A 144,179-nucleotide genomic window follows, 5' to 3' on the forward strand; every position below is an offset into this window, starting at 1 on the left:
ATAGCACTTGTGTATGAAATAAATTTGGTAACAATTGCCCAGGGACTGGAAAAGTGTTGTTGCGACAGCACTGTAAGAAAATTGAAACTACAACAAAAAAAAAATGTACCCTGAGTGAAGAGGAAATATTATGACAGATATTAGAATTGCCTGTTAAATATTTTTTTCATGAAGTAATTATTTAATTTTTAAATAATGATAAATTGTATTTATGAAGAAAATTTATCTCTGTTGGTTAGAAATAATTAATCGTGAATTAATCGCGAGTCCTGTAGAACTTGGCACAAAATTTTGGACAACGTACTGAAGTTGTGATAGCCTTACGTGTGCCAAGTTTTATTCAAATCGGTTAAGATTCATGCAAATGGTGCACCGCGGAGCCCATGTTTGTTTCATATATATGTCCATACGATTTAATCTAAATGGTGTACCAAATAGCTAAGTTTTTTTGTATGTTTTTTTATTGGTTCAAAAATCTATTTAGATTACAAATTTAATTTCACCCGATTCCATTTCAATGGTCCTTTATGTTCTATCTACATGATATTGTACATATTAGCATATCTTGTATATACCTAAAGTGGTAAAGGTTATCCTTTAGTCGACTCTTTCCGACTTTTGAACATTCCTTACTGGTAACACCATTCACCACACTGTGGTACAGGGCATTATGTCTTTGTGCATAAGTATGTAACAGCAAACGGAAACGAGAGAGACCCATGGTTCCTTTTGAGAATATGCATAGAATCACTTTCTGAGTCGATTTATACAAAGAAAGTACAGGTCGCATTTATGATGCGAATTCGGCACAGCTGATCTATTTGGCCCAAGGAAGAACCCCATTGAAATTGTGAAAAATTGGTTCAGGTTTAGATATAGCTCCCATATATGTTTTAGTCCGATTTGATGTAAATGGTGTACCAATGTCCCTATATATCTCTCGATTTTGCACGAAATTTGGCATACTGTATTGAATTGAGTATGTGTGTAAAGTTTTCTGAAAACCAGTTCATATTTAGATATAGCTCTCATATATATTTTGTCCGATTTAATGTGAATGGTGTACCAATGCCCCTATATGTCTTCCGATTTGCACGAAATTTTGCATAGCGTACTGAATTAAGTCTAGACTTTAGACTAAGTTTCGTGAAAATCGGTTCAGATTTAGATATAGTTCCAATATATATTTTCGTCCGATTAAATGTAAATGTGTACTAAAGTCCGTATATATCTTTCGATTAGCACGACATTTGGAATGGCGTACCAAATTAAGTCTAGAATGATGTGTACTTAGTTTCGTAAAAATCGATTTTATGTAAATTGTGCACTATAAACCCAAAGTTTGTCCGATTGGCACACAATTTTGAACAATCTACTGAAGTTAATTTAAATTAATCTTTGACAAGTTTTAGTTAAAACCGGTTCATTTTTAATATAGCTTCCACATATATATTTGCGTCCGATTTTAGGTAAATGGCGCACCAAACATCTAATGTTTGTCCGGTTGACACCAAATTTTGCACAACGAATTATCGAGACTTTTTTAATTGGTGCAGATGCAGACATAGATTCCATATAAACAATTCTAAATCTGCCCGAATGAAGTGAAATTTAGCATAGGTTGCTGATTGATTTTAGTCGGTTTACTTATAGATAAGGTCTCGAAAGATAAAAACCGGAGGCCCTCAATTTTTTTACCACTGATAGTACTTCCAAAGTCCTACAAAAAAGTATTCAGGGAGAATTGTAAAAAATTTAATTGTTTTTGATTTATTTAACATTTAATGTTTGATTTTGCCTCTGAAAGTCGTGTAAGTGACTGCGGAAGTGCCCATATGTAGAATATACACAAATTCGGCCCGACTTTACTACTTTCCTTACTGGTTTTTGAATTATAATTGGATAGCAATTATAACAAAAAACCAGTGAACGGATCGGACCTACCATATGATACCCTGCACATCGAACTATAGTTTTCAGCAGATCTATCTGTCTTTGGATTTTGTTGAGACACTATGTATACCCTAAATTTTGATCTATATGTTTTTGTAGAGCTTTTTAACATAACAAATAATAAAAATTGATACAATCCATTACATCCCAATAATAAAATTTTACAACCTTACACATATTTTATTTCAATCATTACAATTCGCAACTTTTTTTAGTTTTCGGCAGTGGAAAGTGCAAATGATTTAGGCTTTTAGCAAACATACACTACACCAGGCACTATCAATGATGGCATTCACTAAACTAGTCACTTTGCTTTTGCATTCGACTGAGCGACCAACATGATGTGGGGTCAAAATCATATAATTAACATCCGGTGTTTGTTCCATTCCATTTATGCCGGTGAAATAACACAACGTTAACATGGCTCTTTGTTGTTTATATCCGAACATGGATACAACTGCAACCACTGTCCATGTTAAAAGGGACCGAGTTTACATTAATTTCCAAAAACCAGCAAAATACCGGCAACTTGAATGAATGAATGAACAAAATTGTCAAAATTAAAGTCAATTCCAGCCATGCGTGAGAATTTTGGAAAATTCTCAGTCAAATTAGGGCGCTGAAAGGTACAATTTTACACCTGAATTAAATGGGGGTAATATTTACAATTCAGTAAAACGTGTTTGGGAAACATTCACAAAGATCTACAACAACAAATGGACAATTTACTCCAAAAGAAGAGAGCTATTTGTATACAAATATGTACACTTCATTTCGGTTAGGGGAATCGCTATACATTTCAAAAAAAGAAAATAATAATCGTCAAACGATAATCAACGGTCTTAGGGTAAAATTATTATCAATCACAAGATTTTCTACCTTTGCAGAAACTTAATATACAACTCAAGACCCCATATGGTATTTTAGAATAAAAATATACGCCGTTTGGGAAGGCATATCGATAGTTGTTAAGGTGTTGGTCGCATTTCGAAAATCGAGATGAGTGTTCGTTAGCTTTAACAGTTCTTAGTCCATTCATCAAAATACATTCTAAATCTATTTGTTGTAAGCTTTTCAGAGGATAAAAGACTTCTTGGCTGAATATTTACAGTACAGGTCTATAGTACACATACACCGAAATTTGGAAGGACCTTTTTCTGTAATTATCCTCATATAATAAATGACTGTCCATTACTTGACGATAGTTATAAAAATTCCAACTTCTTACTTGATCTATTGAAAAACGCAAGTAAAAAGGTCAATAGTTCGGCCAGGTCGAATGGGGCGCGAAATTCATGTGAGGGTATTTCAAACCATGAAACTTGGTCACATATTAAAATTTGTTGGTAGGAAGATTTTCTACTCAACGAGAATATCAAAACCCTATATGACACCCTCCACCAATTTGCAATAGAAGCATTTTTGTACATAGCATCTTTGGAAGACCATTAAAATGGAATCGGACGAAATTAAATGTGTGAACTACATAGATATTTCAAATAACCTATTCACATACAATACTGAAACCTTTGAAAATTGTATTTCATCGGGAAGACTTGGGTTTATATTTATATAAAATCGAGAAAAATTATGTTTGTTATGCTGCCGCACAGTTCGCTGTCCAAAATTGTGTCTCGATCGGAGAAACGCTTATTATTTGGTCCTTGAATTTAGTCTAATTCAATACAAATCGAACAGCTTCTATGGTGCACCATTAAAATAAAACCAGAGGCATATAGTAGGTATATCTAAATCTGACTCAAATTCAACAAATCTTAACAAAATACATTTTAGACTAAATTTACATAAAATCAGAAGGAAATATAAATGGGATATATACCTAAATCTGAACCATTAATATAAAATCGGGCCGATTTCAACAAAACTTCGCATACATCAATATGGACCTAATTCTATTGAATTAAGTCCAGATTGTCCAAAATTGTATCTAAATCGGACAAACCTTAGCACTTTGGACGAAACTATATATGGGAGCTATATCTAAATCTGAACCGATTTTCTCCAATTTCAATAGGATTTGTCTTTGAGCCAAATAAGTGGCCTGTGACAAATTTCTTCCAATTTCTTCACAAAAATACATGGACGGACGGACAGACATACAAGCATGCATAAATCGACTCAGAAAGTGATTCTATGCATATTCTCTCTGTCTATATAGTTTCCTTCAGCCTGTCACAATGATTGGGTATAAAAACGTGTCCAGTAACTTCAAAATACCGAATATTGGGCGGTGTTCTTATATGGGAGTTACCCCAGAATATTGACACTCTTTGGTAGGGAACCTGGCTGCTATAATTTGATATAAGAATCTTTTATATCAATTATCCTTTATATCAACCCACTATCTATTTGAAATTTCGGCGAATTTAAAACGGCTGGCATATGACTTTGCATATCTGTTGTTGAAGACTTGAAGATTAAAAAAAAAATAAATCGACACAATGTTGTTATTGCTGTTTTGGACTTGTTTGCGGGCATGATTTCGAAAAAGAAGCGTCCCTCAAAACTGGACCAAAATTGATAATTTTTTGTCAGAATATTTTCTACCCAGTAATAAGCCCAAATACCCATAACAGCTGAATCGGTTGAAAAACATGCCAAATGTCGAATATGAGCGGTTATCGTTGTATGACGGCTGCACAAAAAAATTGACAAATGTATCCCATTTTCAATACAAAACATCATAGGAATAACTTAAATGTATGTGGAAAATTTCATAAAATTGTTATTCTGATTACGAATATGTATACTTTATGGGGTTTCAGGTGAATTGCAACTGAAATGACAAATATAATATACTGCTGAAATTTTCAAATTAAAAATTTAGATATGATCAATTGATAAATTTAATTTTAAAATTAGGTAAACCCTGGTATTTGTATATGCTCGCATTAACACTACAAAAAAGTGTGAAATGTCCATGTTGTAGTAGTTGTATAGTAATTATTAAATAAATCACTGTTTTATGTAATGGTTGTAATTTTTGCTTTCTTGAAACACAATTTTTTCGCAAAGAAACAACAATTCAAAAATTATGTCAATACTTTGTATCAATTTTACACGATCGATTACCTCCATCTGTTATCTCCTCCACAAAATTACATTAAAAAAATAGTGTTGTATCTGAATTTATCCTATCCCAGTCTCTGGCTTTTTCCAGATGATAAAACGATTTATAGTAAAAAATGCACACTACTCACTTCAAATCATTTCAGAATTTTTAGAGTCTACAAACGAAATATTTTCAAATTTCAATATGGTAATTTTTAAATGCAGTAAAAAGTGTATTCCCGTTGATCGTACTATGCTCATATTTGTATGGATGGTGTTTATTCACGCCTTCGTTATTCAGGCAAATTAAAAAAAAAAACGGTATCTTAAGATAAACGCATATACATACATACTATTATGCTATAACTCCGCATCCACGCGGAATTTTTAAAGTTTTTTATATATACTTTCAGGCCTGTCTCGATATACGGTGTACATCTCATTAAGTTCTGTTCAGCGGTTTTGGCGTCTATAGGCCCTTCGCTCCCCTGATAAAGTAATCAAGCATATACCAATGATCAATTAATAAGCAACCTACATGCAGCTGCAATATATACTAATTTTAATTTTAAAATTAGGAAAACTCTCGACTTTTATATGCACTACATATTGGCAATTTTTGTTTTTTTTTTTAAGTCAAACACACCGTTAATAATTTTTATCAATTTTACACAATTGTTATGTCCATGGAAACAGATAATGACACGTAATAACCAAAATTGCTATTTTGCACATCTTATTATCGATCACATCCATCTGTTACTTCCCCACAAAATGGTATTTATTATAATTCATATATTTTTGTAATCCAAGTAACATTTTTTTATATAAGTATATTTTCACAAACTGACAAAATAGAAAATTATAATGTCAATAATTTTTTTTTTTCAATTTTATTTTTTTTTTTTTTTTTTTTATTTCCACATTTCAAATTATATCGTAATTGTTCCAAAATTTATTTTCATCGGATGAAGCGTATTAACTTCCATGTTATTCAACTAAATGTAGTCCCTACATGTAACCAACCTATCTTAGAAAATGTACATACCTACATATGTACATTCTTACATACATACATATGAATGTATGTACATATGAATACTTTTGATGCTATAACTCCGCATCCAGACGGATTTTAGTTTAACTAACCTATGTTACTTCCATGGGATCACTTGATGCCCTGTGAACAATTTAGTAAAAACTGTTCAATGCTTCTTGATTCCACAAACAATATGTTATTATAGATTATTTTCTACGTATAGATCTAAATGCAATGAGATGGTCATTTTCCCTTGATCGCGCCACCCTTAGGTGGTGTCGATGATGTGTATTTACTCCTACATTACACAGACATATTTCGAAGAAATTACATGTTCATAATCTTTCAGGTATGATTACATTTGATGTTATAACTTCGGATCCACGCGGAATCTTAGAAGTTTATATAACCTATGTTTTTCCCAGGGCTTGTCATGACGTTCTGTGAAAGTCTCTGTAAAATTTGTTCAGCGATTTTTAAGTCTACAACCAAAATGTGTTCTATTTTTAATATTCAAATATTTAAAATGCAATGGAATGTGCATTTTCCGTTGATCGTACCATGCTCATTTTTATATAGATGATGTGAATTTACACCTACATTATTCAGACAAATTTTGAAGACGGTATCTCTAGCCGTTCTTAAGAAATACGCATTTTACATGTTCCGAAATTTTGAGGTCAATGAAATGTGGTAGGCTCATTTGTGTGTACCAAAGATGAAGTCTTTGGAGATAATCGGTTTCTATATAGATATCTATATATATAAAAGAATTGTGTTATAAGTAGACCTCGGATTTTTGCATATTTTTTATGCTTTATCCGATTGGACTCAAATTTTGTATTTAGGCGTTTCATGCTTTAATTGATCGATATTTGGGGTCATGTCAAAAATATGCAAAAAATATGCAAAAAATATGCAAAATATATGCAAAAAATATGCAAAAAATATGCAAAATATGCAAAAAATATGCAAAAAATATGCAAAATATGCAAAAAATATGCAAAATATGCAAAAAACATGCACGGTATGCTAGGTCGATATGCGTTAAATATATGCAAAAAATATACAAAATATGCATTGTCGATATGCAAAATATTCAAAAATATGCAAAAATATGCAAAATATGCAAAAATATGCAAAATATGCAAAATATGCAAAAATATGCAAAATAAGCAAACATATGCAAAATATGCAAAAATATGCAAAATATGCAAAAATATGCAAAATATGCAAAATATGCAAAATATGCAAACATATGCAAAATATGCAAAAATATGCAAAATATGCAAAATATGCAAACATATGCAAAATATGCAAAAATATGCAAAATATATGCAAAATATGCAAAATTATGCAAAATATGCAAAATATGCAAACATATGCAAAATATGCAAACATATGCAAAATATATGCAAACATATGCAAAATATGCAAAAATATGCAAAATATGCAAAAATATGCAAAAATATGCAAAAATATTCAAAATATGCACGGTATGCTAGGTCGCACTATTAAAGATAGAACTTTGAAATTTTGCACATATATTATTATTACTCCTAGGATGTTTGGTATTGGAAATGGGATATATCGGTCCACGTTTTAGTATATCGCCATATAACGGTTATATATGTTTGCATGTTTTATACATATATTTAGCAAATTTTTCATAATGCCCCAAAAATCTAACAGTTGAATCATGAAACGCATACATACAAAATTAGATTTTTTGCATATTTTGCATATTTTTGCATATTTTTCATATTTTTGCATATTTTGCATATTTTTGCATATTTTGCATATGTTTGCATATTTTGCATATATTTTGCATATGTTTGCATATTGTGCATATATTTTGCATATTTTTGCATATGTTTGCATATGTTTGCATATTTTGCATATGTTTGCATATTTTGCATATATTTTGCATATTTTTGCATATTTTTGCATATGTTTGCATAGTTTGCATATTTTGCATATATTTTGCATATATTTTGCATATTTTGCATATATTTTGCATATGTTTGCATATTTTTGCATATTATGCATATTTTGCATATTTTTGCATATTTTGCATATGTTTGCATATTGTGCATATATTTTGCATATTTTTGCATATTTTGCATATATTTCGCATATATTTTGCATATTTTGCATATGTTTGCATATTTTGCATATGTTTGCATATTTATTGCATATCGACCTAGCATACCGTGCATATTTTTTGCATATTTTTGCATATTTTTGCATATTTTAGCATATATTTTGCATATTTGGCCTATATTTTGCATATTTTATGCATATATTTTGCATATTTATTGCATATCGACCTAGCATATTTTGCATATATTTTGCATATTTTGCATATTTTTTGCATATTTTGCATATATTTTGCATATTTTGCATATTTTTTGCATATTTTGCATATTTTTTGCATATTTTGCATATTTTTTGCATATCTCGTGCATATGCAAAATATGCAAATATGCAAAAAATTAAAAAATATGAACCCTTCAAATAATTCTAAATCCTTTGAAACGAATTTGTGTCCAATCAGAATTTCGATATCTTCATTATTAAAAAATATGCAAAATCCGAGGTCTAGTTATAAGTGACTGACTGATCATCAATAAGGCGGGGGTTTTTGGAAATTCGTACTAAAAGATACTAAAAAGTACTAAAAACTGAATTGTGCGGGAATGGTTAGACGTGAAAGTCTGAAATTTGGTACCTAGTTTTGTCTATGACGGGCGAAGTGGAATGTGTAAAAAAATTCGAAATTTAGTACTAGAAGGTACTAAATATTATATTTGAATGGAATCGGTGGAGATTCATATCTGGAACATGGTATTTAGCTTAAGCTATTAAATATGGAATAATGTGCAAAAATATTTTTTGGAAATTATTACTAAAAGGTACTAAGAGTCTATTGCGCGGGAACGGTTAGATGTAGAACTCTGAAATTTGGTATGCAGCTTTGCCTACGATAACCCAATTGGTGTGTGTGAAAAAATTTTGAAATTTACATTTGAATGGAATCGGTGAAGATTCATATCTGAAACTTAGGATGGAGCTTAAGCTATTACAAATAGAATGAGGCGCAAACATATTTTTTTGGAAATTAGTACTAAAAGGTTCTAAAAAGTATTAAAACTATATTACTCCGGAACGGTTGGAAGTAGAACTCTGAAATTAGGTATGCAGCTTTGTCAATGATAAGCAAATGAGAATGTGTGAACAAATTTGGAAATTAGTACTAAAGGTACTTATCTGTACTAAATATTATACTATGATGGAACAGGTAGGGATATATATCTGAAATTTAGTATATACCTTAAGCTAATATAAATATAATGGTATACATAACACTTTGGTATACATAACACTTTGGTAGAAATAGAAATATGAAATCAAGTATGTAGCTTACTCTATTGCAAAAATATTGGTATGTATAATTCTTTTGAAATTGGTACTAAATACTGTAGTATTATAAAACCGGGAGAAATAGAAATCTGAGAAGCGGTACATAGATTTAACTATTACAAATACTATGCTATACGGTAATATATTTTTGAAATTAGTAAAAATGGTACAATATATTAAATTATAATGGAAAAGTTAAAGATTGAAATCTGAAATTTAATATGCACCTTAACTACTGAATTGTAAAAAATATCAATGTAAATCTCGATTACAAATATCCAAATCTTAGTACAAATAAGAGGCTTGGTTTATTGGAAAATCGTACTAAATGGCACCAAAAATACAAAATATTGCAATGTGTGGAAAAAAATATAATTCTGAAATTCGGTACGTAGTTGTGTATTTTATAATCAAATATAATAGGAATGGAATACAAGTATTGAATGTTGTGTACGGTAGAACGGATAAAGATAGGAACCGTTATTAAATACTTATCTGGAACTAAACAATTATTTGCATAAATAAGTTCTAAAATGTATAACTCATTGTATACGGCGGAACGGGTGGATATAGAATTTGGGCACAAGGCTTTTTCTATGAAAAACAATGCTAAATATTGTATACGACAGAAGAGTAGAGGTAGAGTCCTGAAATTTTGAATGTATATTTAGCTATAACAAATCAAAAAGGTATTTTTTTAATATTTTAGTAAAAAGAACCAAATAGGGAAGGTTAGAGACAGATATTCGAATTTTAGTATTTACCTTTGACTATGGCAAATAAAATGTTTTATGGCAATATCTGAAATTTGGTATATGTGGAGGATATACCAAAAATACCGACAATTTTTCCCATTGAGGATTTTGTAGCACGTAACACACCAGAAATACTAAATTTCTGCAATCTTAATGGAAATCTTCCCTATAAAGGCAGGTCTCTGCATAATAAATTATGCGCTGTGCAAAGGGTACACAAGTACTAAAACGAGAAAATATTACTTTTTGAGAAAATATAAAAATAAGTAAGTTGTACTCTGAGATTTTCGTAAAAAATTTAAGATATAAAACTTATAATTAAAATATTTCAAATTTATACTTAATCCAAAAGTATATTGTGTAGCTAAATTAATTCTTATTTATTTTAACAATAAGAAGAATCGCTAACAACGTAGCGGGTCTATGCTAGTAAAAATATAAAAATCATATTTTTTCTTGCAAATGATGCAAAAAGAGCTGCTTGCATATCTGTTGAACTACACCATTTGAATTAAATGCTTCTAGTTTGGTTTACGTAGGTATAGGTGCCATATATAGTTTCTCCGGTAATATTTAATTTTCCTCACCAAAATATTCTATACCTGCCCGATCAATATGTAATTCAGTGTGGACTAAGACATAGCTCCCTATAACATTTAGTTCAATTGATACACCTTCACCCACCTAATCAATACGATACGTTGGATAAGCAACCGGATAGGATATTGGATGATATGCTAATTTTGGATTAAATCGATTCATATTTTATTAAAGCTGTCATCAGTTATAAAATTTTAACTATACCTAAACAACATCAACACAATTGACCAATTTTCTTTTAAAACATTTTACATTTATTCGAAAATGTTTATTTATACTATCTCCATGGTGGGTAGAATAACAACATTAAATTAGTTTCTCTTGAATTAGTCTAAACATTGACCATTCAGCAGTCAATAATATACTATATCAAAATATCCCGAAGTAGACATTACGATCAATACAGGTTTTAATCGTAAAATAAAGAAAAAACAAAGCAGTGCTCGAGATTCAGTGCTGGTTCTTTTGTGTTCCAGTTTTTCACTACTACTTATGCAGTTGCTGCTGCAAATAGTAACTCATAATCCCGAGACTATTATCTCGTCAAATTATAGCAATGCTGTTATTGTTTTCTTTTTAAAGCTTTCTTTATGGATTTGTTTTTTTTTATGTTCTTTTATTTCATAGACTTTTAGCTGTTTATCTTGAACCGACGAACATAGAATTTGTTATTTATAGCTTCAGAGCTTAGCTTTATTGCGCATTCAATGTTGCACAGTTTGTTACGATATTTTTTTTCTCTTGCACATTTCCAGTCAAATGCACGTACATATGTGTGTATACATATATAAGTGAATAGTTAATAATAGTAGGTGACCATTGCATTATTACAATATATGAGTAAAAAAATTATTTTTTTAAATGTTCTGGGATTTGAAAAGTAATATTTAAAAATGTCTGACATTATCACTTTTAAAGGGACGTTCTTGAATTAGTGTAGGTTCGAATTAAATGGAAAACCAAAATTTAATTTTTCAAACAGAGAATGGGTTCGCCCCTTTAAGGGGACCCCCCATTCTCGGGGTCAAAAAATTTTTTGACTAAATTCGAATCTACACTAATTCAAGAATGTCTCTACAAAATTTCAAGTGAAAATCTCAAGAACTCTTGAAGATATAGCCGATTTATTCTGTCAGCAGCAAGTGACGGCCGAAGGGTTTCTCAAACTTTAAACGCGTTTTTCTCTAAACGAATGGCGGGCACGATAACTCACAAACTAATAACCCAATCGATTCCAAATTTTTACACGTTTCTCTGTGAGTGTATAGCTATCGTATGAACTAGGATAAAGCCAATCGGTGAATAACTTCCTTATTTTTTAACTTGGTTTTTGGTAAAAAATCCGCGATTTTCCTAAAATATTTTTTTTAAGTTCCGCCTTTTTGTTAATTTTAGAGCGAAGTCAATAATCCTAGTTCATACGAGAGCCAGACATGTACTCTTTCTAACACCGTTGGAATTTTCAGATTCCGATGTTCCAGTGAGGAGTTATCATGCCCGCCATCAAAAATAAGGACTTTTCTTTAATTACAAAAAACAACAACAAAACAATAACAAAATTTTCTTGTAAATTATTTTTCTTCTCTTTTAAATATTCAAATATATATGTGCGAAGTTACAAACTTTACAAGCATTGGTATTGATTTACCAGCCCATTGAAAATCTTGAAAAATTAAAATCGAGAATGGGTGGGGTTCCCTTAAGAGATGCCGTCACTAACTGTGACTGCATCACTCGGAGGCCTTTCTGTCCATTGTGATCACCCGTGAAGGAAGAAGGAGAGTTATGTAGGGGAGAAAGGGAATTGAGAAGACAGAAGGTAATAAAAAAGTAAAATAGAAATAAGGTAATACTTTATGTTTTTGACGATGTTATAGATTAAAGCAGTTCCATAGTTGAATAAATGGTAGAAATTGAACACCCACTAATCTATGCCGATCTGTAGATTGAGTTCATCGTCTATCTAATTCGTCTGCTTTTCCTTTATCCATGAAGTCCTGGTACCCAGCACAGCCGATAGCTGTTATTTAGTGTTTCCAAAGCTGATCTACATTCGAGAACGACCTCAGGCTTGATATTACAGGATTTGGTGGCTCTAAAAGCTGCTTGACTATCCACAAGAATAGTCACCGGTTCAACAATCCCTGAATCTTGATTTTGTATCAATTCTACTGCCTTTCAAATAAAAAACACTACTGCTGCTATCCAATTTGCAGGGAAGCAAAAGATTTAGCCTTTCACAGTAGACGCAGTCCCTGTACCTTCTTCTGTATAAAAAGCCGTACAGAGAATGTCAGGACTGGTGATATATATAGTTAATTTTCCGCGTTCATTCAATGTGATACATGGCTCGTTTAAAATACATCCATGCCCATAAGCACAATTTCGCCAAAGTTCCTGTGCATGCAGCCTTAGGACACTACGTGCTGCCTGACACTTAATACTGAGACCAGGAGGCCTTTAGTTCAGCATTGCGTCGATTTTTGGCGTAGGACGTGCCGCCAGACAAGAGATCTATAGGATGGGCCTTACCACGGTGTTAAAGAACCATTGTATGGTCGATGGTTTTAGCTGCCAACTTTTCTCAATGGAATTCTTGCATGTATAGAGTGCAATCAACCAACATCTATATCTAGAAATGCGACTAAGTTTGAATTTTCCACATTCCTCTCTATATAATCTACCACCTCATGCAGTGTAGATTCCACAGATTTGCCTTTAATATAGGTGTGCTGTGAATTGCTTAGAGAGGTGGTGTCTAGATAGCTCCCAATCTCCAGGTCGATCAGTCTTCCAAGTGTCTTGAGAAGAAAGGATGATAGGTTAATGGGTCTGTAGTGCAGAACCTCGAATCTTGTTTCTGCTGACCACTATACCAATGAGATCCTAATCCACAGCCGCTAGAAGTTGAATATCATCCCACTCAATGTTGACGGTATCCACATCTTTGCAACTTGTGAAGTGGTTTTCTGTTAAGCAGGTAAGAGCCTCAAAACCTGAGTCCTTCCACGCGCCATCCTCTTTCTTGTTACTCCCGATGGCTTTAGGGTCCTTGGATAGTAATTTTCGAAACCTAGCAGCGTCGTTGACTCTTTCTATCTATTCACAGAAATCTACTTAAGGTTGTTTCTCGGCTCGCTTAATTTCACTTTTGCATTTATTGAGACTTGCTTTATAAGAGTCGCAGTCAATGTCGAGTTTTTTTCATGCGTCGTGTTTTACAGTCGTCTGGTAGTTTTTCTAAATTCGCCAAGTTCTTTGATCCATTGCACCGACTGAGATTGCTTCCCAGGGTATGTTGGCGAACAGAAGTCATTATGGCAGCGAAGAAGGACGTCTGTAAGATTATTTACGGTTCCATTAAGCACTAAAACCCTTTCTAAATTTGTAATAAGAGTCAGCTGATAACTCGTTAGTTCAGTGCATTTTACCCAGTTTGTTATTATATGGTTTCTGTAAGGATTTTGGCGACCTCCGTCAAAAGATACCTCGAAAAAGATCTTCATATGATCCGAAAAGGAACATTAATCAGATACCCTCTAGTTACTGATGTCGAAGTCATCTATGATATTTAAACACCCTTAGCGCATGGTGTATAAATTTCTATTATCTTAGATAGAAGAAGTTTCCACATTTCTGGGTAGTCTTCACAATGACTTCGAAAATCTAGACAAGCTAAATCCCCAGGAATATTCCATAAATTCCGAAAATTGGGACTATCGGTACATACCTTCTTTTATGTCCTCCTTAATTCCTTAAAAGAAAAAAATGTTCATGTCGCTTCAGCTGGCAACACGAAGGACTGACCTAAAACATTTTTTTAATGAAAAGTTATATTTCCCATCAATTTTTGTGATTATTCGAACATTACAAATAGTTCTCAGTCAAAAGAAAGCCAATTCTAAAAGGGTACTATCTCTCCAAAATTTCCTGAATGGCTTCACCAACTGTTATCCACTAGTGATCCCCATACCAATTTCCCTTCATATACGACCACCATTCCAATATTCTTGGCCTACTCTATTGTTTATGGCTTTCATATTTTATAAAAAAACTATTTATTAAATTACCAACAAATACTATTTTACTGGGCATTATTTAAAATAACGCCTATGAATAAATAATGAGTTAATAATAGCTGATAATGCTATTCAGTTTTAATAATTATTATTAAATTTATCTTAATAGTCAAAAAAAAAAAACAATCCACCAGCATATAGCCTACCATGTTATATGACACGATTGCAAAATTCAATGAGCGTCTGTTTTTCGAAAAAAAAAACTATCTAAACATAGTTTGTAGTTACTATTTTTTCAAAACAAACTACCGCTGGAATCATAGAAAAACAAACAAACATCAAAACAAGCCCATCTTCGACTTTCAGTTTAATTAAAATTCGAATATCGTCGCATTGCGATATGGAATATGGTCACCCCAAATTTGCACAATACATATTGTTTTGTTTTTTTTTTGTGTTGTTTATTCTTTCTTGAATTTTTTTGTTTTCGTATAAATTTTCGTTGTTGTTGTTGGTTGTGTTGCTGCTATTGTTGTTGTTTTGTGTTGTTCTGTTCAACGTTATACGTTTTGTTTTTCTCAAGCCTAATATAGCAAACCTATAAGAAAAAAATTGTTTACAACTTTTGTGGCAAAGATTGTGGTTAAATAAAATAACATCAACCGCGACAGCGCAGCACCAACAACAACCACAACTAATACAGAAACTATTAAAGAAGGCCCCAGCAAAAAACAAAAATCAAAACAATCTAAAGCCGGTTTTCATTTTAGATGGTGTTAAATTTAAGCATAGCCGGCCGGCCCGTCTTTCGGTCGTCCAATCCAAAGACAAACACAATGGGCCACAGTGTTTTGAAACGTGATAAAAAATTAAATCAAACAAGATAAAACGACGCTAAGTTCGGCCCGACCGAACGTTTTGTAGCCTCTACCAAGAGGATGACATTCAGAATATGTAAAATGGTATGGCTCCAAGGAAAAAAACTCATGTTATGATAGGGCATTGAATATACCTAAAATGACGTGAAAATACCAAAACGGGGATCAATATAAAAATAGGAATACAAATTACAGCCAAATTGATTGAAAACGTATTAAAAATCCCCAAATTACCGAATATTGGGAGTACCGCTATATGGGCGCTACCCGGAAACGTGAGTCAATAGTAATAATTTTTTATTTCAATATTCCAGCTCTATCTGTTTACCTTTCCTCCAACCCTCCAACAAATTTCAAGGTTCCAGCTCCATCCGTTCCTCCAAATACAAATTTTACTAAATTTAGTACTGTTTGTATACATCAGAGATGGTCGGTCAGAAACTGTGACGTAAATGACATACATTTCCGACGTATAATACATACGTCAGAAATGTCGGAAACCCACCCAAAATCATTAGGTTTTTGACAAAATAGCTATTTCCATTAATCAATTTGGAAATAACGTACGGTTTACTCAAATCCAAATAAATGGTCAAAATTGTTTTCTCCAAAAAGTGTAAAAATAGTATATATTCATAAAAATAAATGTATATGGTAATAATATTCAAATAAATGTCGTTTACTACATTTATTACATTTAATACAGGTATATGACTTTTTCGATGACTTTTTCGACGTTTACACCCTTTTGACAGTCGAAAACCTAAAAGTTCGTCACACGGACCATGCCTGGTATACATGAGTACACATTTCCAAAACCACCTCCCATTTCTCAGCAGTAATTCGCATTCAAAATATCAAGTTTTTAGTTTTATCCTTTCACATGCTACGAAATTGTACTAAATGTAGTAAATTTTAGTACTTTTCGGATACTTATAATTCAAATTTCTAAAAAACCCTTCGATACACCTACACTCAAGTCACCCTCATGCCAGTGTAAGAGATCTAGCTCTACCTGTTCGTCAAATACAAATGGTACGATATATAGAACTTTTTAGTGCTTTTCGTAACTCTCTAGTACGAATTTTCAAAACCCAGACTGATCTGACACCATCGGTCTAAGAGTAACCCTCAACCCAAATTTTAAGGTTCTAGCTTCAGCCGTTTCGCCTGGGCGACATTTCCTACAGGTGCAAAAAACACACATATTTCGTTTTTAAAACACTGTACAATCTTCACAAACAGCCATCCACAATCCGTAAACATTGTATAAAAGTATGTATACTTATGCATATATGTATGTCTGTATTTTTCCATAAGTTCGTACAAGTTTGAAACAAACAACATCCAAAAGAGGGTCTTGGGGTCTTGTGTGTTGCTATTGTGTTCTGGTTTACTTAGGCCATGAACAACAAGAATAGTAACAACGACAACAACAGCAGCAACAACATCGACGAACAAAGTGGCAGCAGGGTTTAGGCTGATATTGTAGAAGGGATCGTCGTCGTCGGGTAATGTGTTTGTGGAATACACAAAATAACAACATCCAACAGCACAGCGTCAATCCATAAGGCAGAGCAAAACAACAGCCCAACAACCAATAACCATTTTAAGCAACAACAACAACATCGAATCTTTTTCCCTATTCTTCCATTACCTTGTCATTTGTTTACAAGTATTGTGTGCTGTGTTTTTTTGTTATTTCTTTCTTTCCGTTGCTTTTATGGACTTGGTTGCTGTTGTTGTTTTCTTATTTTTCTTCCATTTCTACATGATCGCTTATAATTTATAAGATCGTAAGCCATTTGTGGCAGCTTCCAGTACATTGTAAAAAAGGGTAACCTACAATTTAGAATTTTTTTATTTTTAATTTTTAGGCACTGTTGTTAGGCATACGAGGAGGTACGGAGATCGGGAATGTGAGGCGGACTTAATAACATGGCAATCAATTTAAGCGATAAATAGGATAATTTCACGAATAAATCATTTAAGTATCTGTCTAGTTCTTCAGCGTTTCCAAAGCAATCACGGTCGAAATTAAGATTTGTCTGAATCATGTTAAATTAAACGAGTTTTGTAGTTGCTGTTGTTGTTGTTGTGGTTGTTCATTTCCAATTTAGAGGGTAACACAGTAGATTTTTAAGTAGTCAACAACAATAACAGCAGCGAAAGGGAACATTCATCCATCTTAAATTAGGAGAAGATCGAATTTGAAAAATAAAGTGGATAAATCTCAACGAAGTACAACAACTTTCAATTAGAGAAATACTATATATGCGAAACATGTATTTGACATTTTGATATATGGGCTGAAAATAAAGTTCAATATATGAAAGATAAGATTTTGAAATGTAGATGTTGAATTAAGACGTGGGCTAACGTGACAATTTCCATGTATGGTACTTTATAACAAACATAACCTGTCCAGTTAATATATATTAAAATATTTTGTTTTTCAAATATATAAATAAATTTAAATTTTTTTTTAACAATATATTCAGAGCCGGAGTCCACGAATCAAAAGAGGCCAATTTTTTGGAGACGAAGAGTCGTTGTGGAGTGCGAAATATGTTTGCTCTCATATCATAACTTTGTTGTCTTCTGTGATAGAACATGAAGCGGCCATCTTCATGCAAAAAACCCTCATCGCGTAGATTTAATAAAGCTGCAGGAGGCAATTGCCTATTTGAGAGAAGGTCTAATATGTCCCCCGAGCCTCTTTCCATGCAGATGGAAAATATCCAAGAATAAGTCAATGGTTGTTTTTAAGACTTGGGAAATAGACCCTTTAGCCTTTTTAACTGCTACAACGCATCTGATCAGCGCTAAGCTCAGCCTTTTGCAGGTCATCATTGATAGATGTCGCATTGTCACTGATTGGACTTCGAAGTTATAGTCCTGCCGCCAACTTGAAACTCTCGTAAGTCATTGGGCTTATTTCGATGTTCTCTAAGTATGATGTATAACGAACTTTTTATTATTAGAGATATATATTCAATATATATTCACCTGAGAGTGTATATGCACCTGAGAGCCCATTTATTTTTAATTAATTAATTAGAATCGTTTAAATTGTCAATTTCTTTGTATATATCTCAAATAAATAAAGTAGGATAATAGGCCATGTCCGTCTATCTAATTGACGATACTTTGAAATTTTGCACATACATTGCTACTACTCCTAGGATTTTTATATTTATTTTATATTTACTATTCGAATTGGATGAAATTCGACACAGCTCATTCATTTGACACAAGGACGAACCCTATTTTAATTGGAAAAATCAGTTCAGATTTAGATATGGCTCCCATATATATTTTCGTCCGATTTAATGTAATTGGTGCACCTGAATACTGAATTGAGTCTAGAATGGTGTGTGCTATGTTTCGCAAAAAGCGAAGTGATGTGTGCTATGTTTTGTGAAAATCGGTTCAGATTTAGATATAGCCTTATATATATTTCGTCCGATTTAATGTAAATGGTGCACCAAAGTCCGAATATATTTTTCGATGTGAATTGAGACTTGAATGACGTTACTAGGTTTTGTTGAAATTGGTGCAGATGCAGCCATAGCTTCCATATGTATTCCTGACGGGTGTCTGATTAAAATTAAATTTTTAACAGTGCGGCGTAAAGAATAGCGTGTATTTGCTATAAATCGATTTCAATAAATTTGTCCCATGGTAAGCAGACAACCCTAAATCTGACCGAATGAACTTAAATTTATCAAAGGTTGCAGAAAGACATGAGTATGTTCCTTCGAGGGAACGTTGACATACAATTGTAAGGATATATATCGATGCCTCCGAACCATAGTATTCTAAGTCGACTTAGCATGTTTTAAAGTTCTTCACGTTTTTAGATACTGCGATCCTTAATTTAAATTCTTTGAAATTTTGGTAATCATCGGCCAATTCAAACCAAAGTTATAAGCAAAAATGTACATAGCATGGCACGTACGATTAAAGAAACTTCCATACTTTAAAAGCTTCTACTGAAAAACTCACTTTTCAGACTTAGCATACTATGGTTCAGAGGCGTCGATATGTACAATATACCCAAAGTGATGAAGGTTATCATATAGTCGGCCCAGTCCAACTTTACTACTTTCCTTTAAACTTAATTTGCTGAATGTTGGTATTTAGAATTCTCCCTGGGTAGAGAATCTTCCTAGTCTTCCTACGGTAGTCCAGTTTATTCTTACAACCGAATTCGTTATCATTGATGATAAATCTCACCAAAAATTATTAATATGGGACCATGTTTCGAAGTAGCCCCCATAGAGCGGTACATCTATTATTCAGAGTTTCGGTAACCTTAGGCACGTTTTTCAACCGAAGTGGCTTAAATTTTATATTTTGATTTTTAGTTGAGCAGAAAATATCCTTACCAAGAATTATATATTATTAATATTGATTTGGCATTTACGGCATTTTGGTGACTTCGGGAACGTTTTTTAATAAAATTGAATATAATTGAATACTTTTCATTTTAATGGGGTGTCAAATCTTCACACTAAAATTATTAAAAAGTAACTCTCATTTAATATTGTGGGGTTATTGAGGCTGCCATATATGCAGATAATTATCAATCTAGATTTTCCTATTTTCGGAATTTTGAAGGTTTTAGATTCATTATCTGGGTTATTTTAATGTGTAAAATGTTTGTGCAATTTCCTAATGCAATTTCTATGTTTGGACTTACCCCTCCATATAAAATATCTGTCATACATGCGTAGTTTTAAGGTTTTAAAGCCGACAATACCAGAGTTAGCATATGAAGTACCCGACCATTTTTGTTAGAAGATTTTTATAAAATTATTTACTTGTTCACAGATTTGCCGACTCTTTTCTAAATCGTAAAACATTCTAAAAGTTGTGATAAAACTAAAAAATACCGACATTTTTAAAAAATTCTAGAAAAAATAGGCTTGATCAAATCTAGCACTAAAAGTGCTAAATTGACATATGACTACCAATATAGTTCTCAATTTCCCTTTTTAAATCTTCCAACATCGACTTTATCATAGGGTTGTACATCATTAGGTTGAATGTTGCCAACACACACTCTCATTTCGAAGTAATGTGTTGATGTGATTTACTGCCATCGTTTCCAGAGGATTTAAAAAAAAAGATATATAATCTATGATCTGATCTATTTGGCCTAGTTGGCTCAGACGTTGGACATGTACGTATCTGTTCCTCTTCTGTTGGTAACATCACCCACCAATCATTGATGTTGATCTACGATAGCGCAAAAGCTCAAACATCGAGGCTCGTGCGTGAGTTTTGGCAACAATCAAAACTGCTGTCACTTAGCTGTTAGTTTTTTGAAAATATTTCTAGATTTGTATATAACCTCCAAACTATGGTATTAGCGTTATAAGGGCGAGACTGCACACATCCGACGTCGAATTGACAATGATTTTGTGTATAGCTTACGGAACACGATAAACAATTTCTTATAGATTTGTGTCCCGAATTGATTTAGTTCTTTTATTATACCCTTCACCACACTGTGGTACAGGGTATTATGTCTTTGTGCATATGTTTGTAACAGGCAAAAATAATCGAGATAGACACATGGTTCCTTTTGAGAATATGCATAGAATCACTTTCTAAGTCGATTTATGCATGTCCGTCCGTCCGTCTGTCTGTCCATGTTATATTGTAAACAAAGTAAAGGCCGCATTTATTATCCGAATTGGATGAAAATTGGTATAGGTCACTTATTCGGTCCAAGGACAAACCCTATTGAAATTGGGAAAAATCAATTCAGATTTAGATATAGCTCCCATATATATATTTAACCGATTTAATGTAAACGATCCCTATATATCTTTCGATTTGCACGAAATTTGGTACAGCCTAATCATTTAGGTCTAGAATGATGTCTGCCAATTTTCGTGAAAATCGGTCCAGATTTAGATATAGCTCCCATATATAGTTTCGTCCGATTTCATGTAAATGGTGCACCAAAATCCCTATATATCCTTCGATTTGCACCAAATTTGGCATAACGTACTGAATTGAGCCTAGAATTATGTCTGCCAAGTTTCGTGAAAATCGGTCCAGATTTATATATAGCTCCCATATATAGTTTCGTCCGATTTCATGTAAATGGTGCACCAAAGTCCCTATATATCCTTCGATTTGCAAGAGATTTGGCATAACGCACTGAAATGAGCCTAGAGTGATATCTGCCAAGTTTCGAGAAAATCGGTCCAGATTTCTATATAGCTCCCATATATAGTTTCGTCCGATTTCATGTAACTGGTGCACCAAAGTCGCTATATACCTTTCAATTTGCACGAAATTTGGCATAACCTACTTAATTAAGCCTAGAGTGATGTCTGCCAATTTTCGTGAAAATCGGTCCAGATTTAGATATAGCTCCCATATATAGTTTCGTCCGATTTCATGTAAATGATGCACCAAAATCCCTATATATCCTTCGATTTGCACCAAATTTGGGATAACGTACTGAATTGAGCCTAGAATTATTCTGCCAAGTTTCGTGAAAATCGGTCCAGATTTATATTTAGCTCCCATATATAGTTTCGTCCGATTTCATGTAAATGGTGCACCAAAGTCCCTATATATCCTTCGATTTGCAAGAGATTTGGCATAACGCACTGAGTTGAGCCTAGAGTCATGTCTGCCAAGTTTTGAGAAAATCGGTTCAGATTTAGATATACCTCCCATATATAGTTTCGTCCGATTTAATGTAAATGGCGCCCCAAAGTCCCTATATATTTTTCGATTTGGACGAAATTTGGCATAACCTACTGAATTAAGCCTAGAGTGATGTCTGCCAAGAAAATCGGCCCAGATTTAGATATAGCTCCCATATACTGTTTCGTCCGATTTCATGTAAATGGTGCACCAAAGTCCCTATATATCCTTCGATATTCAAGAGATTTGGCATAACGTACTGAATTAAGCATAGAGTGATGTCTGCCAAGTTTCGAGAAAATCGGTCCAGATTTATATATAGCTCCCATATATAGTTTCCTCCGATTTCATGTAAATGGTGCACCAAAGTCCCTATATATCCTTCGATTTGCAAGAGATTTGGCATAACGTACTGAAATGAGCCTAGAGTGATATCTGCCAAGTTTCGAGAAAATCGGTCCAGATTTCTATATAGCTCCCATATATAGTTTCGTCCGATTTCATGTAAATGGTGCACCAAAGTCGCTATATACCTTTCGATTTGCACGAAATTTGGCATAACGTACTGAATTGAGCCTAGAGTTATGTCTGCTTTTTTCGTGAAAATCGGTCCAGATTTAGATATAGCTCCCTTTTATTATAGATTGATTTTAAGTAATTGACGCACCAAGGAACCAATAGGCTGATAGGAACAAAACTTTCTGAAATTAGAACAACCTAACCTGTGACAAGTTTGTTCAAATCGCTTAATATTTGGATAGAGCCATATATATTTTCCCCCGGTTTCAAGTAAATTGGGCATCAAACTCCTCATGTTAGTCAGATTGACATCAAATTTTACACAACTTACAAAATTTAGCATAGAATTACGTAGTTGCGTTTTCTAGAAGTACAGACATAGCCCAACGGATGACCTATTTATATTTGTTTGAAGTCGATTTACATACTTTATGGATATATCTAGGTAGATTCACATTTAAATAAATATCAACTATTTTAGTTCATCCAATTTCATTTTAATGGTCCTGTTGAATACACCCAAAGTGGTGAAGGGTATCATAAAGTCGGCCCCGTCCGACTTTACTACTTTTCTTACTGGTTTTTTTATGTTTTAATAAATTAACTTGTAGATAATTTTAACACACATTTGTTTCTATACCGTTATCAATTCGTAATGACTAACAAAAAATTATGTTAATAAGGACATAAGTTAACCCAGGTCAATTTGAGAAATCTTTTTTTCTTTTCCAATGGGTTTTGCAAACTAAATGCTGCCCACAAACTAGTTATTTTTTCATTCATTCATTTATTAATATTTCAAATTTGTTTTTTGTTGTTGCGGTTATTTTGTTATGTATATTTTTATAGTTTGTTATCAGATCAGTCATTTGTTGTTGTTATTGTTATTTTTTATTTCCAGCTCGGGGGATACAAAATATTATTTTAGCTGACACACCTTCCTAATAGCTATGACTAAAATAGCAAATTCCCAGACAGGTTTTTAAATAGTTTTGTTTGTTTTTATTTATTTATGTTTTGTTTTTTGCGTCGCATTTTAAAGACATTTTGAGTTTGTTTTTCCGATTTGTTGTTGTTGTTTTTATTCGATTATTTTATAGCTCGAACCGATTTGAGTCACGCTAATCAATATTCAACGCGTGCTAGACTCTGACAGTTTTAAGTCTGAATTAATTACAGCAAAAATCTACAGTGCAACGATTAACAACTTGCCGGTTATCGCATGGTGTGGTGTGGCGTGTTGTATGTCGCTGCAAATGTTGCACCTTAAGCACTCTGTCAATTGTGGCTTTCAATCTGTTTTGTATTTTTCTCTACATATTACAAATGTAATTTGTTTATTTTTTGTTTTGTTTTCATCGCATTTTTAGATTTTGAATGACTAACACACATTGTAGGAATACCAAAGGGCATCAACAAATATAGGAAGTCTAGTCCAATGTATAATGTTGTTGTCGAATAGAAGAATAATTAATTTTATTTACAATATTTGTTGTTTGCTGTTATTATACAATGGGAATAAATGCATAAATTACAACAAATATGTAATAAATTGTGGAATGCAATTGTATTTGTTTAACAAGTTGTCTGTTATAGTAGGCCTTGCATAAGGTATAGTATAGTGGGAATTTATTAATGAAGATGACACATTCAAAGGGTGCTCAATTTAGGGACACAATGTTTCATGTTGGCCATATTATGTCTGAGTTAGAGATGATAATACTTTACTTAAATATGGAATGCCACTGAGAAGTGCCAAATTTTGATATATAGGGTCTTTGGTACATTTACCTTAAATCGGACGAAGATATATATGGGAGCTATATATTAATCTGAACCGATTTTCACGAAACTTTGCACACATCATTCTAGACTTAATTCAGTACGCTATGCCACAATGTACGAATGACAGTTTGGTACTCCTTGATGCTTACAGGAGACGGCAAAGCAAGTGACAAGTAATTACTCGTTAAAATGTCAACGGCGCTAAACCAAGGTTGCAATAAACCGTAACGAGTACATTTTAACGAATAATTAAGGACCAAACCAGGGGTCAATAAAATGTAGTATTTTTATACAAAACTAAATTAAACAACAACTAAGCGATTATTGCCTTACAGTAAACACGAAAGGGACAGACGTATATAAATCAGATGATTTTGAACTGTATAATAGGAGAATAAAATACCTTGCCTCTAGATTCTCTCCAGTAGGTGAGCGAATTGAAATAATCCGTATAAAAGCGATGCTATTCTACATAAGTCTTAATTGTGCCCATGCTCCGACGAAAGACAAAGATGAGTAGACCAAAGACATATTTTACGAGCGCCTAGAAATAGCATATCACCTAGCCTCGGAACAACTGTGGGACTTGAAAACTACATCTTTGAGGTAGTCAACGATTTTATATACATCGTCATAAATAAAACTAATGAATTATAGTGTTGGTCAACATATGCTGCTATGATCTTAGTAAGCAATTTTGGAGCAAGGCCACCTCTCCAAACTTATACTCTAGAAGACGCTGATACTACCCGTGCTGGTGTATGAATCTGAATGGGTACTTGAGGCAGCCCTTGAAGTGCTTGAGGGAAAAATTATCGGAAATATCTACGGGCCGATCAGCGTCGACGGTAAATATCGACCATCTATACCCGGGTATCAACATTGCCAGACGTATCGAGCAAAAATGTATTTTTACCTTCGGAATTCCAAATTTATTTGAACCGATTTCCTGGAAATTGTTTCAAAGCGTACTGAATAGAATCCAGAATGTGTGTTGGGTACTGTTGAAATAGCTTCAGATTTATATTCCATCTAAACAGCGTACGAACTATACCCTTCCATTTGGCAAGAAAATTATTACGACACGCGACTAAAGTGTGCTGAGTTTTATTAGAATCTGTTGAGACGAAACTCCTTACACAGTTTTTTTCTTAGTTATCGGATTGAAACAAAATTGTTCATATTGTTGTTCGTATTGTACTTGTTAAGTTTGCATTAAATAGTTTCAAATTTATATATAGATCCCACACATAATCCCTCTCTCTCTCTCTGCGCCCTGATAGGACTTGTCCATGACATAGCCTTATTTAGATTAGGCAAGTTTACTTGCGATAATTCGTATAGCTCTCTTTTGAACTTGCTTCATGCGTCTTTACAAGGCAAATCAGTTTAAAAAATATTTGTTTTTTTTTCATTGGCATTTTGTTTTTAAACATGATTTATGATTATGATTTATTATTTAATATTTGTATGCATTTATATGTTTATACCCTTCGCCTTTGTGCATATTTTTGTAACAGGCAGAAGGATACGATATATACATGGTTCGTTTTGCGATTATGCATACAATCACTTTTTAAGTCGATTTATGCATGTCCGTCCGTCCGCCCGTCTGTCTGTCCATGTTAAATTTTAAACAAAGTACAGGTCTCATTTTTGATTCGAATTGGACGAAATTTAGCACAGCTCATTTATTTATTCGGTTCACATTTAGATATTGCTCCCATACATACCTATAGCTCCAATGTACCTATATATCTTTCGCTTTGCACAGATTTAGATATAGCACCCATATATATTTTCGTTCGATTCAATGTAAATGGTGTATCAAAGCCCGTATATATCTTTCGATTTGCACGAAATTTGGCGTGGCATACTGAATTATGTCTAAAGTGGCGTGTGTTAAGTTTCGTGAAAATCGATTCAGATTTAGATATAGCTCGTATATATATTTTCGCCCGATTTTATGTAATTGTGCATTAGAGACCACAAGTTTGGCCGATTGGCGTACAATTTTGTAGATAGTATAAACTTACTAGTGTCTAATCTTCTGAAAATCGGGTCAGATTTACTTATAGCTCCTATAAATATTTTTGTCCGATTTTAAGTAAATAGTGCACTAAATACCCATATCTACCCAAAGTGTTGAAGGGTATCACATAGTCGGCCCGTCCGACTTTTATCTCGTTTTAAATTGTTATTTGTTGCAGACATTTTTTCACATTGAAATTCTAAATTAATACAAAATATCACCAAATTATCAGCAGCTGGTACTAGCATTTTTTTTAATTCTATTCCCCTCTCCTACAAAGACTTGCTGCAAGTAAAATTGCCTAATCTAAATTGTGACTTGCTGGTTCATTTTTATAGGGACTTGAAAATTTCTAACATTTAAATTTTTTCAAAGGTTGCCCAGGTTGATTTCAGTTGCTTTTCTACGTGTAATGGGTATATTGCATTAATGTTAATTATTGGCATAAATATAATAGAACGCTTTGCCTTCACGTTCTATGACCATCAGGAACATCAAAAGGAAATTTGTCATTAGCAGTTATAATTATTTTGATGTAGAGGTGAGATCTTCCTGTGTCAACTTTTTAAAAGTTTTGTTTTTTTTTTTAACAAAGTTTTCAATTATCTATCCAACGCTATCATTGTAACAACGCACCCACACCCTGCCCAATATACTCATATCGCACAACGATGGCCACAGGGGATTCGCCCCACGGACCCATCTGCTTTAACACGAAGGATTAAATTAAGTAGAGGGCAGTCCGTTAGGTATATTAAATTACATATTTTTGGCAAAGATAAAAGTTCTTACAAAAAAACCGCAACAATGCTCATTTCATAAATTATAAACCTACAAGTAGTGAGTTCACATTACAACAAAACCAAATTAGAGGGTATGGAAGAAGAAAGAAAATGGACGAGTGTTGATATGTAATCGTCATCAAAACATGACATTTTCATGAATGTTTCTGTTTTTCATTTAGAAAATATCAAATGACAAGTCAGTTGCGTATGTTGTCCATCTGAACTGCATATGCATAATAATGAGGAAAAACTCCACCTTAAATCGCCTATTGTTCTCCATTCTTCTATTTTCAAATATTCATATGTAATTATATGTTTATACACTTTTGTAGTAGCCTTTAATATTTGGCTAAATATATTCAGTTAGTGGTATTTAAGCGCAATAAACGGCGAGCAAAACGACTGTAATTATATAACATATCATTTTAATGGGAAATGAAATGAAAACTTTTCGACAATCTACAGTAGTAGTACAAAACGTAATGCACTTTATTCTAAATCGAACAAACGTATGGTCATTGATGGACCATTTACACAAAATCGGACGCAAAAATGTATAAAGGTGATGTATCTAAGCCTGAACCGGTCTCAACAAAACTTAACGCACACTATTCTATGCTGAATACACTGTGCTCTTCGGAACTCTTAACCAACTAGGAGAATTTTGTCGAAAAACTGGATAAATATTTGATTGTGAGAAGTCGTACGGACCTTGTAGGTCGTTAACTTATTCATGCAATGAACTGGATAGTATGCGAGCCTAAATGATTAACACTAGATTTACAAAGTGAGCGATTTTTGCTCATATAATTGTACGAAATTATGCGGTTACATTTTGAAGAATCTTTAAAATTTATTGGTCCTATCAGCCCTTCGCGACTGTATAAAGAACAAATTGAGAAAAAACGATATGTTTACAATATATGAAAGAAGGATATATCTAAACCCACTGGGTAGTAACTAGAAAGGATAGGGCCGATACGCTCCATCTGCGGATATGGTCTATATTTGGAAAAATAAAAATAAAAAATTGAATTAAGATTCAAAGTTCCTATATATCTTTCAATTTGCATGCAAAGTGAAAGTCCTTGAAATCGGTTCAGATTTAGATATATCTCCCTTATATATTTTGGTCCGATAGAAATAGTACACCAATGTCCCAATATATCTTCCAATTTGACACATCTGAATTGAGCCTGAAATGATATGTGCTAAGCTTCGTGAAAATCGGTTCAGATTTAATGTAAATGGTCAGAAATAGTATTTACCGGGTAAATACCCAAGGGGTGGGTAAATACCCATTTGCGGGTATTTATTTTGGTATTTATTGTATTGAATCGGTTATACAACATCTTACATCCTATTTCCGTGATAGTTTTAAGCTACTTTAAAAACGTGGGTAAATACCCGAGTATTTACCCAACAATTAGGTATAAACGCATTAAGTGGCGAACCACTTAATATAGGCCGCCAAAATTTAGTTCAGATGGTTTTTAGATCAATGCAACAACTGGTATGGGAAATGGCGTTCCTGAGTCAATGTTTTGATATAGCCCCATTATATCTGTACCTCCCGATTTAAGGTATGTATTGTCTATTAGGCACATTTCTGTATTTTGGAACAGAGAGTTATTTTTGGGTACTAAATATCAATACAAAAATTTATCGACGTAACAGTACGTTTACAAGTGGGTTTCAATTGTCATTTCCTTTGCATATATGTCAAATAAATCCTCATAAATTAGGTTAACCCGGCAAAAAGTTCTAATGTACAAGGAGTTTAAGTCAATGTTTTCTGGTAGCCTTCATACAAAGGTACCCATATTTTGGGTATTTACCCAAAAATTGGGTATAAACTTATTAACTAACAAACCACTAAAATTTGGCTCAAATGGATTTTGTATCAATACAAGTAATGATATGGGAAATGGGTACTCGGGTCCACGTTTTGATATAGCCCCCATATAACCGAACCTCCCGGTTTAAGGCATTTTTTATCTATTAGACACATTTTATGATCAAATTGGCAGTAATTTGGCACAGAGAGAGCTCTATGGGTACCAAATATCCATACCGCTCAGCATATGCCAATTTTCCTTCAATTGGATCTAGATTTACAATAAGAATCTTAGGAGCATATCTTGTCTTGTCGGCCCGTTCGACTTTTGAACTTTCCTTATTGGTTAAGTTTTCACATGTTGATACATAGATAGACAACATACGGTCTTCTATTTTTCAATAACTTAGTATAGTCTCCAAAATTTCTGAACGAATTATTAACTTACGATGTGTGTTTTTTACTAATTTTCCGCTCGAGGCACCTTCAGTTGTGAGTAGGCGACTACTGATGACTAAAATTTGTTCTTTTTTCACATTACTAGTTTTCTCAAACTGATTATCGTAATAACTATATTAGAATATTTATGACAATAATTGTTGTTATTACTGACATTTAAAACTTTCTCGCCTGGCCATAGCTACCTCTTTAACGTTAATGTGTCCAAATTATACATAATAACATATAACATTACAACGCATCGCATCACATTGTATCGTATCGTATCAGACCACATCATTCCCAGCCGTAATGGGTTCAAATGTCATTATGCTAATAATGATGACGGCAACGACGACAACAACAAGAACAGCAACAACGACAATAGGCGTCAATTGGTATGTTGATGATAATTGCATAAATAACATTGTTAACTTTAATTCGAAGAGTATGGCGGCGGACGTCAGTCAATAGATATCACAATATTTGTAACAACCATCAACCTAACCCGATATATGAATGTACCTATATGATTGTATATAGGTGTGTACATATATAGTGCTTGTGTATATATACTCATATATCGATGTAAATATGAATTCATTCACATGAACACTTTGTGGACAAATTGTTACGATTCGTGGTATTCATACTCCAAGTGGCAAAAACGAACTCAGAACGCAACACATGAAAAATTTATGACAAAATGGCGTAACTGCGGGAAAGTGCTGCACACTGGACACCTGTCTAAATTTTAGCCATAGCAATAATAAATAAAATAGGGAAAAAAGAGTCGACCGACCACGCCGCACCAGGGGTCGAGTGTTAAATAGAGTGCAACGTTGGAATACATTAACATAAAATGTAAAATATGATTGCCATTCTACACGGTGTAACAACGTTTGCAACCAAACTTCAACATGCAGTGAAATGTCTAGGAACGGAATAAGAATTTACATACGAGTATGGGTTTTTTTCTTTCTTTTGTTGACCACAATTTATGTATTCATGTGTATATTCAAATTTCAATGACCATACGATTTAAATGAAAAAGTAAGAAATGTATTATGTTCGGCTGGGACGAACTTCACACCTCTCCAACTTGAGTGAACATTTTTGAGAAATTAAAACCAGTGAGCGGAGCAGTATAGTCGGACGGGGCCGACCATATAATACCCTACACAACTTCCACGAAAATCTAACTTTGCGTTATTTGCACCCCCTTGAAACCTGAGTAAAGGTCAACAAATATTACTAATATTCAGTAGACGAGGGCGGTACTTTGTGATGTTGGGCCTTCAAGTGTGGCCTATAGATAGACTCAAAAAAAAACACACACAAAATGTTAAGTTTTCGGTCCACTTCATCCAAAAATTATTATCTGATCATCACCGAAAGTTATAGGCGTTGTCCTTGACCATAACTGGAATCTCATGGACATTTTCAAAGCGATCAGCGCTACATTTCCGCCCTCTAGTATGGTTTTGGGTTACTAAATAATGTCTGAATTCGTAAGCACCTGTAAATATTTAAGTGTAGCTCCCACATCTGAGTACATACGACCATATATTTGGTATCAATTTAAAGGTCAACCACTCCTCTTGAACATACTATCAACTTTTTAGGTCTAGGTACTTCAGGGGCAAATTAATACGCCGTAGAATACAAATTTGTCATTTTTCACACAAAAGTCAGGGTCCATTTGACCCGCTAAATATTGACCGATCTTTATCAAAACTGGCATGCTTATTCTTTGGCCCGATCCCCTTCTCCATGCAAAAATTCGCGGTGTTTGGGCCATAATTGCGGCCTCTGGAGCGACCAGAAAATCGGACAAAAATAAAGTTTTTGGTCTATTTCATCTCCTAAATATTAACCGATCTTTTCCAAAAACAATAGGGGTCTTCATTGGCCAGAACCCATTCTACATGCAAAATTTCGTGAAGATTGGTCCATAACTGTGGCCTGTATCGTGTTTACAAATTATAATGGACGGACGGATCAACTCAGCTAGTCGAGATATGACGATCGGTATACTTAAAGGTGGGTCTAGGACCAATATTTCGCGGCGTTACAAACTTTTGGGGCTGCACAAAGCTATAATACCCTGACAACATAGTTGTGTAGGGTATAAAAAAAAAACTTTTTATTCACATGAACCGGAACCTATATGGAAGAAGCTTACAATCATTAGCGACATATCTGTAAGAAATGTAGTCAATATATAAAAACAACGTGATCTCAATAAAGCCGCCTATGCAAATCTCTTTCTTCAAATAGCTGATAAGAAAACAAATAAAATACCATACGTTACATTCTATTATACTATCTAAATATTTTACTATTTACCTGCCATTTGCTATTTATTTAGAATGATGCAGTGCCAAAGTGTATTCACCATTTTCAATGAATTATTGATGGTAATTTTTGTTATCAAGTGTCATTATTTAAGCAGCCGAACAGTTGTATGGTCAAATACAAGCTGCAATTTCCCACGATTCTATCTGATAATTGCAGATAATTCATTCCAATTTTAAAACAAACTTATTCGCTGGAATTTCTGTTGCAATTTGCTAATTGAAGTTAAATAAATGAAGAAAAAAACATTGTAATGGAAAGTAATTTATTTAAGTAATACAAACAGTCGTATTATAGCTCAGATTGGTGCCACTATAAATCTATAATATACATAAATCCGATCTGATTTCTCATTTCATTTGCAACACGTTAAAATATTCAACAGTGACCCCTTAAAATATTCACAAAAACATATTGCGCTGTCCCAAATACTTCACACCCATTTTGTTCGATTGTTTTCCTCTCCTCGTCATCTCTGAGGGTGCGGTAATCGGTAACATCATGGTCCCATTTAATGGTAACGGCCGTCATTACTCTAATTTCAGCTTTGCTAGGGTTCATTGGTTAGTTTGTTCTTATGGCTGACAGAGTCGGTCGGATAGATGTTGACCAATTGCACCTAGGTTCGTTGTTCCAAAATTCGTTGGCTCTTTCGCTAAAAAACTCCTCAAAATTCCGGAAAATGTAACAAATGAGTGGTTGTATTGTGTCAGCGATTACTAGATCTGTAGATTAAGATCCTCATGTCACAATGTTGGTATCCAGCACAGCCGATAGCTGTTAGTTGGTGTTACTTTACACTCGAGGTCGACCACCGACAGACGCTCAAGCTAAGCTCAATTCACCAACGATTCTGTTCATGAGTGTTAAAGGCACCAACGTAATGTTTGAAGTTTCCATATTCCTCTCAATATAATCTATCACCTGTTCCTACTAAAAATATCAATATTAGTCCACTATTTAAGGTACATTTCTAATGTTGGTATTTTGAGGAGGATGGGCTCGTTTTTTAACCAAATTGGCCGTTATTTGGCATTTCAGATTCTCATTAAGTACCAAATATTATTAATATTTACCCAAGTTTCCGGGTAGCCCCACATAATGGTTACACGCGTTTTTCATGCGAAATTGTCCCGAATTACACGGTTTGCTTCATTTAGAAATATAAAATCCTATTCCCAACCTAATATGCGGAAACAGTTGGTAATTTCTTAAATTATTTACGTTGGCATTTCGGGTTTCAGGAGCTATCAAACCACCACGCTGCAGTGTTCGATATAGATTCAATTATTTTATACAGATTAACGAAGTGTCCGCAAATTGTTTTAATAATAACATCATTTACACTTCCCAGATATTGCCAATCATATATTAATATCATTTATATCTTACCCAAAAAGTTTCCGTAACAAATACGTATTTACAAAAATAATTGAGATTATTTATTTGTTTTTCAAATAAAAGTCTTATAATGATAAGTATACGTATATAAAAATTGCTAATTGCATTAGCATAAAAAGTAACTCTTACAAATGGCCAATGTGAATCATATAAAAATCTCTTTTTTGTAATAAACATATTTCGAAATTCCTCAATCGATTGTCACATCCTGCACTGTATCATCTGTATCTGGTAATGGGCGAGATTCGTCATCGTTTTCTACCTGGATATCATCTGACATATTTGATGACATGTCATCTTCCTTGAACGAATCTACCTGTTTAAAGGCATTGTCCAAAAGGTGCGAATTTAATCGCATAAAAAGTAAGTTATCTGCGGACAGATTTGTACTGTTTATTGAGTATGTGGGTATTTTTGAGTAACGTATTTTGTTATAAATCTGTGAGGGTAATAAAAAATCACATCAGTTATGTACTTAAAGAGTAATTACATGCATATGTATTTATGTATGCATTCAAGGACATACATACCTGTGTAGCTGGTATAGAAAAACATATCGAACTAAGATAGTGCAATTCAGGTTCGCTGAATTTCCATTCTCTCCAGAAAAACAAAATATTTGTGTCGACCATTTGAAATGGTAACTTGAGCTTCTCCAAATGCCGATGGACATCTGCAGTTGTAACATCTTTCACTTTAATGCCTTTACATAGGAAATCGTTAAGAAACGCATCTTCGTCGTCATCAAATTCTTGTTGTTGTTGCTGCTGCTGTTGATAATGTGATTGTGTAGATTCTTCTTGATTTGATGAAGCTTTCGGCACGTGCGGTTGGTATAGTTTTGCATGTGACCACAATTTCTTCAAATATTCCACTGCTATTGTTTTCTGTGGCAAGTTTAATGTATGCTGAAAACGAGGATCCAAATAAAGGCAACCTGTAAAACGATCATGTTCTAATAATGCCTTTGTTCTATCTTCAATACTCTTCAAAAGCTCGGATGCAATAAGGCCAATGAAACTTTCCGAATTTGAATGTCTTTTCACAAGCTTTTCATTGAGAAGTTTGCATTTCAACCACTGAGCATAAAAATCACCAATGTGTTGCTCCTCATCATAAAATCGTAATAATGTTTTCTGTAAATATTTTAGTGCTTCGCAATATGCCTCAATGAAATCCCATAAATTAGCATTGGCTTTAAACTGATCTTCCGGTACGCTCACTTCTTCAAATTTGATATTTTGCAATATATTCCGTGCCATAAACAAATCATTGATCATGCTATATGTGGAACCCCATCTCCAGGGCGAATCTATTTGAGGAACTTTCAAACAATTATCTTCGAATATTTTATAGTAACCATTCGATTCGTCATTCAAGTATTTAGCAAAATTCCGGCATTCCAAAAACATTTGAAAAATTCGCGAGTTTTTGAAAATGTCCATAAAACATTTGTGAGCTATGCTGCCAACATATGGTTCCACTTGAATATCGCCGAGATTAATTTCCGGGTAATTTTCAAAGCACTGAATTTCTTTTAGATAGTCGCAGTTTTTTACTGACCCTGAAAAGTTTTCCTTGGTATGATCCCAGCTGACAGATATTACTTGCTTGGAGTCAATGTCGAATTTGTTTAAAAACTCTTGGATGTGCTTCGCGGAAAAACTTGTCTCATCACCGTTGAGTTTTATAATACCCAACACACGTGTTTCCACTTGACCTTCTTCGATGAACTGAGTGCTGAGGCAAAAGGTTTTCGGCGAAGCATTGAGATCTGTGTCAATCTTAAGTGACAAGAGACGCCAGTGCAGTTCTTTGGTGAAGTCGTTCCGTACATTAGATGCCAAGGCGTCGATGTTACGTTCAATTCGATTTGCGTCCATTGAAAATGCTTTTGCATCTTGCTCAGAAATTGCACTGCAAAGAGGCTTTATTAAATTGGACATATTCTTGCTGTCGATAATGGTTGGTGCAATGCCGTCTTCAACAACTAATCCAATCGCAGAACGTAACACAACCTTCTTATCCACTTCGATATAGGCTCGCTTCTTTAAACGTTTTTCCAATCCGCCTTGTAAACGCTCTTCTTGCATTTTACGCTTTGCCAATTTCAGTACGGCATTTATTTGTTCTTCATCGTATGGCTTGGGAGAGGAAGACGACAACATTGAATTGCCAGATCCATCCTGCACCTCTATGTCCATATTGTGTAATTTTCGCAAATGTTGCCGCAAATTGAAAACTCGATTATTTCGCATACGAGTCGAACATATTTTGCATTCGGCTATGCCATCTTTGACAATATTATCGAAGTAGTTCCATATTTCACAGTTAGCAGTGCGTCCCATTTTTCCGCAATTCGACAGTGAGAACAACAAATGACCGTATCGTTGCTGTCGATGTTTAAAGTAATACTAAAAGAAAATAGCATTTGGCAGAGCCACACACTCTCACAAGTACTTCGATGGCAAGGTAAAAATAACACACCATTCAGATCTCTTGCGCTCTTGCCCGTTGCCTCCGACAGCAACAGCAAAAGTACAGTTGCTTGCCTGCCAGCCTGCTACTGTGCTTACACATACAAACAGTGTTCATTTGGCTTGCTAGTATATGTGCTGTTAACCACAATCGATGAACACTCCAAAGCAGATACAATTGAGAGGGGTGAGTTTGCAAACAGTTCAACTGCTGTCATCCAACAGCAGACTTTGTTCTTGCTTTTATTCAATTCATGTATACTCGTGGTGAAAAAACAATCACGAAATGAGAGAGAATAACTGCAAACAACAGAGAGAGAACATGAAAAATAAAAGAACCGCAACTAGCAGCCAAACACACCATACAGTTAGTACTTGATAATGCTTCTCTATATATTTTATAGTGAAAACGGAACATTATAAAACGAATTTGTTGTTTGCTGTTTTAATTATTTCGGTCCACACAAAGAGAAAATATATTAGGTTAAGGATGTATTTTAGAATTAAATTTGAGATTCCATTCAAAAGGAAAAGTTCTGTAAGAAGAAGTGGAAATTTACTCATAGATAATTACATATTAAAAACATTCAAATGTAGAAACTCAAAATAATACAAATTATATAATTTTTTTTATATTTATTTCTTATTTATTATAATTGTGTGCTGCACTCGAGTTAACCAAATTAAAATTTAGAACAAAATAAAAGAACAACACAAGAAAAACAAATAACTCTTTGCACATCTCTTGCTTTTTTTCATAATCAGAAAAAAATCTATGTCGATTTACGCATGTCCGTCTGTTGAAATCGCTATAGAGATCGCAATGTTTTCGCTAGAGTTCTTAAATTTTCCACAGACATTGCTAGTACTCCTAGGATGTTTGGTATTGCAAATCACATATATTGGTCCACGTTTCGGTGTAGCTCCTATGTAACGGTACCCCCATGTTAGTTATTTTGGAGATTGTGCACACGTTTTCCAACCGAATATGCGATAATTTGGCTTTTCGGGTTCTCTTGGTAAACCAAATCTCCGTACGAAAAATCATTAATATTGACCCAAGTTTCAGAGGGATTTTAGAATTGGCTGTAATTTGGCATTTTAGGTTCTCATTGAATTTGTATTTATTCTTGGGTTGTTTTTCTCCGTCAAGTGTACCTTGGTGGACCTCGATTTCTTGATTCTTGAGGATTACATTAATCTTTTTCTTAAGGTGTGGCCAACCCATTTCCTACCTTTAATATGCTTTTGTATGTATTCCAGGTTCGTAAAGTTCCACAGCTCTACGTGTTGGACCAGAATATTCTGCGTATGATCCTGAGGCATCTGTTTATGAATCCGTATAACAGAATCGACTTTATACATGCTTCGAATTTTTGAAACTTGGTTTATATCTGAGCTTCTCCATACACTTTGGCCAAATGCTGCTCTCGATTTTGTCAGCCTTTAATTTACGTATATTTCTGCACAAAAACTTGTTACAGTGCTTCCGAAATAGAAGAAGCTATCGACGTATTCAATTACTTGGTCTTGTAACATGATGTTTGCCATACTAGTGTTGTTAATTTTCATGGCCTTTGCTTTCTTGATATTAATCTCGAATCCTACATCGCCATCTCCAGATCTTCTACTTTTGACTGCATGTTTAGGACTTCATGTGTATAGTCTAGGACTTCGAGCTGTCTTGAGGGACTCCATGGTAAGCCTCTTCTCTGAGAGCATACTTCATTCATTATATCATCCAGTACAATTGTGAACAGTAGATGTGAGAGAGGGCATTCTTGTTTTACTTTTACGTTGGTGCGAAGTGGTTGGCTTATGCTCCTGTTGTGAAGAACTGAGAGTTCCGCATCTTTGTATATCCCTCTTATTATTCGGATTATTTTCTGGGGTACTACCTTTTTGCTCAAAGCTTCCTATGCGGCTGAATGTCTGATGGTATCGAAAGATTTCCTGAAATCGATGGGTGTTGGCCAGCTGGAATTTTGTAAATGGTGTTGAACAGAGCGATTAGTCTGCAGTTGTTACAATCTTTCATGTCGCCGCTTTTGGGTAACTTCACAACAAGGTGAAGTTACCCAGGTGATGACTCAGCTGCCGTCAGCTTTTAGCTCTTTAGCCGTTAAACCATATTTTCCTGCTGCTTTGTTACTTTTTAATTATTCTATTGGGTTGGTTCTAGCTGGAAGGAACTGATATTGTACATTTATTTTTGTTCGTTGTAGCTATCTCTCTACTAAACATTATTAATAGTGATCCATGTATCAATAGTATACTTGCATGTATCAAATAAGCTGACATCCACTGTATATACATACTGATTTTTTAATCAAAAGGATCTCCTAATTATATACAACCAAACAAAATACAGGAATTCGCACCATTTGCATTCGATTACACATTCCACAGTATATCATTTGAGCAATACCTTTTTGTTTTGTTTTTAACTCATAGTCAGTCATGCCGTCACTCACAGACGGTTGTTTTCTGTTATCAAACATTACGTTTTGTCTCTTCTTTTGCAATGAGTAATTTAGGGAGCGTGAGAGAGAAAATATGGCACAAGCAAACGAATGCTTGGCAATAAACACACCACACACTCGACTCTGGTTTAACGGCATCCGACTATGGCTCAACTACCTGTAAACTCCCAAAGTTGCCTTGTCGGCTGGTTGTACGAGGTAGCAGTGTAGCACATTTTGTGATACTGAAATCCTCCCTATAGTGAAATGACGCGCGCACACACTCTCGTACCGATTATTCGAAACAGCTGCGAATAAATCCCACCCAACGTATTCGCCATCGCATTTTGTGTGTATCTATCGGCAAAACGATTCTCTTGCCTTGTCGGCTTTTTGTTTGCAACACAAACAACTGTCTTTCACAATGGTGGTTGTTATTCGCAAGGTAAGCGATTTTAAAAGCATTTTCGTCGCGTCTCAGTTTATTTGTAGACGGCGTTGTTATTGCTTGTCTTTGTCGAATTGCGCGTGAATTCGTTACAAGTTCGTTTAGTGCCAAATAAAAACGAAATGCAAATACAGAAGGCAAAATTTATAGAAGTTCTTAAACAGTATCCCATTCTATATGATGTCCAGCATGAGGACTATAAGAACAGCTACAAAAAAGACAGAGTTTGGGATGCTATCGCCGTGGAGTTGAAGGAAAACCGTAAGTTAAATTATTTCTTTAGAATATCGATATGTTTGTATGTATACATATGTACATTTCTGATTATTATTTATATTATACATATGTGTATGAAAGGCTAAAAAACGTTCTTGCGAAGAATGAAAGAAAAAAATCAATATATGTACATTAGGGTAATGACTTTTTTTGCATATTCGTATCACAGTATCACATACGTTTTGAATAAACTTTTAATGATTATGGAGATAAAATAAAATTTCACGCACAAAATCGTTTGAAATTATTTTATTTCTGAGAATTTATAATACATTTTGGAATTTTTAGAATCATTGTATGCAAATATATATTTAGTCACAAACTTTAGAGACACTCAAAATTATATACATAACCGTTTGTTTCCCATGAAATGATTTTAATTGTGAAAATTATAAAAGTTTTTTGCGTCCCATACAAAGAAATTCAACCGATTCAGTTTAGACATCTTATATCTAAACTAAATTCTTAATAAACCAAATGTTCATCGATGTCTATGACCAATATATTTTGTTCATATATTAGTTGTGTTGCATTTCGTGGAAATTGTAAAAATGTATATATCTAAAATTTTCTGTTTAAAAATTATTTTTTAAAAAGGCATAATAAACCACTTAAAAACCAGAAAGGATAGTTAAAAACTCGGACGGGGCCGACTATATAATACCCTTCACCACATTAGGTACATACAAGATATGCTCATATGTACAATATCATATACATAGAATAGACAAAGTTTGTTATAAATCGAAAAATATAAGTTTATTGTTGGACCATTTACAAAAAATCGAAAAAAATATATATGGGAAATATATCTAAATCTGAAACGATTGCACGTACGTTAACCTGCCTCAATTTTAATATGCGGAAAAAACCTGGTAGTTTGGTGCACCATTTACATAAAATCGGAAAAGAATATATGTAGAAGCTGTATCTAAAACTGAGTCGATTTCAACAAAACTTCGCATACATCATCCTGGACCTAATTCAGTTCGCAGTGCAAAATCTTCGATCGGGCAAAACAAATTTGATCGAAATAGGATCATAAATGCGACCTGTACTTTGCTAACAAAAATACGGACGGACTTGCATAAATCGATTCCGAAAGTGATTTATGCATATTCTCATAGGTCTACCTCGATTCGTTTTCTCTGTTACAAACATATGCACAAAGACATAATACCCTGTAGCACAGTGTAGTGCAGGGTATAAAAATACATAGATTACGACAAAGATAGGAAAGTATGAAGAATCAATCTTTCAAAACAAATTGATAACGATATCAAATAAAGTTAAATATCTGGGAGTCGTCCTACACAGAAAACTTAAAATGGAAGACCCCATACTGGAACGGGTAGACAACGACCAAAAATGCTGTTCCTCGTTACAGAAGGCCCAGAGAAGATTCTTGCTAAGTATATGTGGGGTAATGTGGACAATACCAACTAGAGCTATGTTGACTATATTGTATATAAATCCAATTGACTTTCATAAGCGTACAGCCGAGTACGCTTATAACGAACTTTTTTTATATCGAACACATTTCCCGGTCCCGAAGTTTTAAGAGAGATTTTTCATAAAAATGTTTACTCTTGTAGCGAACTACTAGTTCATTTATTATAAAGAACTATTTTTCGGTCCCAACTTCTAGTTTTAATTTATTTTAATTCGGTTATAACGAACAAATATACATAACGATGACAATAAACACAAAATTAATTTATACCCTAACGCAAACCTTTACAAAAAATGTCATGCCCATCAAAGAGAAAGAGAATCAGATTAATTATTGTCAAAAATGGCACCAAAACTGCCAAATATGAATACGTAAGCACCTATAAATATTTAAGTGTAACTTCCACATCCGATTACATAGGACAATATAATTGGTATCAATTTAAAGGTCAACCACTCCTCTTGGATATAGTATCAACTTCTCGGGTCTATGTCCTTCATCGGTAAATCTATACGCAATAGAATATAAATTTTGTCATTTTTCACACAAAAATCAGGGTCCCGCTAAATATTGACCGACCAAAACAGGCATGGTTAACAGATATTTACCAAGTGTTAACAGATATTTTAAGTGTAACTTCCACATTCGATTACATAGGACAATATGATTGTTATCAATTTAAAGGTCAACCACTCCTCTTGGATATAATATCAACTTCTAGGGTCTATGTCCTTCAGGACTAGAATATAAATTTTGTCATTTTTCACACAAAAATCAGGGTCCCGATAAATATTGACCGACCAAAACAGGCATGGTTAACAGATATTTACCAAGTGTTACCAGATATTTTAAGTGTAACTCCCACATTCGATTACATAGGACAATATGATTGTTATCAATTTAAAGGTCAACCACTCCTCTTGGATATAATATCAACTTCTCGGGTCCTTCATCGGTAAATCTATACGCTATAGAAAATAAATTTTGTCATTTTTCACACAAAAATCAGGGTCCCGCTAAATTGATCGACCAAAACAGGCATGGTTAACATATATTTACCAAAAACAATTAGGGTCTTCATTGGCCAGAACCCATGTCTAGATCGACTCAGCTAGTCGAGATATGACTATCGGTATACTTAAAGGTGGGTCAGGACCAATAGTTCGTGGCGTTACAAACTCTTGGGGCTGCACAAAGCTTTAATACTCTGACAACATAGTAGAGTGGGGTATAAATATTATTGTCCTAGGTTTCAGGGTGGCCCACATATAAAGCACTCCCGAAAACTTGAAATTTTCGACAGGTTTCCAAGCCAATTGGCTGTAATTTGGTATTTTGACCCAAGTTTCATTGTTAATATTGACCCAAATTTTAGGTTAGCCCCCATATAGATTTATATAAATGTTGCACGAAACCCCAAAGTTTTGAATGGATTAAGCCTAGACTGACGATTGTTAAGTTATGTGGAAATCGATTCAGATTTAAGAAGTGCACACTATGGTTATGACTTTTGTACAACCTCGAATCCCTAGTGTACACGTTGTCATCTTTAAATGACAGTTTGGACGAAATTATGCCGGTTTGTTTGTGTGGCCTATCATTTATCAGGTAACCACGAAAATATTCATGGTTTTATGTGATAATATTAACTAATTCTGTTGACATTAAAAAATGTATAGCTAATTTTTGTTTTTCTACTTTATCGCATTTTCAGCCTACGAATTGAAAAAGAAATGGAAAAGTCTAAAAGATACCTTTGCCAAATATATAAAACGTGTCCAAGCCGAAGAATCACCAAAGCCTTGGGTATGGGCAGATCAAATGAAATATTTCCTACCGTACTTGTCCTTCAGCAATCGATCATATCAAGAGGATTATGACAATTCTCCCGAAAGTGATGGCGAACAGCGTAACTCAAATTCAAATATGCCCACTGTCTATGATGAAAGTGAATTTGTGAGTTGTGACAACGATTACAAGCTGAAAGAACAACAACAGTCCCTCGAATCGGTACTCTTTGTCGAAGAATCGCCTTCCTCACCTGTCCCAGAGACAATTATTCAAACAGAAACGGCGTCGTTTAGTATAACCCAGCCCAGAACACTAAAAAGAACCTTCGATTCAGATGAGCCGAAATCATTGCGCGAACATTACAAAGAGAAGAAATTCAAAGCGGTATTTGACGATATTGAATGTTTAATGCTGGCTCATGCAAAGACTATTAAGAAATTTTCGGCTAAACGTCAAGCTATAACCAAATATAAAATTGCTCAAGTTATACTGGAACAGGAACTGTTACATGTCCAGGATATGCCCTCACGTGTTGCTGTAGAGCAGAATCAAGACGGAAATACGTCCAGTGATGAAGATAACTAACTAAACGAAGTGTTGCCAGATATTTTACAAACATTACCTGTTAAACCCTCAGACTTCTTACAATTTAATGGATATAGGTTTTCAGTTAATATATATATATATGTTTAAACGTCGTTTTCATTTATGAAAAATGCATTTACCTCAATTATCATAATTATAAGTGTGTTTATTGTCAATAAATATAATGTATAAATATTTATTATTATTTGTTTTAATTATTCAAAGAAGTCGGACGGGATTTGCACCTTGTCAAGTTGAAAATCAGAAGACACCATTCGGTAGACTAAATTTGGATTGTTCAAAAGTCGGACGGGACCAACTATATGATGTTTACACCAAAATATATGCCGATATAGATATTTTTCTTTTACATCTTCAAGAGTCCGGAATGCAAATATGAAGTCACTTCGCTTAGTAAAAATGACTATGGATTCAATACCAAACATATACCACAATCGTAATGTATTTTTAATATTGTAATTTCTACCAAAGAAATTCTATTCCCATGGGAAGCATTTCTCTCGAGAGAAAAATCCTCCAATCGTAGAAATTATAGGACTTAAATTTTTGGAATATGGCATCTCTTTTTAATAAACTGTGCTTTTTTTCCTACTTTGTGTACCCTTATTTGTTTGAGCAAAAAGTGTTGTACATAATAATGAATTGAAACCAAAAAAAATAATAGTATTATACTTAGAGCATATTTAGAGGATGTTGCTACTTCCAGAGAGAAACAAAGAACTTCTACAAGAATGTCAAGTAGACAATTGCGAGATAGTTCCAATCCTCTTGAATTGCCACAATCATGGTAAGAGCATAAAAGTTAAAAATAATTGAAACATCTGATATGTATTTCCCAAACAATTCAAACAAGTGTAAATAGCAAACTGATGATAAGAATGGCAAACTGATGATCAGAATGGCACACTATAGTGCCGAATGTGGTCCAAAATGATGTGTGCTGAGACTTTTTTTACAAAACTGTAAAAATTTTTAACTAATACTAATTTTTTATACCTTTTTGGTACTAGGTTTTATAATTAAGTGTCAGAGGACAATAATCAGCCATAAAGTTTTTATATATCGACGCCTCCGAACCATAGTATGCTAAGTCGACTTAGCATGTTTTAAAGTTCTTTACGTTTTTAGATACCACGTTCCTTAATTTAAATTCACTGAAATTTTGGTAATAATCGGCCATTCCAAACCAAAGTTATAAGCAACCAGTAAGGAAAGTAGTAAAGTCGGACGGGGCCGACTATATGATACCCTTCACCACTATGGATATATTAAACAGGACTATCAACATGAAATTGGATGAAATAAAATATGTGATATTTATCTAAATGTGTGTCTACCTAGATCTATCCATAAAGTATGTAAATCGATTTCAAACAAATATAAATAGGTCATCCATATATATGTCTGTACTTTAAAAACGCACGAAACATTATATGGGAGCTATATATCAGGACCGATTTTCATAAAACTTGGCAATAACGTACTTCTAGGCTCAATTAAGTACGTGTGTGCCAAATTTCCTGCAAATCGAAGGATATATAGGGACTTTGGGGCACCATTTACATGAAATCGGACGAAACTATATATGGGAGCTATATCTAAATCTAGACCGATTTTCTTGAATCTTGGCAGACATCACTCTAGGTTTAATTCAGTACGTTATGCCACTAATTTAGTACGTTATGCGACTTTGGTGCACCATTTACATGAAATCGGAAGAAACTATATATAGGAGCTATATCTAAATCTGGACCGATTTCCCCGAAACTTGGCAGGCAAAGTCAAGGCTCTATAGTACGTTATGCCAAATTTCGTGCAAATCGAAAGATATATAGCGACTTTGCGCACCATTTACATGAAAGGACGAAACTATATATGCTATGTGTAAATCAACCGATTTTCATGAAACTTGACAATCGGCTCAATTAAGATATATGCAAATTTCCTGCAAATCGAAGGATATCTAGGGTTGAATATACATGAAATTGGACGAAACTATATATGGGAGCTATATCTAAATCTGGACCGATTTTCACGAAACTTGGCTTACATCATTCTAGACCTAAATGATTACGCTGTACCAAATTTCGTGCAAATCGAAGTATATCTAGGGACTTTCAATACCAAACATATGAAATCGGACGAAATATATTTTTTTAAATCTGGACCGATTTTCACGAAACTTGGCAGACATCATTCTAGGCTCAATTCAGTACGTTATGCCAAATTTCGTGCAAATCGAAAGATATATAGCGACTTTCACAATTTACATGAAATCGTAGAAATATATATGGGAGCTATAAAATTTTTCACGAAACTTGGCATCTCTTTTCTAATAAATGATTAGGCTGCACCAAATTTCGTGCAAATCGAAGGATATTGTGTACTTTATTTGTTACATGAAATCAAAAACTATATATGGAGCTATATTATCAGGACCGATTTTCATGAAACTTGGCAGGTATCATTCTAGGCTCAATTCAGTACGTTATGCCAAATTTCCTGCAAATCGAAGGATATCTGACTTTTACTTACATGAAATCAACAAAGTATATATGGGAGCTATATCTAAAGAATTTCACGAAACTTGGCAGACATCATTCTAGACCTAAATGATTAGGCTGTACCAAATTTCGTGCAAATTGATATATAGGGACCGTTTACATTAAATCGGTTAAATATATATATTGAGCTATATCTAAATCTGAACCGATTTTTCCCAATTTCAATAGGGTTCGTCCTTGGGCCGAATAAGTGACCTATGCCAAATTTCATCCAATTCGGATAATGCAAACCAGCATTCCAATACTTGTTGGAAGTTTTGGCGCAACATACTCCTACAAGGAAAAATACGTCTGGAATTCCAACGATTACTTAGTTGAGTGCCGCGTTACGTTTTTTTTTTCTGACGAATTCAGGATCAGTTACGTAGATTCCTCACATCCCTATAGTAGCGTAAAAGTAACCAATTCTAAACTAAAATAATTTATAAACAGGAGATGCTGGATATCCGTTGGAGCCTTGACTCCTAAAACCCTATAGAACTCCAGAAATGGATTCTCAAGAATTGATGTTCAATGAAGTACATGCTTAATGTTGGAATATCATTGAGAGAACCAACGGCGTTTTAAAGAATCGTTGGCGCTGCCTCATTGGTGCACGTGAATTGCACTATAAACCTGAGATGGCAGCAAAAATCGTGAATGTATGCTTGCTTTGCATAATACAATGTTGAGGAAAATGAGATGTCCCCATGTGCCCCTACTCCTAACCAATATCTTGCAGCCGCCCAAAACCTGAGAGAGAAAATTGGACAAGATTTGCATAACTTATACCAGAACACCAATTAAAGTAGTTTTAGTTTATTTTACTAAAACAAAAAATTAATTCATATAAAATGTGTACTTTTTTGAAAATAAGTAAACGAATTGAATTCATATCACACACGTGTCTTATTATTTAGTCAGAGGAAATTCATCAATTAAGTTGCTCCAATTGCAGGTTTGTTTTTGCCAATTTGTACTCTACCTCCCGTATTCGTAACTTCTCCATCAGAATGTTATGGCGCTTCATTTCAATCAGTTCATTTTCATGCAATATTTTCATTACTTGATTGTATATAGCATTTTCGGTGCTCGATAATTTTTGTTCCCCGCCTCCTGTTCCTGTTTTGTACTTCAAATTATTTGCAGCTTTTTGCCTTACACATTTTTTTTATTTTAAGTAATTTTGAAGAATGAATGGATTATTTTATGCAAATGAATGTTAAAAATTTAGTAATAAACCTTTTTCCATCGGCGATACACTTATTTGGTGGTCCCATCGAATTGAGCTCATTTTCCGTTTTTTTTTTAAATCGAGTAAGGGACTGTTTGCTCCCTTTATAGAATCCTCGTGCAATGTCAGGATGTATTTCTATCACTGGCACTAAATATTGCATTTGGATTTTATTTGTCTTCGACCTACAAAGAATTAATTATTTATTTCGATTTATATTTGGGAGAAGGGAGAAGAAAGAAATTCCGCACAGAATTATTTTTGACGATTGGGCTGAATATTTCCAGGCATACAGGGTATAAAAAATATGATTGCATGCGATTGTATATTGACATTTTTCTAAACTTTGTACCACGAAAAGCGTTACTGGCATGCTTGCATTACTATATACGAATTTTAAGTATTTCCATGTGGATGTGATGGCTACGTGACAAATACTATATACAAAATTTCAAGGCCAGCTATAAGTGTATCAAATAAAAAATAAATAAATAAATTTTGATAATTAAAGAAAACAAGAAATCAATACCATGGTGAAATGCTTTATCACTTGAGAACAATGCGTATAAGTATCATCCGTACAACCAACGAATAAATCCATATTTGTAAATAATTGTTTGTCTGTCTGCTCCATAATATATATTTTTCGTAAATAAAATTCAAAACAATAACAATCTAATCGCTATACAGATTTCACCAGATATAACTGGATGTTTATTTTTTAATGACTTACAATAGAATTTATTGTGTGGAGAATAATATTAAATGTTATTTGGAACAAAACATGTCAAGTTGTATACATAAACAAAAATATAAAAGGAATTATTATAATAAAAAATGGTGGAACTGGTTTTATTCACAACAATATTAGAAGATTGCTCCATGGGATACCAGTTAGAGGAGATATTTATATTTAACAAATCAAATTTTATTTGTACCACTTCGAGGGAGTTACTCAATTTTAAAAGTAAAATGTAAACATTCATAATTGTCAACAAATGCAAGAAGTATAAGCGAACATTAAAAAAATATGCTTTAATAAATGTACGCCTGGTATGGTCTCTGAAAAAATATGCTTTAATAAATTTACGCCTCGTATGGAACCTGAAAAAAAATATTCGGTACTAAATCCACGCCTTGGCTATGGACACTGAAAAAATATCTAATAAAAGAGTAAAGTGATTTACTGATTGTCTGTCTGATTCACTGACTGACTTAACGAAATTTGGGGTGAGGGTCACTCTTGGTCCAAAGGATTTTTGAAAATTCGCACTAGAACGGTACGAACCGGCTAGAACTCGGACATTTGGACTGAGGGTCATTGATGGAGTGTAGAATAGATGTAGCAAAGGGTAAAAGTACTAAAGTTGGTACAATTTCGTAGCATGTGAATGGATAGAGCTAAAAACTTGAAATATGGAATGCAAATAAAGGTTAAGAAGTAGGATCGATATAAGGAGGTGGGTTTGAAAGCAGTAGGGGAGACGGGGCACCTTCGGCAATCGCGTTTTCGATATGGTACTATATTTGGTACAATTTTTAATTGGAGGAACAAATGGAGCTGGAATCCTGAAATTTGAAATAACAATAAAGCCGGTCTGTAGGATTAAAATATGTACATAGTTTTTGACGAAAATTACTGAATCGTACTATAATTGGTACAATTCGTACTAATGTGTACTATATATTACCAAATTTGGATTTGGGTGAAACGATAGTTCTGGAATCTTGACATTTGGAGTTAGGATGGATCACTGTTGGGGTTAGGAAGTTTTGGAAATTCTTACTAATGTGAACTAAATCTTGTACATTTGGGTTAACCGATGTAAAAAGTTTTAGAAATTTGTACTAAATGGTACGAAATGTGGATTTGGGTGAACCGATTGAGCTGGAATCTTGAAATTTGACGTTAGTATCACTGTTGGGATGTAGGATTGGAACTTGTAAAATGTTTTGGAAATTCGTACTAAGGCGTAATAAATTGTACTAAATTTGGTACAATTAAAATCTTGAGTGAACTGATGGAGCCGGGTTTCTGAAATTTGGAATTAGGATCATTGTTGGGGTGCAGGATTGGGCTTGGTAGAAAGTATTCCAATACTAGTTTGTACTGATAGAGCTGCAATCTTAACATTTGATGTTAGGAAAATGGAATGCGTATAGTTTTTCGGCTTTATGATTATAAACCAAGTATTTATGAAGAATATCGATCTTGAAAAGTCGACTTTGCGATTTTCTCAAAGATAAAAAGTCGACTTCGACTTTTAGGCTTTTCAATACAAAAAGTCGATTAATCGATTAGTCGATTTACTTATCCTTAGTTAGGATCACTGTTGGGGTGTAGGATTGAGATTTGTAGAAAGTTTTGGAAATTCCTGAAATTTTGAATTAGGGTTAGTGTTGGGGTGTAGAATTGGGATATGTAAATAATTTTAGAAATTTTTACCAATGTGTACTAAATGGTACCAAATGTGGATTTGGGTGAATCGATAGAGCTGAAAGACTGATATTTGGAAATAAGGTTACTTTTGGAGTGTAAGATTGGGGGTATGGATGTAGTTTTGCAAATGCAAACATATGGGTACTAAATTTGGTACAATTTGAATTTTTAGGTGAACTGATAGAGCTGGGATCCAGAAATTTGTTGTTAAGATCATTGTTGTTTTGTAGGATTTGTGGGAAGTTTTCGAAATTCATACAAATGTGTACTAAATGGTACCAAATTTGGATTTGAGTGAACCGATAGAGATAGAATCTTGTAGTTATAATCAGTATTGTGGATTGTGCTATGGTGGTTAGGATCATTGCTGGGGTGTTCGATTGGGGTAAATAGGACATTTTGGAAATGTGTACTAAATGACACTAAATTTGGCACAATTTAGATTAAAAATGAACCGATAGAGATGGAATCCTGAAATTGAGTAATACGATTTCCATTGGATTGCATGGTGTAGGTAGTAATGGAAATTTGTGCTTATGTGTTCTAAGTGGTACTAAATGTGGAACAAATTGGATTTAGGTGAACCGATAGAATTCTGAAATTTGAAATTAAGTTTGTTGTATTTGGGAAGTGTTGGAAGTTCGTACTTATGATTGTTAAAGTTGGTAGTTATGGAAATTTATATTAAAGTGTACTAACTGGTACTTAATTTGGATTTGAGTAAAACTATATTTATTTTTTTCAAAATATATATTCCAAATTACAAACGTTAAAAAATGACACCAAATTTAGTATAGAGGTAGATTTCTGTTGCCGTCAGAATTAGTCTGTAGTGTGGGTTGAACATAGATACTAAATGGTTCTAAAATGTTAATAATGGGCGGTATTGGGTTTTAATTACTTCCCACCTTCGTTAAGGAAATCTACGCCAGGTATGGCGCATAAAAAAATTGTTTAGTAAGTTCAATCCATTATCCACAAATATTCGGTATTTTGAAAATATTGAGCTCGTGTTTGAACCGAATTGATTGTAATTTTATATTTTATGCCAAAATTATCAATATCGATTTATATCTCCTGTCGCCCTAAAATAATGCATTCTTCATTGATTTCATATTATATACGACTAGGAATGCCCGTCTCATTTTGCAGGACAGAAAAAGTTCGGTCCGGCCGAACGTAAAATTTTTATACCCTTCACCACACTGTGGTACAGGGTATTATGTCTTTGTGCATATGCTTGTAACAGTCAAAAGGAAACGAGATAGACACATGGTTCCTTTTGAGAATATGCATAGAATCACTTTTTAAGTCGATTTAAGCATGTCCGTCCGTCCGTCTGTCTGTCTGTCCATGTATTTTTGTGAGCAAAGTACAGGTCGAATTTATGATCCGAATTGGATGAAATTTGGCATAGGTCACTTATTCGGCCCAAGGACGAACCCTATTGAAATTGGGAAAAATCGGTTCAGATTTAGATATAGTTCCAATATATATATTTAACCGATTTAATGTAAACGGTCCCTTTATATCTTTCGATTTGCACGAAATTTGGTACAGCCTAATCATTTAGGTCTAGAATGATGTCTGCCAAGTTTCGTGAAAATCGGTCCAGATTTAGATATAGCTCCCATATATAGTTTCGTCCGATTTCATGCAAATGGTGCACAAAGTCCCTATATATCTTTCGATTTGCACGAAATTTGACATAACGTACTGAATTGAGCCTAGAGTGATGTCTGCCAAATTTCGTGAAAATCGGTCCAGATTTAGATATAGCACCCATATATAGTTTCCTCCGATTTCATGTAAATGGTGCCCCAAAGTCTTTATATATCTTTCGATTTGCACGAAATTTGGCATAACGTATTGGATTAAGCCTAGATTGATGTCTGTCATGTTTCGAGAAACTCGGTCCAGATGTAGATATAGCTCCCATATATAGTTTCGTCCGATTTCATGTAAATGGTGCACCAAAGTCGCTATATATCTTTCGATTTGCACGAAATTTGGCATAACGAACGAAATTGAGCCTAAAGTGATGTCTGCCTAGTTTCGAGCAAATTGTTCCAGATTTCTATATAGCTCCCATATATAGTTTCGTCCGATTTCATGTAAATGGTGCACCAAAGTCGCTATATATCCTTCGATTTGCACGAAATTCGGCATAACGTACTGAATTGAGCCTAGAGTGATGTCTGCCTTTTTTTTCGTGAAAATCGGTCCAAATTTAGATATAGCTCCCTTTTATTATAGATTGATGTTGAGTAATTGACGCGCCATGGAACCAATAGGAACAAAACCTTCTGAAATTAGTATAACCTAAGCTGACAAGTTTGTTTGAATTCGCTTAATATTTGGATAGAGCTTCCATATATAGTTTCGCCCGATTTCAAGTAAATTGGGCATCAAACTCCTCATGTTAGTCAGATTGACATCAAATTTTGCACAACGTACAAAATTAAGCATAGAATTACGTAGTTGCGTTTTCTAGAAGTACAGACATAGCCCAACGGATGACCTATTTATATTTGTTTCAAGTCGATTTACATACTTTATGGATAGATCTAGGTAGATTCACATTTAGATAAATATCACATATTTTATTTCATCCAATTTCATGTTAATAGTCCTGTTTAATATACCCATAGTGGTGAAGGGTATCATATAGTCGACCTCGTCCGACTTTACTACTTTCCTTACTGGTTTTTTTTTAATAATTTAGAGTTGGTCAATGATTTTTAGGTTTTACTTTTTTATATATAAATAAATAAATTTGAATATCATACAGTCGACCCGACAAAAATTGCTCCCATCCTTACTGGTTATAAATTCGTGTAATTACAATTTTTAATAAGCAACAGTCTGATGAGCGTTGTTGGCATAATAATTAGTTAAATATGTACATATATTTATAGATGCATGTAGGGCTTTCCTTAAATGAACACAATACGATATACACATTCTGTGGTGGTTTCGATTCTTTTGCATTTAAGTTGTGGCACAGATGTTTACATGTTGTCGACGGATTCCCTTTGTATTCTCTTGAAAAACAACATCAAAATATCGCCACACTCCAAACAATAACAATCGACAGATTCTTGGTAACCATTAGCAAGCGAGTAAACAGACAGACGGACGGACTATGAATAAAATAATATTCAATCACAACATGACCATGGTTGTATGTATGTATTTACGGTGAGTGTTTGTGTCTGCTGATGTTCTTCAAAAAATGTTATACGTTTCATTAGAATTTATCAAAAGGAAACATTTCAACATAAATGCCTAATATAAACAAAGTTGAAACTTTTTTCTTAGCGAAACAGAGTATTGAAATTCATAGGAATAAAAACATAATGATTCTATATTCGGCATTTCTCATTTCAGATAGTACTTACAATGCGTCTCCTTTTGCTAGACATTGATGATATAGGGACTCCAGCTCTAAAGGAGCCGATAAAGTCACATTAAATAAAGTTTTTCTCTTTGGGGATGTCAACACCCCCATAGAAAATAAATAAAGCTGTAAAGAACAAAAGGGGGAAATTGGACAAAAAACAGACTGAAGGAGAACAACAAATTATGAAAGTTATGTTTTTATATTGTGCAGAAGATGAATATGTAAGCGAAAAATCCATTCATAAAGCAATGTTTTTATACCTGCTGCTCCAGAAAAGGGTTATTGAGCTAAGGCTGAAGAAACCCTCATCATTTATTGACGGACATCACAATATCTACAAGGTACAAGGTTCAAATTAAAAAATCTGTGTCGCACATACGCCATGTGTTCTTCCATGCCGTCGGTTGGAACAAGTAAAAACGATGTTAAGTTTGATCAGGTCGAACTTTTTATATCCTCCGCCATGAGGATGACAATAAATATTTGACAGCCAATGAGAATACAAAATACCAAATTGGGCTTGGTTCAATATTAATTTTTAGTGCGGAGATGTGGTGATACGGTTATGAGAACCCAAAATACCAAATTAGAGCCCACTTGATTGGAAAACGTGTCATAAATTAGTCCACATTACCCGAAGATCTTCTTATCATCCATGAGCCCAGACTGTCAAGTTACAGTCACTGCGGTGAAAAATTGCGAATACAAATTTTGAAACACCGAAAATTGGGTGGCGCCTTTATATGGCATGTGACATCCCTTTCTATGTCGCATATTAACCTCCCGTACACATTCAATTACCCTATAACAATTGTATCCAATAAAACAAAAACTACATTTTCATGTATTCGAGGAAACATAAATTAATGCAAAAACAAAAATCGAGCAAAAACGACCTCCAAAAAAGGCTCAACCAGACAACAGGCTGTTCATCAGCACTACAGTTCTATTTTGTGTACCCTCCCACTCAGCTCCGACAGGCACCTATACCTTTGCTTGTGATTGTTCCTGCTGCTGTTGTTGCCGTTGCTGTTAAATCAACGCTTTCAGCGTTGTTTATCACGAATGTATTCAAATGAAATCTTTTCAAAGGAAGACAACAGACAGAAACTCTAACAGCAGACAACAAAACAGACATGTTGTTTTCAAAAAAAAAAAAAAAAATCTTTAGACTTGAATTTCGGAAAATCAAGCAACAATAACAACATATACACACACACACACTTATTTGTATACCCGAGCATAGAACAGATCAATGCTTTCAAAAGAAACAATAACAATGATGACGGTCAAAACAAACAACATCTTTATGTTGTCCGGGGCAATGAGTGTTGAAGGGGGCGCAGAAATCGTTACAACAAAGAGGAAAAAAATGGAAACAGAATTGAAAATAATAACAACCATGTCCCGACAAAGCTATTCATTGCCACCTATATCCTGCAAAATACATAAACATACGTATTTGGAGTTGCCACATATATCTACGTAAATATCCTAGTAATTACATTAAAATAGGGATTTAAACACTCGCGAAATTCCTAGTAATAAACAAGTAAAAAAGCGTTAAGTTCGGCCGGGCCGAACTATGGATACCCTCCACCATAGAAATACTGACAAATTTTTGAAATGAAAACATAGGGAACATACATATAACTACAATACTTCCAATCGATTGTTGTAAACCAAATAGAAAATTCAGCAATTTCAATGGGGGTTTTCCTAAAATCTCTAAACCCTAAAATGTTGACATATATTATTAACGCATGGTACGGTGAAACATGCGTATAAAATGCTGAAAATACCCCAATTTATAGGGGAATATTATATATGAGGCATACTAAAGCGGGACCAATATTGACAAAATTGTGTAGGAATTAGCAACTACTTGGTGTTTTCATTATATAAGGGGTTAGGCCTAATTAAGGGCCGATGTAGCTCAAGTTCCAAGCTAATATTTTAGTTTTGAATCCCAATACCGTCCATTAACGCTAAATAGGTAGGATGTTTTATATAGGACCTGGTCCTGAATGCGGTCGATACAGTTCATTCTCAAACCTCACGTTTTAGTTTTAATGTCGATATCCTCCGATAGAAAAATAATTACAACATATGGCAAAATCAACTAAATCGTTTTAGAATTCCATATTATGAGGAGTATGAACTGAAAATTTCGTCTACCGAATATCCCCCCTACTATTGCGGAATACAGCTATATGGGATAACCCCAATACACGGACAAAATCAGATAACTATTTTAAAATAAACAAGCAAAAAAGCGTTAAGTTCGGCCGGGCCGAACTTTGGATACCCTCCACCACAGAAATACTGAACATTTTTTGAAATGAAAATATAGGGAACATACATATAACTACAATTCTACCAATCGATTGTTGTAAACCAAATATAAATATAAGCAATTTTAATGGGGTTTTTTCCTAAAATCTCAAAACCTCAAAATGTTGACATATATTACAACCACATGGTAGGGTGAAACATGCGTATAAAATTCTGAAAATAATGCAATTTAGAGGGGAAATTTATATTATACATACTAAAGCGGAACCAATATTGAAAACATTGTGTAGGAATTAGGAATTATATGAGGTTATGCCTCATCAAGGGCCGATATTGCTCAAGTTCCAAGCTAATAATTTAGTTTTGAATCCCAATACCGTACATCACGCTAAATATTAAATATGTAGGATGTTTTATATAGGACCTGGGCCTAAATGCGGGTCAATATAATTCATTCTCAAACCTCACGTTCTAGTTTTTATGTCGATATCCACCTATAGAATAATGATTACAACATATGGCTAAATCGACTAAATCGTTTTAGAATTCCATACCATGCAGTGTATGAATTTAAAATTTCGTCTACAGAATATCCTCATTCTATGGTGGAATACAGCTATATGGGCATAACCCCAAAAAATTAGCTATTATATGGGGACTACCCCTAAAATGTGGCGAATATTATTAATTTTTGGTAGGGAGATTTGTTACCATATACGACTACAAAATACCAAATTACAGCAAATTCGGTTGAAAAACGCGCTCAAGAACCCCAAAATACCGAAAATCGGGATGTACCCTTATATGGAGGCTATCCGAAAAAAATTGACCAATATTTATAATTTTTGGTGGGGAGATTTGCTAACCAATAAGAACTCAAAGTACCAAATTTCAGCGAAGTCGGTTGAAAAACACACTCAAGAACTTCAAAATACCGAAAATTGGGGGGTACCCTTATATGGGGGCTATCAGAAAAAGTGGACCGATGTTTAGAAGTTTTTTTTGTATATATTTGGCACTAAATAAGAACCCAATGTACCAAATTTCATCGAATTCGGTTGAAAAACGTGCATAGACTCTTTGATACCCAATAAGAACTCAAAGTACTAAATTACAGCCAATTCGGTGAAAAAATCCGGCCAAAACCCACCAAAAACTGAAAATTAGGAGGTACCTTTCTATGGGGGCTACCAGAAAAATTGGACCTATATTTATAATTTTTAGTGGAGAAATTTGGTATCTAAAAACTGAAAATTAGGAGGTACCTTTCTATGGAGGCTACCAGAAAAAATGGACCTATATTTATAATTTTTAGTGGAGAAATTTTACCAAATTTCAGCGAATTCGGTTGAAAAACGCGCTCAAGAACCCCAAAATACTGAAAATTTGGGGGTACCCTTATATAGGAGCTATGCCTAAACGTGGACCGATATAGCCCATCTTCGAGCTTGATCTGCCTGCAGACAAAAGACGACTCTATGCAAAATTTTGGCGCTCTATCTCAATTCGTTTAGACGCTATAGTAATTACAACAGACAGACGGACAGACGGACATGCTTAGGTCGTCATAGAATTTTACGCTGATCAAGACTATATATACTTTATAGGGTCGGAAATGATTATTTCGATGCGTTACAAACAGAAAAACAAAACTAATATACCCTCCATACTATGGTGGAGGGTATAAAAATGTAGTAAATGCTGAACAGCCAAAGGATTTTTATCTCACGTACATATAGCACTTCTGATTGAAGAATTCAGCTAATACTTTCAACATACGGAAAATGATTTGCAACTTTATATGGGTTGTTGTCTGCGAAAAAGTGTTTAGGACCATCAGATTACCTAATATTCGGCGAGACCCGTATATGATGGACTATAGACTATATCACAAATGTTCTACAATGTTATTCCCCCACAATAAGTGTTAGAGTGTTAAATTTGTCACCGGAGACCCCATTTAGTGTATATATTCTTGGTTAGAATATATATTTTATGTCGATTTATGCGTATCCGTCTGTTAAAATCACGATAGAGATCGCAATATTTGAGATAGAGCTTTGGAATTTGTCAATGACATTGCTATTACTCCAAACGTTTTGGTATAGCTTCCATATAACAGTATCCCCAATTTTTTAACCAACCATCTTGGCTGTATGCACATATACATAATATCCTGTATCCTGTGAAGGGAATTAAAAATATCAATATTGATATCCTTTTTATTATAGCCCCATATAAGATATTTTGAGAATTTCAATGTTCTGTTTATCACGTATTTTTCTGCATATTCACGATCCTTTAATAAAATGAGTTTTCTCTTTGAAGCCCCCATTAATTTTAGATATTTTGATTGTCATCCTCATGGTGGAGGGCCGGGGCCGACCTTAACTGAATTGAGTCCGTTCAGATTTAGATAAAGCTCCCGTATATATTTTTGTCCGATTTTAAATAAATGGTGCACCAAACTTCTAATGTTTGTCCGATTAATACGAAATTTTGCACAACTTATCTTTTTATATCCATCACCACACTATGGTACAGGGCATATGCTTAGGACATGTAAAAGGAAACGAGATGAACCCATTGTTACTTTTGAGGATATGCATAGAAACTTTCAGATAGTTCCCATATATATTTTTGGATTAGGTTTAGAATATCGTGAGTGAACTTTAGTTGAAACTGTTCAGGTTTAGATATAACCTCAATATATATATTATGTATTTTCTTTTTTATACCCTTCACCACACTGTGGTACAGGGTATTATGTCTTTGTGCATATGTTTGTAACAGGCAAAAGGAAACGAGATAGACAGATGGTTCCTTTTGAGAATATGCATAGAATCACTTTCTGAGTCGATTTATGCATGTCCGTCAGCCCGCCTGTCCGTATGTATATGTTAAATTGTAAACAAAGTACAGGTCGCATTTATAATCCGATTTGGATGAAATTTGGCACTAACCACTTATTTGGCCCAAGGACGAACCCTATATTGAGAAAAATCGATTCAGATTTAGATATAGTTCCCATATATAGTTTCGTCCGATTTAAGGTAAAAGGTGCACCAAAGTCACTATATATCATTCCATTTGCTTGAAATTTGGCATAGTGCACTGAATTGGGTCCAGAATGATGTGTGCTAAGTTTCGCGAAAAACGGTTCAGATTTAGATATAGCTCCAATATGTATTTTCGTCCGATTTAATGTAAATTGTGTATTAAAGAACCAAAGATTGGTTGACACGCACAATTTTGTACCTTGTACTGAAGTTACTATAAACTTGTGTGTGTCAAGTTTTCTTGAAATTGGCTGAGATTTACATATAGCTCCTATATATACTTTCGTCCGATTTTAAGTAAATGGTGTACTAAAGACCCATAGCTAGGCCGATTGGCAAAACGTACTGAAATTAGTATAAATTCATGTTGATTGTAAACCAAATAATCAACGGATGCTTGATTGCTATTACATTTTAAACAGTGAAGCATACTTTGGTGCATAAAGTTTGCTTAAAGTCTATTTAAAAAGTATGAAATCAATGTTCCTTCGAAAAGACGACATCTGTAAAGATACATATGTAGAATATCCCCAAAGTGGTGAAGGGTATCATATAGTCGGCCCAGTCCGACTTTACTACTTTCCTTACTTTTTTTTTCTAGAATTTTAGTTTGATTTTTCAAAATTATTCGCTGCCTCGTGGTAATGTTTTAAAGTGTGTTGGAAACTTCCTTGCAAAGCTATTTCAGAAATCTAATAGTCGTAGAACATATATGTTTTGCCGTACTCTATATCCAACCGATTTTGCTCCTTTCTATATGTATGGTTACGTGAAGTCACTTTACTGGAAAACATTGTCTTATAACTATTCTAACACAATATTAGGTACCTTACATAAAAAATATCCTGCACACGTTTGTTATTTAAACAAATCTGGTAGTACTGAACAATGTCTTTTTTGTGTTTACCAAAATTAATAAGAAAAAAAAAACACAACAACAATATCGAAATAATACCGAAAATTTATGCATCTACCCTTACATCATAATACTTGATGGCAGTGAATACGCCTATAGTGTCAAAAAAGACATCAAACATACATAAATAAATAACTATATAGACAGACATTCCTTATATCTATCATATTTTGCACACCCTCCCCATCATACTCATCAGACGTGTCATATCAAACGAAGAAGCAATTCTAGATGCCATCGTTTGTGACATCGAAATTATTCCGTTTTTTGTAGTAGTTGTTGTTGTTGCTTATATTCCTGGCGTGTGTTGATGATGGTTGGCGATGACATTCGTACTTTCTTTCATAAATAATGATGAAGCCGAAACACAGTAACGAGGTGATGTCTCCTGTTTTAAATAGAAACGAAATGAAAGCAAACAAGCCTACGAACGATGTCATAGAAATGCTGTGTCAATTGACTTTTTGCACGTGTTTCCCCTTGATTTGTTTGCATAAATATTTCATCGTTGTGTCCTTCTATTGCGGTTGTGGTTCCGCACTGTCCTTGGGTAAAAATAATTTTTATGTATGTATACAGCTTTAGATTGTACGGAAGGACAAGGTTTGATTGGTATTTTTGATTTTGATAATTAAATGGAGAAATGGATTAGTTGCGAGTCATTAAAAATATGTGGGCAGGGTATATCGGTGGTTATTCCTGATAGCCGTGGGATATGCAGGATTTCCTTTAATAACTCTTCTTTTTTACTATGTTATATCAGATATCTAAAATATGTAATATTTCAAAAAAAACCCCATTTACCATATATGTCTTCTGGAAAATAAGAGAGGGAGAGAGAGTTCACATCATATTTTGATATTGGAAATTAGTACAAGTGTTGGTGTAACCCTCATATAATAGTGCTGTTTCTTAGATGTGATTATAAATTAGCATTCCGGGTTGAGAAAAATGGCATTTAATTTTTTTCAGAACATAAAATATGTGCTGTCGGATAATGTACAATAGATCTTATATAAAAATGTCCCGACCAATGTTAGATATTTGAAAGTCCACTTCACTGAATTACTTTTTATATCTGTCTAATTATGTGTCAGAAATTAAAGACATGGAGTTTAATAATTTCCAAGCGTTCCTACAAGTATGGTAGGAATGTTTGAAATGACGCCAAAATTGGCTATACCGAATATCCGGAGTTTATGCATAAATATGGATCTATATAGCTAGAACCTGTTTTTTTTTTTGCTTTGAATATCAATTCCCTCGGGAGGTAGTGTGATTCGGACAAACCTATGTGAATATGGACCGATTTGGTATTCTGCACATAAACCTAGAATGTGATATTAAAAAATATGGGTAATATAGCCCCATATACCGGTAAACCAAAAACATGGGGTTTTTACGGTAGCCCCCATATGGAAGTACCTCTCTACTTTTTCCAAAAATTATCCTACCAAAAATTATTAATAATGGGTCACATTTTACGATAGCCCCATATAACTGTAGCTCCCAAATTTCGGTGTTTTGGAGAGTACGGAATTGACTGTAATTTGGAATTTTGAAGTCACATTGAGTGTAAAATCTTTATACTACAAAACAAAATATTGATCTACTTTTTACCAAATCTGCTTACAAAAAAACCAGTAAGGAAAGTAGGACTATATGATACCCTTCACCACTTGTGTATATTGTACATTTGTATCCATAGTATGGACGTACGCAGGGGGGAGCCCTGGGGGCCCGCCCCCCCCCCAAAATGAATTTTTTTCACAGTAAAATTATGTTTGCAACAGCGAATTTTTTCATTTTGTAATTTCGTGCAAATCGAAAGATAAATAGGGACTTTGACGCACCATTTGTCTTGAATCGGACGAAAATATATATGCGAGCTATATCTAAATCTGAACCGATGTTCACGAAACTTAGCACACATCATTCTAGGCTTAATTTAGTTCACTGTGCCAAATTTCGTGCAAATCGAAAGATATTTAGGGACTTTTGTGCACCATTTAAATTAAATCGGACGAATATATTTATGGGAGCTATATCTAAATATGACCCGATTTCAAGGTGCACATTTATCTTAAATCGAACGAAAATGATTGTTTTAGATAGAGTATAATTTAAACATGGATTTAAATATATATTATTTTAATGTATATATAATTTTGAGTTCCTACATCTAGATCAGATCCGTACAGACTAATTTAAAACAAACCAGTAAGGAAAGCAGTAAAGTCGGACGGGGCCGACTATATGATACCCTTCACCACTATGGGTATATTAAACAGGACTATTATCATGAAATTGTATGAAATACAATATGTGATATTTATCTAAATGTGAAACGACCTAGATCTATCCATAAACATGTCATTCGTTTGTTACAATGGAACAAAAGTATGTAAATCGACTTCAAACAAATATCAATAGGTCATCCGTTGGGCTAGGTCTGTACTTCTATAAAACCCAACTATGTTATTCTATGCTCAAATTTGTACGTTGTGCAAAATTTGATGTCAATCTAACAAATATAAGGAGTTTGATGCACAATTTACTTATATATGGATGCTATATCCAAAAATGAACCGATTTCAACGAAACTTGTCACAGTTTAGGTTATACTGATTACAGTACGTTTTGTTCCTATCAGCCATATATTGGTTCCTTGGTGCGTCAATTACTGAAAATCATTCTATAATATAAGGAGCTATATCTAAATCTCAACCGATTTTCACTAAACTTGGCACACATCATTCTGGATTAAATTCAAAGCGCTATGCAACATAAGAACTTGGTACCTTATTTAGATTAAATCGGACGAATATATATATATATATATATATATCTGAATCGATTTTTACGAAACTCAGCACACATCATTCCACCATCAATTCAGTACGTTATGCCAAATTTTGTGCAAATCGAAAGATACATGTGGTGCACCATTTACATTAAATCGGACGAAAATATATATTGGAGCTATATCTAAGTATTGACCGATTTTCACGAAACTTGAAAATCGGACGAATATATATATATATATGTATATCTAGATCTGAATCGATTTTCATGAAACTCAGCACACATCATTCCAGCATTAATTCAGTACGTTATGCCAAATTTCGTGCAAATCGTAAGATATATAGGGACTTTGGTGAACCATTTACATGAAATCGGACGAAACTATATATAGGAGCTATATCTTAATCTGGACCGATTTTCACGAAATTTGGCAGACATCACTCTAGGCTCACTTCAGTACGTTATGTCAAATTCCATGCCAATCGAAAGATATAGGACTTTGGTGCACCATTTACATGAAATCGGACAAAACTATATATGGGAGCTATATCTAAATCTGGACCAATTTTCTCGAAACTTGGCAGATATCACTCTAGGCTCAATTCAGTACGTTATGCCAAATTTCGTGCAAATCGAAAGATATATAGGGACTTTGGTGCACCATTTACATTAAATCGGACGAAAATATATATTGGAGCTATATCTAAGTCTTGACCGATTTTCACGAAACTTGGCACACATCATTCTGGATTAAATTCAAAATGCTATGCAACATAAGAACTTGGTACATTATTTAGATTAAATCGGACGAAAATATATATATCTAGATCTGAATCGATTTTCACGAAACTCAGCACAAATCATTGCAGCATCAATTCAGTACGTTATGCCAAATTTCGTGCAAATCGAAAGATATATAGCGACTTTGGTGCACCATTTACATGAAATCGGACGAAACTATATATGGGAGCTATATCTAAATTTGGGCCGATTTTCACGAAACATACCAGACATCATTCTAGACTCAATTCAGTACGTTATGGCAAATTTCGTGCAAGTCGAAAGATATATAGGGATTTTGGAGCACCATTTACATGAATTTGGACTAAACTATATATGGGAGCTATATCTAAATCTGGACCGATTTTTACGAAATTTGGCAGACATCACTCTAGGCTCAATTCAGTACGTTATGTCAAATTTCGTGCAAATCGAAAGATATATAGGGACTTTGTGCACCATTTGCATGAAATCGGACGAAACTATATATGGCACAGCTCATTTGTTTGGCCCAAGGACGAACAGAGATGGCCTGTCAGAAACAGTGACGTAAATGACATACATTTCCGACGTATAATACATACGTCAGAAACGTCGGAAACCTACCCAAATCCATTAGGTTTTTGACAAAATAGCTATTTCCTTTAATCAATTTGGAAATTACGCATGCTTTACTCAAATCCATAAAAAATTTGAAAATTTTCTTCTCAAAAAAATTTAGAAATTTTTATCAGTTCTAGCTAGGAATAGTCAGATATATGTAAAAATAATATATATTCTTGAAAATAACCTTATTTGCTGATAATATTGAAATAAACGACGTTTACTACATTTATTACATTTTATACAGGTATATGACGTTTTCGACGTTTACACCTTTTTGACGGTCGAAAACCTAAAAATTCGTCACACGGACCATCTCTGAGGACGAACCCTATTGAAATTGGGAAAAATCGGTCCAGATTTAGATATAGCTCCCACATATACATTTCACCGATTTAATGTAAAATACATTTGCACGAAATTTGGTACAGCCTAATCATTTAGGTCTAGAATGATGTCTGCCAAGTTTCGTGAAAATCGGTCCAGATTTAGATATAGCTCCCATATATGCATATTCTCAAAAGGAACCATGGGTCTATCTCGTTTCCTTTTGCCTGTTACAAACATATGCACAAAGACATAATACCCTGTACCACAGTGTGGTGAAGGGTATAAAAACCGCACTATAGTCCAATTTTTAATAAATTACGGCGCTATCTTTAGATGGGTACAAATGTACCACGGTTATTGATCTACGTATACTTTTCTTGAAATTGGACTTTTATTTTTCAGAAAAAATGTACTGTATCTACCGAATGCAAGGATATAGCGATGCCAAATTTTGTTCGTATCCTATTTAGGATAGTTGTATTGAATCTGTGAATAGTAAATTGTTTTATGATTACGGGGAAAAAAAATCGGACCATAAAGGGTTATGTAGATACATCACACATTCTGTTGGTCACATTTATGTTCGAATTTGGATGAAATTTGGCTCATGTCACATATTTGGCCCAAGTACGAACCCTATTGAAATTGGAGAATATCGGTTCAGATTTACATATATCTACCATATATAGTTTCCTCCGATTTTATGTAAATGATACACCATACTGTCAATGTTTGTTCGATTGAGACATCATTTTGAACAGAGTACTGATTTGGGTCTAGATGATATATGCCAAGTTCTGTTGAAATCGGTTCAGATTTACATATAGCTCCCATATATAGTTTCGTCCGATTTTATGTAAATGGAACACGATACTGCCAATATTTGTCCGACTGAGACAACATTTTGCACAGAGTACTGAATTAAGTCTAGATTGGTGTATGTAAATCTGAACCGATTGTTGGAATCGGTTCAGATTTAGATGTCAGATTGAGACATATTTTTGCATACCGTATTTAAGTTACTACAGGTTGACATCCGTGAAGTTTTGTCGAAATAGGTTGAGATTTAGATATAGCTCCCATGTATACTTTCGTCCGATTTTATGTAAATAGCGCAGCGTGTGTGAATGAAGACGTTCCAGGGTTAGATATATATATATATATATATATTCATCCGATTCCATCAAAATGATGTGCCAAATAACTAAAGTTTGTCCGCATAGGACAAATGAGTGCACAGCGTACCAAATCGAACCTAGAATAACGTGTATTGGATTTTGTGTCGGGATACATTTCGGATAGCACACTGTGTTGCAGCATAACAAGTGGTAGATGTCACGGGCATCTCTTGTATTTACCCAAAGTGGTGAAGGGTAGCACATAGTCGGCCTGTCCGACTGTTGAGCTTTGTTTCTTATACAACCCATAAAATAAAAAGAAAATCCATTAAATTTTTTCAAACACATTCTGCAGATTATTGCTCTACAAAATTGCATAGATTTTATTTGTTTGATTTTTATGTTTTCACATATTTTTTTGTATTTTTTTTCTTTTATAAATTAATTAAAAAACACTTACAGCTAATACGTTATACATTAATAATTATTATTATATTGTTTTGAATATTAAATAATAATTATAATAATAATAAAAAATAGGCATTATAAAACTACAAACTCTTGAAGATAGTATCTATTTTCAATGAATACCAATTTAGGAATTGCAAAATAGCCTAACTAACATTCTTTGTTTTGTTGTTGTGTTTAAGAATAATGAGAACAATAAGCATTCCAAATTGTTTTGGAACATTTTTTTTATTTTTGATAAATAATTTTGGCGAACATTGTTATTTTGTAGATCAATATTAATTAAGAACAATTTGTTTTTGTTTTTTGACATGGGGTTTGTTTTTTAGTGGGGTATGGGGTTAAGAAGAATACAATTTATTTTTGTTTTTCTGCAAATTTGCCAGCAACGCAGTTTTTTTTTATCTTTCATATATCATCTAATGTATTTGTTATGAATGTTTTTGTTGTTGTTGTTATCTTAATTTGTTTGTTTTTTAGTTTATTAGTACTTAACTACTAAAAAACTTAATCAGTATCACAATTTTCATGAGTGTTTTTTTCATTCCCTTTGCTTTTAGATCATATTTTTTGTGGGCTGTTGTTGGAAAATGTGTTGTTGTTGCTGTATCTTTAATGCTCACTGTGTGTAGGAAGGCCCGGTTGAAGGGAGGTGATTAGGGAAACTTATGGGTTTTCTTTTGCCGGTTATGTTGTATGCATGTATGTATTGCTATGTACGTGTGTGTGTGTGAGCATGCCCCACAAAATCGTGGCAATTAAAGAACAGAAATCACCTCACAAAAAAGAAATGTTTTTTTCTAGTTGTGTGTGGCTGACATTACGTCAGTCTGTGAGTTTGCCCGTCATTGCGTCCATATGTTTCTGTTTTTTTGTAGTTCTGTCGGTCAATGGGCACGTACACAAAATTGTGTTTTTTCTTTTTGTAAAAAACATGTTTTTTCTTTAATTTTTTTTTTGTTTTCTTTTTCCTTAAATAAATAGAAAATCATAAACATAAAATATACATTATTTTAGAATTTATGCTTCTACGATTACAACAGTGGTGAGTATAGGTGGGATGATGAATTCAAAATACTTTTTGTTTTTTTTTTTTTTCAATATTTGTTTAACAAAACAATTAAATTACGTATGTATGTATTTATGCATAATTTGCTGGCGCCCATTTAATGAGCTTTGCCATCAAAACGCCATGCAGCAGGATATCATCAGGTGTCCTGGCATGGGGTTTACAATACTTTATGCCTCCAAAAATATAGAAGCTTTCGATCTATCTATCAGTGGGCAAATAATTGTCAATAAGATACCAAGATCTTATGTTACCCCCTCTTCTCATTCTCACTCATTCTCGATATTTCTCTCTCTCTCTTTCTTGCTGCTTACATCACTATGGCTGTCTCGGGACATGCATGCAGCAGGCCAGCAAACTCAATTGCTGTCGTGCGAATACAATTTACGCTTAACAATGCTGTAATCGGGACTAATTGTTATGGTGCGCGACAGGCCCTTGATAAATTGCGGCAGTAAAGCGGTCCAGCCCCTTTTGTCCTGACGCAAGGTTAGATAAACCTCAAAGGTGGATACCATTTCCGGGTCCAATTTTAGTTTTGCTATGCGTTTGAGATTGTTAGCCTCCTCTTCGTATTCAACGAAAACGGTACAGCCACGAATGCCGCATGGTTCACGTTCCGATACCCGTACAATATCGCTGGCAATGCGTTGGGTGAGATCTGTGGGTAATGAGACTTCGGTGCAGGTGAGGTTACGCGTCTTGGCGGCGCGTAATTCGGTGAGTAGGCGCTGTGAAAGTTCATTCACTGCGGCCGCATCAATGCAACTATCACAGTCGAATTGCTCCTCCTCCTCCGTTTGTAGTGTGTGGTGTAGATGATGATGATGGTGATGTGATGAATGTTGGTGTTGTTGTTGTTGCTCTTCCTGTGCGTTATTGCTTAAAGATCTTGACCAATCTAAAAATAAACAGAAAGAGAAAAAATCAATTAAGAGGAAATTCAACTAATTGAGCTGTATATGTTAATTTAAAAAGATAAATGGGTTTTGGGGTAATTTTTAGAAAAGAAAAACAAAACTAAACATATGGGCTAGAAACCATTAATAGAACGATATTGGAAAGATCATAAAGTTACTCAAAATATGTAAAATAAATTGAAAGTGGAATTACAAAATAAAGCAATACAAGGTAAGTTTCACTATTTAGAAGAAATGTTGGAGTAAGTTTATTTTTTTGTAGACAAGTTCGCAACATAAATACATGAACAAACCTCGTACATATTCTCAAAAAATACTACAATTTCTATAAAATGAACAACTTTATTGATCACTCCATTTTCGAACTCTACCACCTACACAAAAATCTCATTTTACGAGAATCTGTTTTCTTTTTTGTTTGTTTGGAAATATCTAGACATGACTTAAGTCGTTAAACATAGTAGACATAGATATTTTGTTTGTTTACAATCTAAATAAAATACGATATATAAAAAAATCTTGGAAATAAGCCAAGTGGAACAAATACATATGCATTTCTATATCCATATAGAAATAATATAATAAAATATATAATTTATGTAGTTGTCACACTTAATAGAAGTGTGAAGTTGGTTTGGCTTTTAACAGATAAACAAAAAGTTGTTTTCTTCGAGGTGTTGTTGTTGTTAAGCATTTTTTTAGATATTATTTGAATTATGGGTTAAAGCTTAAAAATAACCAAAAAAAAAAAACAATATTCAAAACAACAAATGTTTATTGTCAAAAATAAAAAAAAAATTATATGATATTCAAATTGCTGCCATTAAAAAATAAAAATGCCTAAAAATGTTTACCATTTTGTACTTCGAAACTTCCAAAACATTTGAAACAAACAAAAAATGGGGGTCAAACTTGAGTTTCTCCATTTTTTTTGGTTTTTATAATTAATTCGTTTACTTTTGTTTTGTTTTGCTAATGTCGTTCAAAACTTAAAAAAGTATTTTTATGATCCACACCATTTTTAAATAATGTGTGGTAGCTATCTAGAATCTATTTTAAGAATTATAAAGATTTCAAAAATTAATTATAAACTATGATTGATTATTTGTTTGGACAGAAAACAAACCAAAATTATTGTATTTTCAAATTGGGTTCTTTACAATGTGAATTTTGTTATTAAACAAAAAAACAAAAACAAAATTTAATTAGTGTAAATTTTTGAGACAAAACAATATCAAATGTTATTAATTTATCATTGTGATTAATTATTTTTTTTTTTTTTTTTTTTTTTTTTTGTAGAAACCAACAACAAATATTCGATATGAAAATAGGTTGATTGGCTTATTTGGGGGACGTGTGAAAATATTGTTTTTTATTTTTTTCATACATAAGTTTATCCAGAATTTAATGGAAAATCATTCACAGGTTTCATGTAGATTTTTTGTTTCGATAAAATCAATAATTTTCAGCTGCAATTGGAAACCATAATTTTATAGAAACAAAAATTGTCTGTTAAAACTTTTAGAATTTGAACAAAATCCCTTTCAGAAAACTTGGTTCGTCTGTAACCATTTTGATCTAATCTTAGAACATCGTGAATTTCCTCCCTTCGAAGGTTCGAAATATCCGTCAAATATTTCTGGTATCTCCTCTACGAAATGATCAACCATTTAATTAATTTTCAATATCATACAAAGTATCCAATCAAATAGGTAGTATTCGATTTGACCTAAACTTTGCAGAGCCCAATATTTGTCTAAATCTATACTCTTTTTGGTAAATTATTAACAACAATCATGTACAACTCATATGACGCGCATCTAGTATCCGATTTGACTCTATATCAATTTACGCATGTCTTTCTGTCTCTTGAAATCACTATAGAGATCACAATATTTAAGATAGAGCTCTGAAATTTTACATAAATATTGCTAGTACTCCTAGAATGTTTGGTATTGTAAGTGGCAACGGTATCCCCAATATTCGGTATTTTGGGGGTTTTGGACGCCTTTTCCAACCGGCAGTTATTTATTATTTTGGGTTCTCATTGATAACATATAAACGTACCAAAAAGTATGTATTAATATTTACCCAAGTTTCAGGGTAGCCTCAAATAACGGCACTCCCCAATACTCGAAATTTTGGACATTTTGGACAGGCTTTCCAACAGAATGGGCTATAATGTATCTGTACCAATAATTACTAATATTGACCCAAGTTTTAGTGTAGCCTTCATATAACGGAATCCCCCACTATTCGGTATTTTCCAACCGAACTGACTGTTATTTGGTATTTTAGGTTCTCATTTAATAAATTTTGGTGAGGTTTTCTAACCGAATTGGCTGTAATTTGGTATATTGTATTCTCATTGGCTGTCAAATCTCACTAACAAAAAATATTAATATTGATCTCTGTTTTATTATAGCCCCACATAACAGTAAAATTATTTATTTTATTTTTTTTTAAGAATCCTCTACGAAATATCAGATATTTATTTATAGTACCGTTGGATTTTAATAATTTATTATTTTTTTAATATTAATTTTTTAAATATCACATCTTCTAAAATATTTATTTACAATTAGAATCTAAAAATATATATATTTTTCAAACTGATTAATAATATATGTTGTTAGGCTAGGGATAATACACATTGATACATAGCACTATAACAACAGAATAATCTTAAAATGTTAAAAAAAATATGTCAAGGTCTTTATTTGAATGTATTTTAATAAACAAATGTTTAATTGTACGCTGCTCTGATAACACGTGCTTTCAAAACATCACGTACTATGTATGTTTAAATGAACAAAAATAATAGGAACTAAAGATACAAATTTTGAACTATATGAATACAAATATCGATGAAAACTCTCATGTCTAAAATTCAAAGAAACTTTTACAATACTTACTTCGTATTCTAGTAGCTGTAATATCACTGTAATGCTGATCGGCAAATTGATTCTGCACTGTTAGCACTTCCATGTTCTGTTGTTGATTCGCGTGATGACTTATATTAAAATTGGTTATGTTGAAAATGATGGAACGTTGAGACGATCACGTCGCACCGGGGACAACGATTTGTTTATATAGTAGTAAGGTGGTATGGTTATATATAAGATATTTTGTTCACAATCACAGATATGCGCACGCGTAGTTATCACACAAAGCTTGGCTTTGATTGCAGTTAGGTTCTTAATTTTTTTTTATTTAATTAATTACTAATTTGATCATATTAGAGGCATACATATATACATTTGCTGTAATGTATTTTGTTTGAACTTGTTTTTCTTTTTTTATTAGATGCATGCGAGTTATTGTATTAAATACAATTTAATTAATGGCCACTTTATTCATTAAAATTTTATTGCTACAATTTGTTATTTTATGCATGTCAACATCAACAAAAAATGAGTATCTATTTTTTGTTGTTGTATGTAGTTAGTTAGGGTCTATCGGCTAGTTGAACTTTGAATTATTTTTTATTATATTTTTTTTTCTGTTTCTTTGTAATATATTTTATTGGACACGCTCTCTGATATTCTGTGATTTCACTTTAGTTCATTTCTAATCAAAACAATTCTAAAGAAATGTTCTCATAATAGATTGGAAACACTACGTAAAAATTGGTTCTACTTTCGTTGGGATTGTAGGAGATAGTTTGTTTTCCGTTTTGAGTTTCTTATCTCAGTGTCTTTCCGTATCACTATGAATATCAGCAGTGTTTCAAAGCAACTAACTGGCAAACAGCTGTGTGCTGAGACTTTTATACTCGTTGGCCAGCAAACAAAAACAACATCAATTGGCTGTGTGTAGCTGTGTGCGTACATTTGTGGCGTACGCGACAACAAACCGACCGAATGGCAGAAGAGTGTCAGTAGTGGCTATGGTGCGAGTATAGAGAAATTTATAGAGCCCATATGTACTCGCGTGCGTACGGTCGTTCTGTCTCTTGTATTTGTGTGTAGCGCTCCACACAGAGAAACCAACAAGAAACGCCAGATAAAACAACAACAAACACATCGTTAATTGTGGAGCTCCTACTGGGTAGGGTTGTTAAATATCAGCAGTTGTTAAGAAATATGGGATGAGCTTTTTTATACCCTTTTGTTTTCTGATTACAATGTATTTCTCCCGAGATTCGAGGTTCCAAATTTCCAAAAATACCCCAATATAGACTATTTGTATACCCTCCACCATCAAAATATTCGTTTCCGATCCTATAAAGTATATATATTCTATCTTCTGAAGGAATTGAGATAGGAATCTGAAATTTTGCATTGGGTTGTCTACGGGCAGGTCAAGTTTGAGATGGATATATCGATCCACGTTTAGGCATAGCTCCCATATAAGGGTATCCCACAATTTTCGGTATTTTGGGGTTCTTGAGCGAGTTTTTCGACCGAATTCGCTGAAATTTGGTACATTGGGTTCCTATTGGGTACTAAATGTCTCCACAAACAATTAAAAATATAGGTCCACTTTTTCTCGTAGTCCTCATGTAACGTTACCCCCTAATTTTCAGTATTTTGGGGGTTTTGATCGCATTTTTCCACCGAATTGGCTGTAATGTTGTACTTTGAGTTCTTAATAGGTTCCAAATCTCTCCACAAAAAATTATGAATTATAGGTCCATTTTTTCGGGTAGCCCCCATATAAGGGTACCCCGAATTTTCGGAATTTTTGAGTTCTTGAGCGCGTTTTTCAACCGAATTCGCTCCAATGTGGTATTTTGTAGTCGTGGTATTTTCTGAAATGGATTTGGTCCAAAGAAACATTGCGTCTAGAACCAATATTTCGATGAGGCACATTTTCACTGCATCAAAGTGTATACACCCTCATTAGCCATAAGGCTGAGGGTATAAATATCCATTAAAAAGTGCTGAAATTTGTATTTGGTGTACATTATGGTTTATATAATCAATTTGTTGAAAGGTCACTTTTTGGTATGTTCCCTATATTTTCATTTCAAGTACCTGTCAGTATATCTACGGTGGAGGGTATCCAAAGTTCGGCCCGTCCGAACTTAACTCTTTTTCACTTGTTTTATTCAAAAATTTGTATTTTTTGTTACATCTCAGAAAAGTCTAGACTTTTGTTTCCTGATTACAACAACATAACTTTTTTCAGGGGAAGTGTTTTCGGGAAGTATATAGATATGAGGTTCCAAATTTTCAAAAATGCACAATTTTGACTATGGAGGGTCAGTAAAAAATATGAAGTGACATTTAAAAGTAAAACACACCCCATAGATAACCGTGGAGCTATATGCCATCGATCACCATTCTTTAAAAAGTGGAGAAAATAGATAGGAAAGTCCCGATGTAAAGGCCAGAACTTAATTGGAATGCGCTGCCATGCCAATTAAACTGAGTATCCATTTGAACGATATAAGCAACTGAACGAGGTGAACGGCCTAGTTCACTTATAAAAAATGATCTAGTTCGTTCGATTGCTGAATTGAACGAGATTGCCCAAGACTAATAAATACCAATTCACCTACACCTGCAGAAGACTTGCAAACCTCGCACCATAACTCCTCCAGCACTGTGTTTTACAGTTGCTTCCAGATTTTTTGCGTCATATTCTCTGTTAGGCTTTCTCCAAACAGAAACACAACCATCTGGACGAATGTTGATCTTGCTCTCACCGGAGAAGTGTACTTGGTTCTAGTAAGAGGCTGACTTTCAAATTATTTGGTATAAGATAACCTCTTCTTTTGGATGACTGGTGATATCAATTGATTATGCCAACCTCTCTTCGCACCATCGGCGTGGTGTAAATACATTTTGACCCAATTAGGTTTACGGCTTTTTTTGCTGGAACCAAATGAATAAAATATTATTGGATTTAAAATACATCACCTTATTTGTTTAGATATTCCTACCTGTTAATAATTTCCCAATTTAGTAGCTGAATGTACATCACCATTTGATAGCCGGACACCCACTTATGGGATATACTCAATCCCGTGCGCTATACTCCACCATTATAACACCATGGCAATCCTACAAATGAATGAGTGTAGTATGCATTGAGAAAATATTCGTTGGATTTCTTTAATTGTGAGATACTTGTTTTGATTTTTGTTTTCCTCTTCATATCACAATCAATCGAAAGAAAAACCAAACTACTAGCACTCTCGCACGCTCTCCCTCTCTCTCTATATATATATTTGTTTACCATACTGAAAGAACGGCAACATAACACTACAAACTCTTGCCGTATGTCGGTCGCTGCGTCGATCCACAATGATCGCGTCCCTATGTCCATGAGTCAGTTTGTCCGACTGTCGGTCGTATCGCTCATTTCCACGATACGTTTGTTTATTCGACCATTTAATTGTATATACAGATAAGTGTGTTTATTTTGAACACCAAAAACCGATGAAGAAAAATAAAATAGGCAGAGCTCAGAGAAAAAGCAAAAACGGACAGCAACAACATTCAAAACAAAGTGAAATAAAAAAGTCGAGATGGTTGGTGTAAACAACGGCAAAAACAAAAAAAAATAAGCAAAAAAAAAACAACAACAACAACTACACAACCATACATCGACCAAAACCAGTAGTTGTTTCTCTGCCTTTAAATAACAAATCGAAGGAACAACAGCAACAACGACGACAACAACAACAACACGACATCGACAACTGCCACAGAGAGAAATAAGTTTATCGAAGGGAAAAGCGGCAAAACATTTTATTTTCTTCTGCTCCATAAGATGATTGTGTCGCTGCAGCAGCATCGTTGTTTGCATCGCTGTACTGTGTAAAATCAACTAAGTTTGTGTGTTTGGTTAGTTGTTTGCCACAAAAAAGTAACGAAAACAACAAAAAAGCTCTACATAAATTAACACTTTATGGTAATTACACCTATACACTTACAAGAAAATGGCTTGGTTACATACATAAAAGTGTATCTATTAGAATGTACGGAGCTACCCAGCAAACATTGTATTCACTATATGAATAAAACTACGGAGGGTGCTTACCACTAGCATAGGGTTAAATAATAGGGTTGTATTTTGTGAAATGTGGTAATAAGCTACAAAAAATACTATTAATAGCATATACAGTGGTGGTCACAGAATTAAAACATTTACTGTGGTAAACATTTTTTGATCAGCCCTCGATTCGTTTGAAGTATTTTTGAATATTTTTAAATTCAGAACACTTCGATATACTGCCCCTAAGAGATTTTGTGTGAAAATGGAAAATTAATGCATGCAATTTTTCCATAAATAACGGGTTTTATGAAAATACATCGACTTTGAAGTGGCCATATAATTAAAACATTGTGTGATTTTTTATTTTACTACATTTTTTGAAAATATTTTTAAAAAAGCTCTTTAATTTAGTTAAATTATGTAAACTAAGCACCGATAAAATCATTTACTGACAAAATTTTTTGAAAAAATCTGTAAAGTCTATCTAAATTGCCAAAAATTTGTACAGTACACCTTACATTCAGAAAATAACCCTTATTATAGAAAATAAAGTTCCGAATGCACCAGAAATTGCTAGAATTAGTAGAAAACTATATAATATTCTAAGAATAAATAAATATTTGAAATAAAAACTGAAAAAATGGGAATTAAGCTAAAAGAACGACTCAATTTCGATAGACTTTATTGAAGAAGGCCGGAATATTCTTGCAGTATGTGAGGAAATATCGATTGATATTGGCATTTACTATATCAAATCGATTGTTCGAGTAGTACAGAATATATTTTATCAAAAAATATATCAGTCACAAGAGAAAGAACAGAGATCATCGCCTATGTTGACGAGTAAAAGTTTCTGCCACACAGCAGCATTTTTGATGCTCAACACAAGACTTTTAATATTTGTCAAATTGTAAATTGTTTCATTCTTTTAGGGTAAAATAGATTAAATGGACATTATTCTATTCAAAAAATATTATTTTGGAAAAATATTGTTATGTTCAATAGATTTTAAGGGTCAAGAGTTAACCATCAAACATGCTGCTGTGTACCAGAATCGTTTTCTCGTCAGCATAGGTGTTGATCTCTGTTCGTTCTGTTGTGACTGATATATTTTTTGATAAAATATATTCTGTACTACTTGAATAATCGATTTGATATAATAAATGCCAATATCAATCGATATTTCCTCACATACTGCAAGAATATTCAGGCCTTCTTCAATAAAGGCTTTCGAAATTGAGTCGTTCTTTTAGCATAATTCCCATTTTTTCAGTTTTTATTTCAAATATTTATTTATTCTGAGAATTATTTATAGTTTTCTACTAATTCTGGCAATTTCTGGTGCATTCGGAACTTTATTTTCTATAATAAGGGTTATTTTCTGAATGTAAGGTGTACTGTACAAATTTTTGGCGATTTTGATAGATTTTACAGATTTTTTCAAAAATTTTTATCAGTAAATGACTTTATCGGTGCTTAGTTTACATATTTTAACTAAATTAAAGAGCTTTTTCAAAAATATTTTCAAAAAATGCAGTAAAGTATAAAAACACACAGTGTTTTAATTATATGGCCACTTAAAAGTCGATGTATTTTCATAAAAACCGTTCTTTATGGAAAAATTGCATGCAATAATTTTCCATTTTCACACTAAATCTATTAAGTACAGTATATCGAAGTGTTCTGAATTAAAAAATTTTCAAAAATACTTCAAACGAATCAAGGGCTGATCAAAAAATGTTTACCACAGTAAATGTTTTAATTCTGTGACCACCACTGTATATTAACAAGTGAGCGGAACAGTATAGTCGGACTACGACGGAAATCTAACTGTGTGCAGATTTTTACACCGAGCCTGGGAAATATTTCGTGAATATTACTAATATTCAGTATAATCCTTCTAATTACTTGTCCATATTCCCTTCACCGTGGGTTATGTTGTGATATTCGGCTTATAATTGTGACATATAGATCGACTCGAAAAAAAAAACACCAACAAATTATGTTTTCGGTCCACTTCATCCCAAAATTATTATCTGATCTGATTATTATATGGAATCTCATGGAACATTTCAAAGCGATCAGTGCTATATTTCCGCCCTCCAGCGTGGCAATGGTTTACTAAATGATATCTGAACACATAAGCACCTGTAAATATTTACGTGTAACTCCCACATCCGAGTACGACAATATAATTGGTATCAATTTAAAGGCCAACCACTCCTCTTGGGTCAATGCCCTTCAAGAGTAAATATATACGTTACAGAATACAAATGTTGTAATTTTTCACACAAAAGCCAGGGTCCATTTGACCCGCTAAATGTTGACCAATATTTATTTAAAACTGGCATGCTTATTTTTTGGCTCAGTCCCCTTCTCCGTGTAAAAATTTGCGATGCTTGGGCAATAATTGCGGCCTCTGGAGCGACCAGAAAAACCGACAAGTATGAAGTATTTCCTCCCCTAAATATTAACCGATCTTTACCATAGAGGTCTACTTTGGGCATAACCCATTCTACATGCAAAATTTCGTGAAGATTGGTCCATAACTGTGGCCTGTATTGTGTTTACAAATTATAATGGAATCACTCAGCTAGTCGAGATATGACGATCGATATACTTAAAGGTGGGGCTAGGACCAATATTTCGCGGCATTGCAAACTGTTGAGGCTGCACAAAGCTATAATACCCTTACAACAGTTGTGTTGGGTATATAAACTTTAAGAAACATATCAAATGTATGTTGTTGTTGTTTACTTGGTGCGAATCAGTTTTTAGTCAGAATAGCAAAGATTATGAAAAAAGTACATTGTCGAAATATTTTAGATAGCTATAAATAAATAAATTTTTCAAAAAATAAAAGAAAATCGGATGCGGACATTGCGGAATAGGAATTTAAAAAATAAAAAAGCCGTTTTTTAAAACTATATGTTAAGTAACGCTAACACAAATATTGGAATGACAGGAGATAGCATCACCTAGAGGAAAATTACAACACTAAAATAATCAAGGACCAGCAACCACTGCAAAAATTCAATGATACGACGTTTCTAGACAGCACTAGATGGCAGCTTCATCAACTAGGACAGCGTACAGCCGATCACTCTCTAGAGCACGCAATATTAAAGATAGAGCTTTGAAAGTTTGCTACTACTAGTGGACTTCCACGGATGACGCTGAAGATACTGTGAAATATGAATCCTACTCACTATTAACAGCTACACTTAATGACATTTGGAGAAGAGACATTGTGATTCTCATGAGTGAATTTAACGATAACACCAACGCTCGTTCAGGAATGGAAAAAAAATAACGGTGAGATAGTCATAAAATCATTCCAGCTGGTCATACACATGTAAATCACCTGGCGGCAATACTCGCAATCAGATATGCGTTAGAAGAAGATGGAAAAGCTTACTGTCAGAAGTCAGAAATAGAAGAGGAGCTGACATTGACACCCAGCACGAGCTCATCATTGGCGAAATCAAGATAAAAATTAAATGCCCAATTAAGAATTATCAGGTACACCAGGTGAAAACAACTACTCCAGCACTGTAAGACACACGCTAGTTACGGCAATACGCGAAAAGTTGCCAATAGACCAATATCATAAATCGGAAGACATCACATTGACATATCACCAAGTTGCGAAAGAAACATTGGACGTTAGACTACGTCCAAAACAGAGAAAAAATGGGATATCAGATGAACTGGGAATTTAATTTATCAAATTACAGCTGAACAACAACAATATCACAAAAGAGTAGCAGAATAAGTGAAGAAAGTAGCAAGGAAAGATAAAAGAAAATCTGGCAAAAATAGCCGAGGAAGCAGCTAGCCAGAATAACATGAGAAAGCTACACCGAACAAATTAAGGTGTAACAGGAGCCAAACAATTTAAGATCGTAACGTTTGGCTACCAGCAAATAAATATGAACATACTCAGAGATGGAGATAATATTTCAAAGTAATGATGTGCAAGCATGGGAACTGGTTCCCTTGTTTACATGTATAAAAAAGTTCGCTCTACGTTCTCTTTTAGTAAGTCATTTCATATGGCTGTTTCTCATTTGTTCTCAGAGAATTTTTTCGTTGGACACCTCTATTTCAAAGAAATCAGTAACGTCAGAAACACCACTGAAAATAACAAAATGGTTTACAGGCGGAAGCGCTAAAAGCCGGCGAAGAAACCGCAGCTTGGGAGGAAGAGAGACTGCCTCCAACTTGCAAGAAAGGCATTGTTGTGAAGTTACCGAAAAATGGCGACTGGAGAGGATTTAACCCTGCTCAGCGCCATATACAAAATTCTGACAACCACAATACAGAAAAAATTCAAAGTAAAGTGTAAAATATTCTGAGAGAATAACATGCTTCACACCAAATAGGAGTTGTGTGGACCGAGTCAAAAAGGGAGTACCCCAGAAAATAATTCGAATAATAAGAGAGATGTACCCTCTGCCACCATAACTGTTAATAAAGTTCATTAAGTCTGCTCTCAGAGGAGAGGCATAACATTGAGTCTCTTCCGACAGCTTGAAGGCTTAGACTATGTGGATGATATCTGCCTCCTCTCTCACAAGATATCCAATATGCAGTCAAAAGTAGAAGATCTGGAGAGACTGGTTGGAAACAAATTCATGAAAATTAACAATACCAGTAAATATGCTGCAAGGCCAAACAATTGAATACCTCGATAGTTTCTGCAATCTCGGAAGCAATTTAACAAAAAGTGGTGGTGCAGAAACAGACGTAATTAAGAGGCTAACAGAAGCGAGTGCAGCATTCGGCCGACTTCACGGTGTATGGAGAAACTCACATATTTCCAGGAAACCCAAGCTTAAAATATTCGAAACATTTATAAAGTTGATTCTGCTATACGGCAGTGAAAGATGGCTTGCAAAACATAAAGGTATTCATAAACAGATGTCTCATGATCATATGCAGAATATACTGGCCCAACACTATAAGTAATGTAAAGCTGTGGAACCTAACGAACGAGGAACCAATACAAAAGTAGATTAAGTAGATGGAGATTAATTGGCCATTTGAATAGAATACCCATGGATAAAAAATCGAGATCGGCCAAGTAACTCCAAGAACTCAGAAAAAATAAGCAAGCAAAATAGCGGTGCTCGTCGACTTTTAAACTTTTGCCTCTGACCAAAAAGTCGTTTTTTGCCTTTGACTAAAAAGTCGACTTTTCGATCTTCCGATTTTGTCCAAATTCTGTTCAAAATCGATTTTCGACTTTTACCAACTAAAAAAGTTCTGGAATGTGTAATTTTTGGACAATTTTCGCTTTGTGATAATAAACCAAGAATTTATGAAGTAAATCGAAAGTCGATCTTGAAAAGCCGACTTTGCGATTTTCTCAAAGGTCAAAAGTCCACTTAGACTTTTAGACTTTTCTATACAAAAAGTCTATTTATCGATTAGTCGGAAGTCGATTTAATTATCCCTAACGGGGCTTTGAGAAGCCCCATGCTCCCAAGAGGAGTAACAGGAAACAAAAAACTACAAGGGTGTTTAGTAGTAGAAATGAGATTTTTCGGGTTTGGCAAGGCCCACATATAACTGTACCCTCAATTTCGGTATTTGGAGAATTTCAGAGACGTTATTTTTTGTCATATCGAACCAAGTAGATCTTGTCATTATTGATCGTTTTTTTTTCATAAAATATTGAAAAAAAGTTGATGATAATGATATAATGTTAAAACTTCATATCAGTTTGATGAAACTCATACGTAATTCCAATAAAAATGTTCGTTGGGTATCTATATAATTCTTTTTAGTTGTTATTATTATTATGACAAAACTGAAACAGTTTGTTGCATGAAATCTCATTTATGTATGTGTTGCTCTATTCCCGCTTTCCGCTCACTCTCCCACTATCTATCGCATTGCATTCAATCCGAGCTCCAATGCCCATAGTTTTGAGGAATATTCTTCGGAGCAACGCGATCCATTGAATTTAATGGCGTTCATTGTTTGACTTTTTGTACTCATTTTGTTGCTATGTTGCCGTTGTTGTTGTTGTTGCTGCTGTCAACTGCAGTGCTGTTGTCATTATCTTTCTTCATTGTTGACATTTTTAGTGTTCGTTGTGCCTTTATTTGCTTTTGTTTTGTTTAAACTTTATGATAATCACTTTCCAACTATTTTTTTTTGTTTTTGTTTCTTTTCATATATTTTATTACAATATTTTTCTATGTGGCTGTGAACAACGGACCCCCTCCCTATCAGAAGAGTCAATAATCGTTGTCGTCGTCGCCGCCGCCATCACCGCAAACGATGTCGCCATCGATCAGTGCCAACCGACGATATTTTATCTGTTGATACCAGCCAATAATGTTAGGTTAGGTTATGTTAACTGGTCATTTGTGGATATTTGCTAATTTATATTAGCAGATAATTTGCATAAGTCCCCCGTAGGGAAGGTAGCAATTCCCAAAGGTGTACACTTGAGACTTGAATTAGAAAACAAATAAATGTTTGTTATTAAATGGCGTTGTTTAGATAAATGCAGACGTTATTGGTATAAAACAAATATTAATTTATTATACATTTTACATGCTTACAGGAGAAATTCTTTGGTTTAGGAATGTTCTGCCTAATAGGAAAATAAAATGCCAAATAAACACTAAATCTGTTTTTAAAGGTGTTTGACACTTTAAAACGCCGGTTTGACGGATTGCATTGAGGGTTTATGTTATATCTAGTTTAGAGAGGAAATTTGTTGTCGAAATATTATCAGACAATCTTATTATGTACGAAACATAGACTTTCTACCTCAAGTATCAGACGTGGTTACTTTTGGGTTATACAATCATGTTCGTAAATCACATTTATAATTAGTTTCCAAAATTCCGATAAATGTCGTAGATCTACCCAATCAACATAAAATTTTGCTCAGAATACCAAATTGTTAAGATCCGCCCAGACGTAGTTACTTTTGGGTTATACAATCATGTTCGTAAATCACATTTATAATTAGTTTCCAAAGTTCCGATAAATGACGTAGATCTGCCCAATCAACATAAAATTTTGCTCAGAATACCAAATTGTTAAGATCCGCCCACCTCTAGCTACCATGCATGATTTAGGCCGTTACATGAAGCAAAAGGATTCTACCAAAATTTTCACAATTAAAAAAAAAAACTCAGTCCGGAATAACATGGGTTATGTTCGATTGAAGTAGGTCGAATATATAATTTATGTGTGCTATAATGAGAATTATTGAGCCCATCTGCAATATATCCATTGTTGGACCAGTGGAAGTATTTTTAGCACTATGCAGTAAAATTAAGATCACGGAGGAAGATAGACCCATAGTTACTTTTGGGAATATGCAAAATTCACTTCCTAAGTCGATTTATGCATGTTCGTCTACAAATATCTTATGGTAAATGAAAGTTGTATTTATGAGCCGTATGAGTTAGAATTTGGCACAGTTCAATTTATTGGCCATGGACGAATCCTATTGAAAATCGAATCAGATTTAGATACAACTCCCATATATTATTTCCAATTTCCTTTAAATAGTGCAGCAAACTCCGAAGGTTTGTCCGATCGAAACAAGCTTTTGTACACTGCTATAATTTTCAATAGGGGCAGGAATTTTGCAGAATATTTTAAAGAGCTTCAGTTGGGCATTTCAACCGAATTGGCTATAATTTGGTATTTATTATTTACAGTGGATTTTTAACCCGTACCAAACAATATCATTACTGGTCCTCATTTAGGTATACCCTTCATACAACGGAACCTCCCTATTTTCGGTATTTTGGGATATTGACAACGTTCTTCAACAAAAATAGCTGTGATTTGGTATTTTGCCAAAATAATAATAATAATCCATGCTAAAGTTAATTCCGTTCGAAATAATTAATATTGGCTGTTTTCGACTTGGAGGTTTTCAATCCACTGGGATCTTAAAATACTCAATTTAAAAAAATTGAAAAGAAAATAATGAAAATTATAGTTCCCCCTGCATGTTACAAATGGGAGGACAGAACATAATAACCAGCACTCCAGTGCTGTGTGGGATAAGAAACCTTTATAGTCAATTTACAATTTATAAAATATATCCCATAAACTTTCCTCCCAAAAATACTTATACCTTATATAATGAGTCATAGTTTGAAATTAAACTGGGAGTAGGAGGAAACTCATATTCATATTTGTGTGTCTTAAATATCGACACTGATATCTCATATTCCTAATTTACATTTTTTTCAAATGTAGCATATCTCTAAACCTTTTTGGTTCAGCCTCTGCCATCTGAAAAAGTATACATTTCACTTCCTCATAATTGGAATACAAAGAACCTTTAAAAAAAGGCACACTCGACGACATGTATATGGGGTTTTGTTTTATGATTTTGGGAAGTTTAAAATTCTCTACTTAGTTATTCATACAGGTGGGTAGTTTTGATGAAAATAACTATTTTCATTATCACGAAAAGGTCTCGCTGTCTAACGATTTTTAACACACCTACGCAATTAGGAAAGTAGTGTCGTCGTCGCTGTTGCTGTTGCCGCTTCGTTGTCATCCATCTACCCATCAATGCTACAATATAACACTGGCGTGCGACATACTCTGCCGGCCGTTGTTGTAATGGCCTCTGAAGTCGTCGGCTCACAATGTCATTAACGAGTATTTCTCAATTTATTTTCCTTAGCATTTTCACTAGTGTTGTTGTTGCCGCTGTCGTGATTATTTGTATTTGAACAACAAAAAGCAAAGAGAAATAGGCACAAAAATTATTATTGTCAGCATTGTCATTCTTGGCTGGTTGGTTCATTCGCTTGCCCGTTCGTTGGTTCGTATGCACCTTTGTTTACTTTTAAAATTTCAAAAAATACAAAAAAAAAAAAACCAAAACAACGTTTGTGGATATGGATGGATACCAAATAACAATATATAGGAGTGAATACACCCGTATATATAAATATGAACATACATAGATACAAGCAATATGTATATTGGTTAGACTCTGTAACAACAGTGGAACCATTTTTACAGAATGACAATATATTATTATGAATCACATTTTATAAAATAATATATTTATATAAAATATGATCAAAAATGAAAAATGTTAGAAGCAGTGTTCGCAAAAAACGGTACACTATCGTAGTGTACCGTACCAGGAACACAAACACTAAAAAAATTTTAGCGTTAGTGTTCCGGTACACAAACATTAAAAAATATTTTAGTGTTACTGTTCCGGAGCACAACGAAATTCTTAGTGTACCGCAGTCGGAGCACTAAAAATCGTAGTGTACCGCGGTCGGAGCACTAAAAATCGTAGTGTACAGCGGTCGGAACACTAAAAAATCGTAGCGTTCCACTTGCCGGAACACTAAAAATCGTAGTGTTCCATTTGGCGGAACACAAAAAGATGTATTTATTATATTTTATTTTTTGTATGAATAAAATTTATATTTTTATTGTTTTTCAGTAGATTTAATAAACAGAAAACTTTTTATACCCTACACAACTATGTTGTCAGGGTATTATAGCTTTGTGCAGCCCCAAATGTTTGTAACGCCGCGAAATATTGGTCCTAGACCCACCTTTAAGTATACCGATCGTCATATCTCGACTAGCTGAGTCGATCTAGACATGTGTGTCTGTCCGTCCGTCCGTCAGTCTGGCCACTATAATTTGTAAACACGATACAGGCCACAGGTATGGACCAATCTTCAGGAAATTTTGCATGTAGGATGGGTTCTGGCCAATGAAGACCCCTATTGTTTTTGGGAAAGATCGGTTAATATTTAGGGGATGAAATGGACCAAATAATAAATTTTTGTCGGTTTTTGTGGTCGCTCCAGAGGCCGCAACAATGGTCCGAACATCGTGAAATTTTGCATGGAGAAGCGGATCGGGCCAAAGAATAAGCATGCCTGTTTGGAGGAAGATCGGTCAATATTTAGCGGGTCAAATGGACCCTGACTTTTGTGTGAAAAATGACAAAATTTGTATTCAATGGCGTAAGTTGATATTATATCCAAGATGAGTGGTTGACCTTTAAATTAAGACCAATTATATTGTTGTATGTGGGAGTTACACCTAAATATTTACAGGTATCTCCGTATTCGTATATTATTTAGTAACCCATTATCACTCTGGAGAGCGGAACTATAGCGCTGATCGCTTTGAAATGTTCCATGAGGTTCCAGTTATGGTTAAGGACAACGCCTATAATTTTCGGTGATGATCAGATAATAATTTTGGAATGAAGTGGACCGAAAACTTATTTTTTTGTGTTATTTTCGAGTCGATCTATAGACCTCAAATGAAAGCCGAACAACACAACCCACGGTGAAGAGAATCTGGACAAAAGCTGTACTGAATACTCGTAATATTCGGAAAATATGTCAGTGTGAGGAAGAGGTGCTGTTTACCTCTAATCGGGCAAGAGGGTGCAAATATCACGAAATATTGCCCAGTCTCGAAATAAACATCCGCAGAAAATTTGAGTTTCGTGGTAGTTGTGTAGGGTATCGTATGGTCGGCCCCGTCCGACTATACTGCTCCGCTCACTGGTTAAATTTGTATATGTTTATATTTTATTAAAAATTAGTAATATTTTATTAGCATCAATAGTTTAACATAATAAATATTTTATAACTAAAAAAGGTCGTCTAGTGAAAATTCAATCTGATGCCAACTCGCAACTGAAAATTCCATTAAATTACATTTTGGCTGATAATCGATTGCGCTGATCGGAAAAATGTATTACATAAAAATACCTGTGCAAAAATCATAAAGAATATTCCAATAATTGATATGTATATGAAATTCGTTTTTGATATGGTACCTGTATGTGGTTTTGTAATATTTATCCCAAAATCATAAAAATATGTTTTTCATATCCGCGTAATTTGGACACTTCTTTTAATGGATAAGCAGGTAATAATTATGTTGATTGTGTGAGAATCACCAAATTTTGAATATTTTTGCTAAAATTTCCTAAAAGTATGAATCATAGATGGATGCAGGTATAATTGTTTTAAGAAACAATTTTTTCGTACTAACATTTTACAAGGAGATCTCCCAATATTATGGAAAAAAATCATGTTCGTTGTGTAAGTTAATGAAAATGTTATCCAAAGCTGTATAATTTTGTCACAAAAACTGGCCAAAATACCTATTTCAAATGGACATTTTCACTTTTGTAATTGCAAATAATTTTATATTCAGTTTTATTTTTTATTATTTGATCTCATTTTACCTCAAAAAAAAAATAATAATAATAAATAAATAAATAAAATAAAAAAACATCGTGTATGGTACACTACCTGTACCATACAGTTTTGGAGAGAAGGAAAAGTCCAGTGAATACCATGGTTGAGGCATAACCATAGGAGTGCGAGCTGGCGCGTTATGACCAGTTGTGACATTATGATTCAATATTTTCATCGGTAATTGACGTGGTTAAACTACCAGGACGAGCATAGTTATTGGCATCTTCTCGGCCTTCCTTAAACGGGTTATGCCACAATTGTGTTCTGCTCATAATAGTCTTGCCAAAATTCACAGCGAACATTTTAAATGTCCTTACGCATATAATTTCTTTTTTTATTTTAATAGTTTCTCAAACAAATGTGGGTGTCTTGTCGCCCAACCTTCGGGTTTAGAACCACAGTTTGGCCAATTTCGAACCAATCTTCCGAGAAAGCCAGCAACCAAACTCCAATTTCGAGCTTCAGTACACGAGGGTAAGATTATTGTAACCGCCATAGAATGCCGGAGCAGCAAAGAGGAGTATACAAAGGCGGGGGGACAAGTGCAAATAGCAAACTGATGATCAGAATGGCAAACCTGATAGTCCCTCCACTCGAAGGCGAAAAAAGAGCAAAAAAAAAAAAACAGGAGCATTCCGTCGGCTGATATAGAGTGAAAGCTGAGCCAATTCAAAGAGAATCAACCGACTGAGGACAGCGAAGCTGAATCGTAATCGCCCTTGGCCGGATATCCCAAAAAGACTATTACGAAAGAGGGAGACCGCGGCAACACGTGGTAAGTAAATGCTATCTACACGAAGGTCTGCAATGCATTAATCGATAGGGTGAAGATCTGATGATTGTGCTAGCCATTATAAAACCCTTTCTATATCATCCACCATAAGGTGGAGTGTATATTAAATTTGTCATTCCTTGTAGCACCTCGAAATATACATCGCAGAGTATGTTTAATCTTGATCAGAATATCAGAAACTGTCTGTCGATAGATATCGCAATATTTAAGATAGAGCTCTGAAATTTTGCACAGACATTGCAGGTACTCCTGGGATGTCTGGTTTAGCAAATGGTCCATATATTGCATACGGGCCACGTTTTAGGGTTACGTTTTCCAACAGAATTGGCTCTAATTTGGTACTTTGGTTTCTCATTGAATAACACATATCCATACCAAAAATGATTGATACTGACCCAAGTTTCTGGGTAGCCCAATATAACGTACCCTTCAATATCTGGTATTTTAGGGATTTTGGACACGTTTTCAACCGAATTGGCTATCATTTGGTATTTTAGGTTCTCATTGAATAACACATATCCTTACTAAAAATTATTAACATTGACCCAAGTTTCAGGGTAGCCCCCATATAACGGTACCCCCCGTATGCGGTATTCAAGGGATTTTGGACAAGTTTTTCAACCGAATTGGCTGTAATTTGATAGGGGAGACTGGGGCACCTTTGGTAATCGCGTTTTCGACATGAAGCAGTTCGGTGGATAAAAAAGTTAATGCGTAAACAATACAAAAGTCCACAAAGCATGCTGTACAAATGCCATCTGGTAGCTGTTGTTACACGTCAGACAAATATTAATTGGTACATTTTATTAAAAATCGTGAAATGAAATTCATCACTTCGCCGATCCTACATGCGGAGGTTCTTGTTAAAATGGAGTGTATACACTTTACTGGTCTTGTACCGAAAAATATGCAATGGGATAGCTAAACTATTCGCCAGAATTGTTACTGTCCTTCCCACTATACGTGTGAACAATGCCAAATCTTTTAGCGCAACACGCAGAAATGAAGCCATAGGCGAAATCGACTCACAAAATTCTTTGGAATAACGAGGGGACTGGGAGATCCAGATGAAGATAAGACTATGCTAATCTAAACACTTAACAAAAAAGAAATCAGCAAACTGACTGGTATTTTCACATGACTGACTGGTATTTTCACATGTCATCTCAGCCTGCTGGCACATTTCTACGAGGTTGGGTGCCAGGGAAGCGAAAGGAGTAGATCGTGTGAGGAAGACAGCGAAACATTGGAACATTTCTATTCCACAGCCTACGAACCCAATTCTTGGCAATTTATACTTCATGAACTAAAGGAGTGTGAATGGAAAAAACTGAATTACTTCACAAAAAATTCAGAATTCTTAAAACTATGGGGAGACCAATCTCAAGATGTTTTCATCCAAAACAATAGGTCATTTCCTGGTTTATGTATATGTCCTACTGTAGGACATGTTATGGCGTAAACCAACCTAACCTAATAGAGTTTCATTGAAACGAAACGAATATAACGTTCAGATCAGATAGTATCTACCTATCTATCTGTCTATCTATCTATCTTCCCGTTGCATTACTGATTTTTCATTAAACACCGCCTTCAAACATCACAAGTATCTATAAATTATACTGGATCATAATATAGAGGTTTTACTGTTATATTTTCTATATATGTAGATATGCTAATGTTTTATTCATTCTGTTTATTATTTATTATTATTATTGTTTCTGTTGCTATTATAATATTATTGTTTGTGTACATATTGTGCATATTTAATGATGCCTTTTTTATAAGTCGTAAACAAATCAACAACGATCTGGTTTGATGTTGATGTCCACCATTGCCATTGCAATAGCCAGCCAGCCAACCGGCCAGCTAACACTGTGTCAGATTGGCTAAATAAAAGCTGTTGTTGGTATCGCTGTAATATGACAGACAACTGTTGTTGTTGTTGATGTGTTCGAGTGTTGATCACTGCCCTCAGTTGTGATCTGTATTTAATATATATATGTTTATGACATGTCATCGATGTTACCCTACTTGAGTATCGTATTATCGTATCGATGGAGTAAATTAAATTGACTTTAGGTCAGTGTGCTGCTCGTCAATTTCTGATGCTTGACAGATTTAAAAACAAAAAACACATTTTACAATTTGAATTGTTATTATTTAGGGTATCATGTAATTCGGCGATAACCAAACATACATATGTACATATATAATGCATAATGATGTTGTTTATTATGCATTTCTTCGGTAGTTGTTGTGATGCGATTTCCTTGTTTTCCTACCTTGTTCGTAAACAATATACTATACGATGTACTGTATGTATGTACTGTATTCATTTAGGTGGATGGGATATTAAAGATATGAATGACAGTTGTTTTATGTCCACACAAATCTGTGATATTGATGATGTTTACATTCGTTTAATGAAAGGTTATATCATACGCGGAACTACAATTTAGTTTGTAATTTAGCGGATGGTAGATAGGGTTTTCTAGCTTGCTTTCGCTAGACAATAGGGTTGATGGAATTATATTTTAATTTTTGTTCAAACTAAGTTTACAAACACCAAATACATAAGGAGTGTACCCATTTTTTGGTATTTCGAATACAATATGCACGAATACTCCGAAAGTCTGGCAGGAATACAGAATGGTCTTGATACCAAATAAACAGCAATGTTAATGATATACATTTAAGACGTATAAAACATACGTCATACATGATATACCCACCAGGGACAAAGTAGAACAGGCGGCATCACAAGGGATTCTATTACTGCTTCTATGGGTTACCATTATAAACAGTAAACCAGAATGTTAGGCAGACTATGTTGTTTTACTCCTTGGTATAATAAGGCTGAAGGCGAAATTCCGACTTGCCGAATCGCAGTAGGCCTCGAAATACTTAATATGTTTGGATTTGAAACTATACGTTACTACATTTTTAGGTACATATTTACATTTCCGATTCCATCTATATTTAACTTAACTGAAACAAACAATACTGACTGCTTGCTACTGGAAAAAATCGAATCGAAGCAATCGAATGTTTGCTTACCCACTTTGAAATATTTAACTTCACAGTAACAAGTAAATACATCGTTAAGTTAAAACGGGCTGAACTTTTTATACCTTCCAACAGGTGGTGTGCATTAAAACTTGCAATAGGTGGTTGTGGGTTCTTCCTGGAATCCGATATGCCAAATTACAACAACTTCGATGAGAAAATTCGTCTTTAAACTTAAGAATGCCGAAAATATTATGGGACCTTAAAGGGGATTATATTAAAACTTGGATATGTATTGACAATTTTTCACAAAAATGTATGGTGGTAACCACTATTCTACTGAATTCCAGCCATAACAATGGTAAAGTGCGTATTTGTACTGTTCATGATATCGACCGCCAAAGTTTATTTATGTGGAAGCTGTGTCTACTTTAATGAAAAGAAGTAAAAACGTCGTTAAGATAAGCGGGGCCGAACTTTGGTGGTGCATTAAAAAATTCTTAAGTCGATAGGGACTTTTACACTTTGTTTTAGTATCCATACCCTATATTTGGAAATTTAAACGGTACTTTTGTAGCTTATTTTTTATTCACCATGAATCCAATATCACAAAAATTATAGCCCCCTCTATGAGAAAATTGGGTTTGAAAATTATTAATACCGAAAAACTTGTATGCGCGGTTCACGGTGGGAAAAAATACCGTTCTAGCGCGCAGAAAACAAAAAAATGAACTTGAAGGATATTTTTATGTCCGTTTTTTTTAAATTCCGTCAATTAAAATATGGGGTTTCGTAAGGTTTTGTAAAAATTTGTGAGTTTTGTTGATATAATTGATCAATAGATATAATTGATATAATTGATCAATAGATCACAGCATAGCAGATAAGAAGAATAGTTCAAAATGTCCGTCCTAAGGTTCCAGAGAAATGTGTGTGAGTATGAAAATGAGGGTATGTAAGTAAGCTGCTCCAAACAGTGATTTTAAACTCATATTCTAAATATTCTAAATACAAAATAAGACAATTCAGGCATAGAGGTGGAGCACATCTTCCATTTAACAATGACCAACGGCAAGGTATTTAGTGCTATATCAGAATCATCTACCCAATCATGTGAAATTTCGTCATTACCACCAAACATCAACTTATACGAATACGCCCTGTCTACCTTACATGCAAGGATTCGATGTTTAGAATGTATATTGCACATTTCCTACCGACTGGTTTTGAAAAATTGGAAAATAATAGCTCCGATCGGCCACTTTTCGAAGAAAGGAAGGCACGTATCATTAATGATTTGAAATATCTGGAACAACAGTATCTGGAACAACAAACGATGGCAATACTGCTAGGCGTTTTTTAGCCAACCTGGATATGCTATTAACGCAGAGTCATTTAAAGAACTTACTGAGGAAACATTTATTCTTTTCGTGGAATTATATCCTTGGTCCTATGTGTCTTCAAGCATACACAAAATATTATTGCATGGAGTTGATATAATTAAATGTGCAGCTTTGCCCATAGAAATGTTGTCTGAAGAAGCCATGGAATCCAGAAATAAGGACTTTCGGAACTACAGGGAACTGTAAACCAGCAAAATGAGTCGTGAGGAAAAAATGAGGGATATTTTTAATAGGTTGCTATTTTCTTCTGATCCAAAAATATCAAGTTTGTCTCGTAGTACATCTCTTAAGCATCGATATAGTGAGCCAATATCTGAAGAAGTCCTTAAATTACTGGAGGATCCAATGCTACCAACTAATTCAGATCAAAACTCGAATTCTGAATGTGATTAGTATTTAATAAGTAATGCCTAAATTTTATAATATATATATATATATAGTTTAATGTTATAGATATGTAATATTACCAATAGTAAAGATAAGTATAATTTATTGCTCTTAACCCATATATATATATATATATATATGTTTAAAAAGCTTCAAAATAGTAAGTTTGGCCTACATGTAATCCTGCGTACGTCTCTGGGCTGTACCAAAACGAGAACCGATATACAAAACCAATAATCCTAGGAGTAATAGCAATGTCAGTGCACTCATTTCACGGTCTTCGTGTCAATGTTAAAGTCCAAGTCTACACAATGAGAATTACTTCCCTTATATATTTTTTCGATAATTTATCTGTATATACCTGAGTTATTACATCCATGGTTCTTGATGAATTGCATTAAAATTGGTATAGATTGATGTACACCAAAAATGGATTTGCGTTGAAGGCGTATGGGCTTTTTGGAAATTATTCGCGTTTTGGGAGTTTTTGGGTACTTAAATGCAATTCAAATTTTGCATAATATACATGGTAATTTCTTCGCATCAGATGATATTTATAGAACCCCATGATTTACTTCAATGGTGTTATGTTACAATAGCAATTGGAGCGATACATAAATTCGAATATATCAAGACTTTAATTGTTTTTGAAATGTTTTATTTCAAAAAAAAAAAAAAATAAATAAAAAAATAAAAAAATTAAAATAAAATGCTCGTATATTATTTTTAAAATGTTACTGTAATACGCTGTAATATTTATAACTTGTTCGACTGTTTAGAGTTTTATTTGTGTGTTTGTTTTATTTTTAATTTTTATTTTCATTCTCTTTCGAGGTCCCTTCAATAAATTTACGCATGTCATAAGATATGCATATATGTAATTATATCGATTATATTGTTTAGTAGCAATCACCATGTTTGTCAATGCATTTTTTACAATATTTTATTGGTTATTAATGCTATAGGATTTAAAATAAAAATTGAAATGTAAAATGAAACTGGAACTCGTTTAAGAGTTGATTAAAGATTACTTCAAGATGAGGCACAATCGGGTACAGGATTTAAATCAAACTTGTTTCTTAATTTTTACGAGGTCACAGGAAAAGATGTATCGCATCCTATTATGAGACTTGCTACTACTACTAAGTATATTCTTCTTTATATGTCAGATAAGTTGGAAAAGTGGGACGATTCCACCAAAAAAGTGCCTTACAGTCCACAAAACGGTGATGTGTTTTAATCTTAAAATCACGTCTGGCATATAAACAATATAGAAAATGTTACGTACAGATGGTCAATATATGTTTTTTTTTTGATTGCCTGTTTAAAAAAATGCCAATAATTCGATTGAAAAGATTTGGTATACATATTGATACAGCCCGACTACAGACTTAACTGCTTCTTTATCATAAAAACAGTAAAATTCTAAGGACGGGAGGGGCCGAATGTATGATATCCTACACGACTTTGGGTACATACAATTGAAATGGAATCGGGCGAAACTATATTTGTGATCTACATAGATATATGAACCAATAAAAAAACATAAGCATGTCATTCTGAGGTCTATTAAAAATTGCATTTCAATCGGTTAGACTTGGACTCTTTGGTGTAACATTTGTATGGAATGGATGGATTTGTATGGATCACTGCATGAACTCAGACGGAAATATATAGGGATTATATGCATCTGAACATATCTTACAAAATCTAATACGCGGTATTTTAGATCCAATTCGGTGCATTGTGCACAAATTCGTGCCAATCGGAAAATCTTTGGTTATTTGGTACACAATTTAGATGAATTCGGATGGAAATATATATGGAAGCTATATCTAAACCTGAACCGATTTCTACTAAACTTCCCATAGGTCTATGTCTTAATCTCAACCGATTTCGATGGGGGTAGTCCTTGGGTCAAATAGATGAGCTGTGTCAAATTTCATCCAATTCGGATAATAAATGGACAGACAAATCGACTCAAAAAGTGATTTTATGCATATTCTCAAAAGGAACCATGTATCTATCTCGCCTGTTACAAACATATGTACAAAGACATAACACACTGTACCACAGTGTGGTGAAGGGTATAAAAATCGTATCCGAAATCGTCACCGTTATACCTAACTTTTATAATATGGTGGAGGGTATAAAAATAAGGAAGGTTAAGATTTAAATGGTCATATCCAAAATCTTCCTATCAATTCGGTATCATGCTCATATTGGAGGTTATAAACCCTATTTCCAAGCCCAATCAATTTTATGTTCCGAAACATATCTAGTAGTTGTCATGTAGTATATAAAACAAATCTACTAATGTTCTAAAAATATATTAATATAAACTCATCTTTACAATTACTTTTCCAAAACAGCATTTGAAAAAATCAAATATTTAATTTTCAGCAGATGTTTCGCATGAGAAAACTCATCGAGTAGATTCTATTAAATTATATTAGAAGAAAAGTGTGATTAATTAGAAATACAAAGAACATTGTACAATAAAGTGATTGTAATTCAGTAACGCTGTAGACAACAGAAAAGCTATCGCCATTAACCCTAAGACCTTCGTCGACTGCAAACTGCATTTCGCCTCTTCGTTGCTTTCCAAATGTAGACGAGAATTGATGATCTAATTACAGTTCGTTGTTGGTAATTATAGATCCTCGTACCCTATAATCTACACACAATATAAACGTTTGTATGTACGTATGTGCAAGAATTATATAGAAACTATATGCATATATATGTAAATATGTACACACGTACATGCATATATACAGTTCATATGTATGTATATAATTACGAGATAGGCACGAGATTTGTAATTTGCATACAACAAAAGCAAACTAACTAGATCCGATAACACTAGGCTATAATTACAAATGCAACAAAATGATGACTGACTGACTAGCTGGTTGGTTGGTTGGCGGATTGGCTTGGTTCGTTGGTTAGTTGACTAGCTGTCATCAAATGCAAGTAATATGAACTAGCTACAGTGTGACCATCATGTGGAAAATAGGAAGATCTGAAAATTAAAAAAAGCAAAGCTAAGAACGATATTATTGAATTGGAGAGAATCGGTAAAGGTTTAGATATAGCTGCCATATATATCTTCGTCCGGTTTCATGGTATGTTTTGGTACTAAGTCTCGATTTCTCGATTGTGTTTTAATCAGTTTATACACTGTTCGGGGCGGAAAGTACAAATGTCCAGCTGCAGTCATAGGTATCTGCCATTTTGATACCTAGTTAGCAGCTGCAAGATTGCACTAGTTCATTTTTGGACATATATTACGCGATTTGACTCACAATATTCTTAGTGACGTGTTAACTTAAAATTTCACGTTGTACAATTTTGGGATTTGATTTTTGGGATACTTTTCGGACGCAACGTCTGATGCAAGATCTCTGTTCTTGTCAGATACATTTCCCAATTTGTACCACTGTACGCTTTCATAGTAAGTGATGGAATAACGACTGCATCAATTTTCAACAATAACTGCAACATATGGAGCCGATTAAAAACCATAGGAGAGCTAGTCTGTCAGTCAGTTTTTTCTGCTTTTGTTTGCCATTCTTAAACTTTATCTTCTGTAGAAATAAACGCACATACAAATGCATATTCATATAGTATGGCACTTATGTGCGTATATATACAACCATATTGTCATGAATTGAATGCAATTGCACGAAACACACAAAAAACAACAACCTCAACAAAAGACAGAAATAATGACAAACTGACAATAATTGCAATTATCACTTGTCGAGGGCAAAACTGTTGACTTTAGGGGCGTATGAAAATAATTTTTTTGGTTTTGTTTCAACTGACAAGAAAATGAAAATTAAAAAAATTCAATAGATGTGGAGACATGAAGTTGTTGTAATACAATATAGGTATTGTATACCCCCCAACCAGTCACCCGCAAAACTCCTCACTTTTGGGTCACACAATCAATCAATTGTTTATAATTTCTTTGCAATCTCGCTTTGTCGTGGAGTACAATATTGATTATGAATTTCAGAACAACTCACTGGGAATGGATGGATGGGTTCTGTATCAATTACATTGATAAGATAATAAAACAGAACAGAAGAACAAAATTAATTGCCTCGCTCTTTTTTTGTTTTTTGTTTTATTGTTACGACGACAAAACAAACAAAAGATTGTAGAAACTAAATGAAATGTTTAACAACAACAGCAACAATCTCGTTATGAAATTTCGAACAACAATAATAATGAAATAAATACAAAAAATTATTAGCGATACACATTGTGGTAATTTGCACTAGCCAAATATAGACTGAGTGGGGATAGGTCACTTAACATATTTCACATTGCAAAAAAACGTGTTTACCTCACAGGCGATAGTGTTTGAATATAAATTAATATTGTAAATTAAATTTATAATGGAATTCTTTTTAACACGTCGATAGCTTCTAATAATATGGATGTATTTGTGTGAATTTTTTAAATGAGAACTTACTGAAAATTATTTAGAATAAGTAAATTTTTAACAAGTATTAATGTCGTTAAGTTGTGATCCGGTCCAACAATAGGGTATTGTTGAGCGGAGTAGGCTTCTGCTACTTGTGTACGACGTCGAGTTTCTGTGTTACAGTAGATCGCACCTTCGCTGCTACATTAAGAAGGGGGCGATATTCGCTGCTCGGATCGATCGAAGGTCTAAAACACTGGATGAATGCCTTCCGTCTATTACAACATGATCGATTTGATCTCTCGTTGTTTGATTGGGCCGTTGTCTGATGTTTCTTCCTGGAGGCTGAATTTTCCGATGGCCAAAAATATTTCTCTTCCGATTTTTGCATTTAAATCTCCCAGCAGAATTTTAAGGCCATAGCCAGAGCAGCGGTCATATGCTGTTTCTAGGCGCTTGTAAAATATGTTTTTGATCTGTTCATATTTGTCTTCCGTCGAAGCAAATGAGACTGATTATAAGGATTATAGGAATTCGCTCATCTACTGGAGGGAATCTGGAGACAAGGTCTTTTACAAGACAAGGTCTCCTGTTAACCATAAATTCGCACCCAAATTATTGTCTCGTTTCGTGCCAGCTGTAATATAGTGCGTAATCATTTGTTTTACTTACGCCTGTCCTTTCCATCGCATTTCCTGCAAGGCACTAATATCGGCTTTGAAGTTCTTGAATACATCCGCAAAAGCGAAAACTGCGCCTGTTCTGTACAACGTGCGCACATTCCAAGTGCAGATTCGCAGATCGTGGGTCTTTGCACGTTTGCGGGGGTCGTCAAAATTAGGAGGGTTTGGTCTTATTTTTCGTTGGTTTTTGATATTAGAAGTGTTTTCCGATTGTGGGCAATCCTAAGCCTAAACCCATTTTTCATAGCTCTTATGAGTCAACTCGCGGGATATATCAGCTCACTATTTCAACATGAGGAAGACAATCAAAGCCATATTGAGGAGTATCGTTATATGGGTGCAACCCTGAAACTTGTGTCAGTATTAACAATTTTTGGTAGAGATATGTGCTATATAATGAAAACCAAAACTAACAAAAATACCGAATATTGGGGTCTGCACAAAAATGGGAGTACTAGCAGTACTAGCAAATTCCGGAGCTCTATTTTAAATATTGCGATCTCTATCGTGATTTAAACAGACGGAGAGACTATATAGAATTTTATTCTGATGAAGAATATATATATATACATTGTGGGGTAAATATTTCGAGGTTTTGCAAATGTAATGACAAATAACAAATGAATGTGATACTCGTAACACTCATGTAATCTGTGAAACCTGCATCTTTTTCAGTTGTCTGCTGTGATAATACCAGACCCACTAAATAACCAGTGAGTGGAACAGTATAGTCGGACGAAGCCGGCCATATTACACCCTACACCACTTCAATTGACCTCTTCCATCAAGAGAATTGATATTAGAATAAAGTTGGCCTTCTCTTTCATACTCTGGCACTTTTTTTACCCAGAATATCTTCTGATCAACACCGAAAACTATAGGTATTGTCCTTGACCATTGATCAATTTCAATTCCCCTAAATATTAACCATGGGTTAGGAGCGGATTTATATGCAATATTTCGTGACGATTGGTATAATTGCGACTTGTACTTTGATTGCAAATTATAATGGATAGACGGACGGATACACATGTATAGATGGAATCAGCTGGTCGAGTTATGAAGATGGTTTAATAACCAATATTTCTTGGCATTATAAACTCTTGATCACACAAACCTATAACCCCTCGCAGCATAGTTGTGAAGGGTATAATAATACAATTAGGTAAGAAAATTCTAAGGGGTTATTGTTAAATGGTCTATAACTAAAAAAATCGTAAAATATTGCGGATTAGGTAGAACCGTTCCGTTATATAAAAAATAATAAAAATTAAAATATTTTGTGTGAGAATTTGTCAGCCAGAACCCAAAATATCAAACGTCTTCAAAATCTCTCAAATACTGAAGATCGAGAGTTGCGGCTAGGTGGAGTCTACACCCAGACAAATCCAAAATATGATGTGGAAACAATGAAAATATTGACGCTGTAACACTAAACCGACACTCTCTGTCTCTCTCCTCCTTAATGTTACAGTTCATAACTAAAATAATTAGACCTCGTCTCGTGGGCACGTGGCAATATTCGCACCCTAATAGTAACGCATCAGTTTTGATATTTTTTGTAATTAGCCTGATTAACAAAAATCGATCTTCCCTACAGTTTCATGTGGTCTAATACGGAAGCTATTTAAAATTTGAGTGTGTTCATCTTCATTTTTTAATTTAATCTACAATCTTATCTTTTTTATTTCAATTAACAATAACTAACGACAAAATAAATATTTCACATCCATACATATATGTATGCACAGCGTACATATGTAGATATAATCAATTTAGTTTTAACAGTTCACACTTTGATATTAGTTGCTAAGTACACAAGGGTCGGCCGACTTTGTCGACATACAGACTACACATACGTGCACATATAATTAATTGGGCCTTGTTAAGTCAATACAATATAAAAAACAAAATTCTAAATTTAAACAAAAACTGATTTTTTCTGGTTAAGTGCTGTTTAGACCCAATTTCTTTGCCCCTCCCCCTTCTAGTCTACCATTATTTTGTTGTAAGAGTACAAATTGTATTAAAAACTTTTTTGTGTGATAAGATAGAAGAAAAATCGCATACAAAAAAGCAAAAAAAAAACTGAAAACTTAACCAGTTCAAACCAGTTTCATGATCTGTCTGATACCCTCATAGATTCAGACTGTATATATAGTTCATATGGACTTTATCTGCACACACTGTATATTAGGTTGGTTCCAATGTTTATTTAAGTAAGTATATATATTGTGTAAGCGTGAAATCAAATATTTGAAAAATATGTCTTCTTTATAGTACATTTCTAAAAATTTCAAAGTTGAGAGGTGGAGACATATAAGGATAAAATTCGCAGTTAACTATTAAGCAGACAATTTATGCCATGTTATTTGTAATGTTGTTAGCTTTCGAATGACATGCATATAATAGGTATTCTGTTGACTTAGACATATTCCGTAGCAAATTAAGTTTTTAAATACATTTTCTGTCAAGTCTCGTTTACAGAATATTCCAAAAATGCTCTCATGACTTGTTGCAAGGTCATATATTACAAATTTAGAAAACTATACTGAGAAAAATTATAAAGGTACCAGTGTCCGGAGATTGACCCGTTTTATATACATTTGACTTTAGGATACAAAATATAAAATATCGATATGGAATTCGTCAGTTATATGAGAACTGTGAAGAAAAGTGGAATTTGGATGGACAATAAAATAAATCGGCCAAGTTAAATATATATGACGATATGCATATTTAATGTTAAATTTTACATTTATCGAGGTCAATGATACCATATAACCGAGTTCTGTTTTGCTTAAGCGATTCAATTAGAAATCAATAAATAATTTTGAAAGTCTATCAAAAAATTATAAAAAATATATTATATATGATTTTAGAAGCCTAATATAAACCATATAAGACCTAATGTACAAATACGGAATTTTATTACTGTTTGTTTGATTACGATACGATCGATGGCATTACGCTATGAAACCGCATTTGTAAACTGAACCCAACTACAGCGGGGTGGGGGAGAGGACAAAAAAGGTAAAGACAAATAAAAAATTAACAAGTTGGCTCTGGTGCTGCTTTTCTGTTTTTTTTTTTAATTAAACGAAACTTAAGGGGAAACGTGCAAAGCCAGCCGTCCAGCCTAATGTATGACTCGTTGAGACAGACGACCACTCTAAGTGACTGACAAATAGTCTGGAAATACAATGGAGGCCTTCTTGCTGCATTGTTAGTGCTACTTTATTAATATTATTATTTTTTACTATATTTTTTTTTTGTCTTCTGTTGTTATTATTTCTATATTTTTTGTTTTCTTTCTTTTTTTTTTGCAAATAACAAAAGCAAATATTTTTAATGCATTCACGCTGACAGATTGTCCGTTCCGTTCCGTCTTGATATTTATATTAACAATTAGACGCAGTGTCTTCCATTTATAGCAAAACACTGTGCCCAGACAGACACTTGTGTATGTTGTGCGAGGCATTCATCGCCCGACCGTACTTGCCTAAATGGAATGGTCAACAACAATGTTGCCATTGGAACGTGAAATTAATTCGATATTTATGAAGCTATTTAAAAATCTAAACGGACAAACGTTTAGGTGACAAGTATTTCCATAATAAGAGACAAGTGATATTCTGATTACTTTAAAAAATATATATATGCTGCAAAAATAAATTTGATAGTTAGTTGATTCGTCTTAGGTTATATTAAAAGTATATGTACATAGCAAACATAGTAAGGGCGGGTCGGATTGTTATACTCTCCACGACGTGGTGTGCATTCCAAATTCTTTAAATCAGTCGGGATCTTTATATGGGGATATATTATTCCATTATGTGGTAGTAGGTTGTTCATGCTTTGACAAAATAAATTTCAATATTACAGATACTAGACATTTGTGTGGGGCTATTTGAAAACATTATTCTATATTGAATAATTTCTGAGAAGTAGAGTTTTAATCGCCCAGAATCCGATACGCCATATTATAGCCACTTCGTTGACAAAATTCGGTTAAACCCTTAATAGTACCAAAAATGGTGTGTGGCCTTTTTATTTCAAAACTTAGCCTTATTTTCTTAGCTGGTTTGAGACCGAATATTTGTTCCAAAAGTCGAACTTCCAGACGGGTAAATTTTGTGCGCAGTTTTTCCAAAGACCATGTTTTTGATATGTCATCCTCCACTTGATTTATCCATCGAATTCGTGACCATTCGTTTCTGCTTGAACCATCAGTAGGCTCGCTTCTATATGCATTTTGAGCTGCGGCATCCTCATTCATTCGCCCAACATGGCCTATCTACCGTAGTCGCTGCAGCTCGATACGACTGACATTGTCGATGTCCGTGATGGTAGATGGTAGAGCTCGTGGTTCATTCGAAGCCGATATTCACCGTGAACGCAGATCATTCCGTAGATCTTTTGGAGAATTTTTCTGGCAGACACTCTAAGAGCATCCTTATCTGCCGGTACAAGTGCCCATGTTTCTGATCCACACACCAGCGCGGGTAGTATCAGCATCTGGTAGAGTGTGGTCTGGCGAGAGGTGACATTATTTCTAAACTGCTTACATATACAATAGTAGCATCTGTTGGCCAGCACTATCCTTCTCCGAATTTCAAAGCTGCTGTAATTAGTTTTTTTTTATGGCGGTACCGAGGTATATAAAATCTTTCACTACTTCGAAGCTCTACTGGACGTCTTGCGCGGTCATCTCGCCATTTACTCATCTCGCCAGACTCCCTCTCAATTTGTTCAATGGTGGATGTTAACGCTTGCAATGATCGACATATGCTGTTTGGTATACCGAGTGTCATTTCTTTTCACCTTTGCCTCTTGTGTAACCTTTTTCAGCAGGATGTTAAAAAGATACAACGACAAACTGTCAACTTGTCTGAATCCGTCTTCGGCATTCAAGGGCTCTCTCGCATTACGTGTTGATACTGTGTTCAGGGTTGCCTATACGCTGCGTTTTTCAAGGTAGTGGTCCGAATCGACTATCATAACATGATCAATTTTATTTCTCGTTGCTGGCTAGGGAGAAAGCCAGGAGCTCTTGTGTATATCCAGATGCTTGAATCTGGTGTGGCTAACTACCATGTTTTTTGCTGCCGCGAAGTCAATCAGCTTCCATGTTTCCATGCTGATGTCGAAGAACTTCGCTTTTATACGGATTTTAGTGATTCGCTCATCTACTGGATTGAATCTGGAGACGAGGTATTTTATTCTCACCATAAATCCGGAACCAAATTCCGATCTCGTTTCATGACAGCTGTAATATAGTGCGTAATCATTCGATTTACTTACGCCTGTCCTTTGCATCGCATTTCATGTAAGGCAGTAATATCGGCTTTGTACTTCTGTTCTGTTCTTCGAATGACTGTCATCATCAATTCGGAGCCTTCCGAGACGGTGACACCGCGGGCAGGTCAGTGTATATAAATGTTACTAAGGAGGATGCAAGATAAGCCTGGGTTTTGCCATGTTAATGCCAATCAGAGCCGTTCCTTAGTATCTATCATCCCCTACGTCATTCAAAAATGTGTTTTATCCTTCAATATCCCGGAACCAAAAAACATGCCACACAACTCGAGCGTTTTTGGTTCCGGGATATTGAAGGATAAAACACATTTTTGAATGACGTAGGGGATGATAGATACTAAGGAACGGCTATGATTGGCTTTAACATGGTAAAACCCAGGCTTTTCTTGCATCCTCCTTAGTATCATTTATTTACACTGACCTGCCCGCGGTGTCACCGTCTCGGAAGGCTCCGAATTGATGATGACAGTCATTCGAAGAAGTAAGATGCAATCACATCTTCGGACCAATTATTGCGACGGACAGTGCTTTTTTCTGGAAGTAATGACTCTCTCTTCTTGAGGATTCTCAGAACTCCAAATTTGGAACCCCAACATTTTTGTTTATTAGCATACCGCTAGTTGGAAGATTATGTAGAAAATGGATAACCCTTTACTTTTGCGAACTTTACCGCCAGCTATGACAGATTCAAAAACATATAAAATCCTCTTTTATTTATAATACTTCCTATAGATTTATATATACTAGTTTTAATGTGTAAGTGCATTAATTTGTGAAATGTAAATGCAATTGGTTCGTAAAGCCCATTCAATTAGTACATCCATTGTAAGATCTGTGAAATCTTTAATTGCACATCAATGTGGCAACACTGATATTTCCTTATCAATTATTGCCAATGGTATTAATTCAGTGACAATATACATATGTATGTATGCGTATGTGTACATAAACTACATCAACTCATTTATAATTGTGTAATGCAAAATGTATCTACTACGTCGCAGATCTAAAAATAACCCACTTTATAACAGACAAACCATCCATCCAACGAACTAACTATCCGGCTGACTAAACAAACTGATAACTAAGGGAGTCCACTACTGAGACAGCCGTTCACAGTTCGGCTGTGACTTTTGAACGGCTGTGTGAACCAAATTTTCACTCAGATGGGACCTCAAGCACAGCACAGCTAGAAATCGCTTAAGCCCAGACTGTCAGTTAGTCAAATTAAACAAAGTCGACAAATGTGCGTCCCGCTCGATGTGCAACACGAGTGAGGGTCGGTTAGCACGTCCATTATCTGTCTCGTTGAGACTGTTCTATTTGTTTACTATTTCTATTATTATCATTATTACGATCATTATTATTATTTATTATTTTGTTGTTGTTGCTGCTGCTGTCGTCGTCTTTCTAACGACAACGATAGTTAAATAGAAAATCGCTACAAAAAGTAGACGATAGACAAATTGAATAAGTGCGAATGCATAACAGAACACGCTAAGTGTTCGAATACAATAGAAATCATTATTCGAGTTGCCGATGTGTAAAGAAACAGGGATACGGCCTTCCATAAGTAAATATTGGTTACTGATAACACGTTTTATTTCTTTTTTAGAATATCCATAAATATACCGTATGTAGGGAGTTGATGTTAAAATTGAAATGAGTTTGTTAGGATGGGGCGAAATCACAAAATAATCCAGTAAGGAAAGTAATAAAGTCGGACGAAGCCCACTATATGATACCCTTCACCACTTTAGGCATATTCAACAGATGCATGCCATTCTGCAACCTATTCTAAATTTAATTTTATTTGGTCAGATTAAAAACAAAATTGGCACACGTTATTATGTATACTGCAGCACTGAGCAAAATTTAATCTCAATCGGACACCTGTTGATTGTTAAGAGCACAACTACCATGAAGTCGGTCGAAAAAATAAATGGGAGCTATGTCTGCATGCCTAAAACGGACGAAAATATAAAGGGAGCGATATCTAAATCCGAAGCGATTGCAACAAAACTTGAAACACGTTAGTCTATACATACTTCAGTACATTGTACAAAATTGTGTACCAATCGGCCACCTTTTCACTCTTTGGTCCACTATTTGCGTAAAATCGGACTGATGATAAAATAGCAAGGCCTTGTCTGCAGAAAGGTCAAGTTCAAAGATGGGCTATATCGGTGCACGTTTGGACATAGCTCCCATATAAGGGTTCCCCCCAATATTACGCGTTTTCAACCGATTTCGATGAAATCTAAAAATTATAAATATAAACCAGTTAGGAAAGTAGTAAAGTCGGACGGGGCCGACTATATGATACCCTTCACCACTATGGGTATATTAAACAGGACTATTAACATGAAATTGGATGAAATAACCTATGTGATATTTATCTAAATGTGAAACGACCTACAATGGGACAAAAGTATGTAAATCCACTTCAAACTAATATAAATAGGTCATCCGTTGGTCAATGTCTGTACTTCTAGAAAACTCAACTACGTAATTCTATGCTCAATTTTGTTCGTTGTGCAAAACTAGATGTCAATCTGACTAACATGAGGAGTTAGATGCCCAACATACTTAAAACCGGGCGAAAATATATAAGAAAGCTATATCCAAACATGAAGCGATTTCATCGAAACTTGTCACTGGTTAGGTTATACTAATTTCAGTACGTTTTGTTTTGGTGCGTCAATTACTTAAAATCAATCTATAATAAAAGGGAGTTATATCTAAATCTTCACGAAACTTGGCACACATCATTCTGGACTAAATTTACATTAAATCGAACGAAATTATATATGGGAGCTATGTCTAAATTAGGACCGATTTTCACGAAACTTGACCGACATCACTCTAGGTTTAATTCAGTACGTTATGCCAAATTTCGTGCAAATCGAAGGATAAATAGGGACTTTGGTGCACCATTTACATGAAATCGGACGACACTATATATGGGAGCTATATCTAAATCTGGACCGATTTTCTTGAAACTTGGCAGACATCACTCTAGGCTCAATACAGTACGTTATGCCAAATTTCGTGCAAATCGAAAGTTATATAGAGACTTCGGTGCACCATTAACATAAAATCGGACGAAACTATATATGGGAGCTATATCTAAATCTGGCCCGATTTTCACGAAACTTGGCAGACATCACTCTAGGCTCAATTCAGTACGTTATGCCAAATTTCGTGCAAATCGAAATATACAGTGGTGGTCACAGAATTAAAACATTTACTGTGGTAAAAATTTTTTGATCAGCCCTCGATTCGTTTGAAGTACTTTTGAAACTTTTTTAATTCAGAACACTTCGATATACTGCACTCAAGAGATTTAGTGTGAAAATGGAAAATTATTTCATGCAATTTTTCCATAAATAACGGTTTTTATGAAAATGCATCGACTTTGAAGTGGCCATATAATTAAAACATTGTGTGATTTTTTACTTGACAGCATTTTTTGAAAATATTTTTTAAAAAAGCTCTTTAATTTAGTTAAATTATGTAAACTAAGCACCGATAAAATCATTTACTGATAAAAATTTTTGAAAAAATCTGTAAAATCTATCAAAAATGCCAAAAATGAGTTCAGTACACCTTACATTCAGAAAATAACCCTTATTATAGAAAATAAAGGTCCGAATGCACCAGAAATTGCTAGAATTAGTAGAAAACAATAAATAATTCTCAAAATAAATAAATATTTGAAATAATAACTCAAAAAAATGGGAATTAACTTAAAGGAACGATTCAACTTCGATAGCCTTTATTGAAGAAGGCCGGAATATTTTTATATGAGGAAATATCGATTGATATTGGCATCTATTATATCAAATCGATTGTTCGAGTAGTACAGAATATATTTCATCAAAAAAATTATCAGTCACAATAGAACGAACAGAGATCAACACCTATGTTGACGAGAAAACGTTTCTGGTACACAGCAGCATGTTTGATGGTTAACTCTTGACCCTTAAAATCTATTGAACATGACAATATTTTTCCAAAATAATACTTTTTGAATAGAATAATGCCCATTTAATCTATTTTAGCCTAAAAGAAAGAAAAATTTTACAATTTGACAAATATTTAAAGTCTTGAGTTGAGCATCAAAAATGCTGCTGTGTGGCAGAAACTTTTACTCGTCAACATATGCGTAGATCTCTGTTCTTTCTGTTGTGACTGGTATATTTTTTGATAAAATATATTCTGTACTACTCGAACAATCGATTTGATATAATAAATGCCAATATCAATCGATATTTCCTCACATACTGCAAAAATATTCCGGCCTTCTTCAATAAAGGCTATCGAAATTGAATCGTTCTTTTAGGTTAATTCCAATTTTTTGAGTTTTTATTTCAAATATTTATTTATTTTGAGAATTATTTATTGTTTTCTACTAATTCTAGCAATTTCTGGTGCATTCGGACCTTTATTTTCTATAATAAGGGTTATTTTCTGAATGTAAGGTGTACTGAACACATTTTTGGCATTTTTGATAGATTTTACAGATTTTTTCAAAAATTTTTATCAGTAAATGATTTTATCGGTGCTTAGTTTACATAATTTAACTAAATTAAAGAGCTTTTTTAAAAAATATTTTCAAAAAATGCTGTCAAGTAAAAAATCACACAATGTTTTAATTATATGGCCACTTCAAAGTCGATGCATTTTCATAAAAACCGTTATTTATGGAAAAATTGCATGAAATAATTTTCCATTTTCACACTAAATCTCTTGAGTGCAGTATATCGAAGTGTTCTGAATTAAAAAATTTTCAAAAATACTTCAAACGAATCGAGGGCTGATCAAAAAATTTTTACCACAGTAAATGTTTTAATTCTGTGACCACCACTGTATATAGGGACTTTGGTGCACCATTTACATGAAATCGGACGAAACTATATATGGGAGCTATATCTAAATCTGGACCGATTTTCACGAAACTTGGCAGACATCATTCTAGACCTAAATGATTAGGCTGTACCAAATTTCGTGCAAATCGAAAGATATATAGGGACAGTTTACATTAAATCGGTTAAATATATATATGGTAGCTATATCTAAATCTGAACCGATTTTTCCCAATTTCAATAGGGTTCGTCCTTGGGCCGAATAAGTGATCTGTGCGAAATTTCATCCAATTCGGATCATAAATGCGACCTGTACTTTGTTTACAATTTAACATGGACAGACAGACAGACGGACGGACGGACATGCATAAATCGACTTAGAAAGTGATTCTATGCATATTCTCAAAAGGAACCATGTGTCTATCTCGTTTCCTTTTGCCTGTTACAAACATATGCACAAAGACATAATACCCTGTACCACAGTGTGGTGAAGGGTATAAAAATTATAATATAGGTCCACTCTTTCTGTTAGCCCCCCATATAAAGATACCCTCTAATTTTCGGTATTGTGGGGTTCTTGAGCGCATTGTTCAACCAAATTCGATGTTATTTGGTATTTTGCAGTCGTAGCAAACAAGAATTATTAATATTTGCCACCTAAGTCTCTGTCTCTAATCATTCTGCGGAGGATATCAAGATAAAAAACTAGAACGTAAGGTTCTAAAATGAACTAAATATGAACTATACCCCGCATTTAGGCATATCCCTCATATAATGATATCTACCGATTTGCCGTATTTTTAATATACAGCGTAAACAATGTATTGTTATGCAAAATATAATGATAGCTACAAATACAAATAATGACAATTTTCATATTGAACCTGCAGCATCCACCCAACCCCCCGAAATAAAAGCTGGGTACGTTGGTGATGGTTTCATATAACTGCGACCTCTAAATTGCAGTATTTTGGGGGTGTTCCACCCTACCATGCGTCGTCAATATAAGTCCACTTTTTGTGGGTTTTGGGAAAAATCGCCATTAAAAAGTGCTGAAATTTTTATTTAGTGTACAATATGGTCCCCTGTTTGGTATGTTCCGTATATATTCTCATTTCAGGTCCCTGCCCTCCACCATAGGTATACTGAGCCTATGGTGGGGGGCATCCACCAGGGCTTTTTCACTTGTTTATTTTAATGGAGTTCGATACATTTACGTGATTTATGAAGTAATGGATCGGATTGTTTATACAAATGTGTTGGAAAACACTCTGGTTCCCTTCGCCGAAGAAAATATAGCGCATATTTGGGCGTTTTAGCTTGATAATAACCTCCAAACATATACCAAAACATGTCAAAGATTGGTCGCGGGAGTCAAAAATTAGGGTTCCCTATAGAAAAATGTGTGGAGCATCATTGATAGCAAAATCAAAAGAGTTTCACAAACAAACATACATAATCTCTTCCCAAAGGTTCAGTATTCAAGGATTCATTCAATGACTCGCAGGTTTTCCATGGAATATTTTTGTTATTTTCAAATAAGTGTTGCGTTTATATTTTGGTTTTTTATAGAGAAACATCAGTACATTTGGTGCACCATTTACAAAATATGAACCGATTTCAACTTGACAAACGTTTGCCTAACATCATCAGGTTGCAATTTTTGGGCAATACGCCAAATTTTTGGTCTTTTGTGCACCATTTACTTAAAATCGGACAAAAAATGTATAGGAGCTATATCTAAATCAGAACAAATTTTAACGAAACTTTCCTCAGTTTAAGTTATTCTAATATAATAAAGGCTTGCGAAACTTGGTGTCAATCGGCATATGTTTGGGTTTTGGTGCACGATTTACATAAAATCGCACGAATATATAAATGGGAGCTATGTCTAAATCTGAACCGATTTCAACGAAACACATCATTCTAGACTCAATTGCACAATTTCGTGTAAATCGCAAGAATTATAGGGACATTGCCACCATTTACTTCAAATTGGACGAACATATATATGGGAGCTATAAAATTTCATCCAATTCAAATAAAAATTTCATCCAAAAATCGACTCAGAAAGTGATTCTCTCGATTCCTTTTGCCTGTTCGAAACATATGCCCTGTACCACTGTGTGTTAAGGGGTATAAAAATGCTAATGTAAATTTTTGTTCTGTAATAGTCTTGCTTAATGTGACCTCCTAAATGTTGATCGATTATGAAATAAAATGCGGGATGAGCAGAACCAAAAAATGCATAATTTTGGTTTTTTTATTTAAATCCCTAAATATAATTAAATAATAATTAAATAATAATCCCTAAATATAATCTTCTACACAGGTACTGTTATATAATTATAAGAATTCGATAATGTGTCACATATTAAAATTATAGTCTTAATGAAGGCCTTTTTTAAGCAGATAATATCAATAAATATCATTATATTATTTGCCAGAGATGGGAGTGTGTAATACATTCACATTACTATATTAAAAGATGTAGTAGCAAATAAAAAATGAAATAATGACCCATTTCGCTCTTCTGTTCGATTTTTCAAAAAATTATTAAAAATAAACTAATTTTATCAAATTTCGGTATAGACAAACAAATCCCTCCTCGCCCCTACCCCACGATGGTAGGGGACAATTTCTAAAAATCACATTTTGATTTGCATGCACATTTAAGTTACCTAAGTTGAACACTATTTGATGAAAGAATGTAAAAATTGAAACAATTTCTTGATTGAATTTTTGACATCAGTAGACCCTAATTACTTTAAAAACGTAAGTTTTTGCCTAACAAATATAAATATTTAATCTCGTAACGAAATGGGTTAATATCTCCCAAAGTTTTGCCAAACAACATTGAACATCAAATAGTACCATCTGTGAAATAGTAACGAATACTGTTTTAATTTTAATTAACACAATTTCAGAATGAAAATCGATGTGCGAATAACCGAATGACATACAGAAAGCGATATTTCTGTTCCTATTAATTGAATATGTCAATTAATAAATTGCGCAGTTTTCATTTTCAGCCACGACTATGTATGTCGATATGTGTGTTTGTTTGCTGTTCAAATCAATCGAATTAAACAGCTGCGATCCCTTATATACGTATGCTTGTATATATATAACTTTGCTAAAGCCCATTTGTCATCCCAGATGTAGGAAATAGCTTTGTCAATTTTGATTTTTAACAACTGAATGTACAAATGTTCGTATTGAAATGAACTCGTGCGCAAATGTTGAATTTTGAAATTATTGAAGGTATTATAATTGCCGATGTTATGGTCGTTGTAATGTTCATCGCTTACATTTTTGTAATGCTGGCGGCGGGGTTTAATGATTTCTTTAAATAAATTAGCTTTTGATTATTTGTTTAAATAAGTCAATGTTCTAGTAAATCATGGTTAAACCGACTGTGGCATTGACCGATATGAATTACTACAAAATATAATTTCTTTTATTGATCGTTCATTAATTGGATTAATCAGTAAGCAAAATTGATTGTGATTGTAAATGTGCTATATATTTGTGGATATTATTGCAAAATCTCCAAAATGCACCGGGTTTTTATCGGTCAATGATTTTTATGGATTTGAAACAAATATTAGATAAGATTGAATAATCAAAATGTAATAAAATTATATATAAACAATTTGTGTGCATTTTTATTGTTTGAATGTGAGAAATTTGGCTATTTTTTAGAGAGGTCATTGCATTGGTTATACTCTGATCAAAGACAGGATTTGGAGACAAGAACTAGGTAGACTTTCTTTACATCCTATACACGCAGTTGGATTAATCATTACTGGCCTAAATAATCTACTATAAAAAACAATTAAATTGCAAAAAAAATATATATATATAAAACCTTTTATAAAACTAAATTATTATAATCTTCTAATCCGAATACTATATTTTAAAAACTGCTGGTTTCAAATTGTCAATTTCAGCAGTGACCCACAGAAAAGTCAAAATTAAAGCTTGTAAGGAATATTCGTTTAGGAAACTCAAAATTGTAGCATATCATAAATATTTTGACTCTGAGTTAACTTTCACCACTTTGGATGTATACAGATATGCTCATGCGAGATCAAAAACGATATATGTAGGGGAGACTTGGGACCTTTGGCATCGGGGTACATTCGGCAATGGTGTTTTGCGATATGAAGTTCTCATTGTACATCCGTAGGTATCGAATATCAAAATAAATAAAAATAAAGTTTGAAATCTCTAGCTAATAAGCTTATTGAGATGCACGGGTTTTTGTATTTTTCTACCCTTCATTATGCCTTTGTGCATATGTTTGTAACAGGCAAAAGGAAACGGGATAGACACATAGACACGATTTATGAATGTTAAATTGTAAAAAAAGTAAAGGTCGCATTTTTGATTCGAATTAGAAGAAATTTGACACAGCTCATTTGCTTAGTGCACCAAACTCCCCTTATATCCTTCGATTTGCACGAAATTTGGCATGGCATACTGAATTAAGACTTGAACGATGAATGTAAAGTTTTGTTAAAATCGGTTCAGATTTAGATATAGCTCCCATATTTTCATATTTTCAGCCGATTATAAGTAAAAAACCCAAACTCGGCCCGATTGAGACACAATTTTGTTCAATTAGGTTCTGATTGATGCAAGCGAAGTTTTGTTGAAATCCGTTCAGATTTAGATATAGTGCCCACATATTATGTCGTCCGATTTTATGTAAATGGTACACCAAACTGCCAAGTTGTTTAGGTCCAGATTGACGTATGCGAAATTTTGTTGGAATCGATTCATTTACAGATTAGCTCCCATATATAGTTTCGACCGATTTTTTGTAAATGGAGCACCAAACTGCCAATATTTGTCCGAATGAGGCACAATTTTGCACGGAAAATACTATAGGTTGGCGTCCTTGATGTTCCCTTGGAATCGGTTTAGAATTAGGTGTATCTCTTAATAATATATTTTTGGGTCCGATTTTATGTAAATGGTGCACCGAACATCCTCTGTTTGTTCGATTAACACGGAATTTGGCAAATGATGTTGAATGGAGTTAAGTGTGATGTGTATTAAGATTTCAAAAAATCTGTTCAGATTTCAATATAGCTACCATTACTATTTAGTCTATAATGTTCCGAGTAAGGTTTGTTTAGTTCGGTTCAGATATAGATACAGCTTCAACATTTACTTTCGCCCGATTTTATTTTAATGGTGCGCCATAGATCATGTTCGATTTGTACGCTATTTTGTTTAAAATATTTAAATGAGTCTAGAATGACGTATCTCTAGTTTTTTTGAAATCGGTTCAGATTTAGATATATTAGTTTGGGGAAAAAGAATGAATGTCCGATTTGGGCCAAATATGCACCGTTTTTTGTATGATTTATTGCCATTTTGAAGGTATCATCATAATACCTCTCTCATAGAAATCCTGCTCTCAATTTGCAAAAAATCTCTATTAGTCGATTTTCACAATCCTCCGTAGATACCAATTTTTTATCATTAAAAAAATTTTGCAATGCAAGAAAAAGATGATAATCGATTGGTGCCAAGTCCGGACTGTATGGCGCATGCATTAAAACTTCCCAACCAAACACCCGAAGTTTCTGGCTAGTCACTGTAGATGTGTGTGGCCTAGCGTTGTCCTGGTGGAATACGACACCTCTCCTGTTTGCCAATTCTGACCGTTTCAGGACAATTGCTATCTTAAAATTTAGCGTTTGGCTACATAAAAGCAACTCATAATAAATAATCCCCTTCCAGTCCCACCAAATTCATAGCAGAACTTTCCTCGATGTTAGTCCTTGGTGATATGGCCATGCCAATTTCGATAATTTTCCGATTTTATTGACATTTTCGACGAATATATCATTTTTTTGGGCACTCCGACGAATATTTTAATGTGTTCTTAATTCGGTTCGGTGCCCAAAACTTCGGTCAAAAAATAAATAAAAATGATTTTCAAATTTGAAGCGAATTCGATATGTGCTAAATTTTATCTCACTCAGAAGAACGCCTTTGGCTCTATCGTGAACAGCAATGGTCCGTCTGACACATTTTTAACTTTTGACTGCCAAAATGTTGTAAACGTCGTCATATACCTGCATACAACGTAATAACGTCGTTTATTTTATCAATAGTCCCGAAACAATGGTCAACTTTTTTTGAACAAAATTCAATAATTTTTGTACTGAATAGATTTCTGAGGTTTTTGAGTCGGAAATTGTATTGTTATTGTTCTCTGATCGTGAAACTTGATGAAAACATATATAGGAGCTATAAGTTAATCCGATGTACTCATATTTTCGTAATGTTCTCTCTTAGACCAAGTTTAACCTAATTTCATTGTTTATTGCACTTGGTTTAGAAATTGATGGAATTCGATGGAAAGATCAAGTGGAAGACAACATTTCGAAACTTGGACTTGGAAATTGGACAACCTGCGCATAAGACCTACGCGCCAGGAAATCGTTTTTAAGCTCGACTTATAGAACAAATGTTCTATCACAAGCCAGCTAAGTAAGTAAGTTACAAATTGCAGACAGACGAAAAGGTATTCATAAATTGGGTCAGACATTTTTTCCAAGTATATTCCTTCTGAAATATTACGGTATAAAGTGCCAAATTTATACCAAAAATGGCGATTTCCATAATAAAGTTTATGGCTTTCCATACGATACCTTCTGATAATGAATTTCCAAAATGTGATTCTTATCTCATACATATAAAACAAATATCATTCCAAATTACAAGATGACTGTCTATGTAGAGTGTTGGATACACAAAACGACGTAGTAATTCTGGTTAAAAATAATCTCACCACATCCCTTTTTTACATTGGATTTCAATTCAAAATCATACGAAGTTTTTGCTGCATACATTTATATCTATGTAATATGTATAATTGACCATACCACTGTCATGTCTGAACTTCACATGCACTTCAATGCATATCATACAACAAACATACACATAACAATTGTGTGTGTGTAGTCAAATTGCATTTTCAATATCTGTATTTTACAATTCAATTAATTAATACAACATGTTGTACAACTGTTGTATTGTAATGTTGCATTCTTAGAAATTGTAATCCTTCTCTTCGACGTAATCTCTTCTAATGGAAGATGTTTTCAGTTTAATACCTTTTGTCTTTTGAGGATGTTTTCGGTTGGTGTGTATGTGTGTGTGAAGATTGGCCACACACAGTCGTACCTACATACATACGTACTTATGATTGTTCAAATTGTTGCTGCGGTTCATTTATTTGCCCGACATTGTGTCTGATGTAATTTAATGATTTTCATTGTTCTCCTTGTTGTTTTTGTTGCTGTTGTGGATATTGTATGGTGGGTGATAAATTGTTATCTTAAGACCCAATTCATTGACACTAGGAGAGTTTTGCACACAGACACACACATACATGCATATAGACAAAGAACAAATTGCCAGTTTAAGGGGCTTGTACCAAAGGAGGGCATGTCATTCTGCTGTCGTTGACAGATAATGATAATGTTTTTGTTTCGCATACAAACAGTGATGGACGGACAGACATACAGTCATGCTATTATCGTTTATAGACACTTGAATTTTCATTAAATGCATTTGTTAAATTTTATGACTTTCTGCACTTTATGCGTTGTTTGCTGTTCGTGTAGAGGGAGTTGCTGTTAAAAATAAATGTTTTTGTCTGCAGTCCGTTGTCTTCATCAAGAAATTGGGCCAATGATTGATTAGTTTCGTCTAGAGATACATACATATTTTTGTTAGCATTGACATTTTTCATTTGTATTCAGGTAATTTTCAGAAGAATAAGCTAGGGGAAAACAGTGGTGTGATTTGGGCTGCTTTGACACCATGGTTAGTTTAAAGCAAGTGAAAATGTCGTGGTTTTTATACCCTCCACCATACATTGGGCATTCAAAAAATCGGTCAGCAAAATACGTTTAGTTAAAAAAAACTCGTTATATGGGGGCTATACCAAAAGGTGGACCGACATACCCCATTAGCAATATCAACCATCCTATGAGTAATATCAATAGCAGTGTAATTTTTCAAAGCTCTATATCAAGTATCGCGACCTCTATCATGATTTCAACAGACAGAAGAGCACAAAAAATCGATATAAAATTTTATTCTGATCAAGGTATACACGATTTATAAGGTATCCAGTGAATATTTCGACGCGTTGCAAACGAAATGACAAATTTAATATAAACTCCACATTATGTTGGAGAGTAAAAACAACTGGCGGTATCAATATGTGGGGCCTATACCAAGACGGCTTCCAATATATCCCATTTTAAATACCAAATATCAAAGGATTATTAGCAATGTACTCGTATGTGCAAAATTTCAAAGCTTTATCCTATATTGCGTCCTCTATCGTGATTTCATCCGACAGATTCGACATAGAATTATATTGGATCTCCCCTATGGTGGAGGCTATAAATATAACCACAATGCACTACTGTCTTTTCGTTTCGTTCTGCAACACGAATTCTATAATTCTTTCATGGAGGTTGCAGTGTGTTTCGTCTATCGCTCCAGTCCATTGACTTATCGTATGACTGCCGTTTGTTTTTGTAATGCTTTTTTTGTTGTTTTTTCTTCGTTATTTTCCTATTTCAGGTGTACGGGTTAAACAGGATGGCGGAGATAGACTGTGGCACTTGTATGAAGTGTCAACATGTTATCAATTATTAATTTCTCTATTTATTTATCTGAATGCACTTTTTCTGTTCGGTTGTTGTTTTTCGTTGCTGTTACTGTCGCTGTCACTGCCGTTGGCAATGTTGGGCCGATGCGGAGAAATATAAAGCTTAACTACAGGATTTCCTTTTTATTATTATCACTTTGGTTTGAACATTTTCAAGAGATAATGCGCTGATTTTTTTCTTCTACTGTATATGATTTATACTTAAATGTTTTGAAACATACAATGTTTACAGTGATGAATGAAATATTAGCACATTTTTTAATCATTCGTCATAGCAGTATGCTACTTTTTTATTTCAGTGTATTTATTGTGTTGTTGGTTTAATGTATTTTTTTCGAGAAATTAGGATTTTGATACGGACAGGCCCAATAAGTGAAAATACAATTATCTCATTTGCTGTTGTTGTTTTGTAGTGATGAGTAATGAATACCAATGCCTGTTAAGGTTGGTAACTTTGCACATGTGTATTTGAAGATTGAAAAGAGAAGAAAAATAATTTACAAAAATGTTTGTTAGCTTTTCTGATTAAAAAAAGTCTTGTTTTGATGGCGGGCATAAAAACTTCTCACTGGAACATCGATATCCGAAAATTTCGATTGAAATTCTCAATATAAAAGTCTCGTCCCACATTTGCTTAATGATGTCGCTATCATTTGAAAAACATTTTCCCACAACATTTTTCACATAGGTCCCGCCCTACTTTTTTCACATAGGTCCCACCCTACTAACCTTCAAATATTAAAATATCAGTTTCAAGTATCTTTAAGTACAACAAAAATGGCCCCAATTGAACCAACCGACATTTGCGCTTTGAGTGGCCCCAATAGTTTATAACGCCTCAAAATATTGGTCCTTTTAGACTTTTGCCATACCGATTGTCATATCTCGAGGTTCGAGGTGGGTTCGAGACAACAAAAACTCTGATTGGTTGATTAGGTATTTATATACCCAACGCAAATCTCGGATATACTGATAGTTAGAAATCTGAAATTTTGCAATGCAACTTCAATGATCTTACACATAAATTTTGAAAAAATCGTACCGTGGGTTCTATGGGCAGGCATTAATGGACCAACAATTTTTTTTTGCCTGTTTTTCTGGTCGTACTAGAGGCCACCAATTTGACCCGAACAACACGAAATTTTACACAAAGAAAGGGGACTGTCCATGGAGTATGCATATTTTTGATGAAGAACGGTCAATATTTCATGGGTCAAATGGACCCAGACTATTGTGTGAAAAATTACAAAATTTGTATTCTATGGCGAATATAGTGGAAGTGATGCAAATGTGGTATAGGTTGGTAATGTGGTATAGTCACTTTTTTTGTAAACTGAAAATTTTAGAATAACTGAAACATGTTCTATAGTTTGCTGTTCTCAAAAAAATAAGATAGCAATGACCTGTTTAATTTATTTAAATCACGTTGAGAATCAGTACCAAAAATAAAATTTTTCGTGAAATTGATTTTTTTTCGGTTGAAGTTTAAAAATAATTTTTTGTTTTACGGATGTACTATGAACTAAAAATCAAATAATATGCGCGATTGCGCCACATAATCACCAATTTGAAAAAAAAAACTAGACATTTCTTCAGTAAACACAAGTGTAGGTAATGTGGTATACCTTGATTCTGCATGAAAAAAGGCCAGCACTAGACAAAATCTCATTACTATGTGAAACATTTGTACTCTACGAGAGTCGACCATGAATCACAAGGATGAAAAACAAAGGCTATGAGTTTTAACAACTTCTCCATACAACAATTAAATATTGCCATGTGTAGACATTATTATATAATAAAAATTAAAGTTGCACTCAACGTATCCGTTAAAAATCTTAACAGGCATAAATCTCGAGCTAATTCGCATTCATTAAAAACAATAAATTATATAAGATATCAATAGGAAGTGAAAATTATACTATACCACATTAACATCATGTGGTATACCACATTACCTGCACTTTTTTTAAAATCAATTTTTATGGGATTCCAAATATTTTCTCAAATATCTCTTAAATTGTTAGAATAATATTATTTTCAAATTGATACATGGAAAGACAACACATGTAGCATGTTAAGTGCAAAATTTCAATTTAATCGGATAAAAAATAAAAATTTGGCAATCTAAAAACAAATGGGTATACCACATTTGCATCACCTCCTATATATGCTCGTTGGAAGGGTGACATTTCGCAGTAAAAAAATCATTTTGCTGTTTTTTGTTTGGTGCATTCAGTTGTGAGTTACAGGGTGTTCAAAGTGGAAGTGACCAAAGGCGAAATTCGGTACATTTTACAGCTTTTCTTTGACAAGGGCGAAAATGCAAGCCAAGCGGCTTAAATTGTGAATGAATTTATGGTGTTTATGGTTCCGATACTGTTACAGCCAATTATGTGCAATTTTGGTTTCGTAGATTCCGTTGAGCAATTTTTAATGTTGAAGATGCACCACGCACAGGAAGGCCGGACGTTGAAAATGTCGATAAAATCGGAGAAATGATCGAAGTTGACGGGCACTTTAGCAGTCGTAACATCGCCCTGGAATCGCCCATAAAATTGTTTTAAACCATTTACAATTGACCAGAAACAGACAGAATTGTCCAACAGGAGTTGTGTCGCCACAGACATCTACTGTGATTCGCCAAAAACTTCAGGAGCTTGGTTGGGAAGTTTTAATTTACTTCTATGAGAGAGGCATCATGAAGTTACCTTTAAAATGGCAGCAAATCATATAACAAAACTGTGGATATTTGGCCCAAATCGGACATTCCGAAGCATATTAAATAAAGTTCATGTTAAATACAGTTCATATAAAAATATAAATATAAAAATTTACTCCTGAAGAAAATTATCACACAAAAGTCTGAGTTCATTTGATACGCTAAATATTGACCGATCTTCATCAAAAAGTTATGCTTTTTCCATGGTCAGACTATATATATATATGTCCAATGAAAAAAAATTAATTATGTATAAAGAAGCAAAATATATCGATCTAAAAAAATAAAAATAGAGTTATCTCAAGGCGTGTATCTCCGCAAATACTTATTTTTTTAATTTTGCCCTTACGCAATTAAATTACACATACAATACAAAAACAAATTGCATTTACAGATTTAAAAAATCTTTATTCAAAAGAAAGTTTGATTGTTTTTTGTCTCTCCTGAAAAATTGTGAAAATTCTTTATGTTCGGATTATAATTGTAGCCACTAGAGCGACGAGAAAAACTGATTAAAATAAAGATTTTGGCCCTTTATATTACAAATGTAATCGTCTAGAACTACAGATGAATATCTAAAAACAATTTACGGACCACACACTCTATATTGACCGATATTTATCAAAAGAGTCATTTTTTTTCATGGTCAGATTTCTTTCTATGTGTAAAATTCATGATGCTCGGGTTATAATTGTGTACTCTAGAGTGACCAGAAAAACAGAAAAAATAAAGTTTTTGGCCCTTTTATCCCCTAAATATTAACCGAAACAATAGGAGTCTTCTTTGGCCAGTACCCGTTCCTGTATCGTGTTTACAAATTATAATGAACAGTCGGACGGACGGACACATATGTCTAGATCGAGTGAACTAGTCAAGATATTTTGATTGGAAAATATAAAGTGGATTTAGGACCAATATTTCATGTCGTTACAAACCCTTGGAGCCACACATAGCTATAATACCCTCACAACATTGTATAAAAATATGTTTCTCAAAAGGTATCTATATTTTAGTCTCCGTTATTAAAATTGAAATGTCAAATTTAGGATTAAAATTGATAATTTTTAAATGTACCAAGTATCGTTAAAATAAATATACACCTTTGTAAATGCTTACAAACCTAATCGCCTCGAACTACAGATTAATATCTAAAACCAATTTACCGACTACTCGCTTGCATTTGTTTACAATACTAATTGACCTACGTCTTGGGTTTAATATAAGAAGTACCCACTTGTAATTTCCCTAAAATTAAATATAAGTTTTTTTATCAAAAAATAAATATTTAGCCAGACGTGTAGTAGTATTACATGGTTCATATGCAAATATACAGTGGCGCATTTAAGGTCATGACGGTGTCCGATATCTAATAGTTTTACCCTAAATCAACAATCTATTTGAACGTAAGTCTGACATAAATATACATTTATACCCTTCACTGTGGTACAAGGTATTATGTCTTTGCGCATATGTTTGTAACAGGCACAAGGAAACGAGATAGACACATAATTCCTTTTGAGAATATAGAATAGCCTTTTAAGTCGATTTATGCATGTCCGTCCATCTGTCCGTCTGTTGGTGTTAAATTGTAAACAAAGTACAGTTCGCATTTATAATCCGATTTGGATGAAATTTGGCACAGGTCACTTATTTGGCCCAAGGACGAACCCTATTGAAATTGTGAAAAAACCGGTTCAAATTTAGATATAGCTCCCATATATATTTTCGTCTGATTTAAGGTAAATGGTGCACCAAAGTTCCTAAATATCTTTCGATTTGCAGGAAATTTGGCACAGCGTACTGAATTAAGACTAGAATAATGTGTGTTTCGTCAAAATCGGTTAAGATTTAGGTATAGCTCCCATATATAGTAGTGTTTGGCGGGTTATTTGGGATACAATTTGTATTTTGTTTTTGCAAAATAGTCAGGCTTAATTCCAGTTTTTTGTTTTTATAAAAAACAACTATTTTTTAGGGGGGGGGGGGATGTATGGCATTGTCCGCCGAGTGGTAAGGCAGGGAAGACTATAGTTTCGGATCTCGCCATTGATCCTCATCATACATACATTCCCCACTAATAAATAATTGTTTTTTATAAAAACAACAAACTGGGATTAAGCCTGACTATTTGGCAAAAACAAAATACAAATGGTATCACAAATAACCCGCCAAACACTATTGAAGTTGTAGACGAGGCACGGCCATACTGTTTGGTTTATTGCTTTAACTAGCAATACCAACAACAACGTTATGTGCATTCGTCACAAAGTGACGACACAAAGCAGTGGGAAAGGTATTGTAGTTGTCTGTAAATGCCTTGTTGACCACGAAGTCAGGCGCCAACGAAACGAACTTCTCATTGGGGTCGTATCGCTGGAAACGTAAGAACTTCGAATTGTCACAAGAGACATTTGGGTTTGAAAGGTTTTTTGTAAAGAAGCTATTAATAGCTTCTGGGGAGAATTTCCCAACAAAAAAAAAAAAAAAAACTAAGGGAACTGATGAGGATCAGTGGCGAGATCCGAAACTATAGTCTTCCCTGCCTTATCACTCGGCGGACAATGCCATACATTCCCCACTAATAAATAGTTTTTTGTTTATAAAAACAACAAACTGGGATTAAGCCTCACTATTTTGCAAAAGCAAGCTCCCATATATATTTTCGTCCGATTTATATTAAATAATGCACCAACGTCCCTATATGTCATTCGATTTGTACGAAATTTGACATAGCGGACTGAATTTGGTCTAGAATAATGTGTGGTAAGTTTCGGAAAAATCGCATAAAATTTCGTTATATCTCCCACATACACATATGTATTCGTCTGATTTTACATAAGTGGTGCACCAATCTCCTAATGTTTATCCGATTAACGCGAAATTTTGCACAACGTTTCAAATTGGTGCAGATGCAGCCATACCTTCCATATGTATTTCGCACGGGTGTCTGATTGATATTAAATTTTTAACAGTGCTATAAATCGTTTTCCATAAATTTTTCGCATGGTACGCAGACGACTCTAAATCTGCCCGAATGAAATTAAATTTATCATAGGTTGGAGAAAGACATCAGTATGTTCCTTCGAGGGAACATTGACATGCAGTTGTAAGGATACATATGTATAACATACCGAAAGTGGTGAAGGGTATCATATAGCCTGCCCAGTCCGACTTTACTACTTTCCTTACTGGTTTAATATTGAGGTATGAACTCATTTCACGGCACGTGTAACTCCTTTAGAATAATAGAGCTTTGCTCACAATCCATTGGGTTGCTGCTAATAATGCTTGTAGGAGATCCGACAAAAACAAATTTTTCGTTAATGACACGAAATGTGTGACGATTTTTGTTTGGGGGAAATAGAGATGATATTACCACTTCTGTTATTTATATTATTGACAACAACAAAGTACCAAAAAGTTTACAGAATTCTTAGGCACACATTTTATTTTGTAACGCCTGTATGCCAAGATAATGAGGCTTTTTGAGACCTTGTATCATAATAAAGTCAATAAAAAAACGTTACATCTTTTTTAACCTCGCAACATTTACATTTATGTCTAGACTAGATAGGAGCAATCTGGAACAATGCTGTAGTGATAAAATCGCAACGTGTAGCGCCAGGGTGAATTTAAATTACTCACACTTATGGTAACGTAACTGAGCGTCGATGGTTAAACACGCATTCCCTTTTTTCTCTCTTCGTCAGTTGATTTTAATGTTCAATTCTCTGTTACACTCACCCACACTTACTCTCAATTTTGTAAGGTCCACCACTGATATAAATCGTTCTGTTATAACAAGGGCTTCCGAAACTCCAAACCCATTTTTAACATTGTAATTTTTAACAATGTTGTTTGGATATATATTGAACGATCACAATGCATCTTTACTCGCAACCAAGTTAAATAATAATAACAATATTATAATATGTAGATCCCTTTAGGTATTTTAGTATATTTGCCGACCTTTTACATCGGTTAAATGATATATGATCAAATACGGCCTATACATTGATTTGCAAGTTATAATGGGCAGACGGACGGACACACATAGCTAGTGTAATGTAGATATTATCATACTTAAAGATGGATCAAGGACCAATACTTCTTGGCGTAACTATCTCTTATGCCAGGCCAGGTAGGTTATTGTATTTCGGTATGTCTGGTTTTTCCAATTTTCGTCATAATTAATAAATTTAATAATTTTATCCTGATTAATATAGCAATTTCTACGGAAAATGGTTAATCATATAACACATGTCCATGTAATAAATTAAATTTCTGCCTGACACTTTAATAGAACCAAATATTATATGGAAATAAAAAGTTATTCCAAATTCTGAAAAGGGACTGTAACAAATTCGTTGACTTACAAATTATACAAACATATTAACATATCGTTGAGTAATTTATCATTGGTAAAAATAACAGAAAGTTTTACTTTATGTTTACAATTGTATTTTTATCAATAAATAAATAAAATTCTCCGTAATACACACAAAGATATTTACATATGCATTTGGTTCATATGCAGATAACAGCTTAGTTGAAGCCCTCGGAGTGTGTGCCACACAATTTCACGTCTGAATAAAAACAAACAAACCAACTGTCTATTTGGGCCTAAAAGTTTTTGTACATCTCTTCTCAAGTATACACACGAAAACACCAACAACAATATAAGAGTTCATTTCGTATAAGCCCAATGTTTTCAAAGTGATAAATTACACACGTGTATTGTCATAAAATTAGTGGAAATATTTTTTTCTTATCGCCTCCGTGATCGTTGTTTGCGGCGTTATGACAACAGCGAACCCGTTTGATATGCTTTACTATTCAGATGATATTGCCAATAAATATTCGTTAACGAAGTCGTGACCCCACCTACGTGCCTGCATTAGTTAATATGCTGTTGTTTCATTCAATCTAATAGTAAATATTCTATTTACATATTTTGTAGATAGTATGTTTAACACAAAGTCGACAATGTTATGTTTAATTTAAATTTGTTTTTTTCTTTTTAATAATTAATATTTATGTGAATAATATAAATATTAAATAATTAATATATAATACCATTTTCCGTGAAGAAGAGGATTAAATTTCCTCCTTTTGGCCGGACAAGGAAGTTTCTACAATCTACGCCCGGGAAGGCACAGACGTTGCTTAGCTTCAAAACTACAAAGGCTCAGTACAATCGATGAAGAATATATTCTAAACGATGAATATTAATTTAAGGATGGATAACTTTTGCGAAAATATTACGAACCCAAGTCACCAGATTAAGATTTTGAATTATGGCGTGATGAATTTCTTACCTATTAACCCGAATCTTCCAGCCGAAGTCGTAGTTTGGATTGTATAATTATAAAGGTATAATTCAGGTCGATTGGTTCTTGCCTTTTTTATACTCTCCACCATAGTATAGAGGGTATATTAATTTTGTGATTTCGTTTGTAACTCATCGAAATCTAGTTTTCCGACAGTAAAAAGTATATATATTATTGATCAAGGTGAAATTCTAATACGATCTAGACATGTGTTGTAATCACGCTTCTGAAGGAATTAAGATAAGGTGCTGAAATTTCGCATGGGTTTGTCTTTTGTCTGCAGGCAGGTCAAGTTCGATGATGGGATATATCGGTCCACGTTTAGGCATAGCTCCCATATAACAGTACCCCCCATTTTTCGGTATTTTGGGGTTCTTGAGCGTGGTTTTCAACTGAATTTGTTGCAAATTGGTATTTTGTTGTCGTATATGGTACCAAATCTCCCTACCAAAAATTATTAATATTCGCCCCCATTTTGGGGTAGTCCCCATATAACCCCATTTTTATACTCTCCACCATAGTATGGAGGGTATATTAATTTTGTTTTTCCGTTTGTAACTCATCGAAATAATCATTTCCGACCCTATAAAGGATATATATTCTTGATCAGCGTAAAATTCTAAGACGATCTAAGCATGTCCGTCTGTCTGTCCGTCTGTTGTAATCACTCTAGCGTCTAAACGAGTTGAAATAGATCGCCAAAATTTGGCACAGAGTCGTCTTTTGTCTGCAGGCAGGTCAAGTTCGAAGATGGGATATATCGGTCAACGTTTAGGCATAGCTCCCATATAAGGGTAGCCCCCAATTTTCGGTATTTTGGGGTTCTTGAGCGCGTTTTTCAACCGAATTCGCTGAAATTTGGTATATTGAGTTGCTATTGGGTACCCAATTTCTCCACAAAAAAAAAATTATACATATAGGTCCATTTTTTCTGGTAGCCCCCATATAACGGTACCATCTAATTTTTAGTATTTTGGGGGTTTTGATGGTAGTTTTCAACCGAATTGACTGTAATTTAATACTTTGAGTTATTATTGGGTACCAAATCTTTCCACTAAAATTATAAATATAGGTTAATTTTTTCTGGTAGGCCCCATATAAGGGTACCCCCCAAATGTCGGTATTTTGGGGTTTTTGAACTCGTTTTTCAACCGATTTCGCTGAAATTTGGTATTTTGTAGTCGTATATGGTAACAAATTTCCCTACAAAAAATTATTAATATGCACCCCCTTTTTGGGGTAGTCCCCATATAACCCCCTTTTTTATATTAAAATAGTTATGCAATCTGTTCCGCGTTTTGGGTTTGGTTCTAAGACTCTGTTGTAATCATATCACCTGCGGAGGATATCGAGATAAAAAACTGGAACGTAAGGTTCGATAATGAACTATATATGAACTATAACCCGTATTTCGACCTAGCCCCTGTGTGGGAGGTACCAGAAAGAGTGGACCGATATTCCCCATCTTCAAACTTGAACTAAGTTTGGAAGAAATTATAAGATGGCCAAAGTTTGGATGAAATCACAATTTTCTGAAACAAATTTGGTCCAAAGAAACATGGGGTTTAGAGCCATTTTAACCGTGTAAAAGTGTATACACCCTCATTATCCATTAAAAATTTCTGAAATTTGTTTTATAGTTTACATTGTGTTTTACATAACTGGTTTGTGGAAATGTCGATATATGTTCACTTTTTTTTATTTTCCCTATATTTTCATTTTAAGTGCCTGTCAGTATATCTATGGTGGAGGGTATCCAAAGTTCGGCCCGGCCGAACTTAACGCTTTTTCACTTGTTTATATGAAAATAGTTATTTGATTTTTACCGCGTTTTGGGCATATTCCCATGTTTTCGCATTCTGTACTCGAAATATGGAATTCTATGACGATTTAGCCATCTGTTTTAATCATTCTTCCTTCGGTGGATACTGAGATAAAAACTAGCCTCTAGCAACCAACACATAGAAATAGTTTTCTGCTATGACAATATCCATATTAAACCAGCAGCTTCCACCCCACCCCCAAATAAAAGCATGTGTACGTCGGTGATGGCCTCACATCGACAAAATCGGTCCACATTTTGGGTGTTTTACGATTTTAGGACAAATCTCCGTTAAAAATTGCTGAAATTTGTATTTGGTATACATTATGGTTTACAACAATAATTGTTGGTATAGGTATACGTGATGGTATGTTCTCTATATTTTCATTGCAAGTGTCTGTCAGTATATCTATGGTGGAGAGTATCCAAAGATCGGCCCGGCCGAACATAACGCTTTTTCACTTGTTTATATTAAAATGGTTATCTGATTTGTTCTGCGTTTTGAGTTTGGTTCTAAGACTCTGATGTAATCATTTCACCTGCGGAGGATATCGAGATAAAAAAGTAGAACGTAAGGTTCGATAATGAACTATAACCCGCATTAAGACCTAGTCCCTGTATGGAGGTTCCAGAGGTTTATTATGGTTTACATAATCCCTTTTTAGATATGTCGGTATAGGTCCACTTTTTGGTATGTTCCCATTATTTTCATTTTTAGTGCCTGTCAGTATATCTATGGTGGAGTGTATCCAAAGTTCGGCCCGGCCGAACTTAACGCTTTTTCACTTGTTATTTATTTATTTTTTTTTTGGAATTAGTTACAATTTTGGGTATTATTTTGATTTCACATTGACTCATTAAAATGTCCCTATGTTTCACGCTATGATTTTAATATTCGTTGTTAAAAAAAGTGCCAGTACATTTGTAAATATGTATTAAAGTTCGGTCGGTCAGAACCTGCATCATGTGGAGTGTATTAAAATTTTCTCAAGAATGGTCGGGTACTTCATACGCTTAGTATAGCATCGCCTGCTAGTAGGTTGTTTATTAGGTAAAATGAAAAACCAAATTAAGAGCGAAGTAAAATCTTGGACCTAAATCGGAAAGGAGAAATGAGTTCTTTATTCATCGGGAATCCCGAATACCAAATTGTAGCCATTTCAGAGTACCGAAAATGGGTCGCGTCCCAATTAATAATGGGGTTATGTCAAAAGATGGAAAGATGGACGACTTCAAAATGCCTTTCTCTAGGGACTACCTCGAAACATAGATCCACATTAATAATTTTTGGTAGGGACATTTTTACCTAATAAGAAAGCAACATATCATATTTAGGGGAACCCCCATTCAAGGTTTAAAAAAAATTATTTTGTATTTTGATTTAATTCGAATCTACAAGAATGTCCCTATGAAATTTCAAGAGAAAATCTCAACAACTTAGATTTTTCAAAAATATTTTTTTAAAGGTCCGTCAATTTGTTGATTTTTGAGCAAAGCCAATAATCCAAGTTCATACGACAACAACATTAAAACAATAACAAAAAAATTGTAAATCATTTGTCTTTTTCTTTAAATCTTCAAACATATATTCGGCCCATTGAAAACCTTGAAAATTTAAAATCGGGAATGGGGGTGGGGGATGTTCCCTTAAAGTCAAGTCTTCTAATTTCTCTTATACAATTTTTAGTAATTTTATTTGGCACTTTTTAAAATTTTTTAGGACTTTCTAGCACTTTTTTAAACAAAATCTAGCATTTATTATCAACAAAGTTTTGGCAACACTGCCTGCGAAGGATATCGAGATAAAAAACACTAGAACGTAAGGTTCGATAATGAACTCTATATGAACTATAGTCCGCATTTAGGCCTAGCCGTAGTCCTTGTGTGGGAGGTACCAGAATTTGTGGACCGATATTCCCCAAATTCTGACTTGAACTAAGTTTGGAAGAAATAATAAGATGGGATGAAATCAAAATTTTTTGAAACGAATTTGGTCCAAAGAAAAACCAATATTTCGATGACACACTATTTCACCGTGTTAAAGTATATACACTCTAATTAGCCATAAGGCTGAGGATATAATTTTCTATTATAAATTTATGGTTTACATAATCGGTTTGTAGAAATGTCGGTATAGGTATACTTTTTGGTATGTTCCGTATATTCTAATTTCTAGTACCTGTCAGTATATCTATGATGGAGGGTATCCAAAGTTCGGCCCGGCCGAAATTAACGTTTTTTCACCTGTTAATTTTTGATGTGGTGATAAATTGCTTGATCATGGTGTTGTGTAGGTCTGTTCATGTATTTTTGCCTATGCAAATGTTGTTTTGCTGTTGTACCTTACATTCATGATTTCATCTATTTGTTTAACAAATATTATAGAATTTCATAATGTGTTGGGGAACTCTAGTGAATGAAAAATGCAAATTCATGTTCGGATATTTGTTTGGCATAAAATAACTATATGATTCTATTTTTAGTATATTTTCTCGGTTCTACACAATTCTTCTATTGTGTATATATATGCTACAGTAGTTTGAATATAAACTATTCTCCCAAAACTGGTCAAATTAAAACGCTGTAAATATTTAAATTTTTGGTGTAAACATTTTCGAGTTTGTTCTATTTTTTTGGTGAATAAATATTCATAATTTACTATTTTGATTTAAATAACATAAAAGTGTGCAAACAAATCAATAGTCGTAAATTATTTCGATAATATTGGCGCCAGTTGTTGGCATATTTTAGGGTACGACACTCAGAAATAAAATATGTTAACGAGTGGATCAGTTTTATAGACCAATCAATTTTATAGTGTTTGTGCATATGTTTGTAACAGGCAAAAGGAAACGAGATAGACACATGGTTCCTTTTGAGAATATGCTACAGGTTGACATCCGTGAAGTTTTTTTTAAATAGGTTCAAATCCTGATATAGCTCCCATATACCTTTCGTCCGATTTTATGTAAATGGCGCACCGAGGAGTCTAAGTTAGTTCTATATTCACGAAATTTAGCATATATTCTCTAACTGATATATTAATATATACTAACTAATATATTAATACATTATTATATTTTAAGGTACGACACTCAGAAATAAAAATATGTTTACGAGTGGATCAATTTTATGGGCCAGTCAATTTTATAATTTTATTATCAGCACGCGAGGCGCTACGTAACTACTACTAAACGTGCCAACATAGCATTTAAAGTACATATACAAATGTTGAAGTAGAAAACATTTTATATGCAGTTTCAATATCGGTCCACGTTTGGGTCCATAATTGTCTACAATTTAGTATTGTCTACAATTTAGTATACAATTTAGTCCAAAATTGTCTACAATTTAGTATTTATTATCTCCAGTGAGTTAAAATATGCGATTGAAAGTCGGTCTTTCTGAAATCTATGCAAAATTGCATGTCAGTCTGACAGACTTAGGGTCTTTGGAGTACCATTTGTATGAAATCGAGCATACTTATGTATGGAAACCATATGTAAATCTAGACCGATTTGAAACAAACTTCATATAGACCAATGCTTCAGCACAACGCTGTCCAAAATGTAATTTCAAACAGACAAACTGTGACCTTATAGTGGACAATTTGCATGAAATCGAACCGAAATATATATGAGTTATATCTACATCTCATATTATGGATGATCAATACACGTCATTCTGGTCTTATTTCGGTACGCTGCACTATATGTCCAATGGGATGTTTCTGAAGCAATATGTCAATTTTTGAAGTCATATATATGAATAGAATAGTAACGAAATTGTATTCACAACACTTTGGACTACTCAAAAATAAAATCGGCTCATCATGACATACTGATCCGTCAAAGTTACAACTACTTAAACAGTATGGGAGACTGGGGTAACTTCGGCACTTTTTGTTTAGAGCTCTATATCTCAGTACTTATTCAACAGATATACAAATTTTACGACTGGTTATTGTCCTCTAATACTTAATTATAAAAATTATACGAAAACATAAAATAATTTGGAATTAGTTAAATATTTCTACAGTTTTGTAAAAAAAAGTCAACAATGGACGGAATTCGGCATCCATATGCATAGGCTGTAAATTATAATTGCTATTTGTCTGGTCGGAATTCAGATCATCTAAAGGTTATATTTTGTTTAAATAGGTGACTCAATGTTTCACTTTTAAGGATTTCTAGCGGCGGACGTTGTCTCAAAGACTCACAAACTATCAGAAATTATAATTTTTTTAGCGCATTTTCGTTAATAGAACCACTTTTAGTCTTATATATTTTTATTTCGAACCATATTAAATGATTATTTTTAAATAAAACCAAAAAAATTAAAGGTTAAGTAAAGGTACATTCTATAGTTTTACTGTGTTATATCAGTCTTCTAAAAACATAATATTTTTTGGAAATGGAATGGAAATATTACAAAAACATCTGTACAACAAGCAAAGAAAAAAACCCTTCACCACTTTGGCATTATTCAACAGATGTATCCTAACAGATATCGCCATTCAAAGAAACATTGACATACAAATTGGACGAACTTAAATTCCTTTATATGTAAACCGATTAACATCAATCCATACACATTACATTCTGCAACCTATGCGAAATTTCTTTTTATTCAGACAGTTTTAGACTCAAAATCTTTCACACGTTAGCTTATACAAAGTTCAGTACATTGTAAAAAATTCTGTGCTAATCGGACCTTTAGATTCTTTACAATTTAACATCAACAGACAGTCGGACGAATATAAATAGACTCAGAAAGTGATTTTTTTCATATCTGCAAAAGTAACCACGGATGGACCATTTTGTATGTTACAAACATATGCACAAAAACATACTACGCTGCACCACAGCGTGGTGATGGATATAACAAAAGCTAAATCTGAACCGATTTTAGCTAAATTTTCTTACTTCATCCTTGGATCATATAAATGAGATCTTCCGAATATAACCCAATGCGACCTGTACTTTGTTCACAACAATATGTGTACAGAAATATATATGCATAAATCGACGCAGAAAGTGATTTTATGTATAATGTCAAAAGTAACTATGCATCTATCTCGTTTCCTTCTGCATGTTACGAACATATGCGGAAGGACATAATAACACAGTATTTTGAAGGGTATAATAAACAAATAAAGTTTATAAGTGGGTACATTGAAGACCTTAAATATATTTCCAATTCGAGTATATGTTAGTATAGGTTCACTGTTTTCGCAATTAGAAACATACTTTAATTTTCATTTATTACCACAAAACTTTAATATAATATCACATTTCTATAATCTTAAAATTTTGTAACAATATTTTTCAAAATTTTCATTTCATTTTCCAAATAGATTCTAATTTATCAAATGTTCATTATAAAAAAACTAGGTTAAGATATTGATTGATTGGCGTTTTCATTGCTGTCATAAAAATAGTGTTATTGGCAGCGGTCACTCTAAATACCGACCATTCATATTTTTTATGGGTACTTGCCAAGGAACGGTTGAAAAACATTTTATGATTAATTTTCATTTTAGTTTAGTTTTGCTTTGCTTTATTGCATTTTTATACTTACAGCAAAGTATAAAACTTTCTGATATGAAATAAAACCAACCCAACTATTTAATTTAATACTCCTCCTCTCCAATAACCTTTCTCCACGAAACTTTAATAGCTGTTCCTTTCGAATCACATTAACAAATCTGTAATTTTCTTATATTAAATATATTTATTGTGTATTTTTTTATAGCTGGTCATTATAACTAATGACGAGGAGGGACCAGGAGTTGGCTTTAGACCTCAACTAAGTGATAGGCAATGTGAAATTAACAATGTAGAGAAAAAGGTGCGTAGGTCGTACGTATACAATGGACACGTATTGACGCACGACGTTAGTTTTTTCTATTCTGTGGAGTTCTTGCAACAAAAACGAAAAAATACAACCACAATGACTATATAACAATGTCAGAACTAAAACAACAAGTGTCGAGGCTCTTTTGTAAAAGTTAATACATTGTGTAAAGGTAGAAAAAATCAAACACGACAATAGATCGACAGGTATGCCTATTTAAACACGGTTATCAATGTACAGTAAACTGATATTTGCAAACATACATTTTAGCTATTGTAAATTCTGTCTGAAATCTTAAAATCTAAATATATAGGACGTCGATTAAGGATACCTACTTTATGAATAGTGAAAATCGGATTGTACGTCATAGGAAGCTATAATAAAGCATAGTCACATCTATAAATACTATAGGAAAACTAGTTCAAGAACTACCATGCAAGGCCTGTTCTGCAGAAGGAAAAATGTTGCTTCGGGAATGATGATCTGCAACTGGATAACTTTGCATGATACTATAGAAGGGGTTCCAGCATCATGGGGAGGTTCCAAGTGGTTTAATTTTCGGTGGTTTTACGCTTAAAGACACATAGTTTGAAAAATGTCATTGCATTCACCGAGTTGTCACTGTTTATTCTCACCTAGTAGGGAATCGTTATTGCCATAATCTGTAAGTGGTAAATAAGTAAAGCAACCAAGCTAAAGAAAGGAACAGAATGATCCCAGCGACTAAGATACTCTTGCTATTAGAAAAAGTTGCTTAAGAATCGAAAAAGAAAACTACAAAAAACAACTTACCTGACTCTTGCGGTTATGATAATGTTATGCTGTCAGTTAAACTATTGTCTAGATTTGTTCGTTATGTTTCAGTTTTTTTTCTTCTTTTTGGTTTCTGCTCTATCATGCTGTTTGACCACGACTTGGCTATTAAATAAATTAGCAGCTATTTTTTTCAGTTTTCCTATTCCTTCCTTGCCAGGCGAGTTGGATCAATACAAGCGTTGTGGTTTTGTATGGAAGTAAACCAAAAACAAAAAGAAAAAATCTATTCGTTGTAGCCATTGTAGCATTTTATGTGGGTAGGGCATAATTTTTCATACAATTCAATATTCCGTCATATTGTCTAGAATTCAGAGGTACAATACAATCTAACGAAGACAATATCATCAGATGAAATCTCCTTTTGCTGTAATTTCTTCTAAATATGAATATAAAATATATAAGCATGACTGTAGGTTAAACGCAAAAGAGTCTAAGAGAAATTTTACGGGCCAATAAAACGTGGAGGGCTGCTATCTATCCCTAAAAAATGTGTAAAGAGATTAGAAAACTGAGAAATTTTAACCAATTATTATTTTTTGTATACAAGGCATCTATGAGGTAAGTTGATGAAAGTTTTTCTTTACAACATTTAATCCAAAAGGTCAAAATTATGATTCGAACCCAACAGCTTTGGGGAACTATAGAAAAAATGATAAAAAAAAATAATAATACTTTCTGATGTATATAAAACCAAAAATTTGGCACCCTTCAATATTCTGTTTGCAGGTACAAGAATGGATATATCTGTTATTATTATAGTTATGGAATCGAACTGGTTGTAATTTAGAATTTTCAGTTATTTGTGGACAGGAACTTTTTATATCCCAAACCATGAGGATGACAATCAAAATATATAAAATTAATGGGTACTCCACGGAGACAACTTATGTTATGATATGACCTTGGTATGTCCAAGGAAAAATACGTTAGAAAAAGATAATTGAATTTCACATTCCCTTATATGGGGTTATATTTTTGACATTTTTGGTAGTGAGAATTGACTTCCAATGAGAATACAAAACCCCAAATTACAGGCAATTAGGTTGAAAAGGGTGTCAAAATTCTCAAAATATTGACGTGGATCAATATTTACAATTTTCAGTGCGGAGATTTTATGACAACACAAAATACCAAATTACGAAATTACTGCCAAATCGGGTGAAAAATATGTCCAAAATTTCTAAAATACCGATATGGGTCAATATTGATCACTTTCTTTTTTGTAGAGATGCGCTATACAATGAGAACCCACAATACCAAATAACAGCCAGTTCCGTTGGAAAACGTGTCCAAAATACCGATTATTGGGGAGTAATGTTATATGGGGGCTACCCTGAAACTCGGGTGAATATTAATCAATTTTGGTATGGATATGTGACATTCAATAATACCAAATTACAATAATACAAACTCAGTTGCAAAATTTGGCCAAAATACCGAATATTGGCGGTGCTGTTATATGGAGGTTACTCTGAAACTTGGGGCAATATTAATAATTATACCCTACACAACTATGTTGTCAGGGTATTATAGCTTTGTGCAGCCCCAAGAGTTTGTAACGCCGCGAAATATTGGTCCTAGACCCGCCTTTAAGTATACCGATCGTCATATCTCGACTAGCTGAGTCGATTTAGATATGTGTGTCCGTCCGTCTGTCCATTATAATTTGTAAACACGATACAGGCCACAGTTATGGTCCAATCTTCATGAAATTTTGCATGTAGGATGGGTTCTGCCCAATGACGACCCCTATTGTTTTTGATAAAGATCGGTTAATATTTAGTGGATGAAATGGACCAAATACTTAACTTTTGTCGGTTTCTCTGGCCGCTCCAGAGGCCGTAATTATGGCCCGAACATCGCGAAATTTTGATGGAGAAGGGGGTCAGGTCAAAGAATAAGCATGGGTGTTTTGATAAAGATCGGTCAATATTTAGCGGGTCAAATGGACCCTGACTTTTGTGTGATAAATTACAAAATTTGTATTCTGGGGCGTATATATTTACTCCTGAAGGACATAGACCCGAGAAGTTGAAAGTACGTATTCAAATATTATTTAGTATCCCATTACCACATTAGAGGGCGGAAATATCGCGCTGATCGCTTTGAAATTTTCCATGAAGTTCCAATTATGGTCAAGGGCCTACAATTTTCGGTGATGATCACATAATATTATTGGTATGAAATGGACCGAAAACTAAATTTTGTTGTGTTTTCGAGTCGAATATAATCCGAACATCACAACACAAGCCACCGTGAAGGGAATCTGGATAAGTAATTAGAAGGGCTGTACTGAGTGTTCGAAAATGTAAGGAAGAGGTTGACCTCTAATCGGGCAAATATCACGAAATATTACTCTGACTCGGAATAAACATTCGCAGAGAGAGTTCTGTGATAGTTGTGTAGGGTATCGTATGGTCGGCCCCGTCCGACTATTCTGCTCCGCTCTCTGGTTTTTGCTACGGATATGTGGTATTCAATGAAAACCAAAATACTACATTACAGCCAATTCTGTTGGGAAAACCTGTCCAAAATCCCAAAATACGGAGTGTTGTGGAGTACCGTTATTTGAGGGCTACATCAAAACGTGGACCGGTATATTCGCAATACCAAACATAGAAGGCGTACTAAAAACGGACGGACACGGGTAAATCGTGAAAATATCACATTAATACAAAATGTGATATTTTCACGAATTGTTGTCAGCAGATAAAATTAAGTGCTGGAATGCGCAAATTTTTCGGCAGAAAATCGAAAGCTGATTTTGAAAAGTCGACTTTGTGATCTCCTCAAAGATCAAAAGCCGACTTGGACTTTTAGACTTTTCAATACAAAAAGTCGATTAATCGAATACTCGAATGTCGATTTACTTATCTCTACTATACACTCCATGAAGTAAATGAAAAACCCATGTAATTTAAATATTTCGTGATTTCTATCGACGGTCATGCGAATACAGCGTATCATGTTCGCAATTACTAGACATTTAGTCTACATTATACTATCCTTATTGACTCACATTGTTGTTTCTCACCGCCTCTCTCTAGATCGTGGAGATCTTTTTTTAACGTGACCTGGTGGACGGTAGCGTCCAATCAGATATCACATCAAGTCGAAGGTTGAAACCTCGCACTCACATACAAGAAGTATATATTTGAGTTGTAGTCGCGTTGACCTATCCATTCCGATTTATGTCGGAGAATTTTAGGAGCCTGGGTCACATATGAGACAACATGTAATTGGCGCTCAAATGCTTTGTTGGGTAATTATTCCTCAATAAATCTGAAGAATCCTCCATATGGCATATACGTTATTTTGTTTTTCAACACTTCGAGCAGCAACAGCTCATTCATTGTACACATTACGTACATATATAATTTAATCTTATCGTTTTCATTACAAACCATACACACACTTCACTATAGTTTCAGTATTTACCTGCAAGGCTTGGAAGTGAATAAAATGTAAAAGATCTGTTATCAGTCACCACATTCTAGGAGGCAGTCACTCATTTAAGACATCCAGATTCCTATCCAGGTACCAGGTACCAGGTAATATGTAAGTGTATGTGCAACAAAGGGTGTAGAAGAGAAGCCTGTTGCTGACATCATTGCCAGCGGCAAGTGGTTGAAGTGCAACAAATTAATTTTTATGATTACATTTATTTCCATTTTGTTGTATCTGTGCGTGTGTGTATGTGTTTGGAGTGTGGTTGTATAGCCATATTGTGATAGGGAAATATCTTGAACCCAGAATCTGTATCTGTTTACGTTTGAGAGCAGACGGCAGGTGCTAAGGTTAAGATTTATATAATTTATATTTTATTTGCATTAAAGTTTGTATGCGAGATATAAAATTATAGCGATCTATGTTATAAGATGAACATTTCTACAAAGTATAAGAAGGAGGGATGGGCCAAAGCCTATTGTAAAAGCCAAAATTCCAATTTTATATGAAAAAAATATATAGCAAGAATTTACTTTAGGGGTCTATACCAAATTAAAATTAAGCAGCTTCACATCAGTTTATACTCCCCACCAAAGTACCCCGTTATTTATATACAAGGGTCCTGTTTAATTTTCGATACTTTGAGTTTTGTATCCGCATTTTCCAACCGAAAAGACCATAATTTGGGATTTCATCGTTCTGGAGGCTGACATACATGGGCGCTGAAAATATTACACTATACTTTTTATAGTTCGTTAAATAAACTTCAATACCGAATTAAATATGCCACACTTATAAAGTTATTTTCATATCTGGGTTGACAGAATTGGGTGTGAATTCTTTAAATTATAGCCACCATTCATTTTCATTTGAAAAATGTGGAGCACGAACAATCAATTCCACCCTTAAGTAAAGACTTTCTATTTTCTGATTTTTTTTCTGCTATAAACGATGGCTTTATTTTGATTGATGTTTATAAATTTCAAATAAACACTGGAACAAAATAAAAAATATATAAATATATCAAATGTCAACCAATAAAAAAGTTGACAGTTATTTCTCATTCCGCGAGGGTGGAAGGGAAAGGGCGTAGATTCGATAACGAATAATAAAATTTGATGAGACGAATTCGTTATAAATTCTATAAATGGAAAATGTATGCGTGTGTGTGTACACGACGAATATGCCGGCTGAATATAGTTAAGTAAATATGCGAGTATGTTTGCATGTGTTTGTGTGTGGATTTTGAAATATGTCCTTGGAGAGAGTCAATTAGTTTCATCACTCATATGTCACAGGCGGAAAATATTTTAAAAATGGATTTTGTATTTTTTACACTTTGTTGTTTTGTTTTACAGTGTACGTACCGCATATGTAGATGATATATATAAAAAATACTATTATTTTTCCTGTCAATAAAATAAATTTAAAAATCCTATTTGTACAATGTGTCATTCTGTTTGTATTTTTGACTATTGGTGTTACGCTTATCGAGTATAAAACATTGTTGTCATCGAAGTGTTGCTGTTTTTCAATCGTAATCAAATATGAGTTTTGGAATTACAAGCAGCTGAACCAAACCACATGCATGGGGAATATTTTAAAATATGAATTTATATGGAATAATTTCTAAACCAAGATTTTTATTTATTAGGAATCCGATATGGCAAATTTTAGCCACTTCCATGAGACAATTTTGTTAAAAACATAATAAAAGTCTTCAGAACACCGACTATTTGAGGGAACCATTTTATGGGGGCTTCAGCAAAAATTGACCAATATTGATAGTTTTAACCGTATGTACCCAGTAAGAACCCTCAACTCCAAATTATTGCTGATAACGTTGAAAATCATCCCGAAAGGCTTCCAAATATCTAATAATATTCAATACTAGCTGAACCCGCGGCGCTTCGCTGCCCATACTAAAATTATTAACATTGGATAGTTAACGTCGAAAACTATTTGTAGGTGTTTCGTAGTGTAATATCAGTAATAATTTCGTAGCTGCCGGTCTATGTGTTAGTATATTTGATTCTATTCAATAGATTACAGATACATTTTTAAATAATCTTTGAATAACGGTGGTAGTATTAAAAACAAAAATACAAAAAAAGAAAAAAATAGCTTGACTTTTCTAATGAGTTGTAATAGTACCATACACAAATATATTTTTTGCATTATTTACATGTTTCTCATTAATCGTTCCAAGACCACTAAAATCCTTCATTTACATTACAGCAATGTTTTATGTCTTATTCTCCACTATTTCCCCATGATATGATTGGGATCCCTTTCTCACTCCGATTAATATCGCTTATATACCTGACGTATGATCCTTGTTAAGTTTGAGTTATGTATTTTTAATTGTTTCATTTGCATGAAAAATTCATAATAATGCATTATGCCATCATAATATTTTTAACGAACCTAGATATAGTATTATTCTTAAGAAACCATGATCAAGTCCGAAGATAGGCTTTGTGGCATTTCGGTTAGTCATTTCCTCTATACATCCTCCTCATATCATATCAGATATAATGATAAGCCACTCTTATAACTTATAACTTTTATTCGACAATCAGCATTTCTCTTTTGGATATCTCCCATATGGAATTCATAGTATTTTTCTTCCATGGTGGTTGAATTTTTAAAAATTAATAATCCACAATTTTATGTTTTTTTACAAATTGACAAAATGTAAAAATTAGAATGTCAAATTTTTTTCATTTTACACAAATTTTATTCCAATATGTAGATAATGGAGAGATGAAAAACAGCAGACGTTAGCGGAATTACTGAACTGATGGTTTTTATCATTACTGATAATAACATAAAAGGACCCAAAATGATGAGTCGAACATTATCGATTTGGACCAATTTTGTTAATTCCTGTTCACTTAAGATTAGTATGTAATTATCTTCGTATCATACAAATTTGTATGAGCCGATTTATTTAAGATATTCAAATATATGCACAGAAAATTAATATTAGTCCAGAGATATGATTACTGTGTATGCTATAATTCCTCCTCATCGCGGAATTTTCGAAGTTTATCTTGCCTACCTTACTTACATGGGTTGGCATGACTTATTGCGAAAATTTCAGTAAAATCTATTTAGCGGTTTTTGTATCAACAACCAAAAGAGTTCCCATTTTCTACATTTAGATTTATTAAATGCAGTGAGGGGTACATTTTCCCCTATTGTACCACGCCAATTGTTATAGGGATGATGCGTACTTGCTACCAAGTTACTCAGATAAATTTTGCAGTGGGAATCTGTAACCCTTCTTAAGATATAAGCTTAGAAAATTAATATTAGTTCAGATGTATAATTACTTTCGATGGGATAACTCCACATCCACGGGAAATTTTGGAAGTTTATATAGTCTATATTATTTCCCTCGGATGGCATGATGAGTGGTAAAAATCTCAGTAAAATCTGTTCAACGGTTTTTGAGTCTAGAAACAAAACAGTTTTTATTTGCTACATGTTGATTATTTAAGTGTAACGGAGAATGCATTTCCACCGATCTTATCTCGCTCATATTTTTATGAATAATGTGTATTCACACCTACGATATACAGACAAATTTTGAAGGCGTTGTCTGTAACCATTCTTAAGATAAACGCATATTACATGTTCAGAAAATTTGAGGTATGTTTACTATTGATGCTATATCTCGGCATCCACGCGGATTTTTTAAAGTTTATATAGCCTATGTTACTTTCAGGGCATGCCCCGACATACAGTGTAAATCTCATTAAGATCTGTTCAGCGGTTTTGGCGTCTATCGGTAACATACAAACAAACAATTTTGTTTCTATTTTATATATATAAGATAGGTTAAAGTTTTAAAAGAGCTCTCATACAAATGTCCCGTTTAAGGGAACCCCCCCCCCCACCATTCACGATTTTAATTTTTCAAGATTTTCAATGGGCTGGTGAATCAATACCAATGCTTGTTAAGGTTTGTAACTTTGCACATATATATTTGAAGATTTAAAAAGGAAGAAACATAATTTACAAAAAATTTTTGTTGTTGTTTTTTGTGATCAAAGAAAAGTCCTTATTTTTGATGGCGGGCATGATAACTCCTCACTGGAACATCGGAATCCGAAAATTCCAACGGTGTTAGAAAGAGTACATGTCTGGCTCTCGCATGAACTAGGATTATTGACTTCGCTCTAAAATGAACAAAATGGCGGACATTTGGAAAAATATTTTTGGAAAATCACAGATTTTTTACCAAAAACCAAGTTAAAAAATAAGGAAGATCTTCACCGATTGGCTTTATCCTAGTTCATACGATAGCTATACACTCACAGATAAAAGTGAAAAAATTTGAAATCGATTGGGTTATTAGATTTTGAGTTATCGTGCCCGCCATTCGCGAAAAAATGTTTAGAGAAAAACGCGTTTAAAGTTTGAGAAGCCCTTCAGCCGTCACTTGATGCTGACACAATAAATCGGCTATATCTTCAAGAGTTCTTGAGATTTTTACTTGAAATTTTGTAGAGACATTCTTGAATTAGTTTAGATTGGAATTAAGTCAACAAAAATGTTGACCCCCAGAATGGGGGGTCCCCTTAATCTGAAAGTTCCTACTCCAGTTTTCCAGACTGTGTGTCTGTAATTTGGAACATTTTTTTGAGCATGAACAATTTCTTTTTACATGAAATATTTTAGTGATAACAATCCTTACCAATCTAATGATGTAGGTGTTTATAGAAGTCCGGGATTCAGAATCGAATTATTTCGGCTTATTTATCGCAGATATGAGTCAATTTTTTAGTATAGCCCCCATATAATGGTGTCCCCAAGTATTCAGAATTATGGGCATTTTTCACACGTTTTCCGACCGAATGGCTGTAATTTGCTACATATGGTTCACATTGCGTATAAAATCTTCATATCGAAAATGGTCAATATTGGTCCAGTTTTTGGGTTTCCCCATATAACGATATCCCCGACTATTCGGTATTTTGGTAAATTGGTATTTTGAATTTACTTCGGCTATCAGATCTACTTATGTTTCGGTAACCCGCAATATTCGGTATTTGAATGATTTTGGGCACATTTTTCTACCAAATTGGTTGTTATTAGTTATTTTGGGTCGTGGTATGGTAGTACATCTATCTACTAAAATTACATCTACTATAAATTATCAATATTGGTCCACCTTTTAGGGAGACCCCATATATGGCTACACCCTAAAGATCGGTTTTTGGAGAGCTTGAGCACGTGTTTTAACATATTTGGGGCCCATTTAATAGAGTAACTTCTGGTAATGTGGACCATGCGTCAAATGTGGACCACCTCTCATATCTAAGAAAATGCTTGAAATATGCCAATGCCGCCTTGATAAATGTTTTCCTAATTAGTGAAAACAAACATCAAACTTGGTTTTTAATAAATAATTGCAATGTTGAAAATTTAGTAGGTGAAAATGTAGCTCTGATTGTAAAAGTGTGATTTGAAAATTTTTTAGCACAATAGTCGAACAATTTTGTAAAATAGTCGAACATTTTGTTTTTCTCGAATATAAAGAAGTTATGTGGTTTTCTTGTTTTCTTTAACAAAAATACACGGTTATCTGTAATTACTTTCGGTTATTTTTAAATTTTTATTCATTTTTGAAGCCGATAACTATTTTTAAATAAAAATATTCAATGTCGGGTAATGTGGACCACTATAAAAAAGTGGGACATTTTCATGAGGACGAGTTCGAAACAAGGGCGCATTTAATATGCGAGGAGGTATTCTATCTTCTGAAAACTCGATATCCGAAATTATAGGTGCCTCGGTTGGATAATGAAGCAAGGACCTTCAAAATACCGCAAATTGGTACCCTTAAATGGGGGCAATTCCAAAACATGGACCCATATATTTTTGCATTCATTGTTACCCAAGAGTGCAATAAATTGAAATTAATCACAATTAATCCACAACCTACCTTTAACTTACTGATCCTCATTACCCACACATACTGGTCCACATTACCCGCCATGTTATTTTTATTTGCAGTTTAGAGTTTTTTGAAATATAATGCAATAACATTTTTATGGACAAATATATATAATTTTTGACCTGGAATATAATTAGCCAACAAATCTACCATGTTGTGAAAACAATTTGTTTTTATTTTTTACCGTTGTTACGCCCACAATATCAAAAAAAGAAAATGGTGGTCCACATTACCCGAAGTTACTCTATGTTGGATTTTTTTGATATTGGATCCTACAAAAATTATCAACATTGTTCTATGTTTCCGAGTAGTCCTCATATAATGGTATGAGGGCACGTAATGTGTTGGGCACGTAAAAACTATTAGTTCTAATTTGATTTTTCGAGTTCTCATTGGGTTTCAAATCTTCCTACAAAACATGATCAATATTGGTTGACTTTTAGGGAATCCCTCATATAACGCTTAATTCTAAATTTCGGCTGGAACACTTTAGCCGAATTTTTCACTCGATGGGGCTGTAAATTGGTATAAAGTTTTCTGAAAGGATGAGTTATATACACATTTGTGTGGTGTATATATAGGTTCATGTTTTGATGGCACGTTTTTAACCGAACCCCACTTAAAAGTTCTGCTTCTTCTTGGTATTAATAAACGTTTACCCGAGTTTTCTCATGGGAGTGGCTATAATTTGACACTGCTGTATAAAAATAAATTTAAAAAAGTCTTGTTTAAGTTTTCCCATTATATTGTCTTAAATTTACTTTAAAACCAGTAAGGAAAGTAGTAAAGTCGGGCGGGGCCGACTATATGATACCCTTTGGATAAATATGTGATAAACATGAGGAGTTTGGTGCACCTATATCTAAATCTGAAAATTCATGCTACGAACCATTGCAAATAAATATGATGAATAATTAAAAATTGAGTGATTTAATTCTTGAAATTTACTATGCATACACTTATATTGAAATTTAAATGTTAAAAAATGTCCAATAACCCTGAACATACTGCAAATTGGAGGATGACCGTAATATAGGGGCCTCACTGAAACGAGGACCAATGTTAATAATTTTTGGTGAATTAATGATGGTAAACCCTAAATATCAAAGTACAGCCGATTCGGTTAAAAATGTTTTAATAATACTCAAAATACGAGGTACCGTTACATGAGAGCTACCGTGAAAAGTGGACCAATATTGACCATTTAAATCCATTAAAAAATCCCAAAAAAATACAGCAAAATTGGTTAAAAGACTTGTCCATAATTTCCAACATACTGAAATTTTTATTGTGCCGTTTTTGGGGGCTACACTGAAAATTGGTTCAATTTTGATAGAAGAAGGAGCTATATCTAAATCTGAAAACCTATATTGGAGCTATATCTAAATCTGAACCGATTTCCACGAAACTTAGCACATATCATTCTAGACTTTACTCAGTACGATATGCCAAATTAGTCGGATACCCTGTAATTATACCCTTCACCACAATGTGATACAGGGTATTATGTCTTTGTGAATATGTTTGTAACAGGTAAAAGGAATCGACAGACCCTTGGTTCCTTTTGAGAATATGCATAGAATCACTTTAAATTGTAAACAATGTTCAGGTCGTATTTTTAATCCGATTTGGATGAAATTTGGCACTAGCCACTTATTTGGCCCAAGGACGAACCCAATTGAAATTGGAGAAAATCGGTTAATATTTAGATATAGCTCCCATATATACTTTCATCCGGTTTTTAGGTAAATTTAGTTAAATTTATGAAGACCATTAAATTTCCACGAATTTTGGCACAGCGTACTGAATTAAGACTAAAATGATGTGTGCTAAGTATCGTGAAATTCGGTTCAGATTTAGATGTGAGCTAAGTTTCGGAAAATCGGTTCAAAGTTAGATATAGCTCCCATATATAGTTTCGTCCGATTTTAGGTAAATGGTGCACCAAAGTCCCTGAAAATCATGAGATTTCCACGAATTTTGGCATAGCGTACTGAATTAAGTGTAGAATGACGTTTGTATAGTTTCTTGAAAATCGGTTCAGATTTAGATATATATAGTTTCGCCCGATTTTTGGTAAATGGTGCACCAAAGTCCCTGAAACTATTTTGATTTGCAACAATTTTGGCATAACGTACTAAAATAATTAATTTCGTGAAAATCGGTTAAGATTTACATACATCTCCTATATATATATATATATATCTTCGTCCGATTTTAAGTAAAGCCTATAGCTAGGCCGATTGATACAATGTACTATATAAATTAATCGCTTGCAAGTTTCCTCGAAATCGGTTCAGATATAGATATAGCATAGCTGTTATATATAATTTTGACTTTTTCAAGTTAATTGTCTATCAAATAATCATCATGTGTAGGGATTGATGTTAGTTGGTTTAGATATAGATAAAGATAACATATTTAAGTTCGTTCAATTTTATGTAAATTTTCCTTCGAAAATGCGACGTCTTTTAGAATACATTTGGGGAATATACCCAAAGTGGTGAAGGGTATCATATAGTCGGCCCAGTCCGACTTTACTACTTTCCTTACTGGTTTTCTGTTGGTATTTCCAAGGTATGAATAGAAAGTTTTAGTCCTTGATTAGTGAGCAATATCAAATAATTAAAACTTAAAAAACTCAGCGAATATTATTAGTTGTCACGTATGTGATATACCCTCCATTTTTATTGTGGATTCAAATATAATAGCCGTCCCACCCAGTTTTCTACATTATAATCTTCTTTAGAGTTACCGATTAAACATACATCTGCAGATCAGGTGTTTTTGCAATTTATCATCTGCAAATATTATTAACAATAACACCATAAAAAATAACTACGAATTATGCACTTTGTGATTTTAACTGACTTGTAGATTTAATTTAATAAAGAAACTCTATTAATTTTTATGTTCTGGCCATAACATATTTAAGCGTTAACTGATTGACAACGTAAAACCATTTTTGCCATTTTTGTTAAACGAAATAATAAAAAATGTCATTGTGTCCATTAATGGTGAATTGTAAAAAGGAGTGTTTATTTTTAATGAAATAAATTTAAAATGCACTTATTCAACAACTCACGTAGCGTCATTAAGATTTTCGTCTGATAAGATCGCATACAAGCCCTGGCAGTGTGTACTATGAATGTTGCTGCAGCAACAAAGGCTATAATCCTCATTCCTGAAATTTCACCAGCTAATATATTTATTAAATATGATGGTACTCCCTCTGTGCTTGTCTCACCCGTAAATCGAGGAAGTAAGCAAGTGTATCTACTCGCCCACCAAGCCACCATCTGACTACATTGTTGACCATAAAATCTGTATTTAATTA

At 33.9% G+C, this 144,179-nt stretch overlaps 1 protein-coding gene across 1 annotated transcript; it reads right to left on the reverse strand.

Annotated features, from left to right (window-relative positions):
- Positions 1–66,504: 66,504 nt before the first annotated feature.
- Positions 66,505–66,981, reverse strand: LOC133338532 (protein scylla-like; the record flags this gene model as incomplete). Its single annotated transcript, XM_061546700.1, has 1 exon — positions 66,505–66,981. A coding segment is annotated over one exon (477 nt), but the record flags the coding sequence as incomplete, so codon positions are not given.
- Positions 66,982–144,179: the final 77,198 nt, after the last annotated feature.

The sequence above is a fragment of the Musca vetustissima genome, unplaced genomic scaffold, assembly GCF_032173495.1.
Source record: "Musca vetustissima isolate MV318-11 ecotype Yass unplaced genomic scaffold, APGP_CSIRO_Mvet_v1 utg361, whole genome shotgun sequence".
NCBI lineage: Eukaryota > Metazoa > Arthropoda > Insecta > Diptera > Muscidae > Musca > Musca vetustissima.